The sequence below is a fragment of the Xenopus laevis genome, chromosome 6L (genome assembly GCF_017654675.1).
Source record: "Xenopus laevis strain J_2021 chromosome 6L, Xenopus_laevis_v10.1, whole genome shotgun sequence".
In the NCBI taxonomy this organism is placed as follows: domain Eukaryota; kingdom Metazoa; phylum Chordata; class Amphibia; order Anura; family Pipidae; genus Xenopus; species Xenopus laevis.
Genome location: NC_054381.1, coordinates 22,079,512 through 22,220,894, shown reverse-complemented (window position 1 = coordinate 22,220,894; position 141,383 = coordinate 22,079,512). Strand labels below are relative to the sequence as shown.

Here is a 141,383-nt window from a genome sequence, read left to right as displayed (position 1 = left end):
CTGCACAGCAGTTCCGGTTCTGGCCCCTGGCAGAGAAACTGTTGTTATTCCTGGAACCACCTTCAACCTTCTTTGCTCCAGCCACTGCCAGTCACACTTTGGACACTAAACAAATAGGAAAGGACGCTGGTGTCGTCAATAAGATTGACCCGGGAAAGGTACAAGTAATAAGGCACTTGACTGTGTACAAGAATTTTATTTAATGCTTAATCTGGGGACACAGCCAAGGTCCATCGTAGCTACCCAGGGACAATTAAAATCAAATTTACATTCCTTCTGTGAAAGGACAGAAGGCCAAACATTTTTTATTTTTCTTTGACTGTTTGTTAAAAAAAAAGTAAATTTTTTTTATTTTTTTTAAATATATAAGGCAGGGCCCAAAATATGTAAATATGTCCCCATGTCTGCTCAGGACTGAATCCCCATTCATAGTAGGTTAAGCTAGCTAGAACTTCACATTTATACAGTATATATAAAATATAAATCTCAATCCTGTTCTTTGTGGATGTTAGGGGTTGACTGTTGAACGCCAACATTTCTACGCACATAGGGCGGCCGCATATTGTCTATTGCTGCTAATGTCAGCTAGGGGATGACCCCCATCTGCTTCACTCATTTGTCTTCGGTGATGGAAAAAGAGAACCTTGGTAAAGGTGTTTTGTTCTGGCCAACAGATGTAGTGAATTGGCAGCCTCCATCCATAGTAATTCAGACCATTGGGCTCTATTTACTGGCCTTTAAAGGGGACCCGTCACCCCAAAAAAATATTCAAAATTCTATTTTATCACATTAGTCAAGCAAAATGAACTTTAATTACACTATATAAATTATTTGAATCTTGTTTCCATCAGTCTGGGAATTCATAATTATAGCAAGCAGACAGCAGCCATTTTGTGGACACTGTTATTAAGACAAGCTTTGTATCATCTCAGAATCTTGTTTGTGCACCAGAATGGGGGACCTGATGTCCATCCCCATGTCCTGGTTACACAATTAAATGGTAAAGAGAACAGGGGAATGTGGGGAGAGCAGTGACATCTAGGAAGTGCTGAATGGAAAGTGAAAGTAATTGTCTGCCCCGCCTCTATGCCTAAGGCAAAGAGGAGGGGCAGACAATATTTGATTGACAGCTGGGATTATTAAATGATCTTACAACGGCTATGAATGCTTTAATGAAAAATATAAATTGAATTTCATGTTAAATTTGAAAAGGAGTTTTATTATACAGCTTCTAGGTGACAGGTCAACTTTAAAGGAACAGTAACGTCAAAAAAAATTGTTTTAAAGTAATAAAAATATAATACAGTGTTGCTCTGCATTGGTAAAACTGGTGTGTTTGCTTCAGAAACACTACTATTGTTTATATAAATAAGCTGCTGTGTAGCAATGGGGGCAGCCATTCAAAGGAGAAAAGGTTCAGGTTACACAGCAGATAAGCTCTGTAGAACATAATGGTGTTATCTGTTATCCACTATGTAACCTGTGCCACATAGACTTTTTCAATTTCTGCCATTGCTACACAGCAGCTTGTTTATATAAACTAAAGTAGTGTTTCTGAAGCAAACACACCAGTTTTACCAGTGTAGGGCAATACTTCATGATATTTTCATTACTTTAAAACACTTTCATTTTTTGGTGTTCCTGTTCCTTTCAAGTGGATCCACCAATCTTTAGCATAGTCATTTGTGACATTAAGAAATCCTCTATGTAATCACAGTGGATTTTTACTTTTATCATAAACCATTCAAATGTAGGGCCTCTTGTCAAAAAAAATGAAATGTACTTCTAAAATATCATGGAGCCGATGCAAGTCGACAAACACGACATATCATTCATTTCAGTGGGGAAAAGAATATGCCAGATGCACAAATCAAATGCAACGCACCATATTACTGAGTCAGGCAGATCTGATTTCAGCCCTACTGACTCATATTAGAATTACTCACCGTTTAACATTATCCATGGGACCCACTGGGCTAAAGCAGAGCAAGGGTTTATCTTATAAACATTCACACAAGGAACAGACAGATTTCCAATGAAAAACTGGATATTGAAACAATTGTACAGTTGGTGTAACGACTCTCCTCTTCTTCAGGGCGACTAATCTCCCCGAACTGCCCATGTTTCTCTGCCCTAATATTTAATAAAACCACATTTATGAAAGTTTTTTTCCGCCGTTGATTATTTCCGGTCTGGCCACTATGTGCATGGAGCTTGTCTGTTTGGCAATGGGCAGCAAACTGGAAAATGAGGTTCAATGTTGATAAATGCAAGGTTATGCACTTTGGCTGAAATAATATGAAAGTAAGTTATACACTAAATGGCAGTGTGTTGGGAGTTTCCTTAAAGGGCATGTAATGCAAAAAAATAAAATCCCATTTTTACTTTCTTTAATGAAAAAGAAACCTATCTCCAATATTTAAAAAATGTGTACCGTTTTTATAAGAAACAGTAAAATTCTCCCTTAATTTACTGCTGTGGATAGGAATTGTCAGATGGTCCCTAACTGCTGAGCAGGGAAACAATCATACTTATGAACAGCAGGGGGAGCCCCCGCCTTACTTCCCAGCCATGCAGAACTCAAGCAGCTTTGTTTATGACGATCCCTAAGCAGCCCAGACCACACTGAGCATGTGCACAGTCTTGGTCTTGCAAAGATGTGTAACAAAGTTACAAGAGGGTAACCCCCTGTAGCCAACTTTGAAAACATAAATTATTTGTTTGATTAGGCTTGTGGTGCAGTAAGTTCATGTTTATATTTAGTATACAAAATACAGCATTTATAGCCTTATTCTATTTTAGACTTTACATGCCCTTTAAATGGGGGGGCCTTTAATGTTGCTTTTAGTATGTTGTAGAATGGCTAAAAAGTTCCCTATACAATCAGCCCACCTGCCCGGTATTTTAAGTTCTAAAGGTGGGTAACTCTAGATGCAATTTGTAGAGCACACCCCTTGAAGCTCATTTAGCCTGGATTATTATTATTAGTATTATTATTATTATTTAGAGTCATAGGGCTACTTTGCACTTGGCATCCCCTAACTTCCATGTCTAAATGATACTTTGCACCCTTCCCCACCCTACAGTGTAGAACAGGTATTTGCCATTGCAGTATACACCTCTAAAATAGAAGGAATGTGCCTTAAAAAGATGCCTTTCCCCAAAAACCCTAGTTGTACCGTCCAACCTTTCAAGTTTTCCCTGGTTGTGTAGGAGAGACTGTTCCCAGCACTTTGCTGTATGTACTATGGCAGCCAATCAGCAGTTTGGCAGACTTGACAGGGAACTACAGTTCATCTTTCCTTGCTTGAAGACAAAGTTGTGATTGGCTGCCCACCTCCTCCTACTGGGTCTCTGAACATGACCATTTAGGCATGTCCACTTTTTTAGCCCAGATTGAAATGCCATATTGTTACTTGATGGGGGTGAGTTTAAAAAAAGACATATTTCCCATTTAAAACTTTATCCTCAATTAAATTTTAGAACTACATTTCGGTTGCAACCAAACAATACACAACACAACACAAGTACAATAAAAATACCAATAATGCTGAGTTGCAAATGGAGCCCTAGAAACATACTCTTGTTTATGGTACTTCCTTCCAGCCAACCTGACATTCCATAGTTGGAACCGAACCCAAAACTAGATTGAGTCACATAAGAGCCAATTAACCAAGAAGTATTGGGAAGCATTTTGCCTACTCCTGCTCAAAACAATGGACCAAAGCAAAAATGTTTCTGTTATGGAGTTGGAGGTTCCTGTATAAGCAAAGTCCAAGTGGTGCACGTTATTAAACTTCTTGATTAGTAGAACTAGGGTTTAGTGCCAGTTACTAAGAATTGGTTTTCATGGAATTGCCACAGAAACAGGTGTTTTGCACAAGTGCCTGATTAGATCTAGATTCATCCAGATACAGAGCTTTACACGTCACACCGTGCTCTGCTGAATAAGTCACTTCTCTTATAATAAAGAGAATATATACTGTACAGATGGGAAGGCTCCATTCTGCAAATGAAAGGAAGAGCAGGGCTGTGTATATGATGGGGTAGAGCAGTGATCTACAAACAGTGGCTTATGCAACATGTTACTCACCAGATTGATAATATTTGCCAGCACTCGGTTTGCCTTTAAAAAATAATTACAAAAAATCAGTTGTTAGTACCACAGTTTGGCCAAAATACTGTATGTAAGCTCACGTGCCACGTCAGGCCCCTCATTGTACGTGAGTCCTACACTGTTTGTGGGCATTAGATGTTTGTCGTCCATTTAAAATCAAGTCCCCCAGCAACCAATGTGTAAGACCATTGCACACTTACACTTAACTCAGGAGCTCTAGTGGGAAAGGAGGGAGCTTTTAAAGGGCATGCAAAGTCTAAAATAGAATAAGGCTAGAAATGCTGTATTTTGTATACTAAATATAAACATGAACTTACTGCACCACAAGCCTAATCAAACAAATAATTTATGCTTTCAAAGTTGGCTACAGGGGGTCACCATCTTGTAACTCCGTTAAACATCTTTGCAAGGCAAAAAAGTAAAATCCCATTTTTACTTTCTTTAATGAAAAAGAAACCTATCTCCAATATACTTTAATTAAAAAATGTGTACCGTTTTTATAAGAAACCTGACTGTATGCAGTAAAATTCTCCCTTCATTTACTGCTGTGGATAGGAATTGTCAGACGGTCCCTAACTGCTGAGCAGGGAAACAATCATACTTATGAACAGCAGGGGGAGCCCCCGCCTTACTTCCCAGCCATGCAGAACTCAAGCAGCTTTGTTTATGATGATCCCTAAGCAGCCCAGACCACACTGAGCATGTGCACAGTCTTAGTCTTGCAAAGGTGTTTAACAAAGTTACAAGATGGTGACCCCCTGTAGCCAACTTTGAAAGCATAAATTATTTGTTTGATTAGGCTTGTGGTTCAGTAAGTTCATGTTTATATTTAGTATACAAAATACAGCATTTCTAGCTTTATTCTATTTTAGACTTTATATGCCCTTTAAGGGGCTTTTCATGCTTGTGTTGATCCCCAACAGTTTTTACTATTGATAGTGGGGTAGAGAATGTCCTTTGCCTCCAACCCCCTGACAGCTCTTGGACATCATGGAGATCAAGTACAAACAACACCAAGTTTGGATCAAGTACAAGGTACTGTTTTATTATTACAGAGATAAAGGAAATCTTTGAATTATTCGGATAAAACAAAATCTATGGGAGACGGCTTTTCTGTAATTCAGAACTTTCTGGATAACGGGTTTCCAGATAACAGGTTCCATACCAAACAATTGCAAATTGTCTCAGAATATCACTCTCTATACTAAAAGTTAACTCAAAGGTGAACAAAGGAAAAATAAAGCTGACCGTATTGAACCATTTACAACACAGTGACATTTTATTCAGTGTTTATTTAGCTATTCGTCGTCACTGATCCTGCCACCTTGACTTTCATTCCCCATTGTACGACAGCCGGGGAGAGAATTCCCTTTCATCTCCCATCATCTAAGGACTTTCACTCAACAGCTCCATCCACTCCAGCTCCATGTTGTACATAGGGATCAATGTGTCTGCTGATACCTTGTCTGGTATCACTTTCATGTGCTTAAAGCCTTGGATGTAGAGTATTCTTGAAATGTCCCTGCCTGATTTAAGATGAAAAGCTATTAGCTGACAGGTGCACTAATATCAACCCTCCTGGGCTTTTATTGAGCTGTAACATGGAAAGTAATGGAGGTTCATTCATTGGTCTGTACTGACAGCTCTGAAAGGGTCGGCAAATGGATCTGTGGGATCAAGGTGGGGGGCTGCTCTGCTGTTCCCCATTGTCTCCTTCCGCATGATTTTCTTTTTCTCTGTAATAATGAAACAGTACCTTGTACTTGATGTTTAAAATATTTTATTTGATTTTCATATTAACCTTGTACTTGAAACCAACTAAAATATAATTAAAGGAACAGTATCACCAAAAAATGAAAGCATTTTGAAGTAATTAACATATAATATACTGTTGCTCTGCACTGGTAAAAGCTGTGTGTTTGTTTCAGAAAGACTACTATAGTTTATATAAACAAGCTGTTGTGTAGCCATGGGGGCAGCCATTCAAGATGGAAAAAGGAAGAAACGGCACAGTTTACACAGCAGATAACAGATAAAACACCATTGTATTGAACAGACCTTAACCGTTATGTGCTAGATAACCTGAGCCTTTTCTCCCTTTTTCCATCTTGAATGGCTGCCCCCATGGTGACACAGCAGCTTCTTTATATAAACTATAGTAGTGTTTCTGAAGCAACAGCTTTTACCAGTGCAAAGCAACAGTATATTATATTTTAGTCACTTTGATACCCTTTCAGTGGTTGGTGTTAATGTTCCTTTAATTTGTATTGGAGGCAATCCATTGGGATTATTTAATATTTAAATGATTTTAGTAAACTCAAATTATGGTGATGCAAATTATGGAAAGACTCTTTACCCCCCCCCCAAAAAAACCTGGCCCTAAGCATTCTGGATAACAGGCCCCATTCTTGTATAACAAATTGTTACAATGAAATATTATTAAATGTTCTCCAGAGACATCAAGCTGACCAAGGGCACACCAAAGAACCTGATATCAAGGGCCCACCAGCTTCAGCCCTAAAAAATATTCTTCTTATTGAGAAAAATCCTTGATATCCCCAGGTTTGAGAAGTTCATTGTACAAATGTCACTGATTAATATACTCTACATGGCACTGTTCTTTGCCCACTAGATGCCAGTCTAAATATATATATATATATATATATATATATATATATTAAACAACAAAAATAGTCTGCACTCAGTAGGTTTTGTGAAGTGAAAAAAGTTTTGTTAATTCAACGTTTCGGCTCCTGAGGACCGCTCGTGTACATGAGCCAAAACGTTGAATATGGCATTATGGAATTTGTTTTTTCCACCACCTACGCATTAACAGGTGCTCTGCTGTGCACCAGGCCACAGGTTGTTTACACACATATATAGAGAGAGAGAGAGAGAGAGAGAGAGAGAGAGAGAGAGAGAGGCCTGAATAAAGAGGAGTAATAAAAAGTAGCAATAACAATACATTTGTAGCCTTACAGAGCATTTGTTTTTTTTAGATGGAGTCAGTGGCCCCCATTTGAAAGCTGGAAAGAGAAGAAAAAGGCAAATTAAGAAAAAAAAATACAAGACAAATACAAGAGTCCTCTGCACTCAACCCATTATCAATATAATTAAGACAGAGACATTTTGTGCATACTGCTACTGAAAAATGCCTTACCCTTTAAACAACACAGGTATTGTTTGTCCATATATTGCAATATATTTAAGCTGGCCAACTACGTCAAAGTCATCCCATATCTGGCCAGTCCTACGCTCAATTTTCATCAAGGTATGAAGACCCAAATTATCCGGAAAACCCCAGGTCCCGAGCATTCTGGATAACATGTCCCATACCTGTGTATACAGTATATATATATATATATATATATATATATATATATATATATATATATATATATATATATATATATATATATATATATATATATATTCGAGACCAGAGTGGCTGTATCTGGATGCCTCCAGATACATTTAGGACTAATTCTATATGGGAAGCTGTGTGTTCAGTTTGTTGCATTATCGTTAGTACAAGCTGTGTAAGAGGATAGAACAGACAGACAGACAGACGGTTTTGCAGGTGGCACATCTCTATCCCAGTGCTGTTTACAGCTCAGACTACATGGTTATATGAGATCATAACTTCCTTGTTCATGTGACAAAATGTCATGTGATTTTGAGGATTTGGTTGAGTCTGATGAGAAAGCTTGAATCCTGGCCAAATCCCAAAGACAATCCAACCTTCCTGGATTTTCGTGCTTATCCGTGGAAATACATTTGGCTGCAGTCATTTCCCTGACCCAATCACATACTCCTAAACTAATGGAACAAATGAAACACAAGCAGAACCTGGAGGAGGTAGAAAAGAGTTGATGCTCCAAAAAGGGCAAAGGGGTATACTAAGGTCAGGGCCCATCGGGAAAAATCCAGAACCCCTGCATTGTCCCCAGCCAGACTCCTGATCACACCCCCAGCTCAGCTCACTTGGCCTTATATCTGAGAATGTAAGGCTCTTCTAATTGCAGGCTTAATATTTATCCAGGTCAAGGGAGGTATTAGGGGTCGGCAGAAAGGGCACATGCCTATGGGGTTGGGTGTGTCTAGGGTAGGTGGGGAAAAAAGAGGTGCTGAGCGGGAAGCAGGGGGGAGGAGGAAAGATAACTGCAGACTAGAGAGGTTTGATGGGGGGGGCAGATGAAGCTGGGGGCTTGCACTGGTCACCCTCTTGTGTTGGCTGGGCTCTGATCCAGGTGGAAATATTGGGAAATGGGAAACTAGGTTGTATGACTATGAAGATTTTCATTCATCCAGGTCATGGTATATATAGTAAAATTAATTCTAAAACAACTGGACTTAGTAATCATTGAAGACATTTCACTACTCATCCAAGCAGCTTCTTTAGTTGAACTCAAGAAGCTGCTCGGATGAGTAGTGAAATGTCTTCAATGATTACTCAGCAAGTCCCGTTGTTTTAGAATTAGTTATACCAGATATGAGAAACTAGGCTGTTAACTGATCTCAGAAAACAGGGGTGCCCCCGGCAGCTCCACTGCCATATTTAGCCAAAAAGTGTCTGGTGGCAGGTTTTTTTTCTATATAGTCACCAGAAGGCCCCCCAAAAGCTGCCTCCCAAGACACAGACCTTCTGGTGCTTACATATATATAAATACGGCCCTAGTTGGCCACATCAGCATTTCATGAGGCTAATTCTCCTCCATAAAGAAAACTGTACTTATATAAGACATAGTGCTTGCTTCCAAGTGGCTATATAGCTGACGTGATACAGTAATTACACCCTTGCCGGCTGCAGATGAGTCCCTACAATGCGTCTCATCAGAAGACAATAGATACATAGGAGCGAGCGCATCAGGGGGCACCATTACAAGGCAACGCTTCAGAGCATCCAAACTTTTGTCTTTTGTCAAAGAGAGAACATAGTAATTTAGCAAATCATCCGAGAAAGGTGTTGCCTGCGGGGATGAAACAAAGGCCCCCGAAATGTGCAATTGTCTGTGTTCGTAACGTCTCCTCCGTAGATTACAGCAATACAGAAAGAAAAATCATTATAACGTGAGACAGACACTTGATGGTCATTTTCTGAGCACAAAGTGGAAGGTGCAGACTAAGCAGCATTCAGGCAAACAGTCTTAATAGAGAACATTGTGTAACCTGCATGTTTTGTCTTTCTGTCCAATAAACTGTTGCAGCAATAAGATGTTTTCATAGAAGTGCATGTGATATGTTCCCTAATAATGTTTATACAGGTTGTCCCTTGCATCATGTGATGCTCTGATGGCCGACATGAAAAGCAACATGGGTCACGTATAGGTAGGTGCTTTGTGTATGTGCACTACTTAGAAATGACCAGAGAAACAAAAAATGATTCTTCTCCACTCAATAAATTAATTTTCTGACCTGAATAACATCACAAGACTTTCCTTTTCTCACTAAATTTAATTTCTGGCGATGGTGTCCTGTCAATGTGAACAACAAGAAGAGTGCTCTGAGCAATTCTAAGTTAATGTGGTTCAAGGACTCACATTTCCTTTAGGCATAAAGGTAAGTAATCATATTTACATATGTTTACATTTCCTTTAAAGGAAAACTAAACCCTAAAGAGTAATATGGCTGGAAATGCAATATATTATATACTGAACTTATTAAACCAGCCTAAAGTTTCAGCATCTCTATAGTAGAAAAAATCCAGGCCTTCACAGTTGTCACAGGAGTTTCCCATTTTGGATTTTGTTAGGAGTGTCTGTGACACGCACATGGCCAATGTACTTTGAGATGCTAAGCTTAGGGGTCATCAAGCAGAAGGTTAGGTGTGCCTGTCATAGAAGCTAGAGCTACAGGGCTGCCATGTACCAACAATAATTTACTAATCATCCTCGGCCTTATATTGTGACTTTTATATGATATTTATTCAGTATATTTTGCATCTGCCACTAAACCCAGTAACTAACAGCAGCACAGAGCAGTGCCGGGCCATGGCGACTGGGCGCCCTAGGCGACCCAGCCGGCCACCGCGCTCCCCTCCATGCTCATGTGCATGAACATGCATAGCGAAGGAGGGGAGATTGCCAGATGGTACGGAAGGGGAAAAACTGAAGGGGAGGGCTGAGGGGGAAAGAGCTGGAAGGGAATGGAGAGGGAGCACGAAAATGGACTAGTGGTAGGCAGAAGACAGGCACCTGCCCAGCACCCCCCTTTCGTTGCGTCCTAGGCAGGTGCCTCTTCTGCCTACCCCTAGTTCCGGTCCTGGCACAGAGCATGTGCAGTAAATCAGCAGAAAAGAAGATGGGGGTTACTGGAGCACCTTTGGAGACACAGATCTTTACTGCTAAAGGACTGTCACCTTTGGCTTATACAGGTATGGGACCTGTTATCTAGAATGCTCGGGACTTGAGGTTTTCCAGATAACAGACCTTTCCATAATTTGGCACGTCATACCTTAAATCCACTTGAAAATCATTTAAACATTGATTAAACCCAATATGCTGGTTTTGCTTCCAATAAGGATCAAGTAGAAGGTACTGTTTTATTATTACAGCGAAAAAGAAAATCATTTTTAAAAATTTGGATTAGTTCTATAAAATGAAGAGACGGCCTTTCCATAATTTGGAGATTTCTGGATAACAGGTTTCCAGATAACGGATCCTACACCTGTACAGAAGCCGAAAATAGTTTGTACAAGATGTCTGCCCTACTTCTTTAGTTATGTTTTTAGTTCTCCTTTAAAGACCAAGGACAAAAATGGGTTGAGAGTCCAAACTAGCGACGGCACCTGATATGAATGTCCGGATATAAATCCTTACAGTTTTATATTAATTTATATGGATTTTATTCTCTTAAAAAAAAACAAAAGTCATAATGAAAATATTATTTTTATCTACTGAGAAGAGTCATCTGTGGGTACTAATCAGTTTGTGAGTCAGGGCAGGTAAATGCAACACTGTGGCTGGGAACATCAGCAATTGCATTGTCTCTATCAGAAACTGCATTTTCATCTTATAATATAAAATACTCGTCAGTGGAGGGAGTGGTATGAAATGGAATCAGAGCAGAAGAACACCTAATAAATTATAGTAATGGAATGGACTGCAATGCACCAGCCTAACCTTTATTTGAAGAACAGAAATGTGTAGGCTTGATACAGCCAGAAAGGACAATATGATATACAGTGTATTGCTTGTCTATTATATATAGCTATGTGTTTTTGCTGCCAGTGCACTATAGAAATAATATGATTTGTGCACATCATTGTGTGCCGGCTATTCAGTGAGTGATCCCCGGGTGTATAGAAAAGAAAACATTGAGTACAACAGAACACAGTCTTTATTTGTAGGTGGCTGCTTAGTGCATTTAGTATAGGCTCTGTAGCACAATAGAAACTGATTATTTTGTTCACAGAGAGGAAAACTGTTTAATACAATTGCTGTTGGGTTGTAAGGTCACAGGCAGAAACTATATGATATGGAGTAAAACACAAAAGAATATATGCAACACAAAGAAATACTCTAACTCCGGATCGTAGAAGGGAAAAATGTTGATAAAATCATGGGTTTTCATTACTATGAAGTTTTTCCTAGAATTCTCTTTTCTGAATATTCACTACATGGGTGGGGTAAGGGTCACCATCACATTTTGGAAGCCTTAGCCAAACAATAGGGTATCCATCAACTGGAGATAAAACCTTGGTTAACTAAAATAAAGAACACACTCCAGCTATGTCCAATAGTTCCCTGACTGTGTGGCTGGTCCCCTAGTGGGGCCCAAAGCCGTGGCTCGGTGGGAGCATTTTGAGTGAGATCTGGGCTGAATGCCTGTTTGCTCTAGTAGATAGTCCTGAAAGTCCAGATTGAGTCTCAGTTAGGGTGAGACTTGGGATGTCCTAGAGCAGTGATCCCCAACCTGTAGCTTGTGAGTAACATGTCACTCCCAAACACCTTGGATGTTGCTCCCAGTGGCCTCAAAGCAGGGGCTTATTTTTGAATTCCAAGCTTGGAGGCAAGTTTTGGTTGCATAAACACCAGATGTACTGCCAAACAGAGCCTCCTGTAGGCTGCCAGTTCAGATAGGGGCTACCAAATGAATGTCACTCACAAGTAAAAAAAGGTTGGGGACCCCTGTGCTGGATATTCCTGGAATATTGGCTAAATGGCTGATTTAGCAGTGTTTTCACACATCTGAAACCTTATCAGCTAAGTTGAGGCCCAAACCAAAGGGAACATCAAAGGGGCTTGAACCAAACAAATCTGAGTAAGTTTCTTCTAAGGAAAGTCACTACCAGCAACTCAAATATCTGATTCCACCAAGCCTCTCCAGATATATTGGTTTTGATGCTAGGTATGGAGGAGCTTGGCACCCCTCTCAAATAATTACATTCTTAGAATATCAGACAAGGTCCATACCAAGGAAAGTCAATTACCAAAGTCCAAATTACCCTAGCAGCTATGCACTGATTTGAATAAGAGACTGGAATATGAAAAGGAGAGGCCTGAATAGAAAGATGAGTAATGAAAATTAGCAATAACAATACATTTGTAGCCTTACAGAGCATTTGTTTTTAGATGGGGTCAGTGACCCTAATGTGAAAGCTGCAAACCACACCTTTAAAGGGCATGTAAAGGCAAAAAAACAAAATCCCATTTTTACTTTCTTTAATGAAAAAGAAACCTATCTAATCTATATATACTCTAATCTAATCTATAATATACTTTAATTAAAAAATGTGTACCGTTTTTATAAGAAACCTGACTGTATGCAGTAAAATTCTCCCTTCATTTACTGCTGTGGATAGGAATTGTCAGACGGTCCCTAACTGCTGAGCAGGGAAACAATCATACTTATGAACAGCAGGGGGAGCCCCCGCCTTACTTCCCAGCCATGCAGAACTCAAGCAGCTTTGTTTATGATGATCCCTAAGCGGCCCAGACCACACTGAGCATGTGCACAGTCTTAGTCTTGCAAAGATGTTTAACAAAGTTACAAGATGGTGACCCCCTGTAGCCAACTTTGAAAGCATAAATTATTTGTTTGATTAGGCTTGTGGTGCAGTAAGTTCATGTTTATATTTAGTATAAAAAATACAGCATTTCTAGCCTTATTCTATTTTAGACTTTACATGCCCTTTAAGGGTATGTAAGAGTTTTGTGTAGAGAGAGTTTTAAATGAATTCGTTATTATTTCTAGTGACGACCGGCAGGGAGAGACTATACTGTACTTGGTTAGGTCACTTAACTGATCTTTACAAATAGTAGCCATCTGACAAGCGGGTTGATTCTGTTGGGGCCACATTGGTTTGCTCTGTAGCCTCATTCTGACCTGTACACTGTACTCATACTTGTCCTTAAATTGAATCCTTATTATCCTATTATGTTTTTATAATATTTGGCCATGTTGGAAACAAAAGCATGTAGAACGGCTATATATGCATTAATGTTGGGAAAGGGATGTGCCAGCTTCCTGTTTCCACTCCGTATGTGCCAGTAAATTACTACCTGGCAGCAACATCAATGGAAAGGACTGTTCCCATATCCTGCATGTGAGCAGGTGGCAATTACTAAATTCAGTAAGATTTGTTAAATCTATAATAGATCTGAGATAAGCTTTGCCTGATACCCAAAGGATCTTGAACAAACTGGAGTTCCACTGCAGAACAATAACAAACTGTACTAAAAAAAAGTTAAAAGTCTGTTCCATGAATTAGTTATAGGCGCCCTGCCCATTGACCTTCATAAATGAGGACATGTATTGTATTGTATAGATTCTAGTTTCACCTCAAAAGAACAGCAGGACTAGGTTCCATCATCTGACGACACTGAGACAATATGAAGAACATATTACTCTCAATATGAAGAACATATTACTCTCAATATGAAGAACATATTACTCTCAATATGAAGAACATATTACTCTCAATATGAAGAACATATTACTCTTAATATATGGCTCCCCTGTACAAGCTCTACTGTAAGATGTGCTTCTTTATTTCAATAAATAAACCAAAAAAGCTTACTACACCATCAGGGATTATATTAAATATGGACTACTACTGGGTGTTGGGAACAAGGTATTATAAAGTCTGTAAGACACACATTCATAGAATACTTGGGGTTGAACTACATCAGTAGAGACACAACATTGGTTTGCACAGAAGTCCAGGGATCAATTTGGTGATGTTTGCAGCCTTCCTGACATTCAAGTTTATTTCAGATCAATCCTATTCACCCAAGTTTAACAAATTAGATTTTTATAATAAATTTCGATTGGTCTAATTTCAAGTTCATAGGAGATTAAAAACACAGAATTCGAAAATTGGACTCTTGATTAGGGTTGCTACCTTTATGTCTGGCTGAGACCGCACGGGGGGCGGGTCCGTGACATCAGTGGGCGTGTCTGTGGTGTCAGTGGGCGGACACGTGACGTCAGTGGACAGGGCTATGACATCAGTGGGCGGGGTTATGACGCGGCGATCAGCGATTGGCCGACCGCCATGTCAATCAAGGGAATCCCACCCGGTTTTCCTTATTTGGAAAACCGGGCAGGAAGTATAGACCTGGGCAGCCCCTCAAAATACCGGGCTCAAAACCAGACAGGTGGCAACACTACTCTTGATAAATCTGCCCCATAAAGACAGATCCTAATTATGATCACATAGTGCTGGGTGTGCTGCGAAGAGGTACAGGTACCTTGTGTGGGGCCTAATAATGGAGGGGAAGGAGTTGCCTGGCAGACTGATTTGCTATGGCCTCTGTTTACATAGGTAACACTATTTTGGATGGTGTCCTATAACACTGCTTCTTTATTTTTACATGCATCTCAAAACAGCCTGGTTAGGGGCAAGTGCCAGCATGTGTTACATGGAACTAGGTGAATACCACCAGGGAACTACTAACCCTACTCAATCTCCTTGTTGGGGCTCAGAACTGCTCATGCTCTCTATACCCAATCTGTTGTACACCCCTGGGGTATATTAGGGCAGGGTCTATCACTTACTAAATCCTCAATCACAAGATCTCGGCCCCAACTTATTCCAGGAGTGAGGCCTCCTTTGGCCCTTGTACACTCAGCACCCTCATCTGCTGCTCAGATGTGCACCTAGCACATGACAATCCCTCCTTCTTTATCAGCCAGGGGACACAATATCCCATAATATACTTTAACAAATGAGAATATCTCCCACAGGGAATGGGTACCCCAATGAAACTTCTTGTAACAGAGGAAATATGTTTGACATCCTTACATTCTCCCTCTGCTGAAACTCTTTCCATCCTGGCAAGCACACAAAGGCAAAACATTTACTTTGATCATTAAACACATTTATTTATTTTACGTCATTCTATTCCTTAGTTCTACTAATTTACAACGGTTCCTGAAAAGGAATAGCAACAAGAGAAACAGCATATTTTATTTTCCTTTAGTAGTTCAAGTTGAGACATCAGCCATTGTACGGCCTCCTGCCCTCACCAGATAGAGCTCAATACAACTGTAGGCCTCTGCTCTAGGTTACAAACATCAGGGGATGGGAAGACAAAACAATACAGAAGGGTTGTCTCCTTCCATCCATGTCCATTAGTAGGTTAAAAAAACCAGACCAGAATTGCAGCAATACCATTCAGTTCAACACAAATGATTCACTCACAAATGAGTTTTATTTCTTTACCTGCCCACCAAGTCCCTCTTTGGGGCCCTCTTGGCTCAAGTAGGTGCCTGGCCTGGGAAGAAGCACGCGTCAAATGGACCCCACTTAGTTTCAAGATCCTATGGCAAGATAGGTCCTTGTTCTACTATGACCTCAACTAGCAAATATTGCTGGAATACCAACCCTTCCTTCCTCCTTGGTTGAGCAGCTACGTACTTCGCCCATTCCTGACTCCAAAGAAGATGCCTTAACACTAGTTGGGCAATTCATTAGCTTTATGTCACCAGTTCTTATCTTCATCAGCCAATGAGACCTGGACCCAGTATTCTCTCCCTGTTATAGAGTCCCTTGGGGCAACCTCCATCAGTCCTGCTTCTGGAACCTTCTAATGGGCATTCCCTACTTAACATCACAATCTGGTGACAGGAACCTATAACAATTCCTAGCCAACAAGAAATACACTTACTAAATCTTAGCTACCCCCCTTACAAAGTTCTAACTTTTTGTTATCATACGCTGTGGGGCCTCTAGGGAAAATGTGCTTAATAACTGCCCATAGTCTTCACGGTTATTGTTATAAACCCCTGTAGCAGAAACGTCCATGCTGATCCTGCAGTTGGATCTGTCCTTGAGAAATGGTGCTCTGTAAGGCTGTTGTCTGGTGCTTATACACCTTGGACTATATGAATACAGTGGCCTGAAGCTTCTGCCCCATAAGCACCAATGTTAATAAGTCCTTGGACCCAAATAATAGTCCCTTCCCTTGCTAGCATTCTTGGGAAGAAACATAATATGTCTGCAGTCACACTCAGCAATATGTGCCACTGTGCCATGCTGTTCTGTAACCTATAGCTGCTCAGAGTTTACTATAAGTTGTAGAACCAAACCAGCTGGACGGACACAGATCAGACAACAGGTTACTGTTGTAGAACACTTGATCTCTGCAATCCTCTAAACAAACACACACACACATACAATCGCCACTGACAGATAAACAAGCAGTAAACATTGCTTAAACTGCCAAACCCGTAAGTGATCATTTTCTACTCTGATTATTATATTATAACACCTGGAAATTTTAATTGCCATCTTTTGTACATCTGAAAATTCTATTTCATTAGAAAAACCACGGAAACATATGGACACAAGCTGTGCGATGATCACGACTCACACACACAGTTCCATAGCCGCACTGGGTTTATTATCTATCAGCAGCAGGCAGCAACTCATTTCAAAGGCAAAACAACCATCCAGCGCAGGAGGAGGCAGATTCACCTGACTGTTTAAAGGGAAAAGCGAAAGCTAGCAGAGCTAGCGAGTTACTGAGATAACCTACCTGCAGGGTGTACTGCTTGTGCTCAGAGCCACGATCTTGCCTTGGTGAAGTGCACATTAAAGCGGTAGGAAATTCTCATTCTTTATTACATCATTTATAGATAATGATCACTACCTCCGATGTGTCTTCAGGCTCTTCTATGTGTGCACAACTGAACTGGATTTGCCTAAGATAATATTGTTTTACTATTGTTCAAGCATTCAATTCAATTCAAACATTTGTTGAGGTTCTCCTAATAACCAAATTCCCTTAGACTAGGGTTCATTTAGGAAATAAGTGCAAAGTGCTAATATGCAGCCACAATGATGCAGGAATTTTGGGTTCCATGACTGTGATTGTCTCCATTTAGGCCATTAATGCAGGCGTTACCCCAAGTTCAGGGGCTGTGAAGATCCAATAGAGTGGAACACAAATATTCACAGTCGCTGGCCTTTCAGGTCAGATGGTTGTTCTACATTGTGCATTTATTAAAGGCCATGGAAAGTCTAAAATAGAATATGGCTAGAAATGCTGTATTTTGTATACTAAATATAAACATGAACTTACTGTACCACAAGCCTAATCAAACAAATAATTTATGCTTTCAAAGTTGGTTACAGTAACTTTGTTAAACATCTTTGCAAGACTAAGACTGTGCACATGCTCAGTTTGGTCTGGGCTGCTTAGGGATCGTCATAAACAAAGCTGCTTGAGTTCTGCATGGCTGGGAAGTAAGGCGGGGGCTCCCCCTGCTGTTCATAAGTATGATTGTTTCCCTGCTCAGCAGTTAGGGACTGTCTGACAATTCCTATCCACAGCAGTTAATGAAGGGAGATTTTCACTGCATACAGTCAGGTTTCTTATAAAAACGGTACACATTTTTTAATTAAAGTATATTGGAGATAGTTTTCTTTTTCATTAAAGAAAGTAAAAATGGGATTTAATTTTTTTGCCTTTACATGCCCTTTAAGTACCATTTAATCAACAAATTTGGCAACATAAGAATAATGATTCTCTGCAATCTCTGTCTTCTATTAGGGCATTGAGGCTTAAATCCATCCTTGTTGCTACAGTAGTTATCCTCTTTTTCCTTCAATACTGTCACTCAGTTGCATAATCTGTCCAGCCTCAATTTGTCTTTTTGAATTGTGAGGTCAGCATTAATTTGGTCAGTTTGTTTTCTATGACATAGTCCCATCACTTGGTTCTCATATAAGGTTTTTTCACCTGCTCTTCATTTTTTAGCAACGAGTTTAAAGTCAGGTGTTGATGTATCTTCTATCAGTCTTGAAACTTCAATCATCTTCCTTCAGTATTGCTTTTCTCATTATATCGTTGTCCTGCCAATTTATAACTCGTATTTCCAGTTTCCACTTTCTTAACTTTGGCTTCTTGTCCAGTGTAGAGGTTCCTCATAAAACAATGAGATGCTCAGGTACACCCATCTTTCTGAGGACATTCTATAATTTTACGTAGTCAACACATTCAAAGACTTCAATGTCATCCATTGGCTTTTTTTCCATTATCAAAGCACCAGCAAAGATATTTCTTGTTCCTCTACCTTGCAGATGCTTTTTAGACTCTTGCGAGGTGTGTCAGGCGTGATCCATTGTAGGGCACTCGTTTTTAAGATGGCGGCACCCATGACTACCCACTGATGTCATTGTACCACAGCAGCATGTGATATCATTGCACCAACATTTTGGCACGAAAATTTAAAAAAAAAAAAGGATGCCAAGATTATAAAGTCAGGTCAATTACTAATTTTACCTGATCTACCGATTCTGACCTCCTGCTTTGACTCTGATCTTGTTATTATATGCCTGCCCTGATCGTTTGCCTGGAAATTGACTACCAACTCTCTTGAGCGTTTGAACACAACAAACAAGACTTTTCTACTAGCAGCTTCCTCCTCGGCTCTTACTCTAACTTTCCTGAGATGTTTGGCCTGACAAGGAGATCGATTTAAAGCAAGAATGTGATCAGCAGAACGAATTTAGCAGTAATAGAAAATTTGCAACAAGCCTAGTAATCTATAGCAACCCATCTTCAAGAATCCATTTTACCAGTCACTTGGCTAAAAGCACATGCCTGATTTGTTTGTTATGAGATAATAAGCCTGGTGCAAATATTGTGACTTTGATTTTATTACCCACACAGAGTTAAAAACCACAGATTAACCTGAATAATAAGTGCAGTTCAGTTGGGAAATATTATTTGGTATCGTCAATAGTTCTGCATCTGCAGATATGGTGGATGGTCATCATACCCACCTGTAGGAGATTCTAGGTGCAAATTGGATTTTTGAAGAGGCCCTTGCCTTTCTCTCTCTCTCCACTTACAAACCATAGTGCTTTATCTATCTCTCCCTATCTTCTGCGAAGGGGCACAGGTTGGACGTCCCAGAGATACATAATCCCCTCCAGCACAGAACATTGTATCCTTTTTTGTCAAGTGTCTAAAGCCACCTGGAATAAGATACTGAAATTCACACTGCCCCACTGAACATGTTCCTCTTCTTGCATAAATAAGACTAATTCATCACAGCTGTGATCTCTCTGGCTATAAATACTCATACATTCCTGAGGTCTAACCTACCACAAAAACCACAGTTCCAACCCCTCCTTTTCTGGCATTTTATTTTAAAATCCATAGTTACAGTATGTTACAAAGATTGTTAGATTGGACACATAAGGAAAGCAGGAAAGCAAGTCAGATTGTTGTGGGAGGTGCTTTTCCACATTGGTTGCCACTTCATTGGTTTTAAACAAGACGTGTATTAAAAACACATGCTGCAACGTTGATTCTTAAAAGTTTGTATGGCCGCATAGCAATTAGTTTAGTCAGCATTTGTGGGACACATTGGTAGTTTTAAGATACCCCAGCAGTACACAAACTCCAGGAGATACCCCAGAGATATTATATTACGGATTACAATATATTTTTTGGGAATGTGGCTGTGGGATAGCAGGTATAGTAGGGAGAGATGGTGTCTATAGTAACAGTGGATAATAGTCTCTGGGAAGGGAGTGTGACTGTGGGATAGCAGGTATAGTAGGGAGAGATGGTGCCTATAGTAACAGTGGGATAATAGTCTCTGGGAATGGAGTGTAACTGTGGGATAGCAGGTATAGTAGGGAGAGATGGTGCCTATAGTAACAGTGGGATAATAATCTCTGGGAAGGGAGTGTGACTGTGGGATAGCAGGTATAGTAGGGAGAGATGGTGCCTATAGTAACAGTGGATAATAGTCTCTGGGAAGGTAGTGTGACTGTGGGATAGCAGGTATAGTAGGGAGAGATGGTGCCTATAGTAACAGTGGGATAATAGTCTCTGGGAAGGGAGTGTGACTGTGGGATAGCAGGTATAGTAGGGAGAGATGGTGCCTATAGTAACAGTGGATAATAGTCTCTGGGAAGGGAGTGTGACTATGGGATAGCAGGTATAGTAGGGAGAGATGGTGCCTATAGTAACAGTGGGATAATAGTCTCTGGGAAGGGAGTGTGACTGTGGGATAGCAGGTATAGTAGGGAGAGATGGTGCCTATATTAACAGTGGATAATAGTCTCTGGGAAGGGAGTGTGACTGTGGGATAGCAGGTATAGTAGGGAGAGATGGTGCCTATAGTAACAGTGGGATAATAATCTCTGGGAAGGGAGTGTGACTGTGGGATAGCAGGTATAGTAGGGAGAGATGGTGCCTATAGTAACAGTGGATAATAGTCTCTGGGAAGGGAGTGTGACTGTGGGATAGCAGGTATAGTAGGGAGAGATGGTGTCTATAGTTACAGTGGGATAATAATCTCTGGGAAGGGAGTGTGACTGTGAGATAGCAGGTATAGTAGGGAGAGATGATGCCTATAGTAACAGTGGGATAATAGTCTCTGGGAAGGGAGTGTGACTGTGGGATAGCAGGTATAGTAGGGAGAGATGGTGCCTATAGTAACAGTGGATAATAGTCTCTGGGAAGGGAGTGTGACTGTGGGATAGCAGGTATAGTAGGGAGAGATGGTGCCTATAGTAACAGTGAATAATAGTCTCTGGAAAGGGAGTGTGACTGTGGGATAGCAGGTATAGTAGGGAGAGATGGTGCCTATAGTAACAGTGGATAATAGTCTCTGGGAAGGGAGTGTGACTGTGGGATAGCAGGTATAGTAGGGAGAGATGGTGCCTATAGTAACAGTGGATAATAGTCTCTGGGAAGGGACTGTGGGATAGCAGGTATAGTAGGGAGAGATGGTGCCTATAGTAACAGTGGGATAATAGTCTCTGGGAAGGGAGTGTGACTGTGGGATAACAGGTATAGTAGGGAGAGATTGTGCCTATAGTATTTCCCCCACTAGATCTCGCATCCTTATAAAGCTGATAGTTACATAGTTACATAGTTAAATTCGGTTGAAAAAAGACAAAGTCCATCAAGTTCTACCTCTCCAAATGAAAACCCAGCATCCATACTGTTATGTTTTGGGTAGCCAAGGATGAGTAGAGCATAACAGTGCTTTATTAGAAGAGTCATGCAGGCATTACACAACAGTAACTTTCACTTTTAAGCTGTCCAGGAAGTATGCAGTAACAGTGACATCTACAGGCCATTTGTATAAACACCACATATTCCCCCTATAGTAGGAAAGCATTTGGACAACTATAATAAACAGAAACAATTAAACAGTATGCATTTTAAAACAATATTATGCATTATTCACGTCACATAGTCCTTGGTCCATGCAGGTAGTTTTCTGATTCTCTCAGTATGCCTTATGGGTTCATTTTTATCAGGCCTATAGCAGTTGACATCAGGAGTAGGAAACTGTCCTTCATCAAATGGAGCTTCTCCAAAGTCATATCTAACAGGAGCAAGACAACTTGCATTCCATATGTGTCCATCAGACATTATGTCTGTCCAAAAAATCATCCACGCCATTCTTAAAAGCATTAACTGAATCAGCATCACAACATCACCCGGCAGTGCATTCCACAACCTCACTGTCCTGACTGTGAAGAACCCCCTACGTTGCTTCAAATGAAAGTTCTTTTCCTCTAGTCTAAAGGGGTGGCCTCTGGTACGGTGATCCACTTTATGGGTAAAAAGGTCCCCTGCTATTTGTCTATAATGTCCTCTAATGTACTTGTAAAGTGTAATCATGTCCCCTCGCAAGCGCCTTTTTTCCAGAGAAAACAACCCCAACCTTGACAGTCTACCCTCATAATTTAAGTCTTCCGTCCCTCTAACCAGTTTAGTTGCACTTAGTCTCTGCACTCTCTCCAGCTCATTTATATCCCTCTTAAGGACTGGAGTCCAAAACTGCACTGCATACTCCAGATGAGGCCTCACCAGGGACCTATAAAGAGGCAGAATTATGTTTTCATCCCTTAAGTTAATGCCCTTTTTTATGCAAGACAGAACTTTATTTGCTTTAGTAGCCACAGAATGACACTGCCCAGAATTAGACAACTTGTTATCTACAAAAACCCCTCGATCCTTCTCATTTAAGGAAACTCCCAACACACTGCCATTTAGTGTATAACTTGCATTTATATTATTTCTGCCAAAGTGCATAACCTGCATTTATCAACATTGAACCTCATTTTCCAGTTTGCTGCCCAGTTTTCCAGTTTAGACAAATCACTGTGCAAAGGGGCAGCATCCTGCATGGAACCTATAGTTCTGCACAATTTAGTATCATCTGCAAAAATAGAAACAGTACTTTCAATGCCCACCTCCAGGTCATTAATAAACAAGTTGAAAAGCAAGGGACCTAGTACAGAGCCCTGCGGTACTCCACTAACAACACTGGTCTAATTAGAAAATGTTCCATTTACCACCACTCTTTGTAGTCTATCTTTTAGCCAGTTCTCTATCCAGGTACAAATACTATGTCACCACTATGGACACAAAACAACAAGGCATTTCGTTAGGTTATTCTTCACATCTGATATGTTTCATTTTGGGAGAGACCTTTGGGGTGAATATTGCTTATTGCGCCCCTAGGCCCATGCCCTTGTCAGAGCTGAAAGGTCTTACAGAGGCCACAGACCACGGCTGAAGATTCTGGGTGATCTGCTGCAGTGACAATTCCTGTGGAATAAATATTCTTGTACTCTGTCCAGACTTAAAAATAACACAGCATAATCCTTTTAACTGAAAATCATTGCTTGTGTTAGGGAAGGGCAGAGCTGGCATAAGAGAAAGGAGCCGGGGGGGGGGGTTGGAGGGTTTAAGAGATAAACGTAGGGGCTGTCGAACTGCACCTCCCAGAATCCCACTGACAGCTAAAGACTTCTGGGAGTTGTAGTTTAATTACAGCTACAAGGAAACGGATTGCACAAAGCAAATAAATTCTATAAATCTACAAAGTTGAATTTATGTCGCTAGCAGTCAAAGGGTTAAATGGATCCCTAGCCTCCCAAAGTGTCCGTGTGCCTCTCCTCTGCGCAGATTTCAGGCCCAAGGTAATGAACTTCACTTCCTGACAAAGCATTAAATTTAGTAATAACCCAATGCGTCTGCATTTTTCCTGTTCTGTGACTTTGCAATTTAGTCATTAACCTCTAACTGCAAGCGCTGGCAGGAATATCTGTGCTGTGTCTATTATCCTTTCCTGTAAGTAATAACCTGTAAATATCTCACTGGCTCGCCCATAAATCAGGAACGGCTCCAATGTTCAAACCATGTATATTTATTATCTTGTCTTCCTGTTGCAGTACCTCTGGCTCCCCTTCAGCCCTATAGATACACAGGCAATGTATGCACCAATCCCTGCATGAATAAATGCGCCGCTGCTCTGTAATGCACTCCTTATACATAGGAATCCATATTAATCATAAAACCAAGTAGAGAGTTGGCAGTGTAAGTAATTATTACTATTAGCTGGTATCCAGCATAGTGTGGGCCATACTGCTGAACCAACACTAAAAGAGCAGTAGATAAATATACAGAATAGTCTATGAAGAGTGAAAGCATGCTGGGAGCTGTAGCCCAGCAACAGGTTGTACAGTTAAAGCTGTATTGCATAATAAAACCACAGCAACCACAGCCCTTTAGCAGTAAAGATCTGTTTCTCCAAAGATGCCCCAGTAGCTCCCCATTTTCTTTTCTGCTGATTCACTGCACATGCTCTGAGCTGCTGTCACTTACTGAGCTTAGGGACCCACTCACAATATACAGTACACATAGAATAGAAATGTCACAATATAAGGCTGATTAGTAATTAATACATATAATTACTACATGTCAGCACAGAAACCAGTGTAATTAGCATCAGAATTTAATTATCAGCCCTGTAGCATCAGCTTATATTACAGGCCAACCTCATTTTCTGCTGGATAATTAGTGATGACCCCTAAGCTTAGCTTCTCAACAGCTGCTCAGAGCCCACTGAGCATGTGAGTGTCACAGACACTTTCCAAGATGGTGACCCCCTGTGACAAGTCTGAAGTCCTGGATCATTGCTGCTATTGACAAGCTGAAACTTTAGGCTGGTGCAATTAAGTCAGTATATAAAATATGCCATTTTTAGCCATATTGGTTCTCAGGGTTTAGTTCTCCTTTAAGGCAACTTTTTTGTCCAAATGCATTGAAGTCAATGGACGTTTTTTTGTCGCAGTACATTTTTGCTGCAGTTTTGCGGAAAAATTCACCGATGGCGAAATGCTGAATTTCGCTGTGAATCCATGGCTGGCGAAAAAACTTTGTCCACCATTATAAATAAACTCTGTAACGTGCTGCTGAATATACAAAACAATAACTGATTTTCCCAGTCACATGCTCAGCGTCACAGCTCATCACATCGTTGGATATTCTTTTAAAGAGTAAAATGGATTTTTAAAAATGTCGCAGCTTGTGATTTGATTGGAGTGAGGGAAACACAGAGCACATTTGTTTGGCTTTAGGAAGCCTTCCCTGCCTGCAGCTGTCACTATGTATAAAGGTAGGTAGCGTCCCAGCCTAGAGGCCTTGCATCCTGTTACCTGATGATTCTGACTCGTTGCCGTTAGACAGGTCTCTGATCATTGCTGAGCAGCATAGGAAATGGTCACGGGCTGACATCAGTAACAAACATCCTTCCTGATCTGCAGTACTATTGTTACCAGGGGTGAATGTCACGCCAAATGACAGCCCCACTATTATTTCTTCCCTACCATGTGCACCGCAATGTCTTATCTGCACAAACATTTCCTGCGCGGCATTTGCATCCCACCCTGCATGGATTAAGCCATTTCCTGCAGGGTTTTTTTTCTTCTTTCTAATTTTAATTTTTAAATTGTATGCATGTTAGGATACATTTCATTTAGGTAAATTTCACATGAATAAGCCAAGACGTGCACTGACTCATAAACCTATTCCAGACTGTTGCTCATTGCACTGAATAAATCCTGCCGTTCTAATGCTAAATCTGTATTTTAAAGGGAACGCTGGGTTATTTTTATGACAACATTTTAAAATATATTGAAATATAGCTAAGTATGCAGTCCTAGGGTTACCACGTTTAATAAAGTCTCTTGCTAGTCTGAACATGAACAGAGCTGTCAAATCCCCTATTTTCTATAGAATTACATGATTTTAGTCTCCTTCTCGTAGTCTCCCTTGATTTTTCACGATCTTTCAATATCCTCGTTAGATTTCGCATGCGCAGTAGCATTCAGCTATTAGTCATAGTGGAGCAATTGTGCATGCTTGGGCAGTGTTCAGCAGCTTCAGGCAAGACGTTTGCACATGCTTATGATGTCACTTCCAGGTAGGGATGCACCGAATCCACTTTTTTGGATTGGCCAAACCCCAGAATCCTTCGTGAAAGATTCAGCCGAATACCGAACCGAATCCGAACCCTAATTTGCATATGCAAATTAGGGGTGGGAAGGGGAAAACATTTTTTACTTCCTTGTTTTCTGACAAAAAGTCATGCAATTTCCCTCCCGCCCCTAATTTGCATATGTAAATTAGGATTCGGATTCGGTTCGGCTGGGCAGAAGGATTCGGCCGAATCCGAATCCTGCTGAAAAAGGCCGAATCCTGGCCGAATCCCGAACCGAATCCTGGATTCGGTGCATCCCTACTTCCAGGTACTGGTATAGCGCGTGGTGCAGCAATTTCCAGGTAGCTATAAAAATTGTCTCCCCTAATTAAATGTATCTTCAGGTTCACAGCTCTGCATGAAGAGGCAGGGCAGGGATGCCCACCGACAGGGGGTGAGAAATAGGCAGGAACAGGGAAGGCCCATCAGACCCAGGGGAGCTGGTTGAGATTGGAGCATCTACATCCCTCCAAACTATCCTGTTTTCTGTGGGACAGTCCCGATTTTGACAGCTCAGCCCTCAATCCTGGGTTTCTTACTGAAATGTCCCAACTTTCTCTTTGATCTCCTGCACTGACGCCATATAAAGATACAAAGTTTCTGAAACTTAATTAAAATAAAAGGCTTTTTTGCAGAGAGCCCAGAACACTCAGCAGCTGTACTTGGATACTTTTGTTTCAATTTAAGATAAGCAAAGAAACAATTGTAACTATTTAAGTAGTGATGTGCAGGTGGAGTAAAACCCAACCCATACCAGCCCTCCCTGCATTCTCGCCTGCCTGAGCCCGACTTCCAGTTTCCATTTATAGACGAGGCCATTTATAGGCGAGCAGGCGCACGTCTGTAAAAAAGGAAGCCGGAAGTCAGAAGCCGACAGTGTAAGCCTGCCACCAGCAAATGGGGGTGCGAGGTTGGCGTCAATCCACCTGACCCACAGGTAAACCGATGGGTCCCACAGGTATTGGGTACGGCTCACACATCGGTAATAAAAAGGTCTCTTGGGAGAACTGAGACTAGCAGCTTAAAGTGCAATTCACTTTCATTAGTAAAACTGTTATAACACATAAAACATTGCATGAAAAACTCCCAGAAATGTATCAAACTTTCACAACCTGCCAAATTTTGTAAAATGGACACGGTAATTAGGGGTGTGGGATAAAGGATCTTATCAATTGACATGTAAATATTGCTCTTTTGCATCTTTGAACACAGACACCATTTTGTCATAGTCTGCGTGCTGCCTCAGAGATCACCTGACAGGAAATACTGCAGCTCTATCTGTAACAAAAAGAAGTGTGGCAGTAAAAGACAGATCTCTGCCCATTTATTGGTTGATGTAACCTAGCATGTATGGGTGCGCTTGTTTGTGTGTGAGCACAGAGATTCATATGAGCCAGAAGGTGAAGCAATTGTCCTATATCACTATTGTGATCAGGGTCGGACTGGGGGGCTTGGGGCCCACCGGGGCTACTGGCCCAGGGCCCCCCTGTCGCGTGGTGCCGGGTATGTGCGTATGCACTAAATTTTGATTTTACCGTGACCCCCCGCCAGAGAGGGGTCGCGCCACTGAGAAGCGGATCTGGGAAGCGGCAGGGCCCACAAGAGCCTGAAGCCCACCGGGTTTTTTCCCGGTGTCTCGTCGGCCCAGTCCAACACTGATTGTGATACACTACTTGGCTAGCAAATGGCAAAACATCAGGAATGCCCTTAACCAAAATGTCTGGTTACTACAACTATACAGCATCAGACTGAAGGGGTGTGGGCCCACCGGTAGGGTTGCCACCTTTTCTGGAAAAAAATACCGGCCTTCCTATATTCTTGCCGTTTTCCCTATTCATAACATTGGCATCAAGCATCATTTTTACCAGCCAGGCCAGTAAAATACCAGCCAGATGTCAACCCTATCCACCGGGGCTGCCACATCAGGAGCCTGCAACCCCCCAAGGGCCCCCCTCCACTACCCCAGGTGAACTACTGACTGTTTGCTGGGTCTCTGGGGGCCCTACATGAGCTACAGCACAGTTTATGTTGAGCTTGTTTTCCTTACTCTGTGTTGTTTTGTATCCCTTGATTCTAATCATAATAATTACTTTGCTTTGAATGTTTGATTCCTCCCTAACAGAACCTACTCTGGAGGGTGTGTGCCGGTCACATGAGCTTAGTTATCGCCCCAGCACTTCCATGTACAACAGCATCACCTAGTGGTGAAACAAATAACTACTGAATCATACTCAATGCAGGGCTGGGATTAGAGCAGGGTTGCCAGGTTGGCGGTTTTCTAGCCAAATTGGGCTACTAATTTAAAGCCCAGGCAGGTTTTGAAAGTACAAACTAGCCAAGGTATGGATTTGGGCTACTTTTTTGGGCCTTTGGCTGATTTGTACTTTGGAGTTTTTTCTTGCCCTAATGTGAAAAGCCTGCATCTCCCAATGCATGTTGGGTAATGTAGTTTTTGTTTACCAATTTGCCAACTGCCAAGTTCAATGTAATACTACAATACCCAGCATGCAATGGAAGTTACCAGATTTTGGGCCCTGTACCCCAGTCTCCCATTACTCTTAAAGGAGAATTCAACCCATAACATAATAAAACCCTATCCCCCTACCCTAGATATACCCCTCCCCCCCCCAGCCTACCTGGTACCCGGTGCAAATGCCCCTCCGTGCAGATTCTGTCCTCATGAGTTCATGGCAGCCATCTTCTTTTCTTCGGAAGCAGACTGTTGTTTTCTGCACATGTGCAGATGGAGCAATATTTCTGTCCCGAACAACTGAGCATGCGCCAAAAGTCGCCAAAATTTCAGAAAGTCACGAAAAATGTCCCGAAAATTTTCAAAAATTGATGTGACTTTTGGTGCATGCGCAGTTGGTCAGGATCGGAATATTACTCCAACTGCACATGCGCCGAAAACGATGTTTTGCTTCCGAAGTTTAACGAAGAAAAGAAGATGGCTGCCGTGAACTCCCGAGGACAGAATCTGCCCCGAGGGGTAAGTAAAAAAGTTAGGAGCATTTGCCCTGGGTACCAGGTAGTCTGGGAGGAGGCTGGGGGTGTCTATCTAGGGTAGGGGGGGGGTAGGGTTTTTTTATGTTACGGGTTGAATTCTCCTTTAAGCATTCTCGCTTTTTCTGGTGACGTTCCTCAATTTTAGACAATTTTGGGGCAAAAATCTGCTGACCACCAAAAAAAAGTTGAACCGTTTTACCACTATTAATTGAAATTGTATATTTATTAGGGCCTTATGGGACCCCTATACCTTCTGGGCCCCCCGTCTGTCCCATTTTGCTTCATGGAAAAATTCGACTTTTTTTCACATGTTGAGCTATTTTTGGGCTACTATTGAAGTGACTCTTGGCTGGGTTTGGGCTGGTTCTGTAGCTGACTTTGGCTGGTTTTGAAAATTACACCTGGCAACCCTGGATTGGAGAAGGCGGCATCTATCTGGGTGTGTGGGAAAAACCTCAATCAGGAATGGAAATCCTTGCAGCCTTCCAGCTGTAGATTGACTGTGCTGGCTACTGACATAACTCTTGTTGGATTCTGGGAATGTATTTGGGATACACTGAATATATCTCACAATGTTTACAGAATAGAATATGCTCTATTTGTTTACAGAGCCCCGTCTAATGTTTGCCTTACCCTAAAACCAACCAATCCCACTTATACTCTTTCCCCCCAGGTATTTCAGTTCTGCAGTCTAGCTCTGTGCTTGCAATGATCATGCAGTTGGCAGGTAGCAGCTCCCTGTCTGTATTATTCCCTGCTGACTGTCATCTTTCATTCTGACTAATTCCATTGCCTTGGCTCTGCAGCTCCCATCCTGTCTTATGTGCAGAACCTCTGTCTGTCTGCACCCTGGAGATCCCAAAGGGCAAACAGACTTCGTGTCTGGCCATGACATCTCTCCGTGCTGGATAATTAGATGTAAATCTAGAGTGGGACCAAATTTATCTGTTGATCACCAGCCATGCTCTGAATCAATGTAAATTAATTATCAATCTGACCGTGACCTTGGCACTTACAATTGGCCTATTATGAAAAGCATGTGCTGCAAGTCGGCTTTTGTTGCCAGTAGGGTTGCCACCTGGCCGGTATTTTACCAGCCTGGCCGGTAAAAATGATGGCTGATCTCAATGTTATTAATAGGGGAAAAAAGACAAATATATAGGAAGGCCGGTATTTTTTTCCAGAAAAGGGAGCAACCCTAGTTACCAATGCAGCCCCATAGCATTTCCATTCATTGCTTATCTGCACTGCAGTATCTCTGCTAAAACGGTGAATCCTGGGCTCTTACACACAGGTTTCTTTTATGCGTTTGAGGAGCAGGTTTGAGTTTACCCAAACACATCAGCTGGAAGCAGAACCGTAGCAGTGGCATAAGGTGACTTGCCCAGGTCCCTCTGCAGAAAAGAAAATGTTGAGACCCCCCTCCAAAATTGGGTCCAACAATTATTCATCCGAATTCTAGAGGTGCAAATGCTTACATTGGTTGCTGTGGGTGCAGGTGGACGGGCTGTATTTATATACAGGTGCCTATATGATCTTTTTTTTTTTTTTAATTTCCAGCGGAGACTTCTTTTGTAAATCCGGTGACAGAGCTGGTGGAATTAGCAGTATCTGGCCTGGCATTGGTCAATGTAAAACCACATGATGCTGGACGTGACACACATGGACAGATCACAACCTTTTGTTTTTAGTGGGAAAAAATCCAGCAGTGCAGGTAGGAAGGTGTAGGAAGGTGGAAGTGGCAAGGGGACACCCTGTTCATTGGCTCCCCCTGTAGTTGCCTCTGATTATTATTATCTTATACAGCTCTACACATTGTATGAAATCTTTTATCCAGGCTTATTAGGCCACAATGGCTTTCTTGTCACATAGAATTTGCAATCTTTTTTTTTTTTTTTTTTGTATGGGGCACATGATTTTTAATGACTTGCCCAGGCTACAAGGGACTGGCTTAATCGCCAGGGATAGTAATATACAATTTAAATAAATATTGGAAAAACCGGTCAGCCTGGGGGCCTGAAAAATTATTTGCTGTGGGGCCCAGTAATATCTAGTTATGCCACTGATTCTGCTCTTTGTTATATGGATAGGGTAATGTGTGCAGGGCATTTGTAAGGAACCCTGTGGCCCTCTAGTGTCCTGTACAGTAAACTGTAAAGCTTAAAGGAGGACTAAAGCTTAACTAAAGAAGTAGCTAGAAATGTTTTACATTATGTTTTGTGCTTCTGTACCAGCCCAAGGCAACCACAGCCCTTTAGCAGTAAAGATCTGTGTCTCCAAAGATGCCCCAGTAGCTCCCCATCCTCTTTTCTGCTGATTCACTGCACATGCTCTGTGCTGCTGTCACTTACTGAGCTTAGGGACCCACTCACAATATACAGTACACATAGAATAGAAATGTCACAATATAAGGCTGATTAGTAATTAATACAGATAATTACTACATGGCAGCACAGAAACCAGTGCAATTAGCATCAGAATTTAATAATCAGCCCTGTAGCATCAGCTTATATTACAGACCAACCTCATTTTCTGCTGGATAATTAGTGACGAGCCCTAAGCTTAGCTTCTCAACAGCCAATCAGAGCCCACTGAGCATGTGAGTGTCACAGACACTTTCCAAGATGGTGACCCCCTGTGACAAGTTTGAAGTCCTGGATCATTGCTGCTATTGACAAGCCGAAACTTTAGGCTGGTGCAATAAGTTCAGTTTATAAAATATGGCATTTTTAGCCATATTCATTTTTAGGGTTTAACTTTCCTTTAATTTTTTTAAAGGTTTTATTTATGTTTTTAACCATACAATAGTTGATAGAAACAACAAAAGTGAACCATCACGTTGTGTATTGACCAGTTTTGCTAAATTATACAGATTACACATTACATATTGACATCTTAGTTCTCCTTTAATAACCAGTTGGCATACAGAGTATCATGGGTATTGGCAGGGGCGTTCCTGGGGCTGCTGCTGCCTGAGGCAATAGCCCCGATGCTAATCCCCCTCTCCTGTTCCACGGTTAAAACGTCAGTGTTCAGTGAGATGGGGCGCATCACTAATACAATGCCGTCCCTGGTAACTGGCCACTCACTGCCACCTGAGTTGAGGTTGTCACCTTGCTTCATAGCTGGAGCAGCCATGGGTATTGGTAAGCACTACAATAGGACCCCTGTACTCAGGTCTGGACTGGGATTCAAAATATTCCCTGGCACTTCAAGTACACAGAAGCCCATTAAGATTGTAATAAACAGTGACGTCTGTGGCACCATACGGCAGCCCCTCTGGCATTTGCCAGACCCCACAGATTGCCAGACATTGACTTTAGAATGTGCATGCTTTGCTCCATGGGAATGTCAGTGTGAGTAAATCAGTAAGGGTTCGTTAGTGAAACACAATGCTGATTGCCTGTAGTCAGAGAGAATATAAAGCTCCGTATGCTTATTAGTATATTTGTTCCCGGCAGCGTCTCTGCAATTTGCTTAATTACTGTTCCGCCGACTCTGCTCATAAGTTAGAAAACTAAAATGAAAAGGAATCACTCACTCCGACACACTAAATACCAACAGAACAATTAACGTGTCACCTTTTTATTACTTGATTGAAACGGCAAGATGAAAAATGCTCAGCACTACTCTTTCCTTCTGCCGGGGAACAGACAGTGCAAGGTTATGTGAATGGCAAATACAGCCGGGCACTGTGGCAATTTCACCGCTGCTTTTTTTTCCCCCCAGACCAAAGAGTGGCATCAAAACACCACGGGAAGAAAACACAACAGTGAAGTAAAGTAAAACTGGAGTTATTATTATGGGCCACCATCAGAATTCCATCAAAATTCGCAGGGCCTGTACAACCAAATTCCCCAGGGCCCTCTTAAAGTTAAAAAAAACTTTAGTGGCCAGGGACCGGTACAAGTTTAAAAAAAAAAAAACCTTGGTGGCCAGCCCTCCCCCCCCCCAAAGTTAAAAAAATTTTTGTGACCAGGCCCCTTCTCCAGTTAAAAAAACATCAGCACTCAGGGCCACCCAAGTTAAAAAAAATTGTGCCCAAAGGTTTAAAAAAAAAAAAAAAAAAAAACATTAAAAAAATTGGTGTTCTGCCAACTGCCCCAGATAGCACTACTCCAAATTTACCCAATACAAATTTCAGAAGCTGAGAGGCGCCTTCTGTTTCAGATACTCAATGCAGCCCTAACTCTTATAGCGAGTACATGGAAGACACCAACTACTCCTTTGATACAGCAGTTAACCAAACGGATAGAATCAAGGAAATGTATGGAATTTTTGGCGGAAACCGACCCGGAAAAGAATCTTCACATCATACAGGCATGGGAACCATGGACTTCCTACCAGCTTTCTATATCCACCTAGTCTGTTCAGCCCATTCCTATAGTCGAGAAGTCCCACTCGCATCCTCTGAGGGCCACGCATAAGTGTTACGCTAGCCTTTTCTAACTGCATGATCAATGTTTTCCTTAGATGTAAGGCGAGTGAGGGTAGTGTTATCACTGTATATTGATGCATAAAAACCAATATTATGTACTTGCTCATTGTACCTTGCAAATGTCACTGTATGCCACTACTTTTTCTTTCTGCTTGTCTTTATGCCAATAAAAGCAGTATTGAATTTCAAAAAATAAAAATTGGTGTTCTGCATGGCTCGGCTCCTATTTTGGTGCAGCTCCTACTTCAGCGAACTCAGCTCGTACTTCGGTGCAACTTGGCTCGTACTTCGGCAAACTCAGCTCCTACTTTGGTGTAACTCGACTCCTACTTCGGCGAATTCGACTCCTACTTCGGCAAGCTTGGCTCCTTCTTCGGTCCAACTCGGCTCCTCCTTCGGCAGTTCAAGGGGGGCCCAGCTAATCCAGGAAAAGCAGCACTGCCGGGCCCCCCTTAACATATAGAAGCCATCAGGCCCGAGACAATTGGTGCCCCTGATGGCGGCCCTGCCTGGGACAATGAGCTCTAATACTCACTAATTGTCTTTATTGTCAGCTGCTGCTCTTATAGGTCACATGCACAGTATTACCCAGAGTCCCAAATATAAAGCTTGGAAGGCCAACCTGGGGGGGGGGTATTTGAAAGCTGCTCCACCTGAGGAATAGTAGGCCCCTGCAAATGGATCACTATGCGGAGGTGCTAATGTAGAGGGCAGAAGGGTTAACGTTCACCTACTGTTCAGGAAAGTCCCCGGTCAGTCTTGGGAGGGCAATATTCCCCATGGGCCAAAGGGAAGTCTACCAGTTCCTTTTCCCTGGTTTATAAAAGGGGATGGAAATTTCTCAGTCTCTTTCTGGACTCCATCATAGCGGGAGGTGGATCTGCCACCTAGAGGGCCTGAGGTGCAGATAGGCCTCAGTACCGGAGACTAAGACCAAGATAATATAAAGCTTCAGTACAGGGATCCCATGAACAATGTTAGCAGACTAAGACAGACTCATATCCTGGTATAATTGGCCCCAGAGGTGCAGGTTAGTTAGGGTTGGTGATGAGCAAGAGCAGTTCTGTACACCACCAAAGAGAAGTACTGGAGATACTAACTAGGGCAACAACGTTGCCTTTCCTCCAGATATCAGCAAGGGCTCAACTGAGAAAGAAATAAAGGGATTTCATGTAACCCCTTCTTCTACACATTCCGCCAATACGTAGCTGATGCCTCCACGGAGAGAGTGAAACTGCTCAGAAGTTATGTTTTTAATGTTCCTCTCTGTTTCAGGATAATGACGGCAGGTACACTGTGCGTATATTCTAAGTACCATCTTCAGAGCCTCCTTGGGACACATTCAATTCAAGGCCTTGTAAAGGGAGATTGGTCCTCGGTGACCCGTAACCATGCACTGACCAGTGAGCTTTAAATGAGCATGCCTTTAATTAGGAATACAAATCAGCTCTTTAATTTGATTCTGAGAGCCCAGCGAGAAAACCTTACAAACAAATGTAAGTCACTGGCAGCTCCGTCAGACGTGGAACGCTCTCGCTCAGCAGTTCCGTGTCAGGAGTAATTATTGTTTACTGATAATCAGCATTTCTCCACTACAGGCAACATGGCAGAATGACTTGGGAGAGAAATGGGAAACCCTGCGGCTTTCAGCTGTCTCACACAATAACCCAACCGTGTCATAACAACACTGCGTCTACCACCATTTCTCCTCGCTCCATCCCCTCATTGGCCAGATGTTAGGCAGTTGTCCTTACAGCAGCCAATCAGCTGCTTCATTTCAGACTGTGAGGAAGGAGGGGAAGGGGCATTGTTTTCCCAGCAAAGGAACTGTGGGCTGATGGATTAATTGAGGTTAAAAGAAGCTTCCACCTAAGCAGCAGAGGGGAGAAACACCGGCTATTTAATCTTACGCATAAACAGGAGAGATACGGGCGGATGTGGCCGGAATAATAATTGGCTCAAGAGGGAGGTTTCTATGGAGAATAATCAACAGACAAGGACAGGCTGATTAACATTCAAGCTTTGGTGTTGGAGGCTGTGAATCAGCGACCGCTTCCGACATATTTATTTATTTCACTTCTAAGGGAACCGGGGCTAAGCCGGTGCTTTATTTTTGGGCGGCCGGGAGATGAAATCAATAGCCTATTAATCTGCCGCCAGGAGGAAGTTTGCATTTAATGACTCCGAAGAGCAGTCACATAGAATTAGTTTCTAGGTTAAAAGAATCTGCTCTTGGCTCTGGCAGCCGCACCGCCCTTTCATGTGCAAAGTCAAAGCCGTGACTCGCATCAGGAATTGTACATTTGTACTTGGTTTCAATGATGTTTGTCTGCAGCAGTATTCTCAATTATAACTCCCAGCAGCCTCCGGCAGACAAAGAGAGCCTTGGTGAGGATGGAAGTAGTTTGGGCAAGGGGCCTCCTCTCATTATACCATACTTATACCACTTAAGGGAGAACTAAAGCCTAACTAAAGAAGTAACTAGAAATCTTGTACATTATGTTTTGAGCTTCTGTACCAGCCCAAGGCAACCACAGCCCTTTAGCAGTAAAGATCTGTGTCTGCAAAGATGCCCCAGTAGAGGATACGCCAAGGGGCTCAGACGGGTCGGTCGGGTTAAAATCAAACCTTCCCGATCAATATCGTGGCCAGATATAGATTGGGAAGACCCGTCGGAAGCCCCCATACACGGGCAGATAAGCTGTCAAATTGGTCTAAACGACTGATATCGGCAGCTTTATCTGCCCGTGTATGACCACCATTAGGGACCCACTCACAATATACAGTACACATAGAATAGAAATGTATATAGAAAGCGGATATAGTTACCCTTTAGGATGTATTCTTATAGGTATCTTGAACCCCTGCTTCCATCCAAAGCAAAATCCAGTAATGGAAACAAGTATGGGAAAGAATACCAACAGGCGAAAACTGCTGCACAGGTGCCTTTATTCACCGGCACACGACATGTTTCGAGCTTAGTAGCTCTTTTTGTAAGAATAGAAATGTCCCAGTATAAGGCTGATTAGTAATTAATACAGATGATTGCTACATGGCAGCACAGAAACCAGTGCAATTAGCATCAGAATTTAATAATCAGCCCTGTAGCATCAGCTTATATTACAGACCAACCTCATTTTCTGCTTGATAATTAGTGACGACCCCTAAGCTTAGCTTCTCAACAGCTGCTCAGAGCCCACTGAGCATGTTAGTGTCACAGACACTTTCCAAGATGGTGACCCCCTGTGACAAGTTTGAAGTCCTGGATCATTGCTGCTATTGACAAGCTGAAACTTTAGGCTGGTGCAATAAGTTCACTATATAAAATATGCCATTTTCAGCCATATTAATTTTTAGCATGCTCTCTCCTGCTCCTTACCCATTATATTCAGTAATACTATTGGCTACATTAGTCAGTAGCAGGGCTGCCCAAACTTTTTTACCCATAAGTCACATTCAAATGTAAAAAGAGTTGGGGAGCAACACAATCATGAGCCAAATAATTGTTGTGATTGGCTATTTGGTAGCCCCCTATGTGGATTGGCAGCCTACAAGTCCTGTTTGGCAGTACAACTGGTTTTTATACAACCAAAACTTACCTCCAAGCCTGGAATTCAAAAATAAGCACCTGCTTAGAGGCCACTGGGAGCAACATCCAAGGAGTTGTGAGTAACATGTTGCTCGTGAGCCACTGGTTGGGGATCACTGGTCAATAGTATATGGCAGGAGCCCAAGCAGCCCCTATGAATATTGAGATACTGAGGAATATCCGCGGGGGCATTACTCATGAACAATTTTAATAATGTCCGTGCAAATGTCTTCCACATGAATTGCTGAAGGTCTCTCAAATCTTGCTCTGAGCCCCATCGACTTATGTTTAGGGTGCTGGTATATAGGGGAGCACCCCACAAGGCAGGAATGTAGGGTATCCAATACTCAGTACAGGCCATCACATGAGCAACTTTACACTATGGCAGAGTATCATGCATGCAAGTATGGCACCAGGAAAGACACATTTCTCTTGAGCTACAAGTCTATGTGTAAAGGTGGCCATACATAGGCAGATTTAAACTGCTGATTCGGCTCAGTAGTTACCCCACGTCTGCAGCAGATAGTAGACTGTCAGCAGATGCTGCAAACACTGTGTCTAGATAGAATTAGTCAGTCTAGGGCCAGTGCTGGGCATGAAACAGACAAGTATCAGAGGGTCCCAGGAGACAGGGTAGTGTAGCCAATCATCCTGAGCCTTATGATAGACATCCAGTCACTCCAGCCTTTATACATTACATTTCTGGCTAACTAACTATATTGAAACATTTTTTATTTTCCACAGCCTATTTACCCACTTTTTATTTTTACAGTGAACTGTTCCTTTAAAAGAGGCGTACCAGCACTTTTCTATGGCATATTCTATTGTAGAAAGAAAAAGGAGAAACCTCCATGACCACCCACATTGCCTGGAGCTCTGCTGTGTGGTCCCATTAGAGAGCAATGCTATTTGGACATGACCAGAAACTATTTCCGTATACTGAGCAATGTTTTGTGCTCGGCTTCAGCCTGAGGATTCTGTGGCTGTTTGTTCCACACAATAGAATAACAACAAGTGCATTATATATTATATAAACCCCATTTGGAAACCTATTAACGTGGGTAAAGTTCTTGACCTATGAACCCCTTCCATCCTTGCGCAGCCTCAGGCAAGTCAGTAAAAATAATGGACTTAAATCCCTTTAATATTGACACCCCTGTAGTCACATGGAGTATTAGATTAGATCTTTTTTTTTTTTTTTTATTGGAGCAAAGGGAATTTTTATTGCAGTTATAATTCCTGTTGCCTTTGCAGGTGGCAGAATATAATAATTTACTATAGGTAAAACAGGTATCAGATCCGTTATCCGGAAATCCTTATTGGAAGCAAAACCAGCCTATTGGGTTTATTTAATGATTACATGACTTAAAGGAATGCCTGGGACCTGGGGTTTTTCAGGATAATGGATCTTTCCATGATTGGGATCTTCATACCTTAAAGGAGAAGCAAACCCAAAAGTTAAAAAACCCCCTACCCCCTACCCTACATAGAACCCCCTCCTCCCCCAACCTAAGTGTTACCCCGGCAAATGCCCCATAGTCTTTACTTACCCCTCCGTGCAGATACTGTCCAGCTGAGTTCATGGCAGCCATCTTCTTCTCTTCTGTAATCTTCAGAATGAGACTGGCGGAGCGGCGCATGCGCAGTTGGAGCAACTGTCTATTTCGCGACAACTGCGCATGCACCGAAACTCATGAAAGTTTCCAAAACGCCCGGTCTCGTTCCAAAGATTACCAATGGTGCCCGTAAACTCTGCCTAAATCTGCACCGAGGGGTAAGTAAAAAGTTAGGGGCATTTGCCGTGGCTGTTCTAGGCTCTCTGCCAAAAGCCAATTAAGTTAGCAACTTTGTTTCTTTTTCTGGCTGTTCAGTGCAGAGAAAAACTGGACTTTCCAGAACAAACGAGGGACTGCGGGTTGAGCTGTCAAAAGAGGGACTGAGTAATAAAAAGTAGTAATAACAATACATTTGTAGCCTTAAAGGGCATGTAAAGGCAAAAAAATAAAATCTTGAAAAAGAAACCTATCTCCAATATTTAATTAAAAAATGTGTACTGTTTTTATAAGAAACCTTATATGCAGTATGTATGAAGTGAAATTCTCCCTTCATTTACTGCTGTGGATAGGAATTGTCAGATGGTCCCTAACTGCTGAGCAGGGAAACAATCATACTTATGAACAGCAGGGGGAGCCCCCGCCTTACTTCCCAGCCATGCAGAACTCAAGCAGCTTTGTTTATGACGATCCCTAAGCAGCCCAGACCACACTGAGCATGTGCACAGTCTTAGTCTTGCAAAGATGTTTAACAAAGTTACAAGATGGTGACCCCCTGTAGCCAACTTTGAAAGCATAAATTATTTGTTTGATTAGGCTTGTGGTGCAGTAAGTTCATGTTTATATTTAGCATTGCAAGCCTTATTCTGTTTTAGACTGTACATGCCCTTTAAAGAGCAACTGTTTTTAGATGGGGTCAGTGACCCCCATTTGAAATCTGGAAATAGACAGAAGAAAAAGGCAAATAATTAAACTATAAAAAATAAATAATGAAACCAGTTGAAAAGTTGCTCAGAATAGGCCATTCTATAACATACTAAAAGTTAATTGAAAGGTGAACCACCCCTTTAAAGGGCTCCTCTTGCTCCAAAAATGCACTGACCCACACTGCCATACTCTCTGCTGCTCACCTTTTACTCCTCACTGGGTGAGTACATGCAAGGTACCAAAATCCTTTACCTATTTCTAAAGGGGGAATGCTCAATATGGCGGCCTGGGGTCTGAAGTAAGACACTAGAATCACTTGGATACCCCCACCCCTTTTCTTAAAACAGTAAGGAAAATGTCTTTCCAGCTCAAGTTGTATTCATTTCAACAAGGTGGTATACTACCCCTTTAAAGGAGAACTAAACTCTAAAAATGCCATATTTTATATACTGCACTTATTGCACCAGCCTAAAGTTTCAGCTTGTCAATAGCAGCAATGATCCAGGACTTCAAACTTGTCACAGGGGGTCACCAACTTGGAAAGTGTCTGTGACACTCACATGCTCAGTGGGCTCTGAGTAGGGTTGCCACCTTTTCCTAATTTTCTTACCGGCTGGTGGGGCAGGAATAAAAAAAGGGGCGGGTGTGACACCAAAGGGGGTGGTCATGGTGTAAAAGGGGGTGTGGCCACGGCACTGAAGATTTCAAGAAGGATGACAAAAATGAGGTTGGTCTGTAATATAAGCTGATGCTACAGGGCTGATTATTCAATTCTGATGCTAATTGCACTGGTTTCTGTTCTGCCATGTAGTAATTATCTGTATTAATTACTAATCAGCCTTATATTGTGACATTTCTATTCTATGTGTACTGTATATTGTGAGTGGGTCCCTAAGCTCAGTAAGTGACAGCAGCACAGAGCATGTGCAGTGAATCAGCAGAAAAGAAGATGGGGAGCTACTGGGGCATCTTTGGAGACACAGATCTTTAATGTTAAAGGGCTGTGGTTGCCTTGGGCTGGTCCAGAAGCCCAAAACATAATGTTCAACATTTCTAGCTACTTCTTTAGTCCTCCCCCCGCACAGGTGTTAATACCTGTAAATGCCCCTTAGTCTGTAATTAACCCTCGATGCAGTCAGCGCAGAGGAGCTCACAGGCGCCATCTTCTGGTGCTTTGGGAATCTTTGGGTCCCTTCGGCAATTTCCATGGCTTTGGAGCATGCGCAGTTGTTCTGGACTGGAATATTGCTACAATTTCGTATGCGCCAATATGGCACTTACTGAAGATTCCTGGAGCGGTGAAGATGGCCCCCGTGAGCTCCGCTGCGCTGACTCTGCATCGAGGGGTAATTAAAGACTTTACACCTGTGCGCGGGGGGGGGGGGGTTACTATGGAGGGTAGGGGTTTTCTTTAGTTGGGGGTTTGGTTCTCCTTTAAGCTTTTGTTCTCCTTTAATGTATTGCAGGATCAGAGACAGGTCAATTCAGGGACAGGTCATTGGAATTGAAAGAATATGAGATTTAGCAGAATACATACAATACTGAAGACTGGATGAACTTCCCCTTCTTTGCTTTGATATCGACATCTTCTTTCTCTATTGAAAACAGTCATTAGACAGAAATAGGCACATCCGCAATGCTAACAAGTCCCGGGTCATGTATGCGTTTATTGAGAACAGTAAAATACAACATACAGCAGTTAGTCTACAAAAATACATACAAAAAAAAAAATCTCCGGACTGTTACCTGTAACAAAATCTTCCAAATTCACTTTATTGTACATTTTTTTTTTACATTCGTAATGTAGAAAGTAATAATACTCCAAATTTTTCAATTTCATTTGTTTGTTCTGTAAAGTGAATATATCCAATCGACACGTGGGGACCCTTTCTATATATAAAAAAAAAAAAAAGTCATGTACATCTACCACCCCCTTAAAATACACTGTACATATTAAATACCCCATTCGGCTTGGGGGTTTCCACGCCGATTAAATATTTCCTGTACCTGTTTTTTTTGCCGATTTATAATGTCTTTACCTGCACATAAAATATTTAAATCCTAAAAGTGCATCCAGTTAGTTCTCTCATGCAGAGTTCAGTCTGAGGACAAATCAAAAAGTAGCAGAGTGTGTAAGTCACCCGCTATTATTGGCTTACAAAATGCAAGCTTTTGGGTCTGCTTAGGACTCATGCCTTTCACATACCTGAGGAATAGACCTAAACAGCCCCAAAAGCTTGCAGTTTGTAATCTACTAAATAAGCCAATAAAAGGGGTCGCTTATTCTGCTGTGAAATCAAAGAAGCCTTTTGGAAGAGCCTTTTGCACCCCAAGTACTCAGTAGCTGTACAATGACAATCAATGAGACCCGGACAGCCGGCCATTATGTACAATGAGCCAAGATTTTAATTGCACCTTTGGCTTCTATTTACATTTGGGGGTGGAGGGAAAGGGTTTAATACAACAGACTGATCAGATCGATGACAGTACAGTATGTTTCAATCGGGTACATTTCATTTAAAGCCCAGGAACTTGATAGTTGCAGACTGAATAATTAAGTTCTACTGCTCAGTTTAGTTTGAACATCTTCTAAACGGACCCTACTGGGTTGGCCTACAGCTGCGGTCAGAGAAGCAACATCCAAGACCCTCTACTGGGGGATATTGGAAGTGCCATTGTCCAAGTGACACTCAAGGGAATGCTGAACTGCCAATGTCCATTGTTGCTGGACATCATCCAGATGAGGGATGACTCTAATGCTAGATTTAGTGGTCAATGGCTAGGAGTCTTTCCTGAGTCACTACTTGGTTGCCCTACAGATGGGGGTAGACAAGTATCGTTCACGACACTTTCTGGACATTGAAGAAACTGCCATTCTCAATGGCTGAAGTCAATGTCCATTGTTGCTGGACATCATCCAGATGAGGGATGACTCTACTGCTATATTCAGTGGTCAATGGCTAGGAGTCCTTCCTGAGTCCCTACTTGGTTTCCCTACAGATGGGGGCAGACAAGTGTCATCTAAGACGCTCGCTGGACATTGGAGGAAGTGCTATTCTCAATGGCTGACGTCAATGTCCATTGTTGCTGGACATCATAAAGATGAGGGATAACTCTACTGCTATATTCAGTGGTCAATGGCTAGGAGTCCTTCCTCAGACCCTACTTGGTTGCCCTACAGATGGGGGTAGACAAGTATCATTCAAGACACTCTCTGGACTTTGAAGAAAATGCTCAATGGCTGAAGTCAATGTCCATTGGTGGGTTGCCCTACAGCTGCGGTCAGAGAAGCGACATCCAAGACCCTCTTCTGGGGATATTGGAAGTGCCATTGTCCAAGTGACAATCAAGGGAATGCTGAACTGCCAATGTTCATTGTTGCTGGACATAATCCAGATGAGGGATGACTCTACTGCTAGATTTAGTGGTCAATGGCTAGGAGTCCTTCCTCAGACCCTACTTGGTTGCCCTACAGATGGGGGTAGACAAGTATCGTTCACGACACTCTCTGGACATTGAAGAAAGTGCCATTCTCAATGGCTGAAGTCAATGTCCATTGTTGCTGGACATCATCCCGATGAGGGATGACACTACTGCTAGATTTAGTGGTCAATCGCTAGGCGTCCTTCCTGAGTCCCTACTTGGTTGCCCTACAGATGGGGGCAGACAAGTGTTGTCCAAGACTCTCTCTGGACATTGGATGAAATGCCATTCTCAATGGCTGAAGAGCCAATGTCCATTGTTGCTGGACATTATCCAGATGAGGGATGACTCTATTGCTTTACTCAGTGGTACAGTCAAAGCTATGAGCCTTCTTCACGAGGCTCCCTGCCCTAGTTTCTATTCAATGCACAGCAGCTCCTAGACAGAGCTGGATACGATGCTGGATGACCTGGTCACCCATGTGGTCTTGGCCAAAGCAAGTTGACCAAGAGAGTAATCATTAAATCAACCAACAAAGTATAACCGTCAGATGGATTTTACTGCATGAGGCGTTTGTTTAGAGAGAGACACAAATGAAACAATCGATTAAACAAACATCATACATTATCACACAGCGAACCAAGCTCGGCTGCCAACGGCACAGCAGGAGTGAGTAGAAGTCCGTTTGTACAGAATGAAATTAGTAGCTTTATTTTGTTTCCAGTAAATCCAGTGTCTACATTAGGTTTGCAGTCCTGCTAGGGAATTATCATGTGCGCACACACACACACACAATAAAAAATGTCCAAATACAACAACCTGGCAATAGGTTAAAAAAAAAAATTTGTACAAATGAGACAAGGTCACCATCTTAAAAAAAAAAAAGTGCAGGAGACAAAAAAAAAAATAACGTTTCCAATAGCTCATTGGTCCACAAAATAAAATTCAGAGATGCGAGAAATGAAACGGCACAGCGGGATCCTTCCCAAGGAGATGGCCATCAGTGGTTGCTTCCAGCTTGTTGTGGAGACGTTAGACTCAGCGGCCAAAGATAGAGTTGCATTCCAGTAGAATAAGTTCCACTATCTGATTCTGGTACACCGTGTGGATGGCGATGTTACCAGTCTCAGTTTCGGGTTTCAACAGGGTTGGTCCAAAAACTATTGCTAAACTCTGATAGGTCATTCTGTTTTTTTCTCCAGTTTCAACAACCCTATAGAGGCCAAAGCACAGAGGAAATTACTTCTGAACACAGTGATTTCAGCTATTGAGTTTTGTGACTGTCCCACGTGGGAACTAAAGATTCCATTGCCTATTAAAGGGACACTAAACCCAACCACAAAGCTGACCCCCTAGTTCGTAATTACACATGGAAACCAATTCACCGTTGCGCATTCTACTGACCAAAGAATTAATTACAGATGCAAGAGAATCGACCAATGAAAATGCCGATTCCCAGAACTGTGTCAGACATCTTGCTCTAGTCTTATAGATAGACATATAGAGATTGTTGTGCCATTTTGGGGTCATTATATGACATGGGAATCCAATATGGGGATAAAGGACAAACGTTAACTCCGGAGGAAACTTTGGGCGATTTAGCGATATGTTTGGCATACTTCCAGCGATTTAAATTATTGGCAATGGGGAGGCATTTTCGGGAGATTTGTTGCCCGCAGCTGTGCATAAAAAAAAAAAAAAAAAATCTTCCTGTGTGCCACTACCCGATGAGCCATAGGCTCTACATTAGGGTGAAGACACACAGAGCTACTAGTAACAGCTACTTGTCACGGCTACAAAATATTATGTGTTTTAACAGAGGCAATTCTCAGTATTGTCTATGGAAGGGTATTTTTAGCCACCAAAAGCCAAAAAAAGTTAAAAATACCCTGCTATAGACAATACAGAGAACTGCCTCTGCTAAAACACATCGGGGCTCATTTATCAACACTAGGCAAATTTGCCCATGGGCAGTTACCTATAGCAACCAATCAGTGATTAGCTTTTTAAAGCCAGCTGCAAGCAGTACAATGAATTTAGCAATCTGATTGGTTGCCATGGGTTACTGCCCATGGGCAAATTTGCCCAGTGTTGATAAATGACCCCCATCATGGTTTTGTAGCCGTGACAAGTAGCTGCTATTACTAGCTCTGTGTATCTTCACTCTTAGGGTAAGGGCACACCTTGCAATTCGGGGAGATTTAGTCGCCCAAAGTTTCCTCGTGAGACAACTTCGGAATACGAAGCGCCGTGTGTGCCATGCCGCAGTCGACTTTTCATTTCAAGCTGTTTGGGGGAGATTAGTAGCATCAAAGAAGAGGCAATTAGTCGCCAGGCGACTAGATCTCCCTGAATCGCCAGGTGTGACCTTACCCTTAGAATAACAGCCTACAAATGCATCCATATAAAATCTACTGAATGGCAATGGCCTTTATGTAGATGGATAGATGGAAAGATGATAGATAGATGATCAATTGACACTTACTTCTTGAGATGTTTGAAGAGTGCCTGCATAGTGTCGTGGTTTGGCTTTGGCAACTGTTTGATCAAGTCTTTGACTGCTTGCACGCGCAGCTTGGGCTCTTGTTCTGGAAAAGAAGTTACTTGCTATGAATAGTTTCTGCATATATCTGTGTATTACTTTAACATGCAGTGCCCCCAAGTGGAAACGGCCCGCCACTATCAGAACCACTCATACATGCATTATGTACTCATATCATGGTTTCAATGAACACTCAACTGGACCACTCTCTGCAGTACAAAGAGACAGACAGGGATCCCAGCTGAGACACGTATGACGGAGGTTAAGTGGATACTCACTAATGGCATTCACAAAGTCATTAAAGTAGTTGAAGGTGAAGAGCGGCTCAGGCAGTTCTCTAAAGAACATCTTCAGTGCTCCTGTAATGACGTGAATATCTTCCCATTTGCTGTCATTCAAGTCCAGTGTCTCATCTAGCGTGTAATGTAGGAAAACAACATTAGGTAGGTCTGTAATCATTAAAGGGATTCTGTCTTGATTTTTATTATGTCGTTTTTATTTCTAAAATACACTGTTTACACTGCAAATAATTCACTCTACAATATAAAATCTCATTCCTGAACCAGCAAGTGTATTTTTTTAGTTGTAATATTGGTGTGTTTGTGCCATCTCAGGTCATTTTGCCTGGTCATGTGATTTCAGAAAGAGCCAGCACTTTAGGATGGAACTGCTTTCTGACAGGCTGTTGTTTCTCCTACTCAATGTAACTGAATGTGTTGCAGTGGGACCTGGATTATACTACTGAATGTTGTTCTTAGAACTACCAGGCAGCTGTTATCTTGTGTTAGGGAGCTGCTATCTGGTTACCTTCCCATTGTTCTGTTGTTAGGCTGCTGGTGGGGAAAGGGAAGGGGGTGATATCACTCCAATTTGCAGTACAGCAATACAGAGTGACTGAAGATTATCAAAGCATAAGTCACATGACTAGGGGAAGCTGGGAAACTGACAATATGTCTAGTCCCATGTCATATTTTAAAATTAAATATTAAAAAATCAGTTTGCTCTGTTAAGAAATGGATTTCAGTGCAGAATTCTGCTGGAGCAGAACAATTAACTGATGCGTTTCGAAAAAAAAAAAAATGTTTTCCCATGACAGTATACCTTTAAATGCAACACTACAGCACGATTGCTTTTTATTTTGATAATTATATGGAAGTTGACAGCAAGAAAGGAAAAAAAACAAGTTGCAACCGGTTTTATTAAATGAGGTAAGAGTGGGGGATGCACCGAATCCACTATTTTGGATTCGGCAGAACAACAGAATCCTTTGCGAAACATTCTGCCGAATAACGAACCGAATCCTAATTTGCTTATGCAAAACAAGGAAGTTTCAGTTTTCCAGCCTCCCCTAGTCATGTGACTTGTGCTCTGATAAACTTCAGTCACTCTTTACTGCAGTACTTAAAATTGGAGTGATATCACCCCCTCCCTTTCTCCATATGCATATGCAAATTAGGGGTGGGAAGGGGAAAACATTTTTATTCCTTGTTTTGTGACAAAAAGTCATGCGATTTACCTCCTCACCTCAATTTGCATATGCAAATAAGAATTCAGTTCGGCCGGGCTCAAGGATTGAAAAAGGCCGAATCCCAAACCGAGTCCTGGATGGGTAAGTCACATGGGCATTAGCTGTTGCTTATATCAGAATTTACAGTTATTACATGTGAAGAGCTGGATGGGCTTTGCTGCGAGTAGTAAGAGCAGAGGATGTTGCTTTTGTGATGAAAGAATTGTGGGTAATTGATCTGTGCAATCTGTACCTAGCTGACCCTCCATTTACTCCACAGGCTGTTAATGTTAAATGTACAAACTCCACTCCAGCTCAAAGCAGGGAACTTCAAGTACATGATGTTAAATAGGACGCTCACGTACCATGTGTAACAGCAAATCGGAGTTTCTGTATCACAGCAAGGTTTCCACTGACTCTGTACAAGCCATCGATATCCAGCCCTACAACACAAACAGGTATAAGCAATATTGTCTGTAATGTAATGGCTTTGTTTTTGCGCAAACACCTCCAATAAACACAGATTTTTATTTCATTTCACCAAGCGCCGTATCACATACCGTGGGCTTCCACGTGATCAATGCACATCTTGACAAACTTTGGTACTGTAGTGTTTTCTCTTTGGCAGAGGCTTGTAAGAGACGAGCCAAACACAGGATCTGCAAACAAACATGAACTCCCAAGTGATCAAATGGATGCAGAATTCTATTCACTTCTTTAGTCTAGATTTATTAGGCAGAAAAGATGCTTTTTTTTTTTTTTTTGTCTCTGGATCAGTACCTGCTACTGCTCAGTAAAGAAGATACACTGAGACCTGACTTCAATTAACTGTATAGATGGATTACTGCACATCTGTAATGTTAAAACTATTTTTATTTTGTATCAAAGGGCTACATTTTTTTAGTTACAGTAAAATGAACTTCTTTTAGACACAAGCTCATGCAGACTAAGGGGCTCAAATACTGGCTGAACTGCTGCCAAAAATAAATATGTATGATGTTTATTTATAGAGAGTGCTGCTCTATCCTTGTCTGCATATGCAAGAGTTAATCTGCCCCTCGCTGGCATACTGGGACTCATATGTATATTATGGGGCAGATTTACATAGGGTCAAATATCGAGGGTTAATTAAGCCTCGATATTCGACTTCTAAATGTAAATCCTTCGAATATCGAAGTCGAAGGATTTACTGCAAATAGTTCGATCGATTAAATCCTTCAAATCGTTCAATTTGAAGGATTTTAATCCATCGATCGAACGATTTTTCTTCAACCAAAAAAACATTAGAAAGCCTATGGGGACCTTCCCCATAGGCTAACATTGCACTTCGGTAGGTTTTAGGTGGCGAAGTAGGGGGTCGAAGTTTTTTTTAAAGAGACAGTACTTCGTCTATCGAAAGGTTGAATAGTCGAACGATTTTTAGTTCAAATCGTTCGATTCGAAGTCGTAGTAGAAGGTCGAAGTAGCCCAAAAAAATTCGAAATTCAAAGTTTTTTTTATTCTATTCCTTCACTCAAGCTAAGTAAGTGTGTGAACGGTGAGTTCTGATGTCATCAGTTATAAACGGAGAGTTCTGATGTAATTTCTGTCACATGACTCAAATGTGTGTATTATAATAAATAAAGTACCCCCAGTTGCAAAATATGAGGGTATTAGAAGTTACCTTGGAGTTCCATGCCCTGTATATGTATATATGGTCATGAAACTCCTCGGTAACTTATAATATCCTTATATTTTACAAGAGGGGGTACTTTTTTCACTATATTTCACACAAGAGCCATGAAAATGATATCCTTATAAATGGTGATGAATGAGTCATCAGTTAAAAGTGGTGATGGATGATGTCATCAGTTATAAATGGTGAGTAGTGATGTCATATTTGTCACATGACTCACTAAAACTTGTGTATTATAATAAATAATGTACCCCTTGTTGGAAAATATAAGAATATTAGAAGTAACCTCTGAGTTCCATGACCTGTATATATGGAACTCCTCAGTGACTTATAATATCCTTATGTTTTACAATAGGGAGTACTTTATTCACTATATAATTAGTTATGTTCCTCAGTTTGAGAAGATACTATAATAGTATGCCTATGACTTGCATGGGTGATTTCTCCACCCCTTTAGAGGCTGCCAGAGTGATTCAACCCCTCACCTTGTTCCCTGTTAAAGTGATGGATTCTGGGACTGGAAATTCTCTGCTTTAACTAGAATCTGTTCACTGCCCACCATGATCAACTTCAAGTCATAGAATCCGTCACCTCAGCAGGAAACAAGAGGAGGAAAACGTCCAGGGAAACGTTGCATTTTGAAGCTTCACTTGGCTTTTGCCAAAGAAGGGCTGAGATATTGCTTAGTAAATATGCAAACAAACCGAAAAACCACCAAAACATTCTGATTTCAGTGGTGTGTAATTTGTTAATCAGAAATGATTTACTATGGGTATATGCCCTTCGATGCCTATCTTCTTGTTTGCCTGTTGTTTTTAATGCCCCTTCCCTCTTCTATTGGTTAATTAATGTATTGTGGTGATTGGTGGGTTTGGGGTATATATCTGGTATGCCTGTATGCTTCTTGTTCAGCCTATGAATAAGTGCCTACAGGCACGAAATGCATAAGGCTATGTATTAACTTTCTTTGTGGTCTAAAATACAATTCTCATTTTTTTTTTTACAAGCCTGTTTGTGGGATCTGTGAGTGTCTGCCATTTTCTCCTTTGGTTGGATACCTCCATCTTGAGCTGGGGAATGAGCACCCGGACCCCACGTACTACTGGTGAGACTATAAACTTATTGGCTTTACCGCTAGCACTCTTTCCTTGTGCAGTGTACAGATAGGGACCCTACGTGTGTATGGAAGCATTAGAACACATGAGATCCTTACCTTTAATGTAGCCCTTCTCACGTACGGCTTGCATCGTTGGCCGGCGTGTAAGAAACTTCTTCAGCTTGGTTTTTGTCTTCTTCTGCTCAGCATTATCAATACTGCTAGTTGGCTTAATTGCTGTGAAAACAATAACAGAGGACATATTTCGAAAACAGGTTCCCAAATCTGCGGTGCTGCCCTCCATAGCCCAAAGCAATCGCTGGTGAGCCGGACCATAAGGGCCAATTAGAGCAGGATTTGGGGTGAATGGTCATTGGAAGCCCTGAATTTTCTAAACATTTTTTATGGTTTCCTGTTTTAACCAAATGTTGGCCGGCAAAAATTAACCTCTAAACCCAAAACATTTCATTAGCTTTTCATTTGCCCTGCTACACAATTGTTCCACTTAATCTCTGAAATTGCAGCTAGCTAGCCAGGTCATGGGTTTGATTCTAACCAGGGCACTATATGCATGGAAATTAGACTTTTACATCAATGGGTTGGGACAGAGGTAAGTGAAGGAGACTGTGTTATAAAAGTCAGAACTAGAGAAAGAAAACTTACATTTTTAAAATCTAGTAATGCTCATACAGTTACAAGCACATAAAATGGTAGTTCACATATTCTGTCCAAATATGTCTCTGCAAAGTATAAACTCCATAAACGTATTAGCTGCAAGGAATACTGTATATATATATATATATATATATATATATATATATATATATATATATATATATATATATATATATATATATATATATAGACAAATACAAGATTCCTCTGCACTCAACCCATTATCAATATATTTAAGACAGAGACATTTTGTGCATACTGCTACTGAAAAATGCCTTACCCTTTAAACAACACAGGGATTGTTTGTCCATATATTGCAATATATTTAAGCTGGCCAACTACGTCAAAGTCATCCCATATCTGGCCAGTCCTATGCTCAATTTTCATCTGATTCATTAAGAATTCTATGGTTTAATTATACATTTTATAAAAGGGACGAATACGTTTTACCTGCAACTTACTAGCTGCTTTCAAAGTAAAACTCCCAAACTTGGCTGCCCTTTTATTAGACACCAGTGGGATCACCTGACTATAGTTCAGATGAAAATTGAGCATAGGACTGGCCAGATATGGGATGACTTTGACGTAGTTGGCCATCTTAAATATATTGCAATATATGGACAAACAATCCCTGTTTTGTTTAAAGGGTAAGGCATTTTTCAGTAGCAGTATGCACAAAATGTCTCTGTCTTAAATATATTGATAATGGGTTGAGTGCAGAGGAATCTTGTATTTGTCTATATGTATTTTGTGGTCACACCCTCATTGCACCCCCGCCTAATGTTTTTAAAAAACTAGTGGTGAGCACAACTTTCCCTTGTTTGTTATAGTTCTACAAGAGCAGTGACCAGCTCCATGTTGTAGCTCCCACCCCCTCCAACTATAGTCAGGTGATCCCACTGGTGTCTAATAAAAGGGCAGCCAAGTTTGGGAGTTTTACTTTGAAAGCAGCTAGTAAGTTGCAGGTAAAACGTATTCGTCCCTTTTATAAAATGTATAATTAAACCATAGAATTCTTAATGAATCAGATGAAAATTGAGCATAGGACTGGCCAGATATGGGATGACTTTGACGTAGTTGGCCAGCTTAAATATATTGCAATATATGGACAAACAATCCCTGTTTTGTTTAAAGGGTAAGGCATTTTTCAGTAGCAGTATGCACAAAATGTCTCTGTCTTAAATATATTGATAATGGGTTGAGTGCAGAGGAATCTTGTATTTGTCTATATGTATTTTGTGGTCACACCCTCATTGCACCCCCGCCTAATGTTTTAAAAACTAGTGGTGAGCACAACTTTCCCTTGTTTGTTATATATATATATATATATATATATATATATATATATATATATATATATATATATATATATATATATATATATATATTATATATATATACACACACACATACATACATCACTCTCTATATCATACTACAAGTTAACTCAAAGTTGAACAACCCCTTTAGCAAAGCAATGACGGATTCTGCTCCTAACTAAAGTTAAAAGCAGATAAAGGATGTTCTGTGCACACAATAAGTTACTAAACAAACCCTACTTCGACTTTTCTTAGAATCTCTGTCATGGTCCTTCTCTTTGTCAAATTTCTCTTTTCCATGTTTATCTACTGGGGATTCTGGAACATTATCTTCACACGCTTCCTCTGAATCTCCAGGCTGCAAATAAAATGCATGGCATTTAACAAAAGTATGAAATCAAGTTCTGACTTTTGACGTTGCTTTTTTATAAATGTGTGTGTGCATTTATATATACAGTGTATATATAAATTTATATACAATTTTTCACTGCGACAGAAGTCATTTTCTGTGTCAGAACTGAAGATGGATAACTTACTGTAATGCCAGCAGTGCTGCAAAATGCCATATACCAATCTTTAATAACCGTATCACTGTCCGATTGTATCAACAATTCAGTTCCGGAAGTGGTTTTGAGCTGATTAAAAAGATAAAAAAAATAAAAATAAAGGTTAGCATAGACTTAATTAACAAATATGATTGTCATCTACCTATAGTAAACAAATTAGGGAAAAAATGTGTTGGGTCCTGTGGGAAACAAAGGCAAGGCTCTGAGTAGATGTAAAGATTTTTAAAAGATCAGATCGTCATCGTGAGACCACGATTATCTCGAAATGATCGAAGAATTGTCCATCAACTAAAAAGACCAATTTGCCAGGAAAACAAAGGGGAGCTGCCTGCTTGGCCCTGCAAACATAGATAGATTGCACTGGGACCGACAAAGATTTTTTAACCTGGCCGATCAATTTCCTGACAGATGTCGGCCGAAGAATCGTAAAATGCTGGAATCCCACTAACCGCACAATAATTTCGAAGGATTGGTCGGACTTCCCTAAAATCGTTCGGCAAGAGAAATCTTTGCGTCTATGGGGACCTTAACTAAGATTGCCAGTTCCTGGGTAACTAATGAGTGGTGTGTGTGTATATATATATATATATATATATATATATATATATATATATATATATATATATATATATATATATATATATATAAATAAATATATATTTATGTGTACACACTCACACAGAATCTGTTATCCAAAATGCTTGGGGCCTTAATGGATCTTTCCATAATTTGGATCTTCATACCTTAAGTCTACTAGAAAATCATGTAAACCTAATAGACTGGTTTTGTTTCCAATAAGGATTATAGAGAAAAAGGAAATTATTTTTAAAAATCTGGATTATTTGGATAAAATAATCTGGATAATAGATCCCATACCTCTATATATAAATGCATATAAATGCCCCAATAAAGGAATTATTTATAAGTGAACAATTAAAAAAAGAAAGTTCACATACCTCTATAACATTCTTTTTACTGGATTTATCCTTTGAAGCCCAATCAACAGATGCGCCTTTGACATCAACTGTAAATTCTGGTTTGGACTGATTACTGCCAAATTTCTAGATACAGAACAGAAGAAACTGCTTTTAGCAACTCTGTGTCAGGACAGACTGTACTTCTAAGCTGGAAAAGTGGAATCCAAAATACATAAAATAAAAAAAGCCACTAACAACTGAAGTGAGTTGGATCAAGTCTTTCAGAAATAAGTTAATGCATGCCATTTGTTTAATATTAAAATAAAAACCGCAAGGATTATTAAAGCTGGAACAGGATAACCATTTTGAAACATAACAAAAGTGGCGTAATGTAGACACCTTTATTGGCCAACAAAGAAGATAATCACAGCAGAATGTAATTAGCGTGAAAAAGGAAGTAAAAGCTTTTTTTGTGGTTTTCTTATATAACCAGTAACGATACATATATCACCTTTACAGGAACAGTAACATCAAAAAATGAAAGTGTTTTAAAGAACACTTTAATATTTTGGTGTTACTTTTCCTTTAACACTATTCTCCCACTATCAGAGATGAAATTCCAGACAAAAACACTAAGGGTGCCATATTGTTGACTCAGAGTTGGTATCTTACCCAGCCAGCTGCATTTGCTTGTAACAATAAGTTGCTGCCCTTTAACACAGTCCATGAGGACATCCAGTTCTTCCTGCAATGAAAATCTAAAATTAGTAAAACTCATTAGGAAAAAAAAAAAAAAACAACAAAATGATTTTTAAAAAGATGATCGTAGCAACAGTCATCAGCCACTGTTTTTCTATTCTGGGGGTCGCAACTGTGCCCGCAGTTGAATGCAATATCAAAAGCATAGCAGTGTCTAGGTCTTAGTGTTGTAACTTAAATTACAATTCATTTATTTCCTGGCGCATAATAAACCTGTGATAAAAATGAGGGAGGCCTATAGTACAAGTTACTCCTTTTGTAAAAGAGAAAAGGGTTATAAGGAAGCAGTAGAATACTTAAAGGAGAAGGAAAGGTTAAAAGTAAGCTTTATCAGAAAGGTCTATATAAATACACCAGTAAACCCTCAAAGTGATGCTGCTCTGAGTCCTCTGTCAAAAGAAACACAGCATTTCTTTCCTTCTATTGTGTACTCATGGGCTTCTGTATCAGAATTCCTGTTTTCAGCTTAAACCTCCAGGGCTAGGGCTTGAGCATGCTCAGTTTGCTCCTCTCCCCCCATCGCTGCTGTAACCTGAGCCCAGTGCTATGAGTGAACTGGGAAGACTCAGGCAGGAAGTGATGTCACAACAAGCTAATATGGCAGCTGCTATCCTAAACAAACAGAGAGCTTCTAAAGCCTTTTACTCGGGTATGGTAAAACATTATACAGAATAAATATAGCATTCTAGCTTGCACTATTGCAGCTAATCTATTGGCAATAAAATGCCTCTGTAGCTTTCCTTCTCCTTTAATGAATCAGATGAAAGTGAGTGTAGAACTGGCCAGACCAGGGATGATTTTGATGTAGGTGGCCAGCCTAAATATATTGCAATATATGGACAAACAATTTTTAGTAGATTAAGGCACAAATTGTCTTAATTAATATGGGTGAGTGCAGCGGACCTCTTTGCCTCTGTACACATATTGTGGTCACAGCCTATTAGCGCCATCAACTGATGTTTTAAAATTGTTGAGTGGTGACCACAAATTTCCCTTTTTTTGCCTTTTTATTAGACGACATCATACAAAACCAAAAAACACCTACAGAGTTATTTACCAAAATCCGATTTTATTTTATTTATTATTTGAAAAAAAAAAAACATGACCATAACCAATTTTACCTTATTTATTATTTTAAAAGCTCGAATTAACCAGTTCGGTGACAAACGTATGAAAAATCGTATTGTCTTGCGTTTTTTTTCAGGGTTTTGCCGAAATGATCAGATTTTCGGGCTAAACCCAGCACAAACCGCAATGACTTCCAATGAGTCATTGATTTATACACAACCACAGCAGCTCTGAGATGGCGGATTTTCGCATTCAGGCTTTTTGTAGCATAATATAGTGAATAAAGTACCCCCTCTTGTAAATTAAAAGGATATTCTAAGTTACAGAGGAGTTTCATGACCATGAATAGAATATCCTCAAGTTTTAGTGAGTCATGTGACAGAAATGACATCACTACTCACCGTTTATAAGGATATCATTTACAAGATATTCATGGCTTTTGTGTATTATAATTTAATAAATTATTTAATTGAATAAATAAATAAAAAGCTTTAATAAGTCTCAAAAAATTTGAGTTTTGTCCAAAAAAGCTGGACCAGATAAATTTGCAGTTTAGTAAATAACCTCCTTAATGCTTTTGTGGCACCAGATGATTTTGTCACACTTGCCTGGGAACATAATCGTTGGTTTGTGAAAGAAAAGCAAAATGAGTATTCCCATATCAATGTCTCAGTGCTGGTTACGCTTACCTAACTTTCTTCCCATTCTCTGTGATTTTTGTGACAAGTAATACACCATACTTTTCTTGATCCTGTGGATGAAAATAAACAAAACAGACGTGACTATAACTAACCTTACAAGGCAAATCTGTAATCATTTGATCCGATACAGGCCACAGGGAAGTAAAATATTAACTATAGCAAGAAAAAAAACAAAAGGTTCCGGAAATGAACACTTAGTACAGGTATGGGATCTGTTATCCAGAATGCACGGGAACCGGGGTATTCGCACAAGGTGCATTTCCGTAACTTGGATCTCTATGCCTTAAGTTCGAGTTGCGTTTTCAAGGTTTTTTTTTTTGTCAAAATTCCAATTTTCGGGTTAAAAAAAAAAAAAAAACCTCATATAAAACCTATTGAGGTCATGTAGGAGTCAATGGCAGAGGTTCCTTGAACCATGTGAAGATGTTAATGGCCTTCACGATGTTCGAGGTTTTTTGGTGGGTTTCCCCTCGAAAACGCGATCAATATGAGCGATTTTAGTTTTTAAAAAACACGATTAATTCGAATTTCGGGTTTTGCAACTTGAACTTGCGGATTCGTGTTGTTTACCTTTCAAGCTGTGAGTTCATTTGAGGTATAAAAAAAACGTGACTTTTGATAAATAACCCGCTAAATAAACCCAATAGGTTGGTTTTGCTTCCAATAAGGATTAATATATTATAATAATTATATCTTAGTTGGGATCAAATACAAGTTACTGTTTTATTATTACAGAGAAAAGGGAAATCATTTTTAAAAATTGGATGATTTGCTTAAAATGAAATCTGTGGGAGACAGCCTTTCCGTAATTTGTAGCATTCTGGATAATGGATTCTTGGATAATGGATCCCATCGCTGCATAAAGTTGACCCTGTGACTGTTCGGATAGTACTCTTCCGGTCACACAGGAATCCTCCTCCCTGCGAGGTGAACTGGAGAGGATTCAAAAGGGGTTATTGTGCCGTAAGGGTCAGGGCACACGCTCAGATTTGGGGAGATTAGTCGCCCGGCGACAAATCTCCTATTCTTCTGCCTTCCCGCCGGCTAGAATGTAAATTGCACTCGGAGCGCTTCATTTTCCAAAGTTGCCTCACAAGGAAACTTTGGGCGACATCGGAAAACGAATCGCTCTGAGTGCCATCCTGCCGCCGATTTACATTCTAGCCGGCGGGAGGCAGTTTGGGGAGATTAGTCGCCCGAAGAAGAGGCAATTTGTCGCCGAATCTGACCGTGTGTCCTGACCCTAAAGAGTTTGAGCTTAATGGACCAGTGACTTTTCAATCTTATCTACTAGGTTACTTATTACTGCACGGACACTTTCATCATCACAGTTCTCTTGTACTTTGCCATCAATTTGCAATCAATCACTTTTACCACATACAATTTTATTTTTTCAGTCCCCAAATCCTTGGAGAAGCTTAACCTCAAGGTACAGTGGAGGATAATTTGTATCTCTCCAAGTAGAGAGGTGCAGCCAGATGGAATGAGCCACATTGAATACGAATTTGAAGTCTATATGCCTCTACTTTGTTATACTCCTACCAACATTCTTATTAACTCTGTAGCCACAATTTTTGTCTATTCATTAATAAATAGCTATGGTTTTTGGGATTTCTTCAAAATAAAATAAACCCTTGCAGCTTAGAAAAGGGAGGGGTTTGTTTATACAGGGCTCCTTAAAGAGGTGGTTCACATTTAAGTTAACTTTTAGTATGTTACCGAATGGCCAATTTTAGGCAAGTTTTCAATTGGTCGTCATTATTATTTTTTTAATATAGTTATTTCATTATTTGCCTTTTTCTTCTCGTTCCAGCTTTCAAATAGGGGCCACTGACCCCATCTAAAAAACAAATGTTCTGTAAGGCTACAAATGTATTGTTATTGCTAATTTTCATTACTCCTCTTTCTATTCAGGCCCTCTCCTATTCCTATTACAGTCTCTTATTCAAATAAGTGCTTAGTTGCTAGGGTACTTTTGAACCCTAGCAACCAGGTTGCTGAAATGGCAAACTGGAGAGCTGCTGGACAAAAAGCTAAATAACTCAAAAAATAAAAATAATAAAAATTGAAAACCTATTGCAGATTGTCTCGGAATATCACTCTCTAAATCATACTTAAAGTTAACAACCCCGTTAACAAATAACAAAGCTTTGTAAAGAACAAAACACCAATGGAAAATTGTTTTATTAAATTGGCAAACTATTAGGACTTTTAAAAATAAAAGTATAGACAATACAAAACAAATCGTCTCTTCTTAGGGCGACTAATCTCCCTGCAGTGCCTTCCGCCGGCGATTTACATTGTTGGGACTCAGAGTACTTCATTTTCCGAAGTCGCCGAAGGTGCCTCATGAGGAAACTTCGGGCCACTTCGAAAAACTAAGCACTCCGATTGCCATCCCGCCAGCGATTTACATTCTAGCCTGTGGGAAGGCAGTTTGGAGAGATTAGTCGCCCGAAGAAGAGGAGATTTGTTGCCGGCGAATTAATCTCCCCGCGTGTCTCTGCGCTTAAATCACCATTCTCATTTCAAGTCTCTCAAATGCTGTACAGACCATGGGACGGAGCTTCTATGGTATAAGGAAAGGTAAATCAGAGCATGAGGAGAGTAATGCAAAGGGATATACTGACTGTTGATTGTTGCTTTGGAGAAGGTGGAGAGGTCTCGTCCGGTTTGGGTGGAGCTGATGAATCCTGTAAAAAGCGAAGCACAAACATTTCCAATATATTAACAGAAGGGTAATTAAAGGGCAAGATGTCTGGAAAAAGCTTCTGGGTACGTTCCAAATGCACAAGGACAAGGCACAAGCACTGCAATCAGAGAGCTGGATTTGGGCAGGGATTTGCAATGCTGAATATTAGTTTCTGAAGACAAAGCTGCACATGAAGGTGTGATTGAGTTACGCTGGCACAGCCCTGTTTATGTCACACTACTCTGCAACACTGCTAGGAGAATTGGCAGGGGCAACAGTGGGACGTAATTAAAGCTAAATATAAATGCAGGAAAATATATTCTCTGAATAACCCTTAGATATCCATATCAGGCAAAGGCATGTCACCTGCAAAACACTATACTGCCCGCTAAAGAGCAAAAGGGTGACTTGAGACTATACAGTGCCAAAGCTCAAGTACCAAGTCCATACTAACATTTAAAGGGGTCTTTCACCCCACAGCAGGAAATATATGGAGTCAGCAGTCCGGTCACGATGCTGTGAACCTCTATGCTGCTCACATTAGCACAGAAGAGACTGTTTACAGTTTTAAAGGGGTCAAGTCAACTTGTAGTATGTTTTAAAATGGCTAATTTTAAGCAACTTTTCAATTAGTCTTCATTTTTGGTTTTATATAGTGTTTTTTTTTTAATTATTTGCCTTCTTGTAACTCTTTCCAGCTTCCAAATTGGGAAGATCTAAAAACAAATGCTCTGTAAGGCTACAAATGTATTGTTATTGCTACTTTTTACTACTCATCTTTCTATTCAGCCCCTCTCCTATTCACATTCCAGTCTTTTATTAATATCAATGCATGGTTGCTAGGGTAATTTGGACCCTAGAAACCAAATAGCTGAAATTGAAAACCGAGAGAGCTGCTGAATAGAAAGCTAAATAACTAGGGATGCGACGAATCCACTTCGCAAAAGATTTTGTTGAATACCGAACCGAATCCTAATCTGCATATGCAAATTAGGGGTAGGAAGGGCAAAAAAAATTTTACTTCCTTGTTTTGTGACAAAAAGTTACACGATTTCCCTCCCCGACCCTAATTTGCATATGCAAATGAGGATTTGGTCAGGCAGAAGGATTCAGCCGAATCTGAATCCTGCTGAAAAAGGCCGAATCCTGGCCAAATCCAGAACCAAATCCTAGATTCGGTGCATCCCTATAAATAGCTCAAAAAACACTAATAATAAAAAATGAAAACCAATTGCAAATTGTCTCAAAAGATCGCTTTCAACATTATACTAAATGTTAAAGGTGAACAAACCCTTTAACGAAGGCATGTAATCAGCCAATGAAGCTTCTCTCTGGGGGCTTAAAATGGATAAACCCCTCCTTGAGACGATTCTTACAACCAGAGGGCACACATTTTAAGCATTTCACATTGCCTTCTATGACATCTCAAAAGATTTTAGGTGGCACATTTAGGTTTTTTTTTTTCTAATTCATACAAAATTATGGGGGAATAAAAAAGGAAGAAGTGTATTTATTAACATTGCAGATAGCAACCAATCAGCAATTAGATTTGAACAATCGCCTACAAGTACGAAAACAAAAGCAAAGATCCAGTTGGTTGCTATGGGCAACATCACCAGTGATGCTTCTTTTCCATATTAATAAATAGGCAGCCAAGTGTTATAGTTGTTAGTACACACAGAAAAGACCAGTGTGAAGGTTAATGGCTAGACAGCCCCAGAGCATGGCTAGCCACTGGCCATCACAACACTACAGAAGCAGTAAATACAAACAGACAAGCCATCAGCTGCAATATACTTATTTGGTTCTTTATTGTAACTGATCAAATAGAAGCCATGGGGGGGGGGGGGGGGATAATGAATATACCCGCCTTCCATTGGTTATTCCACACTCTCTACAGCTCCAAATTCTATATGAATTAAGAATCAGACTGTATCAGACTTCCTGTTTTCAGCTCAAACCTCCAGGGCTAGGGCTTGAGCATGGTCAGTTTGCTCCTCTCTCCTTATCATCCTTCCTCCTCCCCTCCCTGCTGTAATCTGACCCCGGAGCTACGAGTGAGCAGGGAGAGACTCAGGCAGGAAGTGATGTCACACCAAGCTAATACTGCAGCTGCTATGCTAAACTAACTGAGAGCTTCTAGAGTGGTTTACTCAGATATGGTCAAGCATTCTGCAGAATAAATATAGCATTCTAGCTGACACTATTGTGGTTATCTATTGACAATAAACTGCTTTTCTTCTCCTTTAAAGGGGTGGTTCACCTTTAAGTTAACTTTTAGTATGGAATAGAATGGCCAATTCTAAGCAACTTTTCCATTGGTTTTCATTAATTTATAGTTTTATAATTATTTGCCTTTTTTCTGACTCTTTACAGCTTTTTTAGGGGCGTCGCTGACCCCATCCAAAAAACCAAATGCTGTGCAAGGCTACACACTTATTATTACTGCTACCTTGTATTGCTCATCTTTCTAGTAAGGCCTCTCCTATTCATATTCCAGTCTCTTATTCAAATCAATGCATGGTTGCTAGGGTAATTTGGACCCTAGCTGCCAGATTGTTTATAATGAAAATTGAAGAGATGCTGAATAAAAAGCTAAATAACTCAAAAACCAAAAATAATAAAAAATGAAAACCAATTGCAAATTGTCTCAGAATATTACTCTCTACATCATACTAAAAGTAAATTCTAAGGTGAACAATCCCTTTAATGACCCTTTATCTAATCCATCAACCCAAGCACACAGTAGTGTTTTTAGCAGATATCACACTGTTTTGTGTGTTTCAAGCAATAACTGTAGCCCATAGCACCAATCAAAAAGTCCCATTTTATTATCTGTTATTTATTATACATCGCCAGCATGTTAGGCTGCGCTATACACATCATTGCCAGTCACAATGGAAGGTCTAATAAATCTGTGATGCAGCACAAGGTGCCTGTGTGGGTCGTGACTTGCTGTCAGTGTGTGAGTGTCAGGTAGGCAAGTACATTCATATTTCTCCTTTGCAGAAGAATCTCTGGTATGTGACTGGGCATAGGCAAACAAGCAGGGACAGATCAAACTCCAGTTACTAACTTTCTGTGAATAGGCTGCAATCAAATAACCAAGGTTAGGTGTGACAAAGTCAGAAGAATTACGTTTCTGCTTGAGATGCAACTGCAAAGAAAAAATTAGGGCTTTTGATGAAACTCTCAAAAAATTAGTTCAAATAAAAGCTACTTGCCAGAACCTTGATTAATCCTCCCATTCTTACGAAGCAAATCCTACAGCTTGTTCTCAGCAATATTTTTATTGAAAGGGGTTGCTTACCTTTAAGTTCCCTTTTTGATATGTTATAGAATGGCTAATTCTAAGCAACATTTCAATTGGACTTACATATAGTTTTTTTTTTTTTTTTTTAATTATTTGCCTTCTTTTTCTGACTTACCAGCTTTCAGATGTTCTGTAAGGCTACAAATGTATTGTTATTACTCATCTTTCTATGCAGGCCCTCTCCTATTCCAGTCTCTTATTCAAATCAATGCATGGTTGCTAGGGGAAATTCAGTCTACCAACTCAGATTGTTGAAAATGCAAACTGGAAAGCTGCTGAACAAAAGGCTAAATAACTAATATAAAACCTTAAAGGGGAACTATTGCGAAAATGAAAATTTAATATAAGCTCAGCATACTGAAATAAGAAACTTTCTAAATACAATCAATTAAATATTCTGCATCATTTCTGAAATAATCAAGTTTACGTTCACTATCCCTCTCTCAGCATCTGTTTCTCTTCATTCTGTCTTCATGCAGCAGTTGGGTGTCAGATGAATGATCCAATATATCTTATAGGGGGGCTCCTTTTGCCTAGAAGATGTATTAAAGCTCACTCTAGTAAAATCACCAGACATCATGTCTCTCTACATGCAGAATTTGTGCAAAAGGCAGTTATTTTGTTAGATTTCGTTTGTACTGGAATCAGTTATTTGAGTGAGCTCTAATACATCTGCAAGGAAAGGGAGCGCCCCCCTATAAAATATATTGGATCAGTCATCTGACACCCAACTACTGCATGAAGACAGAATGAAGAGAAACAGATGCTGAGAGAGGAATAGTGAACATAAACAGTACAGAATTTTTTATTGTTTTTAGAAAAAAATTCTTATTTCAGTATGATGAAGCTTATATTAAATTTTCATTTTCGCGATAGTTCCCCTTTAATAATAAAAAATTAAAACCAACTGCAATTTGTCTCAGAAAATCATCATACTAAAAGTTAACGCTTCCTCTTTAAGGAAGTCTGGTGTACATCAATAGTTAATATATATGAATAGGAAGGGTCACTATGGTGTTTATAGTACTCTGTATGCAGAAGGGCAGCACTAACATCTCCTCACGTTAGTTCCACTTGAGTGGAACAGTAAATTCATTCAATAGCACTGATCCAAAACAACGCTACCTTGTCGTTTGTGTCCAGAAGAATTGTGCTGTGTCTCCACTTGGAGAAGACTATGGGTTCCTGGAACTTTCTGTCGAGACTTCGGCTTTTAGTGATCTCCCTCTGGGGCTGTAATGTGGCGTTATACTAAAGGGGACAGAGTAAGGAATTAAATATATATATATATATAAATATATAAATATATATATATATATATATATATATAAATATATATCGTAAATGGCTATGCAACTTTAAGTTCACCACTTAGAGGTCTTGTATGGGTACTTACACACGTTTAACTTGCATATACCGAAAACCCAATGAAAGAAGGATTCTTCCTGTAATTATGGAACAGGCAGACCACAAATATAGCCTTAAAACCTTTCTATTCTTTCTATTGCAACGGCGGCCAGATTGAACTCCATCATTTGGGACGTTCGACCAGCCCGGACAGATTAAAGGAGAAATAAAACCTAAAAACGAATATGGCCAAAAATACCATATTCTGTAAATTGAACTTATTGCACCAGCCTAAATTTTCAGCTTGTCAATAGCAGCAATGTATTCGGCCATTTTCAGCAGGATTCGGACTAATCTTTGTGCCTGGCCAAACCAAATCCAAAAACGATGTGACTTTTTGTCACAAAAGAAGACGTTCTCTTTTTCCCACCCCTTGCTGATTTGCATATACAAATTAGGGTTTCTCATTTGGCCGAATCTTTCACAAAGGACTCGGGGGTTCGCCAAATCCAAAATAGTGGATTTGGTGCATCCCTACTTTAACAGCTGCCTCCTATTCAGTTGGAAGTCCCCACAGTACCACGATCTTATCAAAGATTTTATAGTGAGTCATTTTGGACTAAAAAGCACCAGTACAGGTACTGTCAGGTGTTTCCCGTTCAGTAAAATGGTGATTTCAGGCACTTCTCCGCTGTTAAAATAAGAATCCACCCCACGTGCCCTCAGACTGCTCAGATAAGACAAGGTATCCCAACTGCCAGGTGCTTTACGTGAAACCTTGGATTCAGTTTTATGACAGCAGTCCGTTTACATTCAAGGTTTTAGTTCTATAAAACCAGAGTCAGAAATGACGAACGCCTTTCCTCTGCGCATGAGAAATACTGTTCCATTTATTACCTTTGGCAATTCCCATGCTGAGCGCGCTCCATCTGCACTGTAGTAATATGGTCTGCCTTGATCATCGACGTGTTTTATCCACTGCAATAAAGGAGACAAAAATGTTGAATCAACCTCTAAAATTAGACCTAAATTCACTTTAACGTCACTGGGGGGGGTGAAGCCCCTAAGTCAGCCAATGTCTTTACACAGTACAATTAGATTACATAAAAAAAGGCAGGGAATTATAATATGCAGTTATATTTCTGTCTGAGTAGATGTTAGGTGATTATCAATTCATCTCTCTCTCAATGTCCTTAGCAAAAGGCAATCAATCTTTTGGGCCTACAACTGGATGGAATGATCATTGCTCAAGACTTGCTCCACTGTACAGTTTGTCCTACATGTAAGAGCTTGGTAGGGTTAAACAGGGTTTGTCCTAGTGTTGTATCACTTCAACTTGCAGTACAGCAGTAAAGAGTGAATGAAGTTCACAGGTCACATGACTGTGGGCACCTGGGAAACTGACAATAGGTCTAGCCCCATGTCAGATTTCAAAATTAAATATAAAAAAATCTGTTTGCTCTTTTGAGAAACGAATTTCAGTGCAGAATTCTGCTGGAGCAGCACTATTCACTGATGTGTTTTGAAAAAAAAACCAAAACATGTTTTCCCATGACATTATCCATTTAAACTTGAAGAGAATACCAAGAATGTACCTTTTCATTAGTATGGTCATTTATAAAGGTGGTGTGGCCGTGCTGATCCAGTTCTTCCAACCAGCCCCTCGGAGGAGACCCACACTGACTATCTGATTGGTTGTCACAAGTGCTGTGGCATATATCGTCTGCTGAGAGCTGCTCTCGGAAAGTGGAGTGATTTGTGCAAGCAGAGGCAGGAGTTGATCAGCATCGGAAAGAGGCAATTGCAGAGAGTGTAATTGAAATGTTTCATCAATACAGAGAAGAACCAAATGGAACCAAAGCAAGCAATTACATTTAATTATTAAAGAGGGAACTATGAAAAATGAATATAAGCTTCAGCATATGGAAATGAGAAGTTTTCTAAATATAATCAATTAAAAATTCTGTATTTAGAAACTTTCTAAATACAATCAAATAAATATTCTGTATAGTTTCTGAAATAATCAAGTTTATATTCACTATTCCTCTCTCAGCATCTGTTTCTCTTCATTCTGTCTCATTCAGTAGTTGGGTGTCAGATGAATGATCCAATATATCTTATAGGGGGGCTCCTTTTGCCTAGAAGATGTATTTCATTTCATTCTATTTAAATCACCAGAAATCCTGTCTCTCTACATGCAGGATTTGTTAGATTTTGTTAGTAGTGGAATCAGTTATTTGAGTGAGCTCTAAAGGTGGCCATACACGGGCCGATAAAAGCTGCCGACAGACTGTGTCGGCAGCTTATTGGCCCGTGTATGGGGGCCCCCGACGGGCTTCCCCGATCGAGATCTGGCCGTTTGCCGAATGCTAGGATCCGATCGTTGGGCCCTAGGGCCCACGATCGGATTTGCCCGATATTGCCCACCTCAAGGTGGGCATATCGGAGGGAGATCCGCTCGTTTGGCGACATCGCCAAACGAGCGGATCTATCCATGTATGGCCACCTTAATACATCTGCTAGGAAAGGAAGCCCCCCCTATAAAGATATATTGGATCTAACTGTCAATGAATATCTGACACCCAACTGCTGAATGAAGACAGAATGAAGAGAAACAGATGCTGAGAGAGGGATAGTGAAGTTGAACTTGATTATTTCAGAAACGATACAGAATATTTAATTGATTATATTTAGAAAATTTCTTATTTCAGTATGATGAAGCTTTTATTAATTTCATTTTTGGGATAGTTCCTCTTTAAGAGAAACAACTGATAGTGAGGGTAACCTTTATTTAACATTCAGACAGAAGTCTGACGCAGAAAAAAACCCATAATTTTGCTAGCCGAATGGCTTACTGCTGGGGATAAATAGCACTAGAGGTGCATAATGCTGCAGTAATGATGTGTTGGCTAAACTAGGTAATGAAAATTATTTCTGATTCTCCTAATTGCGAAGTTTCCCAGAGGCAGAGACAAAAGCCTCGTAACAGCATCATCAAAGGGGTGATACTTCATATATAAAAAAAAAAAAAGAGAAACCCAAACCCGTTTCATTGGTGGTAGAAATAACACTGGCAAAGAGTGGATTATAAAGCAAAGAGTGCCGCAAAATAAGGCACAGGGATGATTAAACGTGAATTTTTGTCCTTAATTTGCAAATAATTTTGTCATCGGTCAGTACTCTGCAGAATTGAATTGAAGCAGAAATTATAATTGCATTAAAAAATGCAGTTTAGCTTGTTTGCAAACTGTGGGTTTTGCCATATTCTCTGGCAGCAGTTTTCTATATTTTGCAACAAATGACCGGACTCCGCTGATGAAAATCAGACTCACTGCACAAGGCTACCAATACTTTAACAGGAGCTGTTGCTCAGCCATATCATGAATCTGGAGTAACATTGATCAAAAAGAACCACAGGAAAGCACATCCTTGGCTAGCCCAAAAGCATAACAGCGACCCAGCCACAATGTGGGGAAAAGTTTTGCAGTCAGATGAAAACAAAGCTCAAAGCAAGATGTGTTAAAGGGGTGGTTCTCCTTTAAGTTAACAGTTTGTATGTCATAGAATGGCTATTTCTTTTCTTTTTTTTTTAAAGGTTATAGATTGGATATTTGTAAGCAACTTTTCAATTAGTCTTTATTAATTCTTTTTTTATAGATTTTCTTCTTTTGAATCTTTCCAGCTTTAAAATAGGGGTCACTGGCCCCATCTAAAAACAAGTGTTCTGTCAAGCTACACATTTATTGTTTTTGGTACTTTGTATTACTCATCTGTCTATTCAGCCCCTTTCCTATTCATATTCCAGTCTCTTATCTGGACCCAAGCCACAATGCTGAAACTGCAAACTGGAGAGCTGCTGAATAAAAAGCTAAATAACTCAAAAAACACAAATAATAAAAAAGGAAAAACAATGGCAAATTGTCTCAGAATATCACTCTCTATGTCATACTAAAAGTTAAAGGACCAGTAACATGAAAGATTTTGAAAAAATTTGTTTCTACTTAACATAAAAAAACCACCAAGACAGTTTTAACTTTAAATTCGCAAAGTCTTTATTCCGAAATTACTTATTGATTCTCTGCTTGCGTTCCTCTTCAGAAACGGCGACAGGGCGACGATTCATCGTGCGGCACTCGATTTCTCCTCCCTGGCTATCTCCTATAGAAGGCAGGGAGGAGAAATCAAGTGCCGCACGATGGATCGTCGCCCTGCCGCCGTTTCTAGGAGGAACACAAGCAGAGAATCAGTAAGTAATTTCTTAATAAAAACTTTGCGAATTAGAAGTTAAAATTGTCTTGGTGGTTTTTTTCATTAAGTAGAAACGATTTTTTTTAAAAAAAATGAATGTTACTGGTCTTTTAATTTAAAGGGGAACAATTCCTTTAAACGTTGCCATCGAAGGGCTCCTTTTTATCTGAGTAGGACAAACATAAAGGAGAATGGATGGTGCCAAGTACAGGAAAATGCTGCTTAAAGAAACAGAAGTCTGGGCATTAGGTCACCTTTCAGCAGGACAGTGATGCCCGACTCAAGTCAAACTGAAGAAGAAAAGGATGAATGTCCCACAACGGATCAAAGCCCTGGTCATTCCCTGATGTCATTCCAACGGAGTATATGTGGCACAGTTTTGAAATCTGAAAGATCTGGGGCAAATCTAGTCCAAAACGCTGCTGAAAAGCGTGCAAAGCTGGTACAGGTATGGGACCTGTTATCCAGAAATCTCGGGACCTGGGGTTTTCTGGATAATGGATCTTTCCCTTATTTGAATCTTCATACCTTAAAGGGGAACTATCGCGAAAATGAAAATCCAATATATGCTTCAGCATACTGAAATAAGAAATTTTCTATATATAATCAATTAAAGATCCTGTACCGTTTCTGAAATAATCAAGTTTATCTTCACTATTCCTCTCTCAGCATCTGTTTCTCCTCATTCTGTCTTCATTCAGGAGTTGGGTGTCAGATGAATGATCCAATATATCCTATAGGGGGGCTTCCTTTTGCCTAGAAGGTGTATTAGAGCTCACTCTTTTAAAATCACTAGAAATCTTGTCTCTCTACATGCAGGATTTGTGCAAAAGGCAGTTATTTTGTTAGATTTTGTTTGTCCTGGAATCAAGTTTTTGAGTGAGCTCTAATTCATCTGCTAGGAAAGGAAGCCCCCTATAAGATATATTGGATCTAACTGTCAATGAATATCTGACACCCAACTGCTGCATGAAGACAGAATGAAGAGAAACAGGTGCTGAAAGGGGAATAGTGAAGATAAACTTCATTATTTCTGAAATGATGCAGAATATTGATTGTATTTAAAAAGCTTCTTATTTCAATATGATGAAGCTTATTTAAATTCTCATTTTCGCGATAGTTCACTTTCTACTAGGCTGGTTCTGCTTCCAGTAAGGATTAATTATATCTTAGTTGGGATCAAGTACAAGCTACTGTTTTATTATTACAGAGAAAAACATTTTTCGAAATTTGGATTATTTGAATAAAGTAGAGTCTATGGGAGACAACCATCCATAATTCGGAGCTTTCTGGATAACGGGTCCCATACCTGTACTTATTCCAAAAACTGGGCACTTATCACAACGTAATTGTTTTCCCTAGCAGAGCTGCAGGCTTTTAGAGAAAACAATGTTGGTGCCCAAGCTATATTCATTTTGTACCCCCTATTCTATTACCTTGACCACCAACACAGACAAGTATAAAATGGAGAGCAAAGATCCCGGAACAGACCTCATGGTCAGCATGGCTGAAGGACTCGGATTTGCCAGAGCCTGCTTCCTTTGTTCCCCGCGGAGGCTTCCATGTTCTCTCTTGAGTTGCTTTATTGAAGTAATAGTAACGGCCGCTGTTATCTTTATGAGTCTCCCACTCGCCTGTAACTTGCACCGGAGAAGAGACGGGCTGCGGGGGCAGCGCAGACTGAGAGATTTTCAGCTCTTGCAAATTCGCATATACGGGAGAATCCGATCTTGCCGGCGCCGGTGATACCGAGATCTAGAATGAGGAAAAAAGGCAGCGTATAAAAAACACTAATATACAGTAGAACCCCTATTTTACGTTTTTTCAGGGGACCTGGAAAAAAAATGACGTAAAATCCGGCAAAAATTTAAAATCAGGGAAATGTGTTAAAGGGGTTGTTCACCTTTAAGATAACTTTCAGTATGATGTAGAGGGTGATATTCTGAGATCATTTGCAATTTGTTTTCATTTTTTATTATTGAAGGTTTTTGAGCTATTTAGCTTTTTATTCAGCAGCTCTTCAATTTGCATTTTAGGGATTTGGTAACTAGGGTGTAAATTACCTTAGCAACCATGCACTTGTTGGAACAAGAATAGGAGAGAGTCTGCATAGAAGGATCAGTAATAAAAAATAACAGTAACTGTACATTTCTAGCCTGACAGAGCATTTGCGTTTTAGAAGGGGGTCAGCGACGCCCATTTGAAAGCTGCAAAGAGTCAGAAGACAAATAACTATAGAACTATAAAAAATAAATAATGAAAACCAATTGAAAAAGTTAGAACTGGCTGTTCTATAACATAATAAAAGTTACCTTAAAGGTGAACTGCCCCTTTAAAGTAGCTTTTTCTTCAAACACTGAAAGGATATAAGCACAGGAGTCCGTTTTACTTTTGAGATACAATATTTAGTGTGTTAATAACAAGGGTTAAACATTGCAGCGTTAATGTTACACTATGGGGTAGAGTCCTGCGCGGGTCCATTTTTTGGAACCCGTACCCAACCCGTACACGTAACCAGCATTCTTACCCGCTACCCGACACGCAAGTACCTTATCCGCAACCCGGACCCGAGACCAGCTGACCATCAAGAATCAGGAAGTGCTGTCATTGTAAACTGGAAGTGACATCACCGGAAGTAGGTGTGATCAGAAAAAAAGGAGTAAAACAGGAAGCGCTGCCATTGTAAACCAGAAGTGACATCATCGGAAGTAGACATGATCAGAAAAAAGGAGTAAAAATCGTTATTGAGAAGACCCGAGGCCCGACCCGCAAACCCGCAGAACCGCTGACCAGCGTGTATACCCGCAACCAGAACGTCTACCTGCAAACCGCAGGTTTTTGCGTGCAACCAGCGGGTGCCTGACCCGCTGCAGGACTCTACTATGGGGGGTATGTGCAAGACTCTCTGTCAGACACATACACAACCTAAAGCAATAAGCGATTGGTGCAGGACTGTATAAGGGGCAGACTAATTGCAATTGACCATTTACAGGCAGAACCATCTGGTTAGTATTTTAAACCTCTATTTCACAAATTATAATATTCATAGAGGAAAAAAAAGTTTTTTGGAACATCAGGACAAAATTTTAATTTAAAATCTGGGAAAACATTATTAAAATCAGGGAAATGCACCCACAGAATGCATTATAAATTGGCGGGACCACAAATAAAAAATGTAAAATGCGGCAAAACTTAACACCAAGGTTTCACTGCACACTAAAATAAAGTAATGCTTGTGAATTATAAACATATGCACATAAATCTTCCTATAAACCTGTAATAACTCAGCCCCACTAGATGTCCCCACAGAACTCCCAATTCTGCAACTGTCATGCACCTGCTATGGAAACACTTAGGGACACTTTGCCAATATGGAAAATCCAATTTCACACAAACACACACTTGTCTGTCTTTAGGCTGCTTACATGAACAGCAAATTAAAGGAACAGTAACGCCAAAAAATGTAAGTGTTTTAAAGTAAAGAAAATATAAGGCAGTGTTGCCCTGCACTGGTAAAACTGGTGTGTTTGCTTCAGAAACACTACTATAGTTCATATAAATAAGCTGCTGTGTAGCAATGGGGGCAGCCATTCAGAGCTGAAAAAAGGCACAGGATAGGCAGTAGATAACAGATGCGCTCTGTTAGTATACAATGGGATTCATCAGAACTTATCTGATCTATTGTGTATCCTGTGCTTGAATGGCTGCTCCCATGGCTACCTAGCAGCTTCTTTACATAAACCATAGTTGAGTTTCTGAACCAAACCCACCAATTTTACTAGTGCAGGGCAACAGTACACTATAGTACCATTCCTTTAAAAACTTACATTTTTTGGTGTTATTGTTCCTTTAAGTGTCATTAGAATGTGAAAAATCAGTGGGGACTGGTTTACTCTGAACCAGTGAGAGATTAACATATAACCTGCATACGGTGCAGCATCACATTAGACATTTTTCTTGGTTTCTCAGGACCAGGGGGTTTTCCAGATAAGGGATCTTTCCTTAATTTGGATCTTCATACTTTTGGAGGCACATTTATCAAGGGTCGAATTTCGAATTTTTTTTTAAAACTCCCATAAACCCGAAAATCTAAAATTTATTAATAAAATTGACCCAAAAACTCTGTTCGAGGTTTTTTTCTCAGAAAAAAACCTCGAATATCAGGAAGGCTGCAAACAACTCAAGATCCCTGGACTTCTCCCGTTGCCTTAAACAGCAATTCGGTAGGTTTTAGGTGGCGTATAGTGGAATTCGAAGTTCTTAAAGGGCCAGAGTATGATAAATCTCGGAAATCAAATTTGATCACTCAAATCAAATTTGAAAAACTCCCAAAGTCGAATTTGACAGTTTTGACCATAAAAAAACCTTGAAAATTCGAATTTTCAATTTCACCCTTGATAAATCTGCCCCTTAGTCTAATAGAAAATCATATAAACATTAAATAAACTCAATAGGCTGGTTTTGCTTCCAATAAGGATTAATTATATCTTAGTTGGGATCAGGTACAAGCTACTGTTTTATTATTACAGAGAAAAGGAAATCATTTTAAAAAATTTGGATTATTTGGATAAGATGGAGTCATGGGAGATGGCCTTCTTGGAGCTTTCTGAATAATGGGTTTCCGGATCTCGAGAAATTTGCATTGTAAAAACCAGCAGATTCCAAGTACTCAAAGTCCAATGCCATGTCAGCCATCTCTTAAGCTGTCCATACATGAAGAGATCTGCTCGTCTGGCGACATCGCCGAACGAGCGGATCTTTCACCGATATGCCCAGCAACGGCAGGGCTATATCGGGGTAATCCGAACATTCAACCCTAGGGCCGAAGGATAGGATTACAATGAGGAGCAATGGGCTCCGACAAGGTCGGTAGGCAGAAAAATTAAACCTTCCCCATTAATATTGTGGCCAGATATCAATCGGGAAGACTCGTCGGAAGCCCCCATATATGGGCAGATAAATTGCCAAATTGGTCTTAAGGGCCGATATCGGCAACTTTATCTGCCCGTGTAGGGCCTCCTTTAGTAGATTTGTGGACAAAAGATAAATCATGATTTAGCTATAGATTCTGAGCTGATAACTAGAGAACCACCACAGCACAGTGTTGCCCACTCCACAATACCAGACATTTTTCAGATTTATAAAAAAAAATAGAGTTCAATGTTGGGTGTTAGTCACTCAGAACAATGTGTGGAATACCTGTAATAGGGTTTTTTTTTTTTTTAAATTTGAGCCCTTGTTTGAGGTCCAATATTTAGTCAGGGGTAAATAACAGATATCTGAAAACGTTGCCATTCAGCTGAATTAATGGCCACCTCCACTCTTCAAGCCAGGTATTTCTGGAGTATTTAAAGGGAAACGCCACAAAAACATAACTTAAGCTTTTTGAAATGTAAACATAATTTCAAGCAACTTTGCAATATACATCGATTAAAAAATATGCAGACTTTTCATGATTTTTAATGGTTTCTAACAGTTCCCTAAGCCTAGCCCCCTGCTCTCCTGCTGATCTGTCTGACTACTTTGCTGAGCTGGCTGACTACTGTAACTTTGTATCAACAGACAGCTGTCCTCAGCCTGCATCCTCCAAACCCCACAATTCCCTGCACACGTGATTTCAATAAGGAACGGAACATTACAGTGCAATGCATTGTGGGTTATGTAGTTCATGCATGCTGTCTGTAAGCTGTGGAGGAGTTGTTACAATGTGTAACATCAGTGTTACCAGGAATTTAAATGATGCAGAAAGAAGAACAGTTAAACAGCATAGAAAATGGCATTTATTCATACTTTTTGAAGAAACGGGTAACTGTGATGGGTATATTAGGGGTTTCTGTTATGTTGGCTTCTTTATCAAATTTTGGTTTGAAAGCCGGAGTTCCCCTTTACGTTTGCAACAAAAGAAAAAAAAAAAACATGGCCAACAGCAGAATATTAGAAATAAGGCGAATGTGAGAATTGTCTCTTTAAATACTTCCCATTCTGAATTCTATATATCCTGCTCCTCTGTATGGGTTAGTTTGCCTTTATTTAAACAATATTCTGTTTTCATAAACAGACGCTAATCTTAAAAGTGGATAAGAAAAAAGACCTATTAGTGGTGAGGAAGCCACAAAGGTAGCAATGGGCAACACCAATGTAAACAAGATGGCCCGGATGATCCATAGCCGCTCAAATGGATAAAGCATTGAAATAATCCACTAAACCACAGAATACTTAGCTTCAACTATGACTCACAATACACTTCCTTCTCCTCCTCCGGATTAGGGACAGCTATCCCTCTCTGGCTCCGCACCAATGAAAACCAAAAGACGTCAGTCCATAACAATAACCCGTTTCAATAAAATAAAGACATGTGCAGTAAGCAACCAAGCATACATTAAAGAATGGAGAAAAACACACTAACAGACTAACATACATCACAACAAGATAAAGTCATACAAAAACAAATATGAAATAAGCGTTGAACCCAAATGGCAATTATGGGCCTAAAATGTTCAGATTTGTGATCAGAATCAGATTAGAATCAAGCATAGCCCCTACTTATACATGCAGAAGGAATGACTTAGCAATAGGGGTTTCCATCTCCAAAGCAAACAAACTGACTAATGCTCATATGCACAGAAGAAAATATCTTACAGTAATTAGGGCAGCACACATTACCCAATACAATGCAACTTCTTTCCGAGGATTCATTTGCTCACCACAAACTTTGCCTTAACTTGTGCCGGATGCATCATTCCTGCTGCACATTTGTAGGGTATTTAAATGGATTCGGTCATGATTTTTATGGATTACTTTTTATTTCTAAAGTACACTGTTTACATTGCAAATAATTCACTTTACCAATTAGAATTTTATTACTGAACCAACAGTTCTGTAGCTGTAATATTGGTGTGGAGGAGCGATCTCAGTGTATTGTGCCTGATTCTGAGCTTTGAGAAGGAGCCAGCACTTCAGGGTGGAACTGCTTGGAGACAGCTATTGTTTCTCCCATTGCCATTGTATTTTACCCCGACCTAGGTCATGTTCGATAGCCCCACCTAGTGATAGACATGAGAATAGCACCAAGCAGGGTTTTCCCGCTTTGGTGCTATTCTCATGTCTACCACTAGGGAGCACCTTTAGCAATGCAAGCAAACCCTTCAATAGCGGTGTCAGGTAGCTGCTATCTGGTTAGCTACCCATTGTTCTGTTCATCGGTTGCCGATGGGCTGCTGGGGAGGGAAGGGAGGGGGTGATATTACTTGCAGAATAGCAGTAAAAAGTGACTGAAATTTACCAGAGCACAAGTTACATGGCCTGAGGGCACCTGGGAAACTGACAATATGTCTAATCCCATGCCAATTTTCAAAATGAAATATAAAAAATCTGTTGAAGCAACACTATTGAAAAAACAGGTTTTCCCACGACAGTATACCTTTAATAACCTTTGCAGGCACTGCAGCAAGCCAACTGAAGTGGGAGCACCTATATAAATGCAACATGCAAAGGAAGCCCTGTATATGCTCAAGAAAGGTGCAATGCAATAGGCTAGATTTATTTTCCACCTGTTAAAGGTGTTAAAGTTGAAGGTATGCAAAGTTGTGTGATCTAGATAGGGAGACACCGAATCCACTATTTTGGATTCGGCCTAACCCCCGAATCCTTCACAAAAGATTCGGCAGAATACCGAACCGAATCCTATGCAAATTAGGGGTGGGAAGGGAAAAACATTTTTTACTTCCTTGTTTTGTGACAAAAAGTCATGTCATTTCCCTCCTGCCCCTAATTTGCATTTGCAAATTAGTATTCGGTTCAGCCAAGCAAAATGATTTGGCGGAATCCTGGATTTGGTGCATCCCTAGATCTAGAACATTCCACCATTGTAGTAGGCAAATACGATAAAGTGGTGAGCATATTGGTAGCCAATCAAATAAACGGAAGAGTAAAAAGAGACAAATGGTATGTATGCACCTTCCCATTTACAACAGATTATACGAAGTTAGATAAATTTAGCTCTTAGAGCAGAGACACACAGGCAGATCCAGGGAGATTAGTCGCCCGGCGACAAATCTCCTCTTCTTCCGGGCGACTAATCTCCCCCAACTGCCTTCTCCTGCCTGTCTTGCTGCAGATGGTGTATCTGTACATCGTTGTACAATTCAGCGCAATTTGCACAAAGAACATCTGTATGGCAGGGGGATGAGAAAGAAGCACTTTCTGCGCCACAAACAGAGTCACTTGTTGTATGTAAAAGCTCATTTATACAAGTCACAGTCATTTTGGAACAAAGTGCTTTGGACTGATGAGACAAAAATTGAGTTATTTGGTCATAACAAAAAGTGCTTTGCATGGTGGAAGAAGAACATCGCATTCCAAGAAAAACACCTGCTACCTACTGTCAAATTTGGTGGAGGTTCCATCACGCTGTGGGGCTGTGTGACTAGTTCAGGGACTGGGGCCCTTGTTAAAGTCGAGGGTCGGATGAATTAAACCCAATATCAACAAATTCTTCAGGAGAATGTTCAAGCATCAGTCACAAAGTTGAAGTTAAGAAGGGGTTGGATATTCCAAAAAGACCATGACCCTAAACACACTTGGAATCTACAAAGTCATTTATGCAGAGGGAGAAGTACAATATTCTGGAATGGCCGCCACAGTCCCCCGACTTGAATATCACTGAAAATCTATGGGATGATTTGAAACAGTCTGTCCATGCTCAGCAGCCATCAAATTTAACTGAACTGGAGAGATTTTGTATGGACGAATGGTCAAAAATACCCCCATCCAGAATCCAGACACTCATCAAAGGCTATAGGAGGCGTCTAGAGGCCGTTACATCTGCAAAAGGAGGCTCAACTAAGTATTGATGTAATATCTCTATTGGGGTGCCCAAATTTATGCACCGGTCTAATTTTGTTATGATGCATATTTTCTGTTAATCCAATAAACTTTATGTCACTGCTGAAATACTACTGTTTCATAAGGCGTGTTATATATTAGATGGAAGTTGCTACTTTGAAAGCTCAGCCAACGATAAACAAAACTCCAAAAGAATTGAGAGGTTCCCAAACTTTTTCATACGACTGTATATTATAATTATTTATTTATATAAACAATAGAAGTGTTTCTGAAGCAAACACATCAGTTTTACCAGTGCAGGGCAACACTGCATTATATTGGTATTACTTTAAAAAAATTTAATTTTTTGATGTTACTGGTCGTTTAACCATAAAGCAAATGTTGAAGAAGAATAGAAACTTTTCAAAAAGAGCAGCCAGTTATGTAGGATTAATAACTAGTACCTTTGCTATAGAAGGATTATGGCACAAGGATTTGCAGAGTAATTCATGTCAGATGACGTTAAAGGGCATGTAAAGGCAAAAATATAAAATCCCATTTTTACTTTCTTTAATGAAAAATAAATCTATCTCCAATATACTTTAATTAAAAGATGTCTACAGTTTTTATCATAAACCTGACTGTATGCAGTGCAATTCCCCCTTCTTTTACTGCTGTTGATAGGAATTGTCAGATGGTCCCCAACTGCTGTGCAGGTAAACGATCATACTTTCAAATGGCAGGGGGAGCCCCCCACCTTTCAAATGGCAGGGGGAGCCCCCCCACCTTACTTCCCAGAACTCGAGCAGCATTGTTGGATTCCCTGTAGAGATTTGTATCCAGAGACGCAGTGCAGTCTCTATATTATGATTATTAATCAGTCTTGCTGTATTGGCTTCTATGGCAGATATTATTTGACTTGTGCTGTTTTGATAATTTATGACGATCCCTAAGCTTAACCTCCCAACTGAAGCCCAGACCACACTGAGCATGTGCGAGTCTTGATATTGCAGAAATGTCTAACAAAGTTACAAGATGACAGCCCCCTGCGCCAACTTTGAAAGCATAAATCATTTGTCTTATTAGGCTGCTGGTGCAGTAAGTTCATGTTTATATTTAGTATACATAATACAGCATTTCTAACATTATTCTATTTTAGACTTTAGTTGCCCTTTAAGCTTCAACACAACTGGGGCTAAAGTCAAATACTCTGTCCCGGTTTCCTAATTCTATTACAGCTAAAAATGAAGACAATTTGTAGCTTGAGCAGCAGGATATGTACGGTGTGCTCCTGCACCTATTTATCAATCATGGTACAGCAATGGGACCTGTTATCCAGAATTCTCAGGACCTGGGGTTTTTCCGGATAATAGATCTTCCCATAATTTGGATCTTCATACCTTAAGTCTACTAGAAAATCATATAAACATTAAATAAACCCAATAGGCTGGTTTTGCTTCCAATAAGGATTAATTATATCTTAGTTGGGAACAAGTACAAGGTCCTGTTTTATTATTACAGAGAAAAAGGAAATCATTTTTAAAAATATGGATTATTTAGGGAAGCACCGAATACACTATTTTGGATTCGGCCGAACCCCCGAATCCTTCGCAAAAGATTTGGCCGAATACCGAACCGAATTTGCATATGCAAATTAGGGGTGGGAAGGGGAAACATTTTTTACTTCCTTGTTTTGTGACAAAGTCACGTAATTTCCCTGCCGACCCTAATTTGCATATGCAAATTAGGATTGGGTTCAGCCGGGCAGAAGGATTTTCCCGAATCCGAATACTGTTTAAAAAGGCCGAATCCTGAACCGAATGCTGGATTCGGTGCATCCCTAGGTAAAATGTAATATATGGGAGACAGCCTTTCTGTAATTCAGAGCTTTCTGGATAATGGGTTTCCTGATAACGGATCCCATAAGAATGACTTTACATGTTGATCTGGACCAGCACCTCAACATCAAACACATGATGAAAATCTGTGAAACCACTACAGATCAATGTGACCGAAGACTATGAAATGCCGTGGAATTCAGGAAGAGGCGTGTGTATGAATCCAAAACGCAGGAAAGGTATCGCTGTTTTGTGCTGAGAGAGCGGCCTGCACTAATCTGGAGCTTGTCCATTCATTAGAACAACCCCTCCCCTCCCATAGTGTTCAAATATAATTCCGGATCAGCATTCAGAGGATCAGTTAGAAACACCGGCATTTTTAGAACATTCTCATCGACACCAATGTGTGGGAACATTAAAGGGCATGTAAAGTCTAAAATAGAATAAGGCTAGAAATGCTGTATTTTATATACCAGTACTAAATATAAACATGAACTTACTGCACCACAAGCCTAATCAAACAAATAATTTATGCTTTCAAAGTGGCTACAGGGGTCACCATCTTGTAACTTTGTTATACATCTTTGCAAGACTAAGACTGTGCACATGCTCAGTGTGGTCTGGGCCGCTTAGGGATCGTCATAAACAAAGCTGCTTGAGTTCTGCATGGCTAGGAAGTAAGGCGGGGGCTCCCCCTGCTGTTCATAAGTATGATTGTTTCCCTGCTCAGCAGTTAGGGACCGTCTGACAATTCCTATCCACAGCAGTAAATGAAGGGAGAATTTCACTGCATACAGTCAGGTTTCTTATAAAAACGGTACACATTTTTTAATTAAAGTATATTGGAGATAGGTTTCCTTTTCATTAAAGAAAGTAAAAATGGGATTTTATTTTTTTGCCTTTACATGCCCTTTAACAGCAAGCGCAGCCTCTTCTTACTCTTTCCAACTGTCTAATGGGAGTGAAGAAGTCAAAAAAAAAAAAAAAAAAAAGATTGCTCTGTGAGGCTACAATTATATTGTAATTCTTACTTTATAATGTGTATATTTTGATGTAGGCTCTCCTCTATTCACATTTCTTTCACTCATTCAAACCACTGTCTGGGTGCTAGGTTAAATTTGACCCTAGCAACCAGGCAAACTGGAAAGCTGCTGGGAAAAAATCGAAAGAATTCAAAGACCGAAAATAATAATAAATGAAAACCAAGTGCGATCTTTCTCTGAATATCAATCCACAACATACTAAAAGTTAAATCTAAATCTAAAGGTGAACAACCCGTTTAATTGAGGTTGTATAGGATCCGTTATCCAGAAAGCTCCAGATTATGGAAAGACCGTCTCCCATAGACTCCATTTTATCCAAATAATCCAAATCTTTAAAAATGATTTCCTTTTTCTCTGTAATAATAAAACAGTCACTTTTACTTGATCCCAACTAAGATATAATTAATCCTTATTGGAAGCAAAACCAGCCTATTGGGTTTATTTAATGTTTATATGATTTTCTAGTAGACAAAGGGGAGGTTCACCTTTAAGGTAACTTGTATTATGTTATAGAATGGCCAATTCTAAGCACTATTTATTTTTTATAGTTTTATAGGTAGTTGCCTTTTTCTTCTGACTCTTTGCATCTTTCAAATGGGCATTGCTGACTCCCTTCTAAAAAAGGCTACAAATGTATTTAGTGCTACATTTTATTACTGATTCTTCTATTCAGGCCTCTCCTATTCATATTCCAGTCTCTTATTTAAATCAATGCATGGTTGCTAGGGTAAATTGGACCCTAGTTACCAGATTGGTTAATAGGCAAATTGAAGAGCTGCCGAATAAAAAGCTAAATAACTCAAAAACCACAAATAATAGAAAATGAAAATAAATTACAAATTGTCTCAGAATATCACTCTCTACATCATACTAAAAATTATCTCAAAGGTAAACAACCCCTTTGAGGTATGAAGATCCAAATTACGGAAAGATCCTGGAAAACCCCAGGTCCAGAGCATTCTGGATAACAGGTCCCATACCTAGGTATAGGACCTGTTATCCAGAATGCTCAGGACCTGGGGTTTTACGGATAACGGCTCTTTCTGTAATTTGGATCTTCATACATTAAGGGGCATATTTCAAATTTTTTTTTATGGTCAAAACTTTCAAATTTGACTAGGGAATTATCCAAATTTGATTCCAGTTTTTTTTAAAAAAAAAAAATTTGAATTTGATTTTCTTTATTTATCATACTCTGACCCTTTAAGAATTCAAACTTGACTATTTCCCCACCTTAAACCTGCAAAATTACTAAAAGTAAATGGGAGAGGTCTAGGGGTCAATTTGGAGTGGTTTGTAGTAGGGATGCACTGAATCCACTATTTAGATTCGGCCGAACCCCCAAATCCTTTTGTGAAAGATTCGGCCGAATAACGAACTGAATCCTAATTTGCATCTGCAAATTAGGGGTGGGAAGGGGAAAACATATTTTACTTTCTTGTTTTGTGACAAAAAGTCACGCGATTTCCCTCCCAGATCCTAATTTGATTTGGTACGGCCGGGAGAAGGATTCGGCCGAATCCTGCTTAAAAAAGGCCAAATCCTAGCTGAATCCCGAACCGAATCCTGGATTCGGTGCATCCCTAGTTTGTAGCCTTCAAGTTTTTTTTTCAGGAGAAAAACTCAAGTCGTACAAACGGAATACGAATCGAGTTTGATCAAATTCAAATTGAATTTGATTCAAGTTTTCGGGCCGTTTAAATTGGTTCAACTGTTACAAATTCGATTTTTTTTTTTTTTTTTAAATAAATCTCCCCAAGTCAAATTTTGAAATTCAACCCTTCATAAATGTGCCTCTAAGTCTACTGGAAAATCAGTAAACATTAAATAACCCCAAATAGGCTGGTTTTGCTTCCAATAAGGATTAATTATATCTTTGTTGGGATCAAGAATAAGCTACTGTTTTATTATTACAGAGAAAGGAGAATTAATTTAAAAAAAATTGGATTATTTGGATAAAATGACGAGTCTGGTTCTCCAACATGCTGGAAATGTTCATCTGCTGATGCAGCAAATCTCCCAGTGTAGGGCGCATTGGCAGATTAAGTTTAGAGGTGCTGCAATCCTCTTTACTGTCTTCTGTTCCAGTCATTCCGGATGTCGGCCCAAATGAAAGGAAAATATAAAGCTGACAAGTAAAGCTTCACACACAACTGGAGCTAAAGTAAATTGCTCAGCTCCTTTTCCCTTATACCATTAGAGCTAAAAATGAAGGTAAATTGTAGCACAGGCAGCAGGATTTTGTACTAAATGCGAAACTTCATAGACCATTGTCCTTTTTTCAACCCAAATTAATTATATCTGCTCCTGCAACACTAGCAATTTAGGCTCAAACAGGGCTCAGTGAAATTCTACAATTAGCTTAGCCTCAGCAAATCTCTAAAGAAAATAAGGTCACATTTTATTCTGAAGACTTCCTGAAACATTTACTTATATACAGGTATGGGGTCCGTTGTCCAGAAAGCTCCGAATTACAGAAATGCCGTCTCCCATGGACTCCATTTTATCCAAATAATCGAACTGTTCCAACTCCAAAATAATGGATTCGGTGCATCCCTAATTTTATCTAAATAATCCATATTTTTAAAAACAATTTCCTTTTTTTTCTCTGTAATCATAAAACAGTAGCTTGTACTTGATCCCAACTAAGATATAATTAATCCTTATTGGAAGCAAAACCAGCCTGTTGGGTTTATTTAATGTTTACATGATTTTCTAGTAGACTTAAGGTATGAAGAAATTACAGTAATACCAGTTATCCAGAAAACCCCAGGTCCTGGGCTGTAATTGTGAGGTTACAAATATAAACGGCTGAAAAACGAGTAATCTTTAGTTAATTAGATTCATTTTATATTTGTTTTTCTAGCTGCAGAAAGAAATATATACCGTATTTTAATTCCTTTAAGACAAGGGATTCTGGCAAAGCACATAGTTTGGCATTATCAATTATGTTCTTAAATAAATCTCTAACAATTGCTTTAAAGGCTGTGCTGATAAGGCAAAGATATAGTACAGTTATGGGATCCGTTATCTGGAAACAAGTTATCCAGAAAGCTCCGAATTACAGAAAGGCCATCTCCCATAGACTCCATTATCCGGAAAACCCCAGATACACTGGTTTTCATTTTTTATTATTTGTAGATTTTGAGTTATTTCGTTTTTTATTCAGCAGCTTTCCAGTTTGCAATTTCAGCAATCTAGTTGCTAGGATCCAAATGGCCGTAGCAACAATGCATTCATTTGAATAAAAGACGGATATGAATAGGAGAGGACCTGAATAGATAGACGAGTAAAAAAAAGTAGCAAGAACATTAGAAGCCTTACAGAGCATTTGTTTATTAGATGGGGTCAGTGACCCCCATTTGAAAGCTGGAAAGATTCAGAAGGCAAACAGTTTAAAAAAGAACATACAAAATAAAAAATGAAGGCCCATTGAAAAGTTGTTTAGAATAAGTCAGTCGATAACATACTAAAAGTTAACGTAACGTTGAACCAGACGTTTAAGTAGATAATGGGGACCCCTGGACAAAAGGTGTTCTCTGGGCCTCTATTTAATCTAATGATTTGGCTTTAAACATCGTGAAATGTAGAACTCTGTATAAACTATATATAAAATAAAAATATATGTATCATTTCTAGCAGGATGTATATTCAGGCCACTGCACATTAAAATTCTGAATACTGTATGGCTATTTCAGCTGCATCCAGGAAGCAGAGTGCTTAGTTGCTGCTGTTGTAAAACATTGTGAATGATCATGTGTAAATAAATATACCAGTGCTAATCTTTAGGGACTTGCCTAGTAATCCTATCTCAGGGCTGTCACAGGAAAGAAACCTGTGAGAAAGGACAGCACCGCAGGGAACAAGTCAGTTGCAATTTACCTGGATGAAAACAAACTGCTGCTCGTGCCGAGAGTCTCCATAGACTTCTTTTAATTAGATCATCATCTTTAAATAAATTACCCGGAAATATGTTACATATTTGGGTTACTAAATGAAAACCGGTTCGACAACCTTGCTCTTAAAAGACAGGGGCCTGAGCTGGATGCCATTATCTGCAAAAACAAGGAATGCACCGAATCCAGGATTTGGCAAAGATTCCGCCTTTTCAGCAGGATTCGGCTCAATCCAAATGCCAGGCCAGACTGAACCCGAATCCAAAACATCATGTGACTTTTCATCACACCAACAAGGAAGTCAAAATTGTTTTACCATGTGCAGTTCTCTCTCCCCCTCGTTTCCCTAATTTACATATGCAGATTAGGGTTTGGATTCGGGTTTGGCATTTGCCCGAATCTTTCAAAAAGGATTTGGCCAAGTCCTAAAATAGTGGATTCGATGGACCCTTAGCAAAAACTGTAAGTACATTCTAGTGATTTTTGACATGTACCACCCCCAACCCAACTAACCTGTCCTGAAGCTGAGAAGGGACTTAAAGGAGATCGAAAGTCTGTTTGCACTTGGGGGTGCCAAATGTTAGGCACCCCTAAGTGATTGTACTGATTTACCTGAAACCCAGGGGCGGTGCTCCTATCAGCAGAAAACTGCACCGGCCCGCGGTTATACCAGCGAGCACCATGTAGCGATCCTCTTCTGTCTTCGACCTTCTTCTCGTGGCTGCGCATGCGCAGTAGAACGAAAAGCCGAACTTTAACAAAAGATCAGTTATTTCATTAAATTGTGCATGCATTTGCCCAGGGTAATTTGTAGAAAGAAGAAGACGGAAGTGGATCCGGGCCGGTGCAGTTTTCTGCTGATAGGAGCACCGGCCCGGGGTTTCAGGTAAGTCAGTACAATCACTTGGGGTGCCTAACATTTGCCACCACCAAATGTACGATGCCTTTCCTTTTCCTTTAAAGGGACAAACCCAATCTGTCCCCTTAGCAGTCTTTAGAGATGATGTTAAAAGGTAGACAGAGCTCCATAAACACCATCCCACCAATGAAGGAGGACTATTTAGGGTCCAGCCAAAGCACATAAAGTAAAACTGGCCGTAAACTGCCAGGCCTGATTGATTGGCGAGGTCCCCACCCAAGCACAGGACAAAATCACATTGTTGGGACTAGTATAATCTGCTTGGGTTTCCTCATAACCTGCAGGCTCCTAAAAAAACGATCATGGCCAGTGTGAAGATGATAAACAGACACCATAGTCTCCATAGTAAGATCAATAAAAGACTGTTGTGAATGTTGTATAATTACTAAAACATGCTGTGGAATATATTGTAATATATATATATATATTGGTGCTATATGCTAAAGTATAAAAGCTAATAATAAATGGAGCCTTCTGCATGGCCTTACTGGTCTTAAAGGAGAACTAAACCCTAAAAATGAATATGGCTAAAGATGGAATATTTTATATAGTGAACTTATTGCACCAGCCTTAAGTTTCAGCTTGTCAATAGCAGCAAAGATCCAGGACTTCAAACTTGTCACAGGGGATCACCATCTTGGAAAGTGTCTGTGACACTCACATGCTCAGTGGGCTCTGAGCAGCTGTTGAGAAGCTAAGCTTAGGGCTCGTCACTAATTATCCAGCAGAAAATGAGGTTGGCCTGTAATATAAGCTGATGCTACAGGGCTGATTATTAAATTCTGATGCTAATTGCACTGGTTTCTGTGCTGTCATGTAGTAATTATCTGTATTAATTACTAATCAGCCTTATATTGTGACATTTCTATTCTATGTGTACTGTATATTGTGAGTGGGTCCCTAAGCTCAGTAAGTGACAGCAGCACAGAGTATGTGCAGTGAATCAGCAGAAAAGAAGATGGGGAGCTACTGGGGCATCTTTGGAGACACAGATCTTTACTGCTAAAGGGCTGTGGTTGCCTTGGGCTGGTACAGAAGCCCAAAACATTTCTAGCTACTTCTTTATTTATGCTTTAGTTTACCTTTAAACATTCCCACAGGTTTGTTTGAGTGGAAGGAGTTTAAAAGTTCAAGAGTGCAGTAAATGAAAGGATGGAAGAAGGAATGCAGCCACAGTCTGGAACAGGCTAAGTGCCGCTGCACCAAGTGCAACTGCCACCAAGTCGCTGTATTCACTGGTTTCTCTTGTGCCACCAAGTTCTGCGGCACGATGCTGTAACACGCTATTATTTCATGTTCTGCTTACTGTAAAGGCAGGAAAATTAGAAGCTGCAAAATTAGAACAAAGAAGTGGTTTTTATGCTGACTTTGCATTTTCTTTTCTGGAACTGAAAGGATGTCTGTTTTTTTTAACCATCTTAAATGCCCCATCATTTGAATAAAATTTTATTGTGGGGGGAAGCAAAAAAGATTTTCCACTATACTTAAAATAAAATTAGGGAAACTGTCCCTTGCTACTATGGCTAATCCAAGAGTTAGTTGGGCAATGTCCGCAATGTCCTACAAACAAAAGGCTTATTAAAATTTATATGATACACAAAAGCCATGAATATCTTGTAAATTATATCCTTATGAACTGTGAGTTCTGATGTCATCAGTTATAAACGGTGGGTAGTGATGTCATTTCTGTCACGACTCACTGAATCTTGTGTATTATAATAAATAAATTGCCCCCTGTTGCAAAATATGAGGATATTAGAAGTTACCGAGGAGTTTCATGACCTGTATAAAAAAAACACTCGGCCTTATGTTTTTATATGATCATGAAACCCCTCGGTAACAGGAGGGGGTACTTTATTCAATATATCTACGGATGTGTTGGTCTGTTGCAGTACAGCACGGCATGCCTGGTGGGGATGTGTTGGAAATCAAATGTTCCATAAGGCTGAATATCCGTTATCCCCGTACAGGGTACGGTCAATGAGAAGCTGTCCCAGATGTCCTATAGATTAAAGAAGCAGCAAAGCTCAATTTTCAGCGTTCGTTTACAAAACAGGTTAGGTAGTGAATATATTATGTCTATTGTATGTGTGGCTTGTTATTTCTTGCACTAAACAGGCTGAAACTGAAAGCCAAGGCATATGCGATGTCCTGTTCAAAAATAAATGACAGGCAAACGGAGAAGCCCTGTGTATAATAAGCTGCTCTTTATCTCAAAGCCTAACAGACTGCATCTTGGGGAAAGGGGGATAATGCTTCTTTAATATAAATACACAGGGCAGCACGGTAGTTCAGTAGTTGGCACTTCCTTAGTTTCCTTGCACAATTCAAAACATACTCAGGGTCATTTATCAACACTGGGCAAATTTGCCCATGGGCAGTAACCCATGGCATTCATTGTTCTACTTGTAGCTGGCTTTAAAAAGCAATTCATTGATTGGTTGCTATGGGTAACTGCCCATGGGCAAAAAATACCCAGTGTTGATAAATGAGCCCCAGTGAAACTTAGCTGGCTCCTGATAACACTGACCCTAGTGTGTGTGAACCTTAGATTGTAAGCTCCACTGAAGCAGTCATCTGTGAATAATGTAAAGTGTCTGTAAAGTGCTATTATTATTATTATTATAATAAAATCTTTATAACAAAATGTTGTATACATCAGACATACAAATCCTGGTCCAATCAGCAGGCAAACAGGGGTACCTGCTCATTAAGAGCTTACAATCTAAAATATAAATGAATAATACCAGCCCTAAGGGTCAGGCCTAACCCACGTGTCATCTACAGTGATGCCACAAGTTTTTTGAGGAGCAAGCAGTTTTAACGTGTAACACGACCATTTTTCTAACACGGAAGTTTTTAAAGTTAATTTTTTCACCTTCTTATGTCTTTCCAAAGAAGCTCGGGGGGGAGGGGGGGGTCCTGGATCTATAACTGTTCTAAATTGATACATTTCTTATCTTTGGCCCTGCAAAGCAGAATTGTTCAAGGGGTTGTTTACCTTTACATTAACTTTTAGTATGATGTAGAAAGTGATATTCTGAGACAATTTGCAATTGGGTTTCATTGTTTTATCTGTGGTTTTTGAGTTATTTAGCGGCTCTCCAGTTTGCAATTTCAGCAATCTGGTTGCTATGGCCCAAATTACCATAGCAACCATGCATTGATTTGAATAAGAGACTGGAATATGAATAGGAGAGGCCTGAATAGAAAGTGGAGTAAAAAAAAGTAGCAATACCAATAAAGTTGTAGCGTTACAAAGCATTTGTTTTTTAGATGGGGATTTTTTTTTTTTAATTGTGGTTTTTGAGTTATTCAGCAGCTCTCCAGTTTGCAATTTCAGCAATCTTGTTGCTAGGGCCCAAATTACCCTAGCAACCATGCACTGATTTAAATAAGAGACTGGAATATGATTAGGAGAGGCCTGAATAGAAAAAGGAGTAAAAAAAAAAGAAGTTTTAACAATAAATGTGTAGCATTTGTTTTTTTAGGTGGGGTCAGTGACCCCATTTGAAAGCTGAAAAGAGTCAGAAGAAGGCAAACATTAAAAACAACTATAAAAAGTAAATAATGACCAATAGGAAAGTTGACTAGAATGGGTAATTATAAAGTTAACTCAAAGGTGAACCACGTGAAAAGCGTGAGGTTTGGCCAGTCAATGAGCCTCTGGGCCATTACCATGGAAGCCCTGGTTGGTTTGTTTTAGCCACTATAGGTCCATTTCCAGTTTGAGTGTTCCGTTCCCATTTGAAAACAAATAGCATACATAGTTATTTTTACAAATATTACAGTTATTTAATTTTTAGTCCCTGCATCAGTGGTTACATATTTGCTAAAATTGACTTAGCCAGTGAATGAGCCAATCAGGAGCCGTGCCAAGATTCATTTCATGTGTGAGTAGCAGAAAGCAAAGAGCAACACTGAGAGCTCTGTCTGAAGCATATAACACGACTATAGCCCAGAGTCTAAAGAAATGCAATTAGTGACCAGGCATTTCAGCAGCAGCAGCTCTGTGAAATTGAAAATAGGCTTCTTTGTTGCTGGTGCTGAAACCACAAAAGCCAAAGAGAAGCCAAGATGTATGAAAAGGTGAAGAGAAAATACTGAGAGTAACGCTGACTGCGGTGATCCACAAACCCTAATAACTGAAGTGCACCCCAACGTCATGCCGGCTGTCTTATCATGAATTGATTACTGACTAAATAAAGTTTGTATCATAATTGTATGGATTGGACCTGCTATCAAGAATGCCCGGGACCTGAGGTTTTCCGGATGACAGATCTTTCCGTAATTTGAATCTTCTCCTGGAAAATCATGTAAACATGAAATAAACCCAATAGACTGGTTTTGCTTCCAATAAGGATTAATTCTATTTTAGTTGGGATCAATTAGAAGCTACTGTTTTATTATTACAGATAAAAGGGAAATACTTTTTTTTAAATAAAATTGGATTATCTGGAAAAAAAAGGAGTCTATGGGAGACAGCCTTTCCTTAATTTGAAGCTTTTAGGATAACAGGTTTCCGGGAGACAGATCCCATACCTGTACACGAAATGTGAAATTAGAAGTTATTAGGTATGCACCGAATCCAGGATTCAGCCTTTTTTTAGCAGGATTCGGCAGAACCAAATCCGAATCCTAATTAGGGGCGGGGAAGGAAATTGAGGGACTTTTTGTCACAAAACGAGAAAATAAAAAAATGTTTTTCCCTTCCCACCCCTAAATTGCATTTGTAAATTAAAATTCGGTTCGCTATTCGGCCGAATCTTTCGCAAAGGATTCGGGGGTTCAGCCGAATTCAAAATAGTGGATTCGGTGCATCCCTAGAAGTTATAAGCATCCCCTAGGGATTTGGGGGGCGTATGCCTAGGTTGTCACACTTTCACTTGATACTTGCACGGCTACTAAATGAAATGGACAAGCTCCTGCAGTTAAAAAGATGACTTTATCAATAATATTCCAAACATAATTCAAGGACTGTGCATGACAGCTCACAAAACCTGGTTATCTTAAATGATAGACATCCCTCAGCAGCACATTGCCATCTTCATCCCAGCTCCTCTTTACAGTCTACCATTTGGCACCCCTCAATCATTATACCTTTCATTCTACTTTAAAGGGATTCTGTTATGATTTAAATGATGTCGTTTTTATTTCTAAATTACACTTTTTACACTGCAAATAATTCACTCTACAATATAAAATGTAATTCCTGAACCAGCAAGTGTATTTTTTTAGTTATAATATTGATGTGTAGGTGCATCTCAGGTCATTTTGCCTGGTCATCTGCTTTCAGAAAGAGCCAGCACTTTAGGATGGAACTGCTTTCTGGCAGGCTGTTGTTTCTCCTACTCAATGTAACTGAATGTGTCGCAGTAGGACCTGGATTTTACTATTGAATGTTGTTCTTAGATCTACCAGGGAGCTGTTATCTTGTGTTAGGGAGCTGCTATCTGGTTACCTTCCCATTGTTCTGTTGTTAGGCTGCTGGGGAGGAAAGGGAGGGTGATATCACTCCAATTTGCAGTACAGCAGTAAAGAGTGACTGAAGTTTATCAGAGCACAAGTCACGTGACTGGGGGCAGCTGGAAAACTGACAATATGTCTAGCCCCATGTCAGATAATAAAAAAAAAAAAAAAGGTTGCTCTTTTGAAAAACAGATTTCAGTGCAGAATTCTGCTGGAGCAGAACTATTAACTGGTGTGTTTTGAAGAAAAAAAAAACATTTTTCCCATGACAGTATCCCTTAAAACTGGGCATACAATGTATGATCCACTCATTTGGCAAGGTCTCCCAGATGATCAGATCTTTACCTGATTTGCCCACCAACGAACTAGGCCAAATCGGGATGACAGATGTTTGACTTTCAGTCTATCGATCGGATCTTAATGGGGGCCTGGGGAGACCAGTCAGGAAGGAATCACATCACTGCCAATGTAGATCTCATCTGATGCTATTTTATAACCTGCCTCACAAATAAGTGTGATCTAAGATTTTCAGAAGACGGAAAAAAAAAACTGTGACCCTTATTAAATATATATCAAAAGTAGGCATGCACCGTATTCGAGATTCGGTGTTTTTAAGCAGGATTCGGATTCGCTGAATCCAAATGCCTGGTCGAACCAAATCCGAATAATCATGTGACTTTTCAGCAGACAAACAAGGAAGTCAACACATTTTTAACCACGTTACACGTGCGGTTGTCTTTCCCTCTTGTTTCCCTAATTTACATATGCAAATTAGGATTCGGATTCAGTTTCGTATTTGGCAGAATCTTTTGCAAAGGATTCAGGGTTCGGCCACATCCCTCTGTGTATCCCTAATCAAAAGTGACTATATTTGTAGCTCTATCAGAGTCAGAATTTAAGGGGTGGTTAACCTTCAGGTTAACATTTAGTATGTTATAGAATGGATAATTCTTAGCAACTTTTCAATTGGCCTTCATTTTCTCTTTTTTATGTTTTTTTTAATTATTTGCCTTCTTATTCTGACTCTTCTTAGCTTTCAAAAGGGGGTCACTGACACCATCTATAAAACAAATGCTCTGTACAAAAGTATCACTACTTTTCATTATTCAGACCTCTCCTATTCATATTCTAGCCTCTTTTTCAAATCAATGCATGGTTGCTAGGGTAATTTGGACCCTAGCAACCAGATGGCTGAAATTGCAAAGTGGAGAACTGCCGAATAAAAAGCTTAATAACTAAAAAAAAACTCAAATAATGAAAACGAATTGCAAATTGTCTCAGAATATCACTCTCTATATCCTACTAAAAGTTAATTTAAAGGTGAACAACCCCTTTAAGTCTTTTAAATGATCTAAACCCTTATATCCTGGAAGTACCCTGAAGCGGAGTTTGAACTACATACTCATCAAATTCCACTAGGTAAATCGTGGTCATAGTTGTATTATTTGCAGCAGTATAAACTGTATTATTTGCAGCAGTATAAGATGTATTATTTGCAGCAGTATAAGATGTATTATTTGCAGCAGTATAAGATGTATTATTTGCAGCAGTATAAACTGTATTATTTGCAGCAGTATAAGTTTTGGAGTTCTGCTGCTGGATGCGGATTACAAACACAGCAGTGTGATTTTCAAGCGGAATCTCAACGCCTTGCAATTAATGAAACCAGGACAGGCTTCCTTGTAATCCACGTGCATCAGAGCTGAAGCAATGGTGAAGCCACTTAAGAGGATAGAAGGCTAAGTCTTTGCAAATAGGCCACAGCCTACACACTGACAAGCGTATAAATGGATGGGAAAATAATGCCTTGTTACGAGGAGGAATGCTGCAACTGTAAATATGAAAAACTAAGATCATAACTAAAACTTTAATAAGCTCATGGCCAAAATTGCTTGTTCAAAGTATAATATAAATATATATATATATATATATATATATATATATATATATATATATATATATATATATATATATATATATATATATATATATATATATATATATATATATATATATATATATATATATATAAAAAGAAAAAAAAAAAATATATATATATATATATATATATATAAATAAATTAGAGGTCACTCAAATAACTGATTCCAGTACAAATAAAATCTAAAAAAATAACTGCCTTTTGCACAAATCCTGCATGTAGAGAGATGTGATGTCTGGTGATTTTACTAGAGTGAGCTCTAATACATCTTCTAGGCAAAAGGAGCCCCCCTATAAGATATATTGGATCATTCATCTGACACCCAACTGCTGCATGAAGACAGAATGAGGAGAAACAGATGCTGAGAGAGGAATAGCGACGATAAACTTGATTAGTTCAGAAATGGTACAGAATTAAATGGATTGTATTTGGAAAGTTTCTTATTTCAATATGCTGAAGCTAATATTACATTTTCATTTTCGCAATAGTTCCCCTTTAAGTCTACTAGAAAACCATGTAAACATTAAATAAACCCAATATGCTGGTTTTGCTTCCAACAAGGAGTTAATTATGTCTTAAGGTGGCCATACACGGAGAGATCCGCTCATTTGGTGATGTCGCCAAACTAGCGGATCCCTCCCCGATATGCTCACCTTGAGGTGGGCAATATCGGGCTGATCCGATTGTGGGCCCTAGGGCCCAACGATCAGATCCCAACGGTGGCTTTACGGGCGGTCGGATCGCGGGACCGCATCAACGAACAGATGCGGCCGCGATCCGACGGGATTTTTAGTCCCATCCGATCAAGATCTGGCCGAAGCCCGACTCGGTCTGTCGGCAGCTTTTATTGGCCCGTGTATGGCCACCTTTAGTTGGGATCAAGTACAAGATACTGTTTTATTATTATTAGAGAAAAAGGAAATCATTTTTATAATATGGATTATTTGGATGAAATGGGAGATGGTCAACCCGTAATTTGGAGCTTTCTGGATAACAGGTTTCCCGGATAACAGATCCCATACCTGTACTGGAACATGGGCCAGGTTCAAATCCATATTGTTGCATGTTTAAAGCAAGGGAAGATGTCTTGGAGATCCCTACAACCACTTACTTTGTAGTGTCCTCCTTTAGCACGTGCAATATAAACGGAAACGCACAGAAAACCACTGTAAGTAAATCAAGGATGAAGGGATGTTTGATTATCATTTGGAAAGGCAGCCATATTGAACTCATCTCTGGACGATCGGCATGGGGGTGCACAGCCAGTGAACTAAGCAGGTTAACAGGAGAGGTTGGGATAATTGGTGGGAGGGGATATCTTATTACAAAAATTTATTTTCCTTATAAAATATTAGGGATGCACCGAATCCAGGATTCGGGCAAGATTTGGCCTTTTTCAGCAGGATTCGGTCAAATCCTTCTGCCCGTCCAAATGCAAATTAGGATTCAGATTTGGTTCAGTATTCGGCCAAATCTTTCGCGAAGGATTCGGGCCAAATCCATAATAGTGGGTTCGGTGCATACCTATTAAATATTCTGTCTTATATTGGAAATCAAATACATGTTATGCCTTTTGTGATTGGGGAAAGTCAATGAAAGTGTGTAGACCAGACCCATCCTCACTATGCAAAGATTTATTTATAATTACAATAACATAACATGTTTGCTTTGTAGTTTATTGTGGTGCAAATAAAAACTTTTTATTTTTATTTTTTTTAAAATGGGTTTTCACCTTCCAAACACTATTTTCTGTTCAATTGTTTTCAGATTGCTCTCCAGAAAAATACTTTTTCAATTGCTTTCCGTTTTTTATCTTTTACCGTTTTTCCCAAAATCAAAGTTTAAAGTTGAATGTCCCTGTCTCTGGTGTTTGAGTCTGGCAGCTCAGTAATTTAGGTGCAGATTCTGAACTGTTACAATTATGCTCCATTTAGTTGATACATTTCTCAGCAGCATCTCTGGAGTATTAGCAACTATTGTATCAATTCTAACAGCTGCCTGTAATGAAACCCAGAGATTCTGCTCAGTAGGGACAAAGATAAAAAATGTATCAACTAAATGTACTAATTTAGAACAGTTTAGAGAGTCAGCAACTCCCCCCCCCAGAGATGTTTAGAAAGGTGAAAAATTACAATATATCCTTCAATATTATAAAAATCATTGGAAAAAGTCGTTATTTCTTGTGAACTATCTGAAACCAACAGAACTGAAAAAGTGTTGGAAGGTGAACAACACCTTTTAAAGGAAAACCAATTCCTAAACATGAATACGGCCAAAAATGCCATATTCTATATTTTGAACATTTGGCACCAGCCTAAAGTTTCAGCTTGTCAATAGCAGCAATGATCCAGGACTTCAAACTTGTCACAGGGGGTCACCATCTTGGAAAGTGTCTGTGACACTCACATGCTCAGTGGGCTCTGAGCAGCTGTTGAGAAGTTAAGCTTAGGGGTCGTCACTAATTATCCAGCAGAAAATGAGCTTCCTCTGTAATATAAACTGATGCTACAGGGCTGATTATTAAATGCTGATGCTAATTGCACTGGTTTCTGTGCTGCCATGTAGTAATTATCTGTATTAATTACTAATCAGACTTATATTGTGACATTTCTATTCTATGTGTACTGTATATTGTGAGTGGGTCCCTAAGCTCAGTAAGTGACAGCAGCACAGAGTATGTGCAGTGATTCAGCAGAAAAGAAGATGGGGAGCTACTGGGGCATCTTTGGAGACACAGATCTTTACTGCTAAAGGGCTGTGGTTGCCTTGGGCTGGTACAGAAGCACAAAACATAATGTACAACATTTCTAGCTACTTCTTTAGTTAAGCTTTAGTTCTCCTTTAAACAGGCTAGCAATGTGGTCAATACGGAGGCTTTTCCGGAACACAATCTGTTGCCTTTGTATGCAGTTAGCAGACAGCCCCACTCAGTATGTTAAGTATACGTAAGTCCTGGCAGTCAGCTGGGGTCAGCACTATGCCCATGTGTTTGCTGTTCCATATGGAAGCAGATACGACACACACACACACACACACACACACACATCACCTGTGTACATATATCCTTTACGATTTCAGAAATACCACTTCGTTCCATAACCTGGGGCTCAGTATTTTTAGTCTCTTATAATGGTAATACACCGCACTCAGCAATCGAATATCACAAGTGCTCATTACATGGGACTTGCCGGGCCCTAACAACAGTATTCTTTCTGCACACTCCAAGGCTCTCGGAGACGGACAGACTGACATTTCAGGATAGCACCACACTTTACATTATTATTTTTGTATATACATTTGTATTTGTATACAGTTATGGAAACTCTACTGATTACTCATAGTATGTAACATCAAAACGTTAAAGCGTATTAAAGTAATTACCAATATAAAGTACTATTGTCCTGCATTGGTAAAGGGTATGTGTTTGCTTTAGAAAGACTATTATAGTTTATACAAATAGGCTGCTGTGAACCCCCCATTGCTACACAACACCTTGTTTATATAAACTATAGTTTCTGAAGCAAACACACCAGATGTAACAGTGCAGAGCAACAGTACATTATATTTTAATCACTTTAAAACACTTTGATTTTTTTGGTGTTACTGTTCCTTTAAATACACTTGTCACCAAATTCCTTGAAGGCTACAAAGATGGCGTCGCAGTAAAATCCCTGGGACCAGTGCAAATGTTACTTAAAGGACTTTGGAATGTTCTATCACTTCAGTTGTTTTCAAATAGTTCACCAGAAATAAAGACTTTTTTCAATGACTTTCTGTTTTCTATTTGTGACCATTTTTCTAACACGGACGTTTTTAAAGTTAATTTTTTCACCTTCTTATGTCTTTCCAAAGAAGCTCGGGGGGGGGGGGTCCCGGATCTATAACTGTTCTAAATTGATACATTTCTTATCTTTGGCCCTGCAAAGCAGAATCGTTCAAGGGGTTGTGCGCCTTTAAATTAACTTTTAGTATGATGTAGAAAAAGATCTTCTGAGACAATTTGCGATCGGTTTTGATTTTGTATTATTTGTGTTTTTTGAGTTATTTAGCTTTTTATTCAGCAAGTCTCCAGTTTGCAATTGCAGGGTCGGAATTACCCTAGCAACTATTTGCATTGATTTGAATAAGAGACTGGAATATGTATAGTAGAGGGCCAGAAAAGAAAGAGGAGTAATAAAAAGCAGCAGTAATAATACATGTGAAGGCTAATAAAGCATTTGGTTTTAGAAGAGGTCAGTGACCTCTCCCCCCCCCCCTATTTTTGAAAGCTGGAAAGAGCCAGAAGAAGGCAAATAGTTAAAAAACTATAATAATAATTAAAAGAAATAATGAAGACCAATTGAAAGATTGCTTAGAATTAGCCATTCTACAACAGGGGTCCCTAGAACCGGCCGCGGACAGTACTAAAGCGGCCCACCGAACAATTATCGCAGTTCGCCGAAATGGACGCAGGCGTGCCGAATTGAACGCGACCCCCCCCCTTGCAAAAAAATTTGTCTCTTCTTTGGTCCCTGGGCCAAAAAAGGTTGGTGACCCCTGTTCTACAACATAGTAAAGGTGATTATTACAGGCAGCTGTTAGAATGAATTCAATAGTTGCTAATATTCCCCAGATGTAGGTTTGGGCAAATTTGACCCATTTTGTTTCACCAAGAATTTCGTCGCCGGCAAAATGACGCCGACGCCCATTAAAGTGTCAAAAAATGTTTTTGCCGCGCACCATGTTTATTGTAACGCACAAAGCCATACAAATCTATGGGAGTCATTTCTGCGGCTAAAAAAATTTGCTCGTCCCTTCCCAGATGCTGTTGAAAAATCTAAGGGGCATATTTATCGAAGGTCGAGGTGAATTTTCGAATGAAAAAAATTTGAATTTCAAGCTATGGTTTGTGTACTTCGACTAGGGAATAGTCTAAATTCGATTCGAATTTTAAAAAAAATGTGAACATCGAAATTTATCATGTACGGTCTCTTTAAAAATTAAACTTTGATCATGTGCCATCTAAAACCTGCAGAATTGCTGTTTTAGCCTATGGGGGACCTCCTAGAACCTATTTGGAGTCAACTGGTGGACTTTGAAAAATCAAAGTTTTTTTGGGGGGAAATCGATTTTGATCGAATGCACTATTCCTTCGATTCGTTCAATTCGAATTTGGCTGAATACGGACCTATTCGACCAAAAATAAATAAATAAATAAAAAGACAATTTCAGTTGGTCTTTTTTAATTAGAATTTAGACGCTTTTTCAATTCGAAATACGACCCTTGATAAATATGCCCCTAAATGTAGCAAACTGTAACAATTTTATAGTGATTGATAAAATTGTGCTGTGCCAGTGGCCCTACCCAGTTTATTAACTTTTCCTTGTCCCTTAAAGCAACCTGTATAATTGAAGGTACGGTACACAGAATACCACTTTATTTAGCTGGCTGGCTGCAGATCTTACACAAAGCATATTATGGTTCCTTTCACCAAAAGTAAGACAGAAACTAAATAATTTTATTCCTTCCTCCTACAATAAACCTTTAGAGTTGAGTCACAATGACGATTATGATCAAAGCGCTGTGTTTAATATACACCTACTATACATAAACACACCTTTGTTGAACTTGAGGACTTGTGTTTTCTGCCCAATTTTTTCTTATTATAAAAGCACAAACAGATCATTGGGGTTTTTTTTCCCATGTTATCTGCCCATGTAATCTGGACAGTTTAAATACAGATCATTAAGTGTGGAATGCGCCAAAATAAGGAATAATAATACAAATAAATTCTCCTGAGATCAGAGGGATCTGCCATAGTTACATTCGTTGCACTGTTAGGATTCCAGAAGCCAACGGCTATATTTTTATTTGCACAAATTTCAGTCCCAAAGGAGCCAAAGTATGACAACGATATAACCGTTCCAAAGTCCTTGGACTACTTAGGTAGCAAGCAGGAAGATCACACCTTGTTAAGTGTGATTTCACCAACACACCCACACAGTACAACACAAACAATTCCTTTTCAGACAGTATTTTTCAGATACTCAGACTGCTTTTATGCTTTATACAGTATTACATTGCCTACAGGCAGAAAACTCAAAGAAGTAAACTATGCAAGATCGAGCATGGTGATAGATATATATATATATATATATATATATATATATATATATATATATACGCGTTGTTCACCTTTAAATTAACTTTTAGCATGATGTGGATTGGTTTTCATTTTTATTATTTGTGGTTTTTTGAATATTTAGCTTTTTATTCAGCAGTTAGCCAGTTTGCAACTTCAGCAATCCGGTTGCTAGGGTGCATATTAGCCTAGTAACCATGCACGGATTTGAATAAGAGACTATAAAATGAATAGGAAAGGGCTTCAATAGAAAGATGATTAATAAATAGTAGCAATAACCATATATTTGTAGCCATACAGAGCATTTGTTTTTAGATGGGGGTCAGTGACCCCCATGGAAAGAGTCAGAAGAGGGGAAATAATTAAAAAAACTATAAATAAATAAAAAAAAAAAATAATGAAAGCCAATTGAAAAGTTGCTTAGAATTGGCCATTCTATAACATACTAAAATTTAATTTAAAGGCAGGCCTGGACTGGCAATCTGTGAGTTGAGGGGCTGCTATAAGGTGCCAAAGAAAGTCTGTATTTACTGGCTGGTGGGAGCTGTTTGGGCTTCTAGGTGGGCTGATTGGGCCTCTGTGTGCCTGAAATGCTGGGGCCTATTTTAATTCTAAGTCCGGACCTGCTTGAAGGTGAACTGCCCCTTTAAAGGCAGCTGTTATAACCGATACAAATAGTTGCCAATATCCCCCAGATGCTACTGAAAAATGTAGTCAGAAGAAGAAGGCAAATAAATTATTCAAAAACTGAAAAAAGGAAAAATGACTGTCACTTGCTTAGTTGCTTAGAATTAGCCATTCTATAACATACAAAAAGTTAACTTAATGGTGAACCACCCTTTAAAGCTGGACATATATGGGCAGATTTAAAGCTAAATTGGCCTGCTGAAATATATGAGCTCTTGTGGCATTAGCCTCAATGAGTTGCCGATTTGGCCACTACAGACCATGTCAGCAGCTTATCTGCTCATGCATGAGCCCTTACCGACTTCCTAACGGACATATCAGCAGGAAACTGGACAGGTATCTATAGGGCAGATTTAAACCCCTGCCAGCCTTGGCTTCCATTATCCAAAGATGAGCCAGAGTCTTGCACATTGGTGGTCATGTTAAAGGGATACTGTCATCGGAAAACATGTTTTTTTCAAAACAAATCGGTTAATAGTGCTGCTCCAGAAAAATTCTGCACTGAAATCCATTTTTCAAAAGAGCAAACAGATTTTTTTATATTCAATTTTGAAATATGACATGGGACTAGACATATTGGCAGTTTCCCAGCTGCCCCCAGTCATGTGATTTGTGCTCTGATAAACTTCAGTCACTGTACTGCAAGTTGGAGTGAAATCACCCCCCCCCAGCAGCCTAACAACAGAACAATGGGAAGGTAACCACATAGCAGCTTCCTAACACAATATAACAGCTCCCTGGTAGATTTAAGAACAACACTCAATAGTAAAAGCCAAGTCCTACTGAGACTGATTAAGTTACATTAAGTAGGAGAAATAAAAGCCTGCCAGAAAGTAGTTCCATCCAGTAGTTGACATGACTGGGGGCAGCTGGGAAACTGACAATATGTCTAGCCCCATGTCAGATTTCAAAATTGAATATAAAAAAAAGTCTTTTGCTCTTTTGAGAATTGGATTTCAGTGTAGAAGTCTGCTGGAGCAGCACTATTAACTGATGCGTTTTGAAACAACCATGTTTTCCCATGATATTATCCGTTTAACATTCCATTAGATAAAAAGCAAGACCTGACTGATAGAAATCCCTTGAAGCTCAGCCACAAACAACACACACAGTACAGAGCAGAAGAAAGAAGACAACAGTCACAATGGTGTCTCACCTGTAGTTGTTCCGTTGAGCTACTGCTGAGTTCATCTCCAGATTCAGAATCTAGAAGAATTCTCTCAGAACTATCACCAGCAGAATCCCCCGAATGCTCGTTGGAGAAGCTCGTCTTTTCTACTTCCATCAACTCTGTGCCTGGAAAGTGATTGCCAGACGGACTCCGGCTAGTGCCTTTAGGTGAATGTGAATCACATTTCAGCTTGCCATTGTTGTGCACAAGGTCTAGAGTCAGTGCTCTAGTCTGCCCAGGACTACTGCTGGGTCCCACGTTCTGGTTGGCATCGCGGAAGGATGAGGTTTTTCCAAAGCTGGAAAGTTCCGGAGATTTATTGCTGTTCTCTGTGGAATGATGGGCAACTTTGAGTGGGCTGTTGGGCAGCAAGTTCTGCGGTTTGACAGGGGGCATCAAAGCTTTTCTTGCAACTTCTTTAACGTATTGCGCAGGTACATAGAGAGGTTTGGCGTTTTCATCCTTTTTTACTTGCCACCAGTCTTCATTTGACTTTTTCAGCAGAATATATTTTTCCCCTTGTTTTATGACAATCTTTTTGCTCTTGTATTCATATTCATAATCATATTCCACCTCGATGTACACCAGTCCCGGCTTGCCACTTTTATCCGCCATTTTTTTTTTCTTCTTGCAGAACTCTTCACCTATTCAGATAAAGGCTAAGCAACATCATGGCAGCTTTACTGGAGTCCTAAATGCAGCAGGAGGAGGAAAACAAAGACATTATACAAGAGAAATCTGCCACAGATTTTGTATATTACAACACTGAAACACACAACACCATGCAACCCCACAAAAGTGGAAGCAACGCGGTTTCATTGTTGAAAGGTTTTCATTATATTTACGAAAAATACCAGATAAAGAAGTGTGAATGCTGAAGTGCATGGAGAGATGTTGCGCAATGTAAACTTTGCCAAGCTGTGATTTTCAGAACTGCAGCTCTCAGCAGCTGACTATCTATTCTGGGGGAGTATGCAGGGAGATACAGTTCTGCTACCACTGCAATGACACGTCATTTCTGTTCTATACTCCAGCAACAGATAATTATTCTTATCAACATGTATTTATAAAGCGCCAACATATGCCACAGCACTGTACTATAAATAAATGAATGTATATATATTGAACATACAAGAAAACATAAGCAAAAACAAAATTAGCAAAACAAGAGGACCTGCACAAAAGAACTTACAATCCACACATGGCAACGGATGCCTATTTCTCTGCTTGCTTGTATATATAGATTTAGTGGGAGCTGCCATACTGGTGAGTATCATTATCCAAACACTTGGTTAATAGTGGGAAGAATTCTGCGCCAGTGGATTGGTTAGTACATGAGTGGGTGCCGACTCTGAGCCAGATATCGATCAGGAAAGCCCACTGGAGGGCCCAACACACGAGCAAATAAGCTGCCGACTATCTGTCGGCAGCTTTTATCGGCCCGTGTATGGCCACCTTTGGGTAGGTACAGACAGTACAGCTTTAGGGGAACAGGGGAAACCACAGGTTACAGGGCCCTGGAGCTGTGCTTCTACAACCAATTTTCACCAGTACGTCGCCAAAACATTCAAGCCCAACTCACTTGGTATATCTGGGGATATTGGTTGCTGCCCACGTTGTGCTCTACAAACAGGTATAATAAACCAGACATCTTCAGTGTTGTTTGACAGTCAGGCTTGAAAGTTCAGGCAATAATAGAGCAAAATATAGTGTTTTTTGGGGGGTAAATCCATAATGCTCTGTAGGGGAGTTAAATGTATGAACTGATCAGTATGGTCAATAATTAGTAAAAATATCAGGCCATGCTTGGCAGCTATTTGGCTGTTGATGCAACACTGGAAGTCTCCTTATAATTTGCCAGCTCTATACATCCTGTATCAGTCAATATCTGTATATTTGTATGTAACACACAAGAGCCATGAACATCCTGTAAAAAAAAATATCCTTATAAACGGTGCCTAGTGATGTCATTGGTTATAATCGGTGCTTAGTGATGTCATTTGTCACATGACTCACTGAAATTTGCAAAATATGAGGATATTAGAAGTTACCTTGGAGTTCCATGACCTGTATAAAAGTGTTTGGCCTTGAGTTTTTATATGGTCATGGAACTCCTAGGTAACTTAGAATATCCTTATATTTTACAACAGGGGGGACTTTATTCATACCTCCCTGAAGGACAGTTCCTCTTTTGATAGCTCAACTCGTAGTCCCTCGTTTGTACTGGAAAGTCCTGTTTTTCTCAGCACTGAACGAACAGCCTGAAAAATGTTGGGAGGTATGCTTTATTCACTATATAAACCCATCTGCTGTACTGGAGAATATGTTTACAAATGCATAAGAAAATAAAAAGTTGTAGTTCTACAATATTGGAAAGGTTCCAGGTTGCACAATCCTACTCAACTCAGAACAAACATGGTTTCTTTAATCACGATCAGTACTGTTTATTTCCAGAAGGAGCAGCCGTTACCAACCCCCAAAAAATTTAGCAGTAGGCTTGACACGGACTACCCAATACAAGGCTGTAAATGGGTTTATTCCGGTACTGAAAATGGAAAGGTCCTGCTTTCGACAAATGTACACTGGTCTTTGCTTTGCTTGTAATACGCTTCCCATATCTACAAATATATATACAGGTATAGGATCCCTTATCCAGAAACCCGATATCAAGAAAGCTCCGAATTACAGAATGGCTGTCTCCCATAGACTACATTTTATCTAAATAATCCAAATTTTTAAAAATGATTTCCTTTTTCTCTGTAATAATAAAACAGTAGCTTGTACTTGATCCCAACTAAGATATAATTAATCCTTATTGGAAGCAAAACCAGCCTATTGTGTTTATTTAATGTTTAAATGAACTTCTAGCAGACTTAAGGCATGAAGACCCGAATTACGGAAAGATCCATTATCCGGAAAACCCCAGGTCCCGAGCATTCTGGATAACAGGTCCCATACCTATATATATATATATATATATATATATATATATATATATATATATATATATATATATATATATATATATATATATATATATATATATATATATATATATGGAAATTAAACTCTATCGCTATATTTGTTTGTGACAGCTTTAAAAGCAATACTCGGTGGGGATATAGCTGTTCTCTTCAGCGCTGTGAATGTTGCTCAGTTTCACAATGAAAAACGAGCGTACTTGAAACCCACTGATCCGAGCACTAATGACTACACGTCCCTCTCACCACATGCTGTTCAAGGCTTTGCATGCAGCCTACACCAGACTGTTACAGCAAATCACTGCATATTAGGCGGAAACAAGTTCTTACTGCTTTACAGATGCAGACAAATAATCAGAATGAATGCAAAAAGTTTAATATAAATTATTATCAGGGCAAGCAACTGTACAGGCCCCTTTGTACCATAAAGCAGAGTAAAACCAACAACAACAACAACAAAAACATGCTTCCCATTAGCGAGGGAGCAAACACAATCCCTTCATCCTATTAATTGCATGTTTTAGCTATAATGCAGCTTATACACCCAGGCAGTTAGCTACTCAGGCTTATTGGCCTGGTCATGTTCCCACGTTATACAATAATCAATAACAATTCCAAACCCCCCACCCCACTCTCTGGCTTTTAAACCAGTATCTTCTCCTCACTGAAGGCACTCGAGTTATTTGCGCTTGGGGTTCACCGCCGAAAAGCCAAAAACTGCTGCCGTTCAAGGAAACAGATGGTCAAACACTGAAATGGAAAAATAAAGTGGAACAGGGCGTCCGAAGAGAAGCGGCTAGTTACATGAATAACTCTTGTTTAATAAGGGATGTAAAGAAAGCCAGCTTTGCAAAACTGCATTCCTGACTGCAGTACAGGCACAACAAATCGGCAGCAAGCGGAAACAAAACATAAAGGGACATAAACCGTTTTAATTATTCAGAATCAAAAAGGTTATTCTCGCCAATGCCCCTGACCATTACTGTCAATGCCAACACAATGCGTATTACAATGATGCAACAACATCTAGGTGCACAGAAATATTTGTTTTTAACAAAAGCTAATTGATTGGTAGTGGATGGCGTGCAATTCCAGGTTTTGCAATTCGGTCAGGATTCTGCCTTTTTCAACAGGATTCGGTTTCGGCCAAATGCTTCTGCCGGCCGAACTGAATCCGCATCCTAATTTGCCTACACAAATTAGTGACGGGGAGGGAAAACGTGTGACTTTTTGTCATAAAACAAGGAAGTAAAAAAGGTTAACCCTCTCCCGCCCTCTAATTTGCATATGCAAATTAGGATTCAGTTCGGTATTCGCCCAAATCTGTCGCAAAGGATTCGGGGGTTCGGCTGAATTGAAAATAGTTGATTCGGTGCATCCCTAGTTAGGATACAGGTATGGGGCCTCTTATCAAGAATGCTGGGGACCTGAGGTTTTCCAGATAAGGAGTCTTTCCGTAATGTGGGTCTCCATTCTTTAAATCTACTAAAAAATCTTTTATACATTAAATAAACCCAACATGATTGCCTCCAAAACAGAAGCATTATATCTCAGTAAGGATCAAGTACAAGATTTTGCTTTATTATTACAGAGAAAAAAGGTAATTGCTTTTAAAAAATGTGAATTCTTTGTATAATATATAGTCTATGGGAGACAGCCTTCCCATAAATTTGGACCTTTCTGCATAACTGGTTTTCGGAAAACAGATCCCATACCTGTACAATGAACTTGAACGGATCACAAGTTTAAAAGGGTCGTTCACCTTTTAGTTAACTTTTAGTATGATGTAGAGAGTGATATTCTGAGACAATTTGCAATTGGTTTTCATTATTTTATTTGAGGTTTTTGAGTTCTTAAGCTTTTTATTCAGCGGCTCTCCAGTTTGCAGTTTAAGCAGTCTGGTTGCTAGAGTTCTAATTACTCTAGCAACCATGCATTGATTTAAATACAAGACTGGAATATGAATAGGAGAGGCCAGAATAGAAAGAGGAGTAATAAAAAATAGCAATAACAACATGCATTAGTTTTTAGATGGGGTCAGTGACCCACATTTAAAATCTGGAAAGAGTCAGAAAAAGGCAAATAATTAAAAAACTAAAAAATACAATTATAAAGACCAATTGAAAAAGTTGCTTAGAATTGGTCATTCTAGAACACACTAAGGGTCAGGCCACACTGGACGTTTTGGGGAGATTTGGTCGCCTGGCGATTAATCGTTTTTGCGGCGACCAATCTCCCCAAACGCCTTCCCTCACTCTGCGCCAGCAAAAAATGAAAAAAAAAACGTTTTCCGAAGTCGCCCGAAGTTGCCTCATGAGGCCAGTGTGGCCTGACCAAGTTAATTTAAAGGTGAACCACCCCTTTAATCTCTCCAGCTCAGATCTACTGAAATCTATAGGAACTGGATATTCTGGTAATTAAGGTAAATAGATAACCGAATAAATGTGTTCCTCATAAACCTGTACTGTATATTCAAGTTGTTATGAGTTGCTAAAAAGCCTGAGACCACATGCAGGGATTTGCGAAAATTACCAAGAACATCTGTGTATAATCTATTCTTCTGAACTTGAATACGCAAGATAATTTAGGGAATGCGCCAGAATAGGGATATGGCTGTTTCTGAACCTTTTTCAGCAGGATTAAGAAATATACATGTGCACGGCCAAAACAAATCCGAGCTTTAAAAATCTTAAAATTGCCTGGGATTTTGCAATGTGCAAATTAGGATTTGATTCAGGATTCAGCCAAAGTTTAGAACCAAGCACCATGTGATAGATTTTTGGGGTGCCCCTCACCTCAGGCTGCCTGTCTGTATGAGAACACTAGGTTATGATCACGGCATAATAAATAACTATAAATGAACAAGCAAGGTCATACAAATAGGCCTGGGAAGCCTATTAATGACTTAATGAATCTGAGCATATTACGTTCACGCATATATTTTGCACCTCGGCCCACACTAGGATTAAACAGCAACACAGACAAATACAGGCCAATATAAAAGGGGCAGAGGTGCTATTAACTAGCCCAGCACTTCCAAACTATAAGAATGGAAACAAGAGACCACCAAGGAGTGGGTTGAGCACAGTTGACAGCCGGGAAAAAGGAGATATGTGCTTTTAGATAGTTGAAGTTCAACCTTGCTTTTGTCCTGCAATGAATTATTAATTTTTACCCTGGTGAAAAGCAAGTGTCAGAACATTCCCCAGGCACCTACTTAAGGGAAAGGCCAGACGTGGCGTTTTTACCTTGCGCTTTTAAAAAAGAACAGCCAGGCGTAAATACGCATAAACTGCACTACCACTGAAACTAATGGAAAACGCACTATGTCACCATAGTATTGGCGTTTTTTTAGCAGAAACGCCAATACGTCAAGAAACTACCAAATCAGTAGACTGTATGGGATCTGCATGTTTGAAACCACATTTTGCGTAAATACGCAGCATATTTTAAATATGGCATCCAAATTCTCAATGAGAACAATGAGAAGTGCATGTTGGGGAAAGAATCCTACGTGCTGAAAAACGCATGTTGACGGTCGCATGTGGTTTCAGTGGCGTATTTACACCTGGCTGTTCTTTTTTAAAAACGCAACGTAAAAACGCCGCAAAAACGCCATGCCTGGCCTTGCCCTAAGCATTCCAGCATGGCACTGGTAATCAGAACGAAATGACACAGCGATTAGGTTAATATTAACTCCTCATGTGTCAAACAGATGTATCTGCTCTGCTGTACCAAAACCAGGGAAGGGGATGAGACTAGATAATACAGCCCCTCAGGGGGAAATCACGTCTGCTTTATCCTACTGACAGTGGAGGACAACAGGGGGGGGGGGAGAATGAAAGAAAACAAAGGGGGAGGTCATGAGATGTTAACATGAGCAAGCTCCATATCAGTGATGGTTAACAGTTCCCAGCAACTGGTTGTAGTTCTGAAACCGCAAAAGCGCTTCTATTTATCAACCACTGCCCAATAGAAACAATGCTCCGAGGAGCAGAGGTGTCACCACCCCATACAGCTGATAACAAAACTGGGGTAAAAGGAACAATGAAGCTTGCAGGGTGCAGGCGAAACTACTTTCAACACGCTTGAAAGATTTTAAGGCTGTTAGTAAACAACAAGCTTCTTAAAAAAGGTAGTGAAGAATGCTGGGAGATGTAGTTTAAGCCAGGAGTGCCCATATTTTACGAATGCAAGGTCTACTTTATGTGATGATGACCCGTTATGATCTATATCCATAAAAGCATTGTTAGCATTCTGTTCCATGGAAAATATGACTTAAATATTATATTGATGTACGAGAGAATTTCTATTGCTATATTTAACAAACAACTATTTCTTATGTAACCTTTACATAATAAATATCTGAATGAAAATCATGAAACAAGGAGGATTTAGACAATCTGTTTGCTGACAGTGTCTTGAGGTCTACTGATCACCAGCTAAAGGTCTACTGGTAGATCCCAATCTGTCTTTTGGGCAGCCCTGGTTTAAAGGAGACATATAGGATAAATGAAAAAAAGTCCTATTTTGTAGGCAATTATGAGTAATATGTGGTGTTGCTTTTACATGCTGCTAAAAAATGAACATTATCTTTAAAAATAGCCCCGTTATTGGAGCTCCTGATAGATGTTCTTTGATCCCTGTCCGTGTTTCAAATGAAAGCACAGTAGGAGGGGGACAGCCAATCACAGCCCTGCAGTCACACAAGCACAGATAGGCTTCAGTTCTCTATCAGGTCCTGTTAGCTGCCGATTGGTTCCTGTCCTACAGTGCAGTGAGCTGAGTGCAACGGCTCCCCTGCACAGCCTGGGAATTCAGGGAAGTGGAAGAGAAGGGAGGGATTATTAGGGTTTTTGCAGAAATATTCAATAAATCAGCATGAAATTTTAAGCACAATTCTTCTATATCTAAATGAGTATAATGCACTGGTACGTTATTTTTTTTCATAAAATGTCTCCTTTAAGAGCTAGAGGCAGGGCAGATATGGATTACGAGACGGAAAACTGACACACGTGTAGGAACGGGGCGACGTTAAGAGGAATGCTGGGGGACACATATAAGTGGGGACACGTCGGACCTGCTTCATTTACAACTGTTCTTCACTACAACTGCCAGTATCCCTCTGACAGCTGGATGTTGTGGAGCTGATGGGCAGTACGATGCAATAGCTTGGATACCTTGCACCGCTGGGGTCCTGATGTTGACTTCAGCCCGGCTACTCTCCGCATGGAGTTCTTATGTTCTTACCGTGCACTTTGCTTTCCTCCCACATTCCAAAAGCATACAGGTAGGTTCCTCCTGGCACTGGGGTTGCCACCTGGCCGGTAAAAATGATGGTTGATCCCAATGTTATTAATAGGGAAAAAAAGAGAAATATATAGGAAAAGGTGGCAACCCTACCGGACACCCGTAGACTAAGCGCCACTGGGGCAAGGACTGATGTGAACGGTGTATAATCTCAATTACAGGGAAGCTATAAAGTCATATATTATAAAACACGACCGTTGTAATTTTATCTGCCACCTCCCTGCCAAAAAAAAGGGATCTCCTGAAAAGCTGGGCAACAAATACACATGCCCTGTGCCAATTGATAAGGAAGAATTATGGGCAGGGAGTGGCTGATGGGGTGTCTCCCTTCCAGGTACCCCACAAGTACAAATACACAAGGGCTGGACAAAGTCTCTGTATCACAACTGGCCAATCAGCAGAGGACAGAGCATGCTGGGAATTGTAGTTGCAAGACCAGCAGCCCATAGAAGCAGGTATAAGGTGCTTACATTACATTACATCCCCGCATTCCTCCACGCCACAGTGCTGCTGGGAAATGTAGTTCAGGAACAGCTGGCAAGTAGCAGGTTGCGGAGGGAGGAAGTTTTCTACCAGTCTCACCCCTGTGAGTTGAATAAGGTACGAGGCAGCAGGGACACACCGCAGTACTGAACTGTAACACAGCGATCACAATCTCCCACGCCAACCCACCGTGTCTCCCACCCCGGCCGCTCCCCACTTACCTAGTACCTGGCACAAGCCGAGAGCTATTTCCCAGCTCAGCACCCTGCCTTGTGGTCACAGCGGCCGCCCTCCCGCCACAGAGACCACTTTGAGGAAGTAAAAGACTCACAGCCGCCCCTCAGCGCTGAGCTTGCTGGCAACTCCGCCTCCCGTGTCACTCACTATAGACTCCGCCCTCCCTTCTGTGTCACACTCTTTAGGGAGGAGAGGACAAGCAAAAGCCGAAACCTTCAAGCATTGGGAACAGAGAATACCCCTCTGCCGTGGCTCGGCCAATCGGGGGGTGAAACGTCACCGCGCTTCTGTCACATGATCGGGAGTTATGAGTTGTGTTGCTGGCTGCTGTAGCGCTGTACAGTTGATTGTAGGGTTGCCAGGTTGGCGGGTTTCCAGCCAAATTGGGCTAGTAATTTATATCCTAGGCGGGATTTGAAAGTACAAACTAGCCAAGGTACGGATTTGGGACTTTGGCTGGTTTTTACTTTTTTCTAGCCAAGCCTGCGTCTCCCAGAGCATGTTGGGTAATGTAGTATTTGTTTAACAATTTTCCCACTGCCAAGTTTAATGTAAGACTACAATAGTCCATACCTCCCGACTGTCCCTTTTTCGGAGGGACAGTCCCTCTTTTGACAGCTCAACCCGCAGTCCCTCATTTGTACTGGAAAGTCCCTCTTTTCTCTGCACTGAACAGCCAGAAAAAGAAACAAAGTTTCTCACTTAATTGGCTTTTAGCAGAGAGCCCAGAACAGCTAACAGGTGCAAATAAGATACTTTGTAACAATTTGAGACACAAAAACACAGTTTAGTTAAGGAGAAATATTTTCAAACTTCCATATCCTGCCAAATTTTGTAAAACAACCATGGTAATGAGGGGGTGTGGTCACAGAAAGGGGTGTGGTCAAAAAATTGCTGCGCTACATGAGGAAAAAACATTTTTGTCCCTCTTTTTACTTCCAAAATGTTGGGAGGTATGCAATACCCAGCATGCAATGGGACTGACTTGTGTAGAAGTCGGGCGTTACTAGATTTTGGGCTCTGTACCCCGGTCTCCAGTCACGCATTAGCTTGTTTTCCCGTGACTTTCCTCAATTTTAGACAATTTTGAGTCACAAATCTGCTGGCCACCAACATGTCTAGAGGTTGAGCTGTTTCACCAATGTTTATTGAAATTGTATATGAATTATTTCCTCATGGGGCCCCTATATCTCCTACGCCCCTGCTGAAGAGGGCAAATCTTTCCCATTTTGCTTCATTGAAAAATGTGCTAATCATTAAATATTGAAAAAGGAATATTTTCACATCTATTCATTTATTTTTAAGATTTTTTTTTCACTGCACATATTGAGCTATTTGTGGGCTACTTTTGAAGTGCCCCTTGGCTAGTTTTCAGCTGTTTTTGTAGCTGACTTTGGCTGGTTTTGAACCCTGGTTGAATGGGAAGGGAGAGTAGTGCAAGAATGGTACAGGCTGCTGAGTGCTAAATCTTATATCCAGCTGGGCTAGCAAAACTCATCTTTAGGATTGCGATAAATTAGTGGGGCCGAGGAATCAATTTTATGGTGTTTTTGTATGAGGGGGCAGCGGGGCCCTAACTAATAAGCATTAACATGACAAGTGTCCTATGGCCAAAGTTTATGGTACCCTAAAATGATATTGCTGTGGGGCCTGTTTAATATGAAGACAAGTAGTCTGTGTTTTGGAATCTGGAAACCCCAGAAAATATGGGGAGACTGTGAACTCCATGTTGACCTGGCCCTCTGGTTTTTTTTTACAGGTTTGTTATCACAGGGTTACTAATATATTCTTCAGCACCTTCACTACTAATGGGTTTTGTAGAGATATAGATTGAGATATCCGTCACAAGAAACAAACCAACATGAGGCCATCAAAGACATATAAAGAAACAGAAATTAAAAATATAAAGGGGAAAAATCACTTGTAATATAAAAAGAGGTTATCAGTAACTCAGGCTGCATTTATAGTCCTCTCGGGATCCCCAGACCATTGTAACCCCACAGCTGCCGCACAGTCACTGGCCGAACAAGCACCCACCCTTCCTCATTCATTGTTACAGCCCAGAGATGCCGCCTCAGCCAGTGAGTGGAGAAATGACGGTGCCCTCCCTCTGAATTGGACGACAGCCACTGGGCTCTGACTAGTATTTTACTAGCCTGGCCAATGATGGTTCATCCCAATGTTATTAATAGGGAAAAAAAGATAAATATATAGGAGGGTTGGTATTTTTTTTTCCAGAAAAGGTGGCAACTCTAGCGCTGACCATTGTGTGTATCAGTTGCAACAGACACAGCAGCACTTTCAGTAGGGATGGCAGTAAGCCTGAAAGGGTAATAACTAAACAATATGGCCCCCCATCTGTTATCCATGTTTACCCTGAGTCTAGTCCAAGTCATTTAAAAAACACCATTGTATGCAGCAGTTCAGCCAAAGAAACTAGATTGCAGTGGTGCTTCAGATAATGCTGTTATCCTGAGCACATTCACATCACTTGAGGATTGTATCATATCAATTGCAAGGCTCAATTTTGACTAGACCACATGTTGGCTGGCATACCAAAGGGGTCTCTGTGGCTAGGTGCGTAAATGGTGACTACCTATCCCTTCCTCTCAGCTGCTGGCTACTGCTGAACTGCCTGTTCACCTTTCTGCTTTCTTTTAAGTTCCATTGGCCCAAACATTTCATGGCACATTCCGGTCCCCAAGCAGTTTGTGACACACTGTGGCCCTATGCATTTCATGACACGCTGTGACGCTCAAGCCTTTCATAATCCTGAGATCACCAAGCATTTTATACCAGAAACAGTGACAGCCCCATCTCACCCTAAGCCTTGGACAGGCTTTAATATCAGCATATAGACCTCAGTTCCAGGTGACTGCGGCTGCAATTTATGTAACGTGGGGATGACTGGGAGAGACTGGGACCAGCACAAAGGAGAGGGGCAGCTGGCACTGGGAGGCATGTCACTGTGTGTGGCCATTAGAAACCATGGGGCCCCGTACAACATCGCAGTTAAAAGACCACACAGACATCAGCGCTAAAAAAGTAACCCCCCCCACACACACACACAAGTTATAAAAAGCTATTAATGGTCAGGGCCCCCTTATAAGTTAAAAGAAATATTGGTGCCAGGGCCCCCCATATAAGTTAAAAAAATTGGGGCCCCAAAAAATATTTTTTAAAACAACATTGGTGCCAGGGCCCCCCTTACAGGTTAAAAAAATTGGGGCCCCAAAAATATTTTTTATAAAAACATTGGTGGCAGGGGCCTATATAATATTAAAATAATACATTGGTGGCCAGGGGATTAAAAACAAAAACACAAATTGGTGTTCATTAGAATTGAACTCATGGCTTCAGGACTTCAACTTCGCCTCCTTTCGTGAATTTGGGTCTTTTAGCCACTTCGGGACTTCAATTTCGGCTGTTTTCGTGACTTCGGGTCTCTTCGTTGCTTCAGGACTTCAATTTCGACACTTTTCGCGACTTCAGGTCTTTTCGCCGACTCGGAATTCGGCTATTTTCATAGCTTCGGGTCTTTTCGCCTCTTTGGGAGTTCGGCTTTGGCTGTTTTCATGGCTTCGGGTCCTTCGGCTGTTCGTATGGGGGGCCCAGCTCTTTCAAAAATGCAACACTGCCGGGCCCCCCTTCATGCCCGGGCCCAGGACACTTGTCCCCCCTGTTTCCCCTAATGGCGGCCTGTGTGTGGAGGGTCCATTTGGGCCCAACAGGTTCAAATCCTGCAGCTTACTGGCCGGTGTATGTGGCCTGCCTGACCGATAATCTTTTGGTCAGGTTAAAAAGCAGCAGTAGATAAGGGCCATATTGATGCAGTCCTCTCCCAGTGGGTGTGCATAGAGCCACAGTATGATTAAATCATTGGCCCAGGGGCCCCTACATACATGTTGCTCTGACCATGGAATTTTTTGGAGGCTTTTCTTTTTAATGCTCCCTCAACTTAATTTTGCTACAGTGCTATTAAAACAGCAGTGATTTATAAACAACATAATTTATGCCAGGCATATAAATGGTATAAATAGAAGGATGGCATTCATTCATTCATTTGTTTAATATACAACAAACAAACACACACCATCTGTTTTACAAACCGTTTATTCTGTACAGAGATTTATGAAGCCGGGTTGTGAAATCCCTCCATTGTTGCACTGTACTTGTAGGACTCCCGCTGGCTTATGTTCCTCCCTGCAGCATTTTAAACGACTGAAATTGTGGGTGATTTTGATGGGTTAATGCTTGCATTTCCAACTCTATACACGTACAGCACAGTTAGGAACATGAAGTCGACTTGCTTACATTACTTGCAGGATTTAATGCTAAATGTTGTATAGAGTCTATTCTATTTATGGGTCTGTCGTTGTATTAATGGCAGCCACAGAAGTCAGTTTATAAAACATATATTTATACTGGTTTCTATCTTCCACCTATTACCATGTTATAAAACGGCCCCTAACTTGGATTACCCAATGGTCAGTATTTCCAGTGTCAAGGACAAAAGTAGTGGGAGTATGTAAACGTGACCTGCCATTGGAATCTTGTGTACCCGGAGTCATTATGTGTTTTCATAAAACAAACATCTGCATTTATTTTCCTAAAGGAGGATTCTGTGGAATTTACTGGCAAGCATATGTTTCTTCAGTCACACCGAGGGGCCTATTTATTATTCTGTGTAAAACAAAAGTAGCTTAAAAAAACGGTTTTAAAAGCTGTGTAAAATAAATGGCGAATTTATCAAGCTGCTTTATTTTACGCAATGTGAATGCCAGATTTGCCGCTGTTATTTTATACTGCATCAGACCTTTGTAAGTAAGTTCTGCTCAAAGAAAAAGCGTGTAAAAAATGATGGTTTTTTACATGGCGATGTGTGGCAAATTTTTCTGCCGTTTTACACATCATGAATATGCCCCTGAGTGTATGGTCAGGTTACGTAGACATTTTAGCAGTAGCGATCCTAGAGGGGGGCGGGCCCTGGTGCGTGACGCGCAGCCGGGCCCCGCCCCCCTCCGTACGGCAGGATTTGTATGTGGTGCACGGACTGCTGGGGGGCCCTGAGGGGGTGCGGGCCCTGGCCCGCTCGCACCCCCTGCTCCCCCGGTAGTTCCACCACTGCATTTTAGTCTGAATTGAGTTGGGTGTCATGCAGTCCCATTGGATTACAGTTGATCAGTGGGGAATTAAAATCCAGACTGATGTCTGGGCCAAATGTAGAAGGTATAAGGACCAGGGCAATGCAGGTAGCCAGGTCTCCCCATCTTGTGACAGAACAGAATATGTGGTGTATCATAATTATGGCGCATCTGTACCATGGCCAAAAATGTATAGTAATTTATATCAAAATAATTATCCAACACATGGTCATGACCCAGGGCACTGCCTTTCCCTACATCCAGTCCAACAAATGATTATGGATCCACCCATGCTTAATCAGAGTTTTAGGGAAGATGCAATATCAACATCCTTCCCACCTTTTGTGTAGTGTATACTCAAGTCAAGATATGAATTGTGGTGTTAGAGCAGGGGTCCCCAACCTGTTTTTACTCGTGAGCCACATTTAAATGTAAAAAATAGTTACACAAACATGATTGGCTGTTTGGTAGCCCCTATATGAACTGGTAGCATATAGGAGACTCTGTTTGGCAATACACCTTTTTTATGCAACCAAAACTTGCCTCTAAGCCGGAAATTCAACCTGCTTTGAGACTTCTAGGAGCAACATCCAAGGGGCTGGTGAATGTTGCTCACGAGCTACTGGTTGGTGACCACTGAGTTAGAGACTCACCCATCAAATCAGTGCTTAACATATCATTGTGTGTATTGTGGTAATAACAGATAAATGGTGCCTATATTGTTGGCAATTCCTTAGAATAATAAGAGAGGCCAGAAGTTATTTTGCATTCTAAGTAAGGTTCTATAAAGGCACAAGTCCATCAAGTCTTCCAAAAACACTTTCCAAGTTGATCCAGCGGAAGGGATTGTGATATTGTTCACCTTACTTGATCACAACGGGTGGGAAACCTACATCTGACCCAAGAGAACCTACAATGCAGAACATTTAATGGAGTCTTCCTCAATGCTAATAAGCTTCTTCATTATCAATACTGAATCTATTCTAACCTTATCTAAAACGTTTTGCCATTGATGGGGTAGGGGGGTGGAGTTTGATCTTTTTTTTATAGTCTTGTTTAGAAGTCCCAGCTTTGTGAAAGTAAAGAGCAGATTATCGCAGGCTTCCATAAGTTTGCTGGTGACCTAATGAGCAAGTTCACTCCTGTCGCATGGCTGTCAGATTTGCATTCGTTTCAAGATTTCTTGTTTCTCCCACGCTGTTCTTTTAATTCTATTAATACTTTTCAGAATCTTGCAAACAATAAAAATCCCAGTATCCTTGCTCTTTCCCTGTGGGCTTTTATATAAAACTCATTTGGTGTAGCTGGCTGGAGTGCTCCTCAACATTTACACGTGACTAAATTGCTTTTATATTTATTAATTGCATTAGTCCTTGAGACAAACATAGCATGAAGGGTGCTGGCAGGGGTGTAGGGGGGTAGAAGCAGTTGCTACTCGCAGGCAGTAGAAAGTAGTACAAAGCGTTAGGTCTAAAAAGAAAAAACTTTGTAATCATGATAGATCTCATTGGTAAGGAGTGATGGTCTTGTACACAAATCTCAGTGGGCCTGCTTGTATGAGTGGGTTCCGATGCATTTCACACACCTTTTGACGCATAAAATGTTGATAGACTCCAGGCCCTCAGTTCAGTGCAAGGTGATCATCACAGATCATCAAATTATTTTGACTCAACTTCTGGATTTGAATTTTGGTTGCCTTTTGACTCCTCCTTGTCTGACTCCTCTGTTTTTAGATTTTGGCTCTACTCCATGTTGATTCTTCCAGCTTCTGACCTCGGCTATATCTATCTAGAGTAGTCCTTGGTCTGTTTTCTCAGCCTAGTTATTTGGTTTGTGCCTGAACTGTTTGTGACTGAACTGTTGTTTATTTCTGAGCTTCAAATGCTCAGAGAGAGGTACAGGGGAGGCTTTTTACTAATGGAGTCAACAAGGAATCTGACAGTTGGTAATCCAGAGGTGATTTGGGAGCAAGAAGGAGAGAGCTAGAGATGCACTTTTGCACGCAGTCTGTGGGCTAGTAGCTGAGGTTGATTAGCCACACACTCAATGATGAAGACCACCAGTTTTCTAGCAAGTGTACCCAAGTTTCTAGTCTGATCTTCCAAAATGATTGGTTGGAGGGCACAGACAGAGGTGTGTCAGTTCAGTTGAACACAAGAATAGACTGGTACTTCCAGGACAAGAACTACATATAAAATGTTTATCCCCCATTTGATAAGACTCACTTTGTGTAGTGCAAAAGTTTCTCCCAGCAGCAGAGTTCTGCATTTGTGGACTAGGCACCAATATGGTTGATAAATAGAAATTTCCTACTTTTTTTAACTTTTTGCAGACAAATATTTCAGCCATTTTTATAATGTGAATACAGTACTTCCTATTGTAAAATATAAGGATGTTATAAGTCACCAAGGAGTTCGATGACCACATAAGAACATGAATCCAAAGGCCGAGTGCTTTGATAAAGGACATGGAACTCCAAGGTGACTTAAAGGAAAACTATACCCCCCAAACAATGTAGGTCTCTATTAAAAGATACTGAGTAAAACAGCTCATGTGTAAAACCCTGCTTCATGTAAATGAACCATTATCATAATAATATACTTTTTTAGTAGTATGTGCCATTGGGTAATCATAAATAGAAAAGTGCCAGTTTAAAAAATAAGGGCCGTCCCCTGAGATCTTAAGATTCACTGTGCACACATACAAACCACATGTAAGGTCACATGAGCCAATTAACAGACAGAGTTCTGCCTTTTGCTTCCTCACTTCTTCCTGTTACAGTTAGTGTTGTAGTATTTCTGGTCAGGTGATCTCTGAGGCAGCACAGATAGAGTCACAAAATGGTGGTTCAAGGCAAGAGATGTAAAAGGGCAATATTTATGTAAATATATATTCCAGTTTGGTAAGATTCTTTAATATGTCATTCAATTTGATATAAACTATCTGTTGCTTAAGTATTCATTTTGGGGGTATAGTTTTCCTTTAATATCCTCAAATTTTACAGGGGGCATTTTATTTATTATAATACACACGTTTTAGTGATTCATGTGACAGAAATGACATCACTGATTATTAGTATATACTTTACAGGATATTCATGGCTCTTGTGTATATAATAATTAAGTGTGTGAGTTTACAGTGCATTGCTATTTAAATAATGTTCTTTGGGTGAACTGGTGCAACCACTGTGCAAACTATAGTGAATTTCTGAGCAATACTCCCTGATAATTATATTGAATATTTCTATAAATTGTAATGTAGGACTTTACACGTTCACATAGCAGGTACATTGACGAGGGATGGTTACCTAATTTGTTGGACAAGTCCTGAATTAAATCATGCAGTGCTAATTGTACTTGTATAACGTGCAGCAGGTACACTTGGTGCAATGTGATGCCAAGATTAGTTGCCTAGGAAACATATTCATGATTCACATAGACCCTGCAAACTTCCCATTTCCATAGCAGCACACATTTTCAGCAAATCATATATTAACAGTCATGTTTATTTCTATAAACATTTTCCCATCTTGGCAAAACTTAAAGGTCATCTAGTGAAATCATAAAATCAGGAAGAGGACTCCAGAAGTATTACTACAAGTGGATTTTCATGAGTAGTGGGTACACAACATGCTTGTGGTTATGCCCTTTATCAAGTGTACAAAAACCATAGGGTGTGGTCCTTTTAAGGCCATTGAAAAGTCCAAAGCACACAGTGGAAATCCATTAAAACAATGTGCAAGATTGCATAGGCATCAACAATACTAGCCACTCTGGATTTAGGATTCCGCTCACAGGCAGTATAAATAAACAACCCAACTAACATCACCTTGGTGGCTTGTGCCCATAGCTATAATTGATTTACAGCAAGTGAATCAGATACTTTATTAGTGTTCGCTATTTTAAGATAGAATTTTGAGAAAGTGATATATTGTCCGCTAAAAGCGTGACACTTGAATTTGGCATTTTGCATATGGTGTTCGGTACATAAATGAGCTATGTAGCTCCTTAGATAAGCCCTTGTGCTTACATTCATGTCCTACTGACTTCTCAATTTAGTGCTATAGGGCCTGGTGTGAAGTGCAGATCCTGAGCTCAAAGCTTAGAGGGTGGCCACTTAAGACAAAGTTGCATAGAGCCATAGGGGGAAATCTACTAAGCGCCGAAAATTCGCTAGTGACGGCTTCACAGGCGAATATTCGCTCACACGCTAATTCACTAACATGCGAAGTTGCGTCCAGACACAAAAATTGGAGCGCTCACCTCCCAAACAAACACTTTTGAAGTCCCAGGTGCTGAACTAGAAGACCCAATCCTGTCCTCGGGTCGCATCAATACATGGACAAAATCAGCAGCACACTGTTAAATTGCAAAAGTGCTCAAATGTATAATTTATTTAGCCCATAGCATACAAAGGCAACGTTTCGAGCCAACCAGGCCCTTTATCAAGCCCCGTGTTACACCATCAACAATCCTTTTAAAGTGAGGGGTTGGGGCGTGTACATGTGCTCCACCCCCATCCCACAATTAATCAATCAAATAGATTACATATTGAATACTGACCCTTCAACCCCAATAATTTAAAGTCCAATTGTGATAAAACAGTGTTAATAAAAAGTTAAGAATGTTCCAAATATAGAATAAAATGTCCAGCATGGATTCCAAAAAAATGGGTTTCATCAATTGAGTCCGTTGGTTTTCCAAAAATTCCATTAGTGATCACAAAACCTCATACTTTGATGCTCAAATCAATTTAAAACATACAACAATTATTGCACATTGATAAGGTGATTTTGCATAGCTGAGACGCCCATATGACAAACATACTCAGCACTTCTCTGAGATACTCCAAGATATGCTAGATGTTATGCCGGCACTCAGGGGGTTCTATGCAGGTCACCAAGTAATACTTCTAATACCCTAAAAAATGAATGAACATGCGAAGTTGCGTCCAGGGCACCAAACGATGGCGAAGTTCGGCAAGCAGAGCGAAGTTGCGCTAGCGTTGGCTAATTTGCATACAGCGGGAAGTTAAAGTTGAATGGACGTATATGTTGCAGCAAATACATTACATTACACAAGTCCAGGGAACCTTAATAAAAAAAAAAAGAGTTGTTACAATGCCCTACACATGAGCCCAGTGTATAGTTTATGTGCCATATGGTAGGAAATGTATGGGGGAGCGTGGGCACCCGAAAAAAAATTACGGACTTTTGCAGCCAATCACCCTGAAATAGGGAAAAGACACTAGCGTTTTTTGGGACTTTTCAACAAAATATTGAGGAAGCCCTATGCACTCCATTGCACTTCACCTAGTCTGAGGTGGCGAAGGCAAGTCTGGCGGAACAGGTAACGTTCAGTAAAATCCGCATCTTAGTGAATTTACGTGTTACGTCCATTCGCCAGAGTGCAAATTCGCCAGGCGTAAGAGAGCGAACTAACGCTAGAAATTTATAAATTCATATACAAAATGTTTAGTGCTAAATCTGGTTCTGTTAGCATATACTTAACAGAGGTGAACACCGATAATTTAAGCACCAAAAAACTTTATACTGGGCCTATGCTATATAGTGCATACTTCATCTCTAGCGGACATTTTCAAAAGTTCACATTAAAACAGCTCACCCAAAAAAGGTGGTGACCCGGGTGTATAAACCCCAGGTCCCGCTCCTTGGTTCACTTATGCCTGAAACAGTATCACGGGAAATATGCAAGAAGGAACTCACCAGATCAGACGGGTGGCCCGGGTGCATCGCCCCAAGCCCGTAGCTATAGGTGAGTCACAGTCAGTAGAAAAGATTTGACGAGCACTCCATTCACCTGTTGAATTAAAAGAAGTAAATGTTTATTTCAGCATATTAAAAGCATCCATTCCCTGACCCGTTTCGTATCCAACTATACGTAGTCATACTTCTATACCTATGACTAAGTATCGGTGCATCTGAAACGCGTCAGGAAATGAAAGCCTTTCAGATAAATAAAATAATTGATCCAGTCTCATGACTTGCAAATGCACTAGTACCAAGTGTAAAGTATATCTAGATTCCCTGCAATGAAGACCTTTACCTAAGACTCTACTTGTGTAGGGACCCATAGGGTTACTACTCCACTATAGCTTTAAATCCCCACAGTTTCTTATTCTCTAGTTGCTGGGCAAAATCTCATGTATCTAGTTTGGGTCATTAGCATAATGTATAAAGTGTATCATTGGCCCAGAGGCTGATGACCTTCCTCTAAGGCTCTTCCTCTTTTGTGTTCCACCTGAACAACAGGGTGGATGTTGCTGGAAGCCTTGGACTTAGGCTCAGCAAAGAAATTGGGGATACAGGAACCCTGTAAATGAAGTGTAGTCAGGACAGGGTAGTTCTCTGTAATAGCACTTTCTAGGAAAGTGAGGCAAATATAACTAACTAGCAAGAGCAGTCTGAATTTAGGGTTGCCACCTTTCAATAAAATTTGCACTGGGCGGTGCTGGGGGTGGTAAAAATGGGCAGGGCTTGACGGCAAAGGGGGCCGGATGTGACGTCAAATGGGGTGGGTGTGATATCAAAGGGGGCGGACCGCGGTGTGCGATTGGCCAGGCGGCGAAAAAAAGGTGTATTATGAGCAGAATGGGCCTGGCCAAGGGCTTTAGTTAGGGATATTACAAATTTGTAATACCAGCCCAGGCCTTTACTGGCTAGGCCGGTAAAATACCGGCCGGGTGGCAACACTATCTCTACTCCAACTAGGATGGATAGCAAAGGGGGTTCCTCTCCCCCCAGGCAATACTGGCCTGTAGTATAGGGATTACTAAAATTAACAGAGATTAGGTTCCCTCATCTAATATGTGGGGATCCAGGCCATTTCCCAAAGATCCTGAGAGTGCACCTATGTAACAATAACTAAGAAATGTCCAGGTCATAATTTAGGGCCCTAAAAGTCACAATGCAAGAACTGCTATGGAACCCCAAAGCCAGGAAGATCAAATATGACATGGAGGAGAAACATTTAGGAAGATGCAAGGAAGGAGGGAAAAACTTGAGGAGAACTGTGCTAAAGCATTTGATACAGTGCCACACAAAAGGTTACTGGTTAAATGAAGGAATGTTGGCCTGGAACATAGTATTTGTACCTGGATAGAGAACTGGCTAAAAGATAGACTACAAAGAGTGGTGGTAAATGGAACATTTTCTAATTGAACCAGTGTTGTTAGTGGAGTACCGCAGGGCTCTGTACTAGGTCCCTTGCTTTTCAACTTGTTTATTAATGACCTGGAGGTGGGCATTGAAAGTACTGTTTCTATTTTTGCAGATGAGACTAAATTGTGCAGAACTATAGGTTCCATGCAGGATGCTGCCACTTTGCACAGTGATTTGTCTAAACTGGAAAACTGGGCAGCAAACTGGAAAATGAGGTTCAATGTTGATAAATGCAGGTTATGCACTTTGGCAAAAATAATATAAATGCAAGTTATACACTAAATGGCAGTGTGTTGGGGGTTTCCTTAAATGAGAAGGATCTAGGGGTCTTTGTAGATAACGCGTTGTCTTATTCTGGGCAGTGTCATTCTGTGGCTACTAAAGCAAATAAAGTTCTGTCTTGCATAAAAAAGGGCATTAACTCAACTCAAACATAATTATGCCTCTTTATAGGTCCCTGGTAAGGCCTCATCTGGAGTATGCAGTGCAGTTTTGGACTCCAGTCCTTAAGAGGGATATAAATGAGCTGGAGAGAGTGCAGAGACTAAGTGCAACTTAAGGTGGCCATAGACACACAGATCGGATCGTACGAATCGAGGATTCGTACGATTTTCGGATCGTGTGTGGCGTGTGCCGACATCTTTCGCCCGGCGGAGATCGGTCGTTTGGTCGATCGGTCAGGTTTGATTTTGACCCCACCGATCCCGCCGGAGCTCATGGCACATCGTAATCTGATCGTTCGGCCATACGGCCGAACAATCAGATTACCCCCGATATAGCCATGCCTGTTAATGGCATATCGGGGAAGGATCCGCTCGTTTGGCAACATCGCCAAACGAGCGGATCTTTGCATCTATGGCCACCTTAAACTGGTTAGAGGGAGGGAAGACTTAAATTATGAGGGTAGACTGTCATGGTTGGGGTTGTTTTCTCTTGAAAAAAGGCGCTTGCGAGGGGACATGATTACACTTTACAAGTACATTAGAGGACATTATAGACAAATAGCAGGGGACCTTTTTACCCATAAAGTGGATCACCGTACCAGAGGCCTCCCCTTTAGACTAGAAGAAAAGAACTTTCATTTGAAGCAACGTAGGGGGTTCTTCACATTCAGGACAGTGAGGTTGTGGAATGCACTGCCGGGTGATGTTGTGATTCAGTTAATGACTATAAGAATGGCTTGGATGATTTTTTGGACAGACATAATATCAAAGGCTATTGTGATACTAAGCTCTATAGTTAGTATAGATATGGGTATATAGAATTTAATTAAAAGTAGGGAGGGGTGTATGTATGGTGCTGGGTTTTCATTTGGAGGGGTTGAACTTGATGGACTTTGTCTTTTTTCAACCCAAGTTAACTATGTAACTATGTAACTGAGCTCCTCTCCTAGTGGTGCCACTTCATTCATGCCCTTTGCTCTGACTAAAAACAGAAGAAAAGGTCAAGTCCAGAAAGTCAAGGATCTTAACTGTAGAAGGCCTGTTTTACTGCATGAATAAGGAACCATATTTCTAGTGCAACCTTTGTGTAAGCTATAGCTGTCCCTCCACATACAGATACTGCCCCAGTGGTGCCCCATGTGTGGTGCAAGATACCCCTCCTTGACCACCCCATAGAAGTTACTTTCATAAAAATACTGAATATTTTGTACAAAACCCAATTATTTTCACATTAGTATTTAATATAAGTGTTCAGTGTTTGCTTTGGAAGCGACATAAGAACATTTAATCCCAAAAGGAAGCGACTTTCATATGTAAAGTATGTGGAAAAAAATGTGTCTGAGCATCTCTCTAAACAAGGGCCAACTCTAAACCCTTTCAACTCAATAAAGTGCTATTGCCTTGGCAGTTAGTGAACATGTGCCGTCCTGCACAGACAAGTTCCATCTTACACCCCGTCCACTGTAAACACTGTCCAGGGATCCTGAACTCCGGAATAAACTGACGAGCTCTTTCCCAAAACAATGCTGGTATTTTAATGAATTAATTAGGTGAAAACAAAGTCAGATATGTAAATAGAGCTCAGCTTCCTTATCTGCACTCAGATGACTATTTTATTTGAGTTACTGTGTTTATTAGGGAAAGACTTTCTGAATATCAGGGGTAGTAAGGATGGGAAGTTGAGGCTTGGAAATGATTAAGACCATGCAGACGTCCAGCTTTTAATGTTGAAGGGTCACAGCAAATGAGAAATGTTCTTTGAATCTTCTATGGGCGTTGGTTTATATCAAGAAAATATTTTAACAAATAATAGTACATTGCAGAAAAAAAACATTTTCCTCTGGAAAAAAACAGGTAACATTTTAGAATTTGTTTTTATTGAATATGAGTATTCATGTGCAAATTAGGGGCGGGGAGGGAAATCACATGACTTTTTGTCACAAAACAAGGAAGTAAAATAATGTTTTCCCCTTCCCACCCATAATTTGCATATGCAAGAACTGCTGTGGAACCCACAAAGCATATGCAAATTAGGATTTGGATTTGGTTCGATATTCATCCGAATCTTTTGCGAAGGATTCGGAGGTTCGACCGAATCCAAAATACTGGATTTGGTGCATTCCCTAATGAGTATTACTGAGTATAGAATGGCTATCCGCAAGAAGCAAAATAACTAGGAAACGTTCAGAGAAGGCCATCAAGTTTGAAGAACGATTGCTCAAACATAAAGTGAATTATTTTAATTAATTAGGCTATGATCAAGGACAAGTTTATGCACCTGTATAAAATGTATCTACAGTACTTGCCCCTATATGTAATAAAAGGCACTAAGTTTGCACTGGGGCAGTAACCCATAGCAACAAATAAGATGTTTACTTTCAAACAGGTGATCAGTAAATGCTACCTGCTCATTGGTTGCTATGGGTTACTGCTCTTTGGCAAATGTAGTGCCTTTCATTACATAACCCCTTTGGCGTGAAGGAGGTTTCACCATCGGCAAAGCTACAGTTTCATATGTTTCTGAACAATTGTTGAAATGACTGGGGATTTGGGTTTCATATGTTGTTATGGCAGTCAGCCTTAAGGGAACATGTCCGATATATATATATATATATATATATATATATATATATATATATATATATATATATATATATATATATATATATAGATATGATGTGTGTATAGTTAGGAATTGTTGAACCATCAGTAGTATTTGATACAGGGAAAAATACAGCTAGCACTTTAGGGTCAGATTTACTTTGGGAGGATTAGAATTGCTTCATAAATTTAAAAAACTCATTGCTGCACAGGGTCCCCCTACAAGTTAAAAAAAATTGGTGACCAGGGCCCCTCGCCATAAAAGTTTTTGAAAAGAATTGGTGGACAGGGGTTTAAAAAAAAAAATCATTAGTGTTCAGTGGAACTTTGGCGGCTTCCTCTTCAGTTCCCTTAGGCAGCTTTGGCTCCCTTAGCCAGCTTCGGTGACTTCGCCGTATCAGCTCCCCTCGGTGGCTTTGCTGCTTCGGCTCCCTTCAGTGGCTTTGCCGCTTCTGCTCCTTTTGGTGGCTTTGCCGCTTCTGCTCCCTTCCTGACTACTTTGGTAGCTTTTCTTCAGCAGATTCTCTTTGGCTCCCTTCCGCGACTTCAATTTGGCTCTCTTTGGCAGCTTCTTTTTGGCTAATTTGAGCGGCTTCTCTTCAGCTCCCTTTGGCAGCTTCCTGAGTGGCCCACTTAAATCTGGCATTTGCCCGAACAGATTGCCAGCCCGGGCCTGCAACCAAGGATGGCTAGTATTGAGAGCAGGGTTGTGTCTTCTATATAGGCATCCATTCCTAGGATAGTAGCTGCAGGTGGGTGGCCCTCGTGTGCATAGATAGAAAAAATCTCTTAAAGTTCCTACCCATCTTACTGCTGGACATTTGCATCCAAATCGGGGAGTGTTGCTGAGACTTTCTTCTGCGATCAGCGATTGTGCAGACTGTACTGGACAAGTGGCGGTCAGAGGTCAGCTAATTACCACCTAAAACAAGGTTCTCATCCAAGAGCCCATTCAGACAAACTGCCAGTGAACTGGCTGATCATTGGGTGGCCTATTTGATTGAGTTAGTTTCCTTTGTTCACGTCACTACTACCCCTGTGCTAGAAATGGCCTCCCACCATGAAATGAACCCTATTTATTATTTCCTGCCAGTTTAGGGGTTTGTTTCGCTGACCTTCTTCCTATTCACAGAGATGCCATATTACGACGAAATAGTGCCTGTAATTCCTCATATGAATTCCCACACTCTCAGCCCTGACCTAAAGGGGCTCATTATCATTCCGCTGTGCTTTTAGTAGGGCGTCTCCCTCAGGAAGAGTCCCAGAAATGGTGAGAGATTTACAGTAAGGTTTCCCTGCATCTCCTCTCTCCCACAGATATAAGGCAGAGCTGGCATCGTATCCAGACAGGTGACATTTCTCTATAAACAGCAATTTGTGTACTCAAAAAAAAAATCATAACTAATTATATGAGCTATAAAAATCTATACAGCTGTAACATACAATGGTTTATGGCATCAATCAGTGCGTAGATCTCACTATGAAAGGACAACAAATACTGACAACTAAATGACTCTCTTTCTCTACAGCTTGCCTGTAAAGTGAGAGCAATCGGGATAATAACCACATACTTGTTATATTAATTAGCTTTTTCTGGTTATTTAAAGATAAATTATTAAATGGTAATTGAGGTTGAAGAAAGACAACATTTCCGTCAAGTTCATTCCTGACTCCATTAACAATAAAAGCAGTCCCTGAATCATGGATGCGCTATAAGGGTTAATGACTTATCAGGAGGAGTGTTAAAGTGCAATTGGATGGGGTTTTTATTTCATTAGCATTTTTGTAGAGATGGTTGCATTGCTTCCAGTGCAAGGCTTTAAATGTTGTCTGTGTGAATCTAAATAAATATATATATATATATATATATATATATATATATAAATACGTTGTAGATGGGTGCACACCAGGAACGTTTAAAGTCAAATTACTTAAAGATTAAAACATACTTTATTGAAAATTTTTTTTTTTTTTTTTTTTTTTTTTTTTTAAAACAGGCCAACGTTTCGGTCTCCTTCTCAGACCATTATCAAGACCCGAATAATCATAGGGAAACAGCTTAATATAGATAAAATGCATAGGCACTCACCCAATCACGTGTATGGAGACAAATCATGTGACAGAACCCAATCACCTGAATAGACCAAACATGTGAAAACGAAAAAGGGAGAACACCTGGACCAGAGATAGACAGGAAGTAGAAAAAGAAACATGATTAAAAACATACATAACAATGTTTCAAAAGGCCACTGATAAGCAGAAAAATTGTAGCAACAAGTCAGGTTATATATACACAACTATAAATAGCATAAAAAAAGGGGACAGCCTATAAAATATAGTGTTACCTCAACTGAATTATAATGCACATAGTCATACTTCACCTTTGATTCAAAAAGCACATAAAAGAACAATGTTCATTTAACCCTAAAGGGGCCATCGTATTTAGTTTTTTTATCCAAAAAACTTCTCGCTGAAGTAGGATTTTTGATCTATCACCACCCCGTTTCAGGGGCGGTACATGATCTATGGCAATATATTTAAAAGTGGGTAACCTATGTCCCTGTTCAAGAAAATGCTTGGCAACTGGTTTAACAGATACACCATCCCTAAATGCTACGCTAATTGCTGAGCGATGGGCATCCATTCTCAGTCTCAGGGTAAGATCTGTCTTGCCAACATAGGGCAGGCCACAGGGGCATGTGATCAGGTATATGACATGGCTCGTATTACAGGTAATGTGGTGTCTAATCAAAAATCGCTTACCCGATTGCGGGTGTAAGAATGAGTTGCCCGGTGTCATGTACCTACACGAAGTGCAGTTAGGGCAGCGGAAACATCCTAATTTAGTGCCAGACAACCAAGTCCGTGTAACTTTAGTGTAACATTGTACAGGATCCGTTTTGACCAACAGGTCACGCAAATTTGTGCCTCGTCTGTAACATATCTTAGGCGGCTCTCTTCCTATCTCACAATTTTGTAGAGTGTTACGCAATAACTCTGACCCCTCAGTCTGCATGCAACAAATATCGGACATGTGGACACGCTTTAAAGAAAGGGGCTACCCTGATAGACTTTTATCACAATCCTTGGAGATAGCGAAAAAACGCTGCAGTGAGAGCACTACACCTGACAGAGGACAAACAGGAATAGTTTTCAGTACAAAATTCAATGCGTGCACAAAAAACTTAGGGCAGCTTGTTAGGAAACAGTGGAACATTGTACAGGCCGATAAGGATTTGGCCAGAGTACTTCCAGAGCCGCCTAAGATATGTTACAGACGAGGCACAAATTTGCGTGACCTGTTGGTCAAAACGGATCCTGTACAATGTTACACTAAAGTTACACGGACTTGGTTGTCTGGCACTAAATTAGGATGTTTCCGCTGCCCTAACTGCACTTCGTGTAGGTACATGACACCGGGCAACTCATTCTTACACCCGCAATCGGGTAAGCGATTTTTGATTAGACACCACATTACCTGTAATACGAGCCATGTCATATACCTGATCACATGCCCCTGTGGCCTGCCCTATGTTGGCAAGACAGATCTTACCCTGAGACTGAGAATGGATGCCCATCGCTCAGCAATTAGCGTAGCATTTAGGGATGGTGTATCTGTTAAACCAGTTGCCAAGCATTTTCTTGAACAGGGACATAGGTTACCCACTTTTAAATATATTGCCATAGATCATGTACCGCCCCTGAAACGGGGTGGTGATAGATCAAAAATCCTACTTCAGCGAGAAGTTTTTTGGATAAAAAAACTAAATACGATGGCCCCTTTAGGGTTAAATGAACATTGTTCTTTTATGTGCTTTTTGAATCAAAGGTGAAGTATGACTATGTGCATTATAATTCAGTTGAGGTAACACTATATTTTATAGGCTGTCCCCTTTTTTTATGCTATTTATAGTTGTGTATATATAACCTGACTTGTTGCTACAATTTTTCTGCTTATCAGTGGCCTTTTGAAACATTGTTATGTATGTTTTTAATCATGTTTCTTTTTCTACTTCCTGTCTATCTCTGGTCCAGGTGTTCTCCCTTTTTCGTTTCACATGTTTGGTCTATTCAGGTGATTGGGTTCTGTCACATGATTTGTCTCCATACACGTGATTGGGTGAGTGCCTATGCATTTTATCTATATTAAGCTGTTTCCCTATGATTATTCGGGTCTTGATAATGGTCTGAGAAGGAGACCGAAACGTTGGCCTGTTTTAAAAAAAAAAAAAAAAATTTTCAATAAAGTATGTTTTAATCTTTAAGTAATTTGACTTTAAACATTCCTGGTGTGCACCCATCTACAACGTATTTATCTATTCCATTACGGGTAGCACCTGGGTCACTTACTGCTGTTTGGAGTGCGGAGAAAACACAAGGACTTTATATATATATATATATATATATATATATATATAGTTCTTTATTCGGATAAGCACAAGCCCTGTTCATACAGTGCTAACTGTTGCACATAGAGAGCCGATGTTAGCATGGAATAAGTGATTCCAAGCAATGTAGTGTGGATTAGCACACCCACCTTCTAGATCAACAAAGATATGCCTGGTGCACGTGGGTGGAGGCTTGACAAAGGGGGTGACCCCGAAACGTTGCTGTGCACTCCGCTTCAATAAATCACTGAAAACTTCATGCAGACCTGTGTGCCATGAGGTTCTTTCTACACTACAGCATGGAATAAGTGCCCACTACTTGCCAAACAATATGGCAGCCCCAGATGGATCCTATTTAAGGACTTTGAAACCTACATACCTATTGAGATAATACTCCAATGAGAATTCCACTGTGGCCTATCTAAACTGATTTTTCTTCTTCCTTTTCCCGTCTACCACGTTCCTCTCCCTCTCCTACTTCTTTCTCACCCCACTGATCCCGTTCTCTACCCTCTCCCCTTTCCAATGTATGACCGTAACAGGTCTGACTATGAGTCAAAATAATCCCTGGCATTTCAGGTACCCACAGGGTCGGACTGGGGGGCCCAGGACCCGTCAGGGTCGCTAATTTGGGGTGTTTCCCCATGCCCCTTCCACAATGGAGAAGACACAGAAACCTCAGTCCCGTCCCAGCCACAATCCCCCTGCTCCTACCTTTTTTTCTCATGGGGGCTGGGAGGGAGGTCAGGAGGTGGCGCTAACAGCTGGTCTGGGCCAGCGGGGTCCACTAGGTATTTTCCTGGTGTCCTGCCGGCCCAGTCCGACAGTGGGTACACAGAGGCCCAAACAGCCCCCACCAGGTCAATAGGGAATTTCTATGGCCTCTCACAGCATCCCCTCACAACTCACAGGGCCTGGGTCTGGACCCTAAGGACCACCGACATCCAAACATGACCAGAACACCGCAGTATAGGATGTCATATCATTGGAAATGATGTAACCATGTTGATGATCTATTCTTGTACTACCTGTTCTATAAACTTAAAAAATCAGAATTTAAAAAAAATGGCAGCTCCCGTTCACGTATAGAATTTATATATTTCGAAAATAGAATGTTCCAGGCAGTTACTGAGCTACTCTCATACTACAAAAGAAATTGTATGGGATTCAGTTCAAGATAAGTCTTCAACACATATGCGTAATTTATGATCTATAATGGAACATATTTATATTACCTGAGCGAGATTTAGATTTATCAATTTAGAGAGGTGCAATAATCCAACCAGATCTGTAGCCCCTGGATAATCACTGTGCCCTTTGCTCAAGCCTCTAGTTACCCTCCTACTTGCACCTCTATCTTATATATAGAGTACATCCTTCAGTCATGGCTTCCTAAGATGCCCATACAGGTGGCTTATACAAGTCAGCAGCTGATTGGCCTGTGTATGATGCACTCAGGGCTGCTTGCCCTACAGGGTAACTATGTTTGTTATCCCAAATTTAAATTACTTGGCATATATATTTTATTGCCTACACTAGCGGTCTCCAACATTTGGTAGCAACATCCAAGGGGTTGGTGAACAACTGCTTGAGGATCACTGACATATAAGTGATTGTTAAAAATGGCATATCCCCCTTTAATTGTTTTAGGATGAAATACATTTTCCATCCCTTTAAATTTAGGAAAGAGTGTTGACAGGATTCCATACCATCTAGCAGGGAATAAAGTGGGGATGAGTGATGGGAGGCTGCACAATGGAACATCGAGAGGAAAGAATAAATAAACCCATAAGCAGCCGGTGGAAATGTTAACAGCTTATTGTTATTTTCCATTGTTTATGTTTATACTTTGTGTCTACCTGCCATATGTCAGGAGGCGCCACGTTCATGAATTGTGCACGTGTTGGTTTAGGCAGGAAAGACACGGATAAGAGACATTTACACTCAAATAAGTTGTCATGAGGCCGCAGGTGGCACATAAATCATATTATACACCATTGCTTTCTACTGCCAATTCTTAAAATACATCTGCAATACATTAAAGGAGAAAGAAATGTAAAAAAAACACTTTGCCCCCTAGTGATACCTTTTATCACTTCTTCAAAAACTGCTTCAGCGCAGGGTACTTTTGAAGTGCTGCTCCGCCATCTTCTTCTGGTCTTCCAGGCATCCCCTGTTGGGCTTGGATGAGCATATAGTACTTTTCCCCAGATTTTTGTACTGCACATGCACCCTCCTAGGATTGGGGACACTTAGGAGAACAAGCAGTGTTGGACTGGCCCACAGGAATACCAGGAAAACTCCCGGTGGGCCCAGGTGTCAGTGGGCCCTCATGCTGCTAAACATTTAGCCTTTTTTATGGCCATTCCCTATTTCTATGAGAACAAAGAGACTAAATAGATGGAATAATAGATTATAGTATGTAAAGAATAGAGACTAGGAGAATAGAGGTTGAGTGAGGAGAGGAAGAATAATAGCGTTTATAATAGTGGACCCCTGGTCTAAGATTAATTGGTGGGCCCCTGGTCAAAGGTTTTTGGGTGGGCCCCTGGTGTCCCAGTCCAACACTGAGAACAAGTAGATGTGAGCGATGCTGAGCAGTCAGTACCAATGGGCACAGAGCGTGGGAGAGGCCACAGTTGGCAGATGGCATAAGCAGAACTGGCAGTTATTTCTCAGTCAGAGCTGTATTTCTATTCTCAGAACTCTTATTCCTGACCCAGTACAATATGTCAGTGATGAACTGTCTATTTCTCGGTCTCGCTAAACAGATGAGGCTAGGAATGGGTTTGTGTTATTGTGCTGCTGTTTCCCTCATCTTGTTGGACAATGTTCCTGCTTTACTGGCACAGATAGAGAACATTCTGTCATTATTGACATGGATCCTGCAAGGGGGCGCAGGGTACAGGAGCCAGACGAATAAATGTCAGCTGTAGTGTCACAATAATGTACACAGTCACAATATTTCCACTGTGATATATATTTGATATGATTTTTATGTTACCAAGGGTAAGTGAAGGGGTATATAGAAAACAGGGCACAGAAACCATGTTAAAGGGGTGGTTCACCTTCCAAATAACTTTTAGCATGATGTATAGTGATATTCTGAGACAATTTGCAATGGTTTTAATTATTTAAGGTTTTTGAGCTATTTGGCTTTTTATTCAGCGGCTCTTCAATTTGCATTTTAAGCAATCTGGTAGCTAGGGTACCAGTTACCCTAGCAACTGATTTGAATAAGATACTGGAATATGTATAGGAGAGTAGTAATAAAAAGTAGCAATAACAATTAATGTGTAGCCTTACAGAGCATTTGAAAGTTGCAAAGAGTCAGAAGAAAAAGGCAAATAACTATAAAAAATTAAATCCAATTGAAAAGTTGCTTAGAATTGGCCATTCTATAACATACTAAACGTTTCCTTAAAGGTGAACCACCCCTTATAATATTTTGCAAATGGAAGTGTAGTCATCCATATGTAACTTCTGTTCTTTGTCCTGCCTGTGCTGACTCAAAAAGACCAGAACTAAGGGTAGACAGCAGGGACACCTGCCTAGGACGCAACATATTTTTGAAGTGGGGGGGTCTTGGTTGCAGAAACAATGTTTATTGTGTTATGCACAGCAGCACACATTTCAGTGGTTCACCATTAGAAGCTCCTTGTATTAACTGTCCTTTCCTGTATCAGCTGGTCCTCCTCCACCACTAAAGGTGCCAATGCTTGGCTTCACCCAGGGGCACCTGCTTTGTTGGGGAAGTTTGGCCTCCATTCCTTTCTTCATTTGGTTCAGGAGCTCCTCTTTCTACACCCTGCTGCAAATATTAGTATTTCCGTTTTCAAATCTCCGCAGGGGTCACATGTAGAAGTTTGCTTCAGCTATCACTAGTTTCCCTTTGAGACCTCTACATGCCCGAATGCAGCTTCTTCCTTCTTTATGGATGACACAAACCCCCTAAACCCAACCTTCATTACATTGATTCTTCAGCTGTATGTCTGTGAAGGTTCTCATTCATCCAAGCCATTGTATAGCTATAAATCAATTGGACTTGCTGTATATTTGTTTTTCCTTGAAGACATTTTGCTAGTCATCCGACTGGCTTTCTCAATTCAGAATGAAATGTATGGCCTTTTATTATTGGAATTCTTCATATACATTATCCTCAGACAACCAGCATTCCTAGGCATCAGGGCCGCCATCAGGGGGGCACAGGGGTACAAGTGCACCGGTCCCAGGCCTGAAGGGGGGCCCTGCAGTGCTGAACTTTTTGAAAGAACAGGGCCCCCCTTGACAGCGCTAAAGTTGTGCCGGCTTTCCGAAGTCCCGAACAGCCAAAAAGAACCACCTTAGGTAGATTGTTGAACATGCTACAGCAGTGATCTGGCTCCGAGCAACATGTTGCTCACCAACCCCATGGATGGTGCTCCCAGTGGCCTCAAAGCTGGTGCTTATTTTTGAATTCCTGGCTTGGAGGCAAGTTTTGGTTGCATAAAAACCAGATGTACCGCCAAACTGAATCTCCTGTAGGCTGCCAAATACCCAATCACAGCACTTTTTTGGTATCCCCTGGAACATTTTTCATGCTTGTGTTGCTCCACAACACTTTTTACAATTGAATGTGGCTCATGGGAAAAAAATATTGGTGACCCCTGCTCTACAGGGGTTTAAAACATTAACCTTGTAAGTTAATGTTTTTAATTCACTTTTCCAATTTCAGAATGAGGTAGTAAGAACCCCATCTCAGCTAACTACCAATGGTTTTGTTAAAGGAATTGTTTAGTATAAAAATAAAAAACTGGGTGAATAGATAGGCTCTCATGGTAGCTCTCTCGGTTTCCATTGATTGGTTACCAGTCAGTAACCAATCAGTGACTTGAGGGGGGCCAAACGAGTCATAACTGTTGCTTTTGAATCTGAGCTGAATGCTGAGGATCAATTGCAAACTCACTGAACAGTTATGTCCCATGTGGCCCCCCTTCAAGTCAATGACTAACTCAGAGTTAGAGAACTGAAAAGCAGGAAGTAGTGTTCTGGCTATTATGTTAGACACCCAGTCACTCCAGCCTTTGTGCATTTCATTTTTGGCTAACTAACTATATTAGAAACATTTTTTATTTTGCGCAGCCTATTTACCCAGTTTTCATTTTAACACTGAACTATTCCTTTAAGGGTCATCAAGGCCCAGTTTTGGCTGGTGATAAAGCTGAGCCGAGGAACCCAAGTAATTGTTGAATTAAGTGCTGCTAGGGATGGAGTAATGAGCAATGCAATGTCCTTGGTGATAAGACTTAAAACGTACCAGTCAAAAAGCAGCAGATGATGGGGATAGGAGTTATTATTTTTTTACTTTCAAAAATACCTTTTATTGAATGTTTCTATATGTTTTTCAATCTTCTTTAATCAAAATTGAATCTATAACAGTTCTTATTCTCGTTTTGCTTCTGCTTTTCCCAAAAAAGGCAACAACGATCAGAGCGCATAGAGAATGACTTTATGGAGAGGCAGAACTTAATGGAGTGACCCTCATTTCTCATGGCCAGGTTAATAATTTCCCTTGTTTGTACAATAGCAAGACTGGGATTCAAAATAGGTCCTGGCATTTCAAATAAATAGAGGCCAAAACTGCCTCTCATCAGCCCACTTAATAGTAACTGTCTATGGCAATGTAAAATAACAAATCTGGTGTTCGCGTGACTTAAAATTACACACACCTTGATAAATTAGCCATTTATTTTACACAGCTTTTTACACCGTTTTCTCTGCGTATTTTGTTTGACACAGCATAATATATATGCCCTATAATCTTTACAATATTACAGACAGACCCCAAATGATAATGTTCTTTTACATAGGGATTACAGTATAATTCTACATTATTCTTATATGCCAACAATTGTTAGAGCACCTCATCCATGTGACATTAAGGCGCAGATTGATCAAGAATCAATCTTCAATAATTGAAAATTTGAAGTAAAAAAAATTCTAATTTCAAGCTATTTTTGTGTACTTCGACTAAGGAATAGTCCAAATTCTATTCGAATTTGGACAAAAATTAGAATATCAAAATTTATCGTGTACTGTTTTTTTAAAACTTCGACTTTGACCGTTCTCCATCTAAAACCTGCCAAATTGCTGTTTTAGCCTATGGGAGACCTCCTAGAACAGTGATCCCAAACCAGTAGCTCGCGAGCAACATGTTGCTCACCAACCCCTTGGATGTTGCTCCCAGTGGCCCCAAAGCAAGTGTTTATTTTAGAATTTTGGGTTTGGAGGCAAGTTTTAGTTGCATAAAAACCAGGTGTACTGCCAAACAGAGTCTCCTGTAGGCTGACGATCCACATAGAGACTACCAATAGCCAATCACAGCCCATAACTGCAACTCTCAGGAGTTTGTTACATGCTTGTGTTGCTCTCCAGCTTATTTTACATTTGAATGTGGCTCACGGGTAAAAAAGGTTGGGGATCCCTGTCCTAGAACCTATCTGGAGATAATTGGTGGGCTTTTTTTTTAATCGAGTTCAATCATACTTCGGTTCAATCGAATACAGCCTATTCACCTGCAAAAAAAACTTTTTTTTAATAAATTTCGGTTGGTCTTTTTTTTATTCAAATTTGTTATGAGAGTTCATAAAAACTGCCATTACTTCGACCCTTGATAAATCTGCCCCTAGCTAGTCTACTGAAAATCATTTTAACATGAAATAAACCCAATAGGCTGGTTTTGCTTCCAATAAGGATTAATTATATCTTAGTTGGGATCAAGTACAAACTACAGTTTTATTTAAAAATATGAATTATTTTTTTAAATGGAGCCTGTAGGAGACAGCCTTCCCGTAATTCAGAATTAATCAAGTTTTTGAGCTCAAACCACCAAAAAAAACCCAAAGTCAAGAAAGCTAAAAACATCTTCAAATGGTTCAAGGGGGCTCTTCTATTGACCAAGTTTTTTTTAACCCGAAAAATTCGAGTTTTTACTGAAACTACACTAGAAAAACTCAGATTTTTCGGAAAAACACACTTCAACCATAAATGATTAATCACCCTAAAAGTCTGTCTTTTGGAAGCAATTGCACAGTTTTGCAAAGGAACAGAGAAACAGTACCTTTATTTTTATATGCACGTAAAGCCCTTTCTAATTTTTGGTGTCTTTAATTTAGCCTTTTTAAAAAAAAAAAAAAAGTGAAACATTCTGAAAACTTCATGATAAATATCTTGCTTAGATGTTCGTAATTTATTATAATATATGTTGCTAATGGGTTCTTCAAAGGGAAAAAACTGTAACTCCCTAGATGCCCGGCTCTGTTTTTCTTTGTATAATTGCACTCCGTAAATGTATTTAATATGGACGCGGCCTTTAAACTCTCACTTCAAAGGAATTGCTGTGTACGATGGCGTTTCCCTGGGTTATAATAATATTTTTTTCTTGATTGAAGAAGGAGATGTTGAATAATTAATCTAATTAGGGTTGGGGAGAAAGGGAATCTGCAGGTGGTGGGTCCCCAGTATCTTAGCGGCTCCAAATGGAGAAAAAGAGCAATGACATAGTTGTTATATTCTGTACATACATATACATAAGGGATGTCCAGCCTGCTGCCCACTAGTGATTGTTGAGCCACTAAATTCTAGGATCATGCTTTCCTGCATTGCTGACCCTTTTCTCTAACTACTAAACTATTTTGTAACTAATAGAAAATGAATTCTGTTGCAGATAAAAGGGTAAAATTGAAACCAGAAAGTTGCAGTTATCAACTGATCCATTCAGGTCGGATGCTTTATTTGCAGTTTATTGTTGTTTTTGTCTGCGTCCTTGTTCTAGAAAACCAGCAGCCTGTAATTAGCTCACATGGATTTGGATTGTTTCATAATACCTTCTTCAAACAAAGCCCCGCTGAACAATAATACTGTACGTGCACTGATACAAAAGCATAGAATTTATCCTTTATACGTGGGAATAAAACCAGTTTGGTGGCTCAGTGTGGAACCTACTGTTGGGAACTGGATTTGACATACAAATCACCCTTTTAGTCTGTATGTTACCCCCCCATGCAGTAAATGTAGCCAAGGCTTATAAAGTATGTGGCACCCCTATTATTGGAATTGCCTATTTTAGCTAATGGTGACAATCCCATGCTGCAGGTTGGCCCTTTCCTCTTTCAGCAGGAAAATAACCCCATGCACAAAGCGAGGTCCATACAGAATGGGTTTGATGAGTTGGGAGTGGAAAAGGGTCTGCTCAGAGCCCTGATCTCAACCCAACTAATCAAGTTGGAACATCTATGCAAGCCTGTCTTGATCTCCAACATCAGCTCCCAATTCCTTAAAGGGGAAGGAAACCACGTCGGCGCTAACCCCCCTCCCCCCCTCCCGTGTATTGCCCCCCCTCCCTCCTCCCCCCTGGCCTACCCCTCCCGCTGGGCAAATGCCCCTAACTTGTTACTTACCCTTCTGCGCAGGTCCAGTCCAGGGAGTTCACAGGCGACATCTTCTTCCACGCGATCTTCTTCTTCCTTTGACCGGCGCATGCGCAGTAGGATCGTTTCGCCGGTACGATCTACTGCGCATGCGCGTGACTTTTGGCGCATGCGCAGTAGATCCGTACCGGCGAAACGATCCTACTGCGCATGCGCCAAAACGCCGGTCAAAGGAGGAAGAAGATCGCGTGGAAGAAGATGTCGCCTGTGAACTCCCTGGACTGGACCTGCGCAGAAGGGTAAGTAACAAGTTAGGGGCATTTGCCCAGCGGGAGGGGTAGGCCAGGGGGGAGGAGGGAGGGGGGGCAATACACGGGAGGGGGGAGGGGGGTTAGCGCCGACGAGGTTTCCTTCCCCTTTAAAGGAGAACGAAAGTCGTTTCACACTTTCCCCAAGTGAATGTATTTACTTACCTGAAACCCCGGGCTGGTGTTCCTATCAGCAGAAAACTTCACCGGGGTTATTCCAGTGAGCACCACAGAGCGAACATCTTCCGGCTTCTTGCTTTTCACTGCTGAGCATGCGCATTAGAGTGAAAAGACAATCTTTATCTTTAAAAGCCAGTTATTTCATTCTACTGAGCATGCATCTGCCCCGGGAAATTTGAAGAAAGAAGAAGCCGGAAGAGGATCGCTCCGTGGCGCTCCTGGATATCTTTAGCCAAAGAATAGTTCTGCGCCTATTTAAAGGGATCCTGTCATCGGAAAACATCAAAACGCATCAGTTAATAGTGCTACTCCAGCAGAATTCTGCACTGAAATCCATTTCTCAAAAGAGCAAACAGATTTTTTTATATTCAATTTTGAAATCTGACATGGGTCTAGACATTTTCTCAATTTCCCAGCTGCCCCTGGTCATGTGACTTGTGCCTGCACTTTAGGAGAGAAATGCTTTCTGGCAGGCTGCTGTTTTTCCTTCTCGATGTAACTGAATGTGTCTCAGTGGGACATGAGTTTTTACTATTGAGTGTTGTTCTTAGATCTACCAGGCAGCTGTTATCTTGTGTTAGGGAGCTGTTATCTGGTTACCTTCCCATTGTTCTTTTGTTTGGCTGCTGGGGGGAAAGGGAGGGGTTGATATCACTCCAACTTGCAGTACAGCAGTAAAGAGTGATTGAAGTTTTTCAGAGCACAAGTCACATGACTTGGGGCAGCTGGGAAATTGACAATATGTCTAGCCCCATGTCAGATTTCAAAATTGAATATAAAAAAATCTGTTTGCTCTTTTGAGAAATTGATTTCAGCGCAGAATTCTGCTGGAGCAGCACTGTTAATTGATTCATTATGAAAAAAAATGTTTATCCCATGACAGTATCCCTTTAAAGGCCATAAAGATTGTAGGAGCTTCTGCATAGATGATGGAACATTATCACACACACTCATGGATCTTTGTAGGGAAGGGCAAAAGGGAAATCTGCCCTGGGCCTCCAGCATCAGAGCAGCCCCGTAGATAGAAGGTCAAAGTAGAAAGGAAATATCACTATTTTTTTTATTAATGTTTCTGCAGATACATCAGCAGTGTCCATCCAACCTGAAGCCCTCTAACTGGCTGAGATTCTGGAGACTGGAGTTTTTCTCATGTTGTGGCCCCCAACTATCATTGTCTAAGGTCTCCCTTTAGCTGTGCCTTAAGTTGTTGAACAACAGCTTCAGGTTGGACATCCCTGGTTTATATGATTTGTTTCTCCCATCAAGTCCCAGCCTTCTTGCATTGCTAGCAGCCACTGAGCAATCCATGTTGATGCATTTGTACTTATTGTTGTACTTACCTTATTAACAAAACAAACAGAACTGTAGTGCAATACACCTGCCTGTATTGTCTGTACTGCAGTTGGTTCAGTTAGAAAAACAATTTTGCCGTTCTGCACCTGCACATGATTATGGTGTTGGACTAATAAAGAATATTTAGTGAACACAAATACTTAGAGCTGCAAGTCATTTCTTCTTGGCGTTGGATTCCGCAGCTTCAATGGCAGAACTGATTCGCTGGTTAGATTTTTGTATCCCAGAGACCAGTTGGCTCATTATCTTCCCTCCCACATGCCAAAAATGAACAAAAACATGTGTGAGATTGGACATTCTTTGGGAGGTTTTAGACAAAGCTAGAACTTGGAGCTGCCTTGATAGATTTCTGTACAATAAAGTCACTTGCTATTAAAGGTCTCATGCATAAAATAATATTTATATAAGTATATTAAACAGCTATTGTGATGGACCATTATGATCATTATCATGATCATTATAATAAAGAATATTGCGGAAATTCCATATTCAGTATGCCTAAATCCTGCCCTACTGATCATATAGATGTGCCCTGGGTCTGTGTCTTCTGCTCCACTTGCAGCAATATTATTGATCATGATGTTCTTAAATCTAATTTATCATTTGAAATTAAATACCGAAGAAAAGTGAGAAAAGCTTTCTGCTATTTGAGACTTATACCTCTCCTTATGTCTCCAATTCCACCTACCGTGAACCACATTCAAATATAACAGCTGGAGGCAACACAAGCATGAAAAATGTTCATGGGGTGTCAAGTAAGGGCTGTGATTGGTTAGTTGGTAGCCCCTATGTGGACTGCCAGACTTAAGGAGACTCTGTTTGGCAGTACATCTGGTTTTTATGCAACCAAGACTTGCCTCCAAGCCTGGAATTAAAAAATAAGCACTTGCTTTGGGGACATTGGAAGCAACATCCAAGGGGTTGGTGAGTAACATGTGGCTCATGAGTCACTGGTTGGGGATCATTGCTCTAGAGCAGGGATCCCCAACCTTTTTCACCCGTGAGCCACATTCAAATGTAAGAAGGGTTGGGGAGCAACACAACATGAAAATAGTTCCTGAGGATGCCAATGAAGGGCTATGATTGACTATTTGGTAGACCCTATGTGGACTAGCAGCCTACAGAAAGCTCTATTTGGCAATACAACTGTTTTTTATGTAACCAAAAGGTTCCTACAAGTCTGGAATTCAAAAATAGACACCTGCTTTGAAGCCACTGGGAGCAACATCCAAGGGGTTGGGGAGCAACATGTTGCTCACGAGCTACTGGTTGGGGATCACTGCTCTAGAGTATGAGAGCACAGCAGCTCACTCTTCTGTAGGAGACTACCCCCACCCTCTCCCTGTCACAAGTGGAGTCAAACCTTCTGTTAAAAACAGGACCTTTGACTCTTAGGGCAGAGACACACGCTTAGATTCGGGGAGATTAGTCGCCCAGCGACAAATCTCCTCTTCTTTGGGGCGACTAATCTCCCCGCACTGCCTCCCGCTGGCTAGAATGCAAATTACTGGCGGGATGGCAATCAGTGCGCTTCGTTTTCCGAAGTCGCCCGAAGTTGTCTCACGAGAAAACTTCAGGCGACTTTGGAAAACGAAGCGATCTGAGTACCATCCCACCGCCGATTTAGATTCTAGGCAGCGGGAGGCAGTTCGGGGAGATTAGTCACCCCGAAGAAGAGCCAATTTAAATCTCCCCGAATCTGAGCATGTGTCTCTGCCATAAAGTCACATGTTTAATATATACTGTGGCCTCTGCCGATTTGCCACCTCAGCCTGAGGCAAAGACTTTTCTGCAAAGCTCTAACTTTGCCTAATAGCTGTGTCACCCCCACTGTCTGATCCAGAGGTTCCTAAACCGTGGAGCTTCTTGGTTGGGTCCAGAGCTATGGAAGGGATGCTGCTTGAAGACCACTTGGGGGAAACACATAAGGAAAATATTGATCTGCTCCCTTGGATAGCATTGAAACCCCAGGATAGAAAGTGACTCTTATGACCATGTTTTCATGTTTTGTGTATTTTTTCTTTTAGGGCTTTTGCACTGCAAAGGGGAACAGAGTCAAAAGATCTCTACCATACAATGATTTCTACCATATAATGTTTGCTTCACTCAATAAGAGTCACGCTAGAAACTTGAGGAAAATGTTTTTAAAAGGCATGTAAAGGCAAAAAAATAAAATCCCATTTTTACTTTAATGAAAAAGAAACCTATCTCCAAACTCCTATATACTTTAATTTTTACCATTTTTATAAGAAACCTGACTGTATGCAGTGAAATTCTCCCTTCATTTACTGCTGTGGATAGTATTTGTCAGATGGTCCCTAACTGCTGAGCAGGGAAACAATCATACTTATGAACAGCAGGGGGAGCCCCCGCCTTACTTCCCAGCCATGCAGAACTCAAGCAGCTTTGTTTATGATGATCCCTAAGCAGCCCAGACCACACTGAGCATGTGCACAGTCTTAGTCTTGCAAAGATGTTTAACAAAGTTATAAGATGGTGACCCCCTGTAGCCAACTTTGAAAGCATAAATTATTTGTTTGATTAGGCTTGTGGTGCAGTAAGTTCATGTTTATATTTAGTATGCAAAACCATGCACAACGCAGTATGGGGAGGTACTATGGGAACACAGTTTAGTTGGAGGGGGGATGATATAGATATATTCAGTTTACTGGATTGCTATAGAACTGGCTTTGAGACCCATATTAACCATTATGTCAACTCATTGTCGCCCTGGCCATGTCACTTAATCTCCTTTTGGTATTCAGCAGTAAATTATAGAGCTGTCCCACTTTTTGAGTCACTAGACTATTATCAAGGAGGCAAAATTGCTTTCTTTTGAACATATCTGTCTGTAGAATAATTATTTAAGATTATATATATATATATATATATATATATATATATATATATATATATATATATACATACACAATGCTCAGACTTTGTCAAGAACAGTGAGACATGCAAGATTAGGTGAGAGAAACAGTCTCAGGCTGAGGCCAGACAATCACTTTCATGTGGCTTTTATTTGTCACTGAGAGGTGCATGTCAGACCCCACTGCAGCTGTCACGATTTAATTCTAACGTAGTTCCACTTATTTTGCTGCCTTAGCTCTCAGATATATGGGGGCACAAGAGAAATGTATTATTCAACATGATTTGAGAGAACTGGTCTTTACTGTCTCGTCTCACATGACGTTCTGCATATCCAGATGTGCTCTGGTATTTA

The 141,383-nt window shown here is 40.4% G+C and overlaps 1 protein-coding gene across 7 annotated transcripts; it reads right to left on the bottom strand.

The window, feature by feature from the left end:
• Window positions 1-41,030: 41,030 nt before the first annotated feature.
• On the bottom strand, window positions 41,031-108,340 carry arhgap12.L (Rho GTPase activating protein 12 L homeolog). Of its 7 annotated transcripts, none has more exons than XM_041565818.1 (19): window positions 108,134-108,338; window positions 99,124-99,829; window positions 68,723-68,986; window positions 64,579-64,716; window positions 63,881-63,961; window positions 62,762-62,887; window positions 61,400-61,480; window positions 58,262-58,324; window positions 55,620-55,681; window positions 53,776-53,848; window positions 53,143-53,247; window positions 52,157-52,255; window positions 51,861-51,978; window positions 49,744-49,863; window positions 47,416-47,514; window positions 47,221-47,298; window positions 45,627-45,761; window positions 45,292-45,394; window positions 41,031-44,019 (listed from the first exon to the last, which is right to left on the bottom strand). In XM_041565818.1, the coding sequence occupies exons 2-19, from the start codon at window positions 99,751-99,753 to the stop codon at window positions 43,845-43,847; spliced, it is 2,550 nt and encodes an 849-aa protein (XP_041421752.1). In that variant the 5' UTR covers window positions 99,754-99,829; window positions 108,134-108,338; the 3' UTR covers window positions 41,031-43,844. The 7 variants fall into 7 exon arrangements, with proteins under 7 accessions (XP_041421752.1, XP_041421754.1, XP_041421755.1 ...); XM_041565820.1 differs by having other exon boundaries at window positions 108,141-108,338; XM_041565821.1 differs by lacking the exon at window positions 108,134-108,338 and adding an exon at window positions 107,370-108,072.
• Between the last annotated feature and the right edge of the window lie 33,043 nt (window positions 108,341-141,383).

Coding starts and splice junctions, on each gene's coding strand:
- arhgap12.L (XM_041565818.1), bottom strand. CDS start 99,753: ATGGCGGATAAAAGTGGCAAGCCGGGACTGGTGTACATCGAGGTGGAA. Junction 64,717..68,722: donor TCAGCCATGCTGACCATGAG/GTCTGTTCCGGG, acceptor TTCCGAGAGCAG/CTCTCAGCAGACGATATATG. Junction 47,515..49,743: donor TGAGAAGGGCTACATTAAAG/GTAAGGATCTCA, acceptor GTTTGTTTGCAG/ATCCTGTGTTTGGCTCGTCT.